Genomic DNA, 144179 nt, shown 5'->3' with positions numbered 1-144179 from the left:
ATAACGGAGTAAACGGACAGCAGCAGCGGACCGAGCACACAGCCCTGGAGTGCCCTGGTGTGAAGATGTCTTACCAGTCATGAAGTCCAGAATTCAGTTATACTGGCTGTTTAGGCCAAGGGCCCACAGTTCCCGATTAGCATCTGGGGTGTCAGCATTCTTGCGTCAAGAAGTGTTAAGGGTGTAGAGATGGCCGTCAAGATTGCAGTTCCCACAGATCTGTTTGTGGGGCAGGCACACCAATGCAAGTCCTCTTCTTTCGGCTGGTCACCACAGCAGATCATCTTCTTCCATGTCCTCTGTATCTTGTTCCGTTACACCAATCACCTGCATGTCCTCTCTCACCACAACCATAAACCTTCGCTTAGGTCTCCTCTTCCCTGGCAGCTCTATCCTTAGCACCCTTCTCCCAATATAGCCCTCATCTCTCACCTGCACATGTCCAAACACCAGTGCAATCTCACCTCTCTGACCCTCTAATGTCCTCATTTCTAATCCTGTCCATCTTCATCACACCCAATGTAAATCTTAGCATCTTTAACTCTGCTACAACCAATGTGTCTAATTAGCCAGACTTGACACGTCCCGGGAGGACATTTGGCTGGACTGTACATTTTGGAGTACAAGACCAGCACACTCCAACTAGCACCATATACCTAATACATAAAGCAAAAGTTTAGGCCTAAAACGTATTATAGAATATGTATGGAGACAATGAGACCAACAGTCAAATCAGAGAAAAGACCCCAAAGAGTCAGGATTCCATTGTCTCAGCTGCCAGAAGTTGGACAGACAGGCAGACAGACTGCAATGCAGTGACACAAATTATTGACAAGGCGCCATTTCACTTCTTTACATATGCGGTTTTTATGTGCCGAGCACTTACTTAGGATCTTTGACCAACAACCTGCGGATGAAGTCTTTGGCCAGCTCACTCGTGTTGCTGAAGTACTCTTCGTCAAAATCATAGTTCACACCCGAGATGTTCGTCAGAGTCTCCTGCTTGGTCTCACCAAGGAAGGGTGAAGCACCACTGAGGCTAAAAAAGAAAAAAACTTCATTAATTTATATCCACCAGCCAAGCAGGCGAAATTCTTTACATCCATAAATCTCTTGTTCTGAATAGGACCCCTTCATGCCAAAAAACAGATTGCTTTGTGAACAGCTGGGAAAATGTTTTCTAATTTACATCACAACCACAATTCATCTTGTGCGTTTTTGGGGATGACATGAATTGTTTGATTAAATGGCTTCAAAAACTGAAAACACCACATATAAGCAAAAGTCCAGAAAATAAATGACAATTAAAAAAAACAAAAACACCCTGCCTCTCGATAAAGGCTCACACAACCCAGCCTTGAGGATAAATGAAGAGACTAGGCTGTACTCACAATAGCGGCATTAAAGAAGAAAGCAGCACTCGCCTCAGGTAGGAGCGAGCAGACCCACTACAGCCAGGTTAGGGTTAGCTTCACCATTATGTACACCTGCCTTAACCTCGTTCTTTTTAAAAGATATGCAAATAATAACAGCAAGTTCAAGGCAACTGCTGCTGTTTGTTCACTGCTTCACATGTCTTTTTTTTTTTTTTTTTTAAACATATCTTTAATCATTGGTTTGTAACAAACTAAAAGAAAATATGCACTTTATCTCCCTCGACAGACTGGCATCCTAAGGGATCGAGTTATACATTACTAGCCATCCCCGGAGGTTCCGCCCGCATAAGTATGAAACAGGACAAAGATTAAAAAGTAATAAATAAAAATGTATCACTAGCTAAGCAAAGGCAAGGTACACTCCAAGACATGGCCAGAGGAAGACGATTCGAAAGGAGGCTGGTGCGTGACTGAGGAGGGCCCTTCTGACGTCACGCATCCCCTACCCCTCGGCCTGTAGGCTCCGTCTCAGATTAGCGTGAATAAATTGCTCCTGCAAGTGAATTATGATACTTGGCGCAATGAGTGAAGTCGCAAAATCAACTGGAATGTTCAAGCAAATTATGGGGGATCGGGGAACCTGATCTAAATCTGTGAAGTTGTTCTCTTGAGAATAGCAGACAGACAGAGATTATAAACTGCTAAAAAAAAAAAAAAAAAATGAAAGGCACACTTTGAAAACCCATCATATCTCAATAGGAAAAAAAAATCCTTCTGGCTCTCTCTACTGCTATGGACTGATATGATGATATGTGAGGAATGAAAGGATGGAAATGAAAATGATCAACAGACAGAGGGACACCCCGAAAATCAAAGGGAGCAAAATGATGGGGCAGGCAGGCGAGTCCATTTGGCTGAAATCTCATTGCAGCAACTCCAAATCATACTCCGTAGTTTCTATGGCAAATGCCAGTTGAGCTCCACGGTGCCCACTAGAGGACTTCAAGCCCTCAGGCCACCCTCATGAAGTCGGTTTCTGATTGTTTGGTCAGAGGCATTCACACAAGTGGCCTACCTGCTGGGGGTCATTTTGTAGGCTCTGCCAGTGCTGATCCTGCTCCTCCTTACCCAAAGGAGCAGATACCAGTAGGTCCTGCTGATGGGCTAAGGACCTTCTATGAGGGGCCTTGTCCACCTCTCCTAGATTAACAACCGGTCTGCCTCCTGGAATCTCCTCCATGCCATTAAGACTATGCTGGGAGACACAACAAACCTTCTAGCAATGCCACGTATTGATGTGCCGGCTATCCAGGAGAAGTTGGACTACCTGTGCCACCTCTGTAGGGTCCAGGTATGGCCTCATGCTACCTGTAGTGACACGGACCGTAGCCAAATGCAAAACAAGTGGCAAAACAGAGGAGGAGGGAAAAATGTCAGTGGCCTCCCTCCACCTGTTAAACCATTCACTCCTGTTTTGGGAGTCGTCTCACTGTTCTTTTAAATTAAAAGCTCAGCTACGCTACTCCCAACTTAACAGGGTACACAGAGCAAACATCTCACACAGAAACGTACAAAGTACTTACAGAATATAAGTAATGACGCCAATGCTCCTGGAAAAAAGAAAAAGAACACAAAGTAAGGAATTTACAGCCAGACTTCTTCCACTGGCTCTTGTTTAAAGCATCAAAGCCTGAGATCCGCTTAACAAGAGCACAAACTAAAATAAAAATATTCATGCACAGCACTTTGTTTTTTGTCATTTTATAAAAAGCTATTATGATGCAGTGCTGGACTTTCCTCCACTTGTAAATCTTATTGACATGCAATGCTTTGTTACTTGCCACTCCACTTAACTATCTCTGTAATATATTCGATTATCCTCACATATTTTCTATTTGCAGGTCACTTTGGTACTAGGGTGTTGTACAATGTTTGCCATTATGAATGTAGTGAGGCATTAAGCAAAATGACCCCTTTTATTGGCTAACTAGAAAGATTACAATATTCACGATTTCAAAGCAACTTCGGCCCCTTCTTACATCTTACAAATCTGCCTGAAGAAGGGGCCCGAGTTGCTTGCCAATTGTAGTCTTTCTAGTTAGCCAATGGAAGGTGTCATTTTGCTTAACTTCTCACTACAAGTCACTTTGGTTAAAAGAATGCTGTATTTTGTTGTGTGACAGATAACAATGAGGCAAGTCAAGTAAACCTACAAAGCAAATGTTTGTGTATGACCTGCCATTCGCCTGTGGAACCTTCCGGCCCTCTGATCTGAAGTGGTGCTCATAGCAGACAACAAACGACTGAAAGAGGAGAGAATGAAGAAAGCAGAGCCAAAGGAACAAAGGCTGCAATCTGTGAACTTCTATATGGTGTAAGGTGCAGGTGGAATCCTCTTTGTGAGGAATTAAGCAGAGCAAGTGCACCATTGTACCTAGGACTGGACTCGATGACACTCACTGCCATGAAGGGTACAGGAACAAATCTGTAACGGTCAACAGTGTGCACATGCCACCAGTCGGTTTGGTTACCTGAACTTAACAAAGAACACAGGGCAGCCAGCAAGAGCCATTTGTGAAGCTGCCCTGCTTACTAAAAATAGTGTGAAAGCCTGAATCTTATTAAATCTGCCTTGTGTGCCCAAAGCTTTACTGCACTGGAAAACAAACAGCAGCTTATAACATATTTATGATATCAGCTTCATCTCTTACCACATGTCTGCCTCCAAGCCCAGAGGCTCATAATTCACAATTTCAGGAGCTGTAATACAAATGGAAACACTTCGATTAGAGCAGAAATCCTGCTAATATACAACAGTAACAGACCTAAATCAGTCGTAAGATGCCCTGGTTAAAGACAGTTCAGATTTTCCCTGTACAACGTGCAGCTCAGTACTTTTAGAACAAATTCTATTTGGCATTCTCAACACAAACTTGTTGGCTTCTTCATCAATCTGCCAGCAATTGGCTTTAAAATTATTCAGTGAAAAGTCACTAGAAACAGAATTTCCAAATATTTTGAGTCGTGGGGGCAGTGGGGATTACCTTATTGATTTGTTTTATAAATTACCTGCCGTAACTCAATGCACATTTTAAACGTTCGCCCTCAGAGGGATGGGGGCAGCTGTCAAGGGACTATTTAAACACAATGGAGGCCGAACACATCTGCCAGATCAACACGTCTGATTCAAATACATTTGATAACAAGATGAATCTTTAAAAAAAAATAAATATTCCAATATTGCTAACCAACAAACTCTGGAGTTCCAAAAATGTTCTTGAATTCATTGTTATCCAGGATCTGATGAGCAATTCCAAAGTCAATCAGCTTGATTCTAGGATTGGGAACGTTTTTATCCAGTAACATGATGTTTTCAGGCTGGAGTGAAATATGGAGAAATGAGTCAGTGTGATGAATAAAATCGTACCAATAATATGCATTTCAAAGTTCTACTCAACCCTGCATTATTACAATAAATTTTGAACTCAGAACCTTAGATCAAGTCTTATTTCATTAAGCGGATGCTCCAAAACTGTGGTGTCCAACTCCGATCCTGGAGGGCCACAGTGGCTGCTGGTTTTCTTTCCTACCACTTTCTTCATCAGGGACCAATTTCTGCTGTTAACTGAATTATAGTCCCTTTATTTTAAATTACCATGTTTTTAGCACTAGAATTACCAAAGCCTACGAAAAAACCCGTAAATCCGTCCCACCTTAAATCCCTTTGCACCTTTCTGTCAGCGTCTTTTGTCTTGTAAATGTGTCAATAAGCAGCAAGCAGCCTACTACCACAACCCCCCACTGCTGCACAGTTCTCAGCTCAAGTCAGTTGCTTAGAGTTGTACAGAGTGAATACTAGATCTTTATTTGGAAAGCATGCACTTCATGTGTGTTCCGTGTCTACAACAATCCATGTAAACACATCTTTAAAACAAATGTTTTTCATGTTTTAGTAATAATTGACAAAACGTAGACATGAAGTGTATAATGTGTGAAGCCTGAAGTCCAAATATCAAAGAAACACTTTCACAAAAGGTACAAATATAAAACAAGTGCACTTTTATTCAAGAATATAACTGCAGAAAAAGAACCCGCGTTAGGGAAAAATTTTTGTTTTAACAATGTGTTTACATCGACTGTTGTAGACACAAAACACACATGAAATGCATGTGTTCCAAATAACGATACTGTATTCACTCTCTACAATCTAAGCAACTGACACGCAGGTAAACAGACTTGAGCTGAGAAAACTGTGCGGCGGTGGGAGGATGGGATAGCAGGCTGCCTGTGCTGATCAACACATTTACAAGACAAAAGACACTGGCGGAGAGGTGCAAAGGGATTTAAGGGCCCACAAGTTTTTTTGTAGGCTTTGGTAATTCTAGTGTTAAAGAATATGACCCGACCACTGAATTGATTTTTTTCCTTAAATAGCGAGTCAATTACAAGAAGTTAATTAGCAGCAGAAACTGGTCACTAATTAAGAAAATGGCTACAATGAAAGCCCCCAGCCAGAGTGGCCCTCCAAGATCAGACTAACCTATTACCCCTACGCTAAGAAATGCTGAAAGGCTGATAAGTACACCAAATGTGGGAATGGAAGCTTCTGGCTTTCTTGCATCAGCATTTCTCACACTCCTGTCTTTCTAGGCACTCTCTTAGGAGACACCCTGCCCACTGTGCCAACAACTCACCTTGAGATCAAAGTGAGCAATCTTTTTAGAATGCAGATAGTGGACACCATCGAGGATCTGTTTGAGGAACTGCGTGGCCTCCTCCTCTGTGAGGGACTCCTTTTCAGCCAGGAAGTCAAACAGCTCTCCGCCGGACACCAGCTCCAGTATGAGGATGACATCAGTCTTGTTCTCAAAGATGTCATGCAGAGTGATGATGTTGGGGTGCTGAATCTCACGCAAGATGTTCACCTCCCGCTCGATTTCTTCCCGGCTCACACCCCGCCGGCTTGAAGAGAGGCGCCTCTTTTTGATAAACTTTGCCGCATATTCAATCCCAGTGCTTTTCTCCCGACACTTCCGCACAATGGCAAACTGGCCGCTGTAAACATGATTGAAAAATAAAGAAAATTGGGGTTATTCGTGCAAAGTTTTACTCATCAGGCAAAAAACATAGCGTACATAAGGGGCTTCCAGTAAAACAACAACTGCTGTTATGACTCGGGCACCAAAGATGGCTTCTCATTATTAGCTCTCTTCCCCAGGTCAGGAAGATTTCTGCGACTCTGTAATTGAGATACAAACCAATACAAAAAGTTTTGCACTAAACTGCCACCATGATGCCGAACATGTATGTAAAATCCACTATGCATTCCCACTCGCTTTGATTTAAGCTGTTGTCATATTACACGACTTCAGGTAGGAGGAGATGTCAAACTTGATGACGGCAGTTACTGATCTTGTCATCTGAGGATGTCGAAATACATGAGTAGGAATCACACAGGATGACCCCAAGTCCAGTTTCACAGTATTGCCAATGTTTCTGACAACCAATGACATGCTGCCTACTGGTGCTCTATGAAGAGATGCTGGGTATACTGGGAGTACGATGCTAGGGAACGAGCTGCCAGGCAAGAAGAAAAGAGGAAGGCCTAAGAGGAGGTTTATGGATGTGGTGGAGTGACAGAGAAAGACGCAGAGGACAGGAAGATATGGAGACAGATTACCACTGTGGTGACCAAAAAGCAGCCAAAAGACCAAGAAGATGAATTAGAATAAATCAATCATAAAGCCTTATTCTGATCTACTATAAAATGTTACTGTAAGTCTGTGCAACACTTCAAACTTGTTAAATTCAACATAAACATACCCAAAAGTTGCAGCTTTACAGGACAGTCTATAGAGATTAGCAAAAATAGACCACATTACAGTCAGCGAGACTTTGGAGCACACAAACCCAAAGCCCATCCGAGAAATAAATTACAGTCCGATGGCTGCGTCACAAAGCTGGCCGCCAGGCTGTGCCACTAAGGGGTACAAATGGCAGCTGTGAATCCATCAACCCGTGTTCGATGCCCGCTGCTAGGGCTCAGAGAGAGGGGCATCACCCTGAGGAAGTTCCTCACTGTTGACAAAGAACAACAACTTCTGTGTCGTGTGCTGCATTTCTGCGACCAAGTTGTACAAGAAAACCTGTTTAGAACACTTAGCCTATGAAGCTTTTCCATTACGTTGCCTTTTGTTTAACTGCTCGAAGTAGGAGGAGATCACACTGGAATGCAGACCCCCCAAGGTAGCCCCTGACCTTGAAGGTAAAGCATCATGCATCTCTTCATGTAATCTAAGACAGGATGATAAAATGGTCCATATATGGGACATTACATTTAAGATTAACAAGTCATCACCTAGGTGCTAAAGATGCTTTTGTATATTTATAGCCATAAGGACCACCTGAACAAAGAATTGTTAGCACAACTACAATTACAATGCAGGAGTAACTTCTTGTCTGCCCCTTTTATCACTTTGTTGATTGGGTGGGTCTCTCTTAAAGTGATGTTATCAGCCCAGCACACCACACTGGCCATCACAGAGTTGTAGAAGACATAAGGGAGGTCACTACACTCCTTACCAGAACCCAATCTCCCAACATAAAACAGACTGCTCTGCGCTTTCTCCTCTAGTTCCTGTGTGTTCCAAGACCAGTCCGGCCTGTCACCGATGTGGACCCCCAAGCACTTGTAGCAGTGCACCACCTCTACAATCCACTCCTTGAATTGTGACCGGGCGTTGAGGCTCTTAGGTGCGGCAAACATCAAGCAGCAGTTTTTTTGGTTTTTGCTGGTGTCACGTTGAAGACAATTCTCTACGTTCTCCCCCTCCTCGTCAATGCACCCCAATAAGTGCAGAATCACCCGAAAATTTCTGCAAGTCACCTGACCTGCTGTTCTATTTCTAGCCGGAGGTGAACAGTGTGAATGACGAGTAAAGCAGACGGGCCTGATCCTTGTGGTGCTCCAGTGTTGCTCACACCATCAGACGGTGGTCTGTCTGACTGACTGACTGAGTCCATCATGAGGACACCACAGGCTCAGACACCTTCCTAGTCCTGGGTTTACCGCTTAACAGGGATGGCTGAATGGCACTGAAGAAATCATACAAGAGAATCCTAACAGAGCAGCCAGCTTTGTCCAGATGAGAATAATGGTTTCTATTCTCAAGACTCAAATGCGGCACATCGACCCCCATTACAAGCGGGAAGAGAAGAAGAAGAAGAGCAGCAGAACCAGGATATCACATTGGTCTGAAAATGCTGTGCTGTACATAAAAAGCACTTTGCGAGATGCATGTGATGATATACAAGACAAAAAAAAAACAATTTTGTTCATTTTAATTTTAGGCAGTGCTGGAAAAATGTGATTAGTGCATAAAAGCGAGGCCACTTATTACAAAAGTAATACTAAAATCCCCAGAGGCCTGAAGACAGAAAAAAAAAAAATGTCAAGCATTTGCAATTTGCTCACCGACAGTACCTCCAGATGGTCCACAAGAAGCCAATTTAAAAAAAGAATGGCATCTGGAAAGAACATAACGATGCTTTAAACAAAGTTCAAGCAAAAGGCAACAGGTTTGTATAAAAACATTAAAAACTGGTCTGTTCGAGTGCTCTCCGACAGGCGAGTCAAAAGCAGAGTCTACAGCCATGTGCGATGAAGTTCTTTGGAGGCAGGGAAGAACTTGTGCTGTTAAAATATCCGTTTTGGATGGAGTATCCCTTTACACATACTAGCCATCCCCTGCGGCTTCGCCCGCGTATTAGTGAAACAGGACAGCGAGGAGGGCCCTGCCCGACTCCCCACTGCGGGCATCACTCTGCCCCCTCCCCTTTGCCCACAGCCTCTGCCTCGGATTAGCACAAATATCACTCCTGCAAGCGAACTATGAGAGAAGTCGCAAAATCAACTGGAATTCTAGGAAAAAACCTGATTTGAATCCGTGAAGTAGTTCTCTTGTGAAAAGCGGACAGACATACAAACGGGTCTAAAAAAAAAAACTAAGAAATTTTGTATTTGGACCACAATTTTTCAAACGGTTTCTGAGTGAGCACCTATGGGCCAAGGGTAACCGACATTCCAAATTTCAAGTCCCAAGTCCTTATGGTTTGGGAGATTTCATAATGAGCGAGTCAATGGGATTTGGCTTTTATATATATGTTACCGGCAATGTATGAAATGCCAAAAATTGGATGTCAAAGTATGAAACAACGTGTCACGCATTTCCTAGGCATTCTATGCAATACCAAAAGACAATACTTTGCCTAAATAGCATCTGTTATTCTATTTAATGCCTAGGTATTACATACAACGCCTAGAGAAATTGCCTAAACACACTGGGCTTTCTATACAATGCCTGCATTTCATACATTGCCAGTAACATCTATATATATAATTCACTAAGGCAAGACAACCATGGAAAGCACGCCGGAAGGGGCGTGGATTCACTAAGCCGCCGACAAGTGAGACACCTATGGCGCACGCAGGAAGGAGCCACGCCCACTAACTCCAAGACCATTGGATACGACGACAACGCGCAGGGCCACCCCCACCAACTCGGACGCGACGACATAGAAAAAAATGGCATCATTTATATTCGTCTGTCGTAGACGCCACATGCAGTGCAGGTCAGGTTAATGTCATGTGCATGTCGTGCACCTCCGAGCTACGTCGACTGTTCCTAGAGGCATGTTTCTCATGGAGGTGAATCGCCATATGCAGCATGTGAAACGGTTTGCGAGGGGTATCCCATGGGGTCCTTAAAACAATCCTTTACAACTGAGGATGAAGCACAATGAAGTAAGCAGTCTTCAAAAACTTTTAGACTTAAAGACTTTTCGGTTACGACGCACGACCACGTGCACCATAGCAAACTGTTTTACACGCTACATACAGCTATTCGCATCCGCGACAAACATGCGTCTTCTTAGATGCTCCTGCAGGAACACGTTTTCCTGCCCACCAACACTCCTTTTTCACCGGCTGTCGTCTACCCTCGCTCTCTAGGCATTCACACTGCCTGCCCATTTGCCCGGACGCAAAAACTCACCGACCACCCAGTTAGTCCCTTTTATCTGTGGTAAGAGTCCACATGCACGTCTGAGTGTTTGTTATGCCGTGGGTTCACTATTGTGTTGTATTTTGCTCTCTCCAGAGTTCCATCTTTTCATTCACTTACTGATCCGTGTTTTTCCAGAAGTGTTTAGCATTCAATAAATAATTATGCATGACATTGAGCGTGTGTCTACCCGGCGCAGAGAGGCGTGGGTAAGCCGTTGAACCCCATTCGGGCTGCAAGCCGTTCAATTCCCACTAAGTGTGACTCATACGCTCCCACTCATTACGTCCCTACACTTTGTGCACACCCCCCTCCTACCGTGGTCGGGTATCTTGGTGGATTATATATAGAAAAGCAGCCAAAACCGAGGGGTATCCCATGGGTTCCTTAAAACATTCCTTTACAACTGAGGTTAAAACACAATGAAGTAAGCAGTCTTTAAAAACCGAGTTTTGGTTACGACCTTGCGACGCGTGCACCATAGCAAACTGTTTTACACGCTACATACAGCAATCCACATCCGCGACAAACATGCGTCTTCTTAGATGCTCCTGCACTTTGTTCACACCGCTCTCCCACCTCGCTACTACTGTGGTCGGGTGTCTTGGTGGATTATATATAGAAGAGCAGCCAAAGCCGCACAGAGCAATGAAAAGTCTAGAGTTCCATCTTTTCATTCACTTTCTGTTGTATCCTCAAACCCTCCCCTTTTTACACAACTGTGTCTTTTCAGAAGTGTTCAACCATCAATACATAATTATGCATGACATTGAGCGTGTGTCTACCCGGCGTGGGTAAGCCGTTGAACCCAATTCGGGCTGCAAACCGTGGAATTCCCACTAAGTGCGACTCATACGCTCCCACTGGTTGCGTCCCAACCCTTTGTTCACACCCCCCTCCCACCTTGCTAATACCGTGGTCGGGTGTCTTGGTGGATTATATATAGAAAAGCAGCCAAAACCGCACAGAGCAATGAAAAGTCTACGTCAGTCACAGGTACATCTGGACTGTTTAAAGACGATGACTCAAGTGACGAGTTGGAGGTGGGCACATGAGTGGGCAGTGCATACTGAACAAGAAATCAGCAGACTAGCATGACGGACGGAGCCGAATGGACGTCCTCCTCTTCTCCTCCCATTCCAGACTCCGCGCCGTGCACCCCCCAATCCCTCCGTCTGGCAGGACTTCCAAGGCACGAGGACGGTCCGCCAGTTTTCAGTCATGGACGATTGTGTGTTGGTGCGTTCCGTGCATTGTTACAATGTTGCTTTTCCTTGCTGATTTATTACATTAGATTTTTCAAATGTTACATTTTCTCCCTGTGCTTAAAAATCATTAAAAAACCGTCCTGATTATGCGGTGTATGGTACGCCGCGGGTGGGCTAGTACTGAATATTCTTCTTCACATTTGTTATGTTGCAGATTTGTGATAATTTCATTTGAATGAAAAGGTTTCCCTTATCTAACACTCAATACCCCAGAATGACTACTGATTGTTGGACTCGGCTGGAAGTGCACTACTTGATTTGCATTTAATGACCAACATGAACATTTGCGGTATTGGCTTTCATCAGTGTAAAGATTTAATGCTGGTGGAGATGCCATTCACTTACGTTTTATATTGAGGTACATTCTCTCTATACTGTACTGGGTATCAAAAACGGTAATGAATTTCAATTCTGTTCTTGGCATTTTATTAAAATTTAATAGGTTGGTATCGTGAAAACCCAATGTGTTTAGTTCCAAATTAAACAGGACTGAAGAGGCACCTTTGGTTCATTTTATGCTACATTTGTGCACATACTAAATATTAAACAAGTTAAGGTGATCATTTTTATATTACAGTGCACTACCAGTTGCTTGTATTGTAAAATCTTTCATTGTAGTGGCGCTACTGGGGAGTGAAAACTTCAACTCCGTGCAGTGGCACTGATTATTCGTCCACTGAGGGTGCAGGGGCTGCTGGGTACAAGGAGATTTAAAAAGGAGGCCAGTTACAAAGAGGGTTTTTTTTGTTGTTTCACGTCTGGAGTGACTTGTGTGTCTGCTTTTCCGTTCAATGCCTGTGGATTCTTGTTTAGTCCTGGATTGTCTCCTGTTTTGGTGTATGGACTGTCTGATGCCTTCTTGCTGCGCGAGGACTGGATTAGGATTTGTAGTCGCCCTGAGAAGAGAAGAAGGAGCGCTCCTGATCCCATCATACATCCGGTAGGACTGTTCTTTACATTGACATACAGCGAGCTGATCTCTGGACTGTCTACCTCCACCATTTCATTACATCAGTTGCCCTTTTTTATGGACTTGCCTTGTGTGGTTTTTGTTAGTTGTTGGTTACTGTTGAATTTGTGTTTATTGTATAAATTGCCGTAAAGGGAACTGGGGTGGGATCGTCAGTTTGTGTAGTTATATCCATCCATCCATCCTCTTCCGCTTATCCAAGGTCGGGTTGCGGGGGCAGCAGCTTGAGCAGAGATGCCCAGACTTCCCTCTCCCCGGCCACAACTTCTAGCTCTTCCGGGGGAATCCCAAGGCGTTCCCAGGCCAGCCGGGAGACAGTCCCTCCAGCGTGTCCTGGGTCTTCCCCCGGTTGGACGTGCCCGGAACACCTCACCAGGGAGATGCCCGAGCCACCTCATCTCGATGTGGAGGAGCAGCGACTCTACTCCGAGCTTCTCACCTTCTCTTTAAGGGAAAGCCCAGACACCCTGCAGAGGAAACTCATTTCAGCCGCTTGTATTCGCGATCTTGTTCTTTCGGTCACTACCCATAGCTCATGACCATAGGTGAGGGTAGGAACGGAGATCGACTGGGTAAACTGAGAGCTTTGCTTTACGGCTCAGCTCCTTTTTCACCACGTCAGACCGATGCAGAGCCCGCATCGCCACACCAATCTGCCTGTCTATCTCCCGCTCCGTTCTTCCCTCACTCGTGAACGAGACCGTGAGATACTTAAACTCCTCCATTTGGGGCAGGATCTCACTCCCAACCCTGAGGAGGGCACACTCTACTTTTCCGGCTGAGGAAAAGTATCAGTTATAGTTCATTTATTATTAGTGTTTAATACATTCTTCAGTTTCTGTTTTATTGCCATTTACTTTTTATCTCCTTGTGAGGGTGTGCACAGGAGTCAGACCAAGGCTGGGTGTGTTTCTGGGATCCACAAAGAAAAAATAAATTAATAAAAACATCGTTATCAGGCGGTGTGAATCTTAGCTGGGTTTTAAACCGCTACAGAGCGATTTCCTGCAGTGTCACTAAAGTGACATTGGCACAGATGTATCAGAAGGGCCATGCCACCCCATTGTCTTGTTCATTTTGAATATTTACAGTCCATTCCTACATGTTTGCTAAGAACTAAACTCTTACCCCTGCTGGTCTGCACATCGTGGCTTCTCTGCGGAGCCTCTGACACCATAAAGCAGTGCCCTTTGCAGTCCAATCCTCCTTTTGTTTCACTGTAAATGTTCAAATTCTTTAAGACACTCCTTTAGCCTAACTGCCTCCATTTCTGATCTCTCTCATTGACCGCTCTAACCCAGCATCCCTTGCTCAGCTTTAGATAAATGTCTCCTTTGCGGTTTGGCTCTGCAGTTTAATTCTGCTCTGTGATCTATGAAAGCAGCTGACGGATGCCTTGAGAGACTGTGGCGTTAAGCCTCCCCTCACTGTGTGTGCCCGGGACTTCTCTGACCACCAAAGGGCTTACAGAGATATGCTAATCACAGCCAAGGGCAGAGTAACTGAGAGGCCATGATAGATTTTTCCGCCCCCCTCTGCGTTTTCTGAGTTATTTCAGTTTGCATGCTGCTCAATTAAATTCTTTAACGTTTAAACAAAAATGTCACAAATGCGAGTTGTCCGCCCTGCTGCTTTATTTCCCCTCACTCATCTTCCCTGTCCGTCAGGTTCTTTTACCAGACTTGGCTTAATTTCATCATCGGCCATCCAAGTCCTGTTCTGTCAATTGTATAGCAGATCCCGTCCCCAGCACACTCATCAAATCCCACCTTCATCTAATGGTCCCAGTTGTCACACACATTGATAAGGTTAGGGTTAGGGTCTGTGACAGCTGATTTGAAAGTGGCTTCTGCATCCCTAAACTTAAGAGTCCATTCTAGTTTGACTGCTCCCTCCGTTCTCTCTTCAGTCCAGTGACTTCTGACACTCAAGAACTTTAATGACTTGACTAATAACCCGACCACATGAAGCCATTTCAGCCCGTCTTTGGGGTGCACAACAGCTGAGCAACTGACCTTCTCAGAGGCGCCAACGATTTACTTAGGCCAGCAGACTATTAATGTCGACATACTTTAGGGCAGCACCACACTGTTCTACTGTGCAGAATGGACGGCACTGCGGATATCTCAGACACGGCTCTGTCTAACGTTTCTGTCAGTCATTGTGACAGCAGGTCCACCCTAAGGAGGAGATCCTGGGGGTCCGAGGCTCAGTCCTCTGCTTGTCTGTATCCACCTGCTCTCACTTGTCCATAATGCTAGCAGCTTTGGGTTGGGTTAGAATTTCTACACAGGTGACAGAATCACTGCAGTCTCAAAAAATGGATGTTAACGGATCTTGCCTGGAAGAAATTAAAAGATGAGTTGTGCACAACTCTTTAAAATTAAACAGCAAAACAGAATTCTTTCTAGTTGCTACTAAAGCTCAACGTAAGGAAATAAACTCCATTTCACTTCTTGTAGGTGATGACGCCTGACAAACTTCCACCTTGTGCAAGGAATGGTATAGAGAAGGGGTTCCCAAATTCAGCCTGGGGACCCCCTGTGGCTGTGGGTTTTTGTTCCAACCACCTTCTGTTTTTAATTGGACTCCTATGCATAGACAGACAGACAGACAGCGTAGTTGGCAGGATCAGACAGACAGACAGGAAAGGCACATATATGAAAGGAGATAGATAATTAATCCCCAAGGGGAAATTCCCATACTCCAGGAGCAGCATACTGATAAACAATATTAAATTAAAGAGGAACAACAATGCAGGTATAAGAAACAATAACTTTGTATAATGTTAACGTTTACCCCCCTGAGTCGCAGTGTGGGGTCTCCTCAGTCTGTCAGTGGCGCAGGATGGTGACAGCAGTCTGTCTCTGAAGTTGCTCCTCTGTCTGGAGATGATCCTGTTCAGTTGATTCTCCATGATTGACAGGAGTCTGCTCAGCGCCCGTCGCTCTGCCACGGATGTCAGACTGTCCAGCTCCGTGCCCACAATAGAGCCTGCCTTCCTCACCAGTTTGTCCCTCTTCTTTATGCTGCCTCCCCAGCACACCACAGCATAGAAGAGGACGCTCGCCACAACCGTCTGATTGAACATCTGCAGCATCTTATTGCAGACGTTGAAGGACGCCAGTCTTCTAATGAAGTTTAGTCGGCTCTGTCCTCTCTTGCACAGATCATCAGTATTGGCAGTCCAGTCCAGGTTATCATCCAGCTGCACTCCCAGGTATTTATAGGTCTGTACCCTCTGCACAGTCACCTCTGATGATAATGGCGTCCATGAGGGGCCTGGTCCTCCTATAATCCACCACCAGCTCCTTGGTTTTGCTGGTGTTCAGTTGTAGGTGGTTTGAGTCGCCCCATTTAACAAAGTCCTTGATTAGGTTCCTGTACTCCTCCTCCTGCCCACTCCTGTTGCAGCCCACAATTGCAGTGTCATCAGCGAATGTTGCATTGGAAGTCTGACATATGTTGGCTGAACAAGACCGGAGAAAGTCCAGTCCCCTACGGCGCTCCTGTGCTGCCGACCACAATTGTTATTTCATCTTATAAATAAATGTTGCTGTTGCTGCTGGATTAAGTCTGGCATTTCCTATTCTGTGCTGATCTGGAGTGCCTTATAAAGAGCCACATTGCGAATGGTGACATATATAAAGTAGGACTGCCTGACACCAGCTGCCTGCTCATTTCAGCCAATTAACAGCAAAATGCTTCACATTAAAACTACTGGAACACAAAATGGCACAACTGTCATTGACCCTACTAACCAAAAAAAAAAAAAAAAAGCCTCCCAGTTTGACGCTTCAAGAGGGGCCCAGCGAATCAACAAGCTGATTAAGGCAGCAGGCCTGGTTATGGAGCAGACCTCTGGACCGGCGGAATGTGGTGGAGAAGAAGAAGGAGAGAAGACAGACAAAAAGTGAATGCCATTATGAACGATGCTGAGCGTACTCACGGTGACACATGAGGAAGAAGTGAAAATCTCGTCGTTACATGACAGGAACCAGGCAGGAGGAAACTGTTTGTGCGTTTTTATTATCTCTTCTTGAAGAGCGGGCACTCATCACAGCAGCCGGGGGGGTCCAAGACACAAGGGCGGAGGTCTATTTTATAAACAACTGAATTTCCATAGCAGTGCTGATTAACGCTCACTTTCACTTGGACCTGCTGGTAGCTTGGGGTGGAAATAGAAAGTCTTTTCTGTCAACTCCCATTCCCCTTTGATATCTCCGAGTATGTGACAACTGTCCACATTTACTGCCCATCATCTCTTAGTACATTCTGTGTAGGACTTTATTCTAGTACATTCTTGTCTTTACTTCCTTAACCCTAATCCATGAATGAGGGGTTCTCCAAGACCCCCAGTCGCAGATTTTCAAATTCTTTCCCTTTCAAGCTAATACGACGGCCATGAAAATTTTCTGACTTTTCATTTTGTGTTGTCTTGAAAAATGTGCCGAAATCCGCTTCTCAATAGCTTAGTGCAAATAAGAGCTACAGTAGCACAAAGTAGTTGGGGGTCTCCGAGAACCTCCTCATTCATGGAAATGTTACCATTTTTGTATGAGAGTTTTATATTTTATATCTGAATTTTCTATTTAAATTTGTATTTTCTTTGGATTTGATTTTTAGTCCTGCCTGAGACATTGCTGGTGTGTAGTTTGTGGAGGAGCAAGTCCAGTTGATGTGCTGAAATAATGAAGGCACATATATGTCAGATTTCGATACATCAGACAACTCAAATGAAGTGGACGTGACGCTGTGTCAAGTGATGATCATCGTGACAGTGACTCAGAGGACGATAACATATCAACAAGCGATGAGGAATCTGCTGAAATGATGTCACGTGACGGCAGAAATAAATGGTCAAAGAAACCTTGCAACAGAAGAACGGCAAGTCGAAATATTGTCCGTGACGACCGAATGGGAATGCCAGCTTCCGGAGTCAATCCAGCAGATGGAAAAGAACGCTTTGATCTCTTCCTTACACAGAGGATGAAAGACACTGTTATCTGGATATTCGAATGAAAAGAGAAGAGAAAACACAACAAGCACTACGACACAGTGTCAGACGTTCCATTGAGAGCACTGGAGTCGCCGTTCCGCTGAAACGGCCCCGTGGAGATGCAGCAAATGTAGAAGGAGAGAAAGATAAAGGCCGCTGGCTCCCAGTGCAAACTTCTGGTTTGCCAACAACATTCAGGGCGTTCCCTCGAGTGTCTGGCCTGCAAACAAGTTGAAGTTGAGGCAGATTCTGAGTGACTCTTCAGTATGCGAATCAGACGTGTCACTGACGTAGGACTGTATTTGATAGATTTGGTGAACACTAAACACGCATTACTATTACAAAGGTAACATGTAAACCACATCATATTTACTTCATTTCAGAGGTGAGAATTCCTGAAGTTATTGTATTGCTTTTTAGGCAGATTTGACCAGTTTAAAGTGGTCTGCAAGACCCCGCATTCACGGAAACGTTATAAAAATGGCATTCATGGATAAGGGTTACCCATTTGAGTAGTTCTCTTCATGGCAGTTCCAAAAAGAAATGCTTACATATTTCATTGTGCTCTGCAAACCAATACTTGTTAACTCTGAATTATCGTCTCACACACACACACACACACAGAGCAGCGTTGAGGTCTTTTATCCAACAAATCATCAGAATGCCAACCACCACCACAGGGGCTCCTTTACACCTGCCATAATATGCCTGACTAGAACATCTCCTGATCTTTCTATCTTTAGACAAGTCAGACATTTTCTTCCTTTTAAGTAATTCTATTGTGTATTTATTATTTATTGATTTCTGGAGCTTCTGTAAAAGCTTCTGTCTGTCTAGTTGCCCTCATATTTCATACTACTTGTCATCCCAAGTCCAGCGTGCATTCAGGTCAGCTCGGCTTTAGATGGTCCCGAGTTAATGTTTTATCACGCGTCACACTCTGCCTGCATTTTAATTTCTGGTAATTTAGATTTCTTAATCCTTCATGGAAAGAACAAGCACAAAATAGAAAGCAACCTTTAACAACAACAATGGATACTATGTGGTACTGGAGTTAAAAATTTAAATTCCAATTCTTTAAAAATGTTTTGACAAAAGCTTGACCATCTTTTAAAATCCCAGACGCTAAGGCGACAACGGTCTTCTTTCTGCAGGCCTCAGGAAGGCTCTTTCATTTGAGACACCAACAGCAAAGAGCCAACTAAATATCTGAGACCACGACAGACGTTCAAACGCTAAATTTGTGCCCGATTAGTGACAAACGTGAATGTCGGCTTACTTGTTCCACATGTGACACTTGCATTTACGTTTATTTAAATTCTACAACAGACAAAATATAAATGTCACATGATGCTTTTAACATTTTTAACTATACAGTGGAACCTCGGGTCACGAACGTCTCTGAACACATACAAATTGGGTTTCGACCAAAAAGTTTGCCAAACAAGCCAGTTTTCCTTCTGGTTCATATGCGCCGATGATTTCTGCACGTGTTCAGTTATCTCCGTGTGCACACACACACACACAGACACAGAGAGAGGCCAGAGTTAAAGGCGGCACCAGGCTTGTTTTTAAAGAGACTGCAATGTTAGTTTTCTCAGAGTTATTCAATGTTTTTACATTTAGTTTACTATTACACTGCATTCTATCGTATAATTAACTATTTTTCTGCTTAAAAATCTTTAAAAATATATATATTTACATACAGCTTGTACGATCCGGAACGGATTAATTGTACTTACATGCAATCCTATGGGGGAAATTACTTCAGTTCGCGACCAAATCAGGTTGCGACCAGAGATTTGGAACGAATTAGTCGTGACCCAAGGTTCCACTGCACTGTATATGCTGTTTTAGTGGGGTGTACAGACTTTTTCACATGATTATATAAACATTACTTTAACATGTTTATATATTACAAAAGTTGAACAGAACAAACACCACATACATCTTCTAAACAACTACACATGGCAGTGTGTGTCTGTCTGGCCCAGAAGAGAGAGGCGGAGTCGGGGTGAGGGCTCCGCCTCCGAGGAATCAGAAAACCCGCTTAGCCGCTAATAACACAAGCAGGGCCAGCACATCAGCAAAATGAAACCCCCGAAGACAAAGTGTTGCTGCTGTATTGTACATTTATGACAAACTACACCCAATGACCGTTCTCCTTCACTGTCAACAATTCAGTTCAGGCTTGAAAGAAGCAGAAGTGAAGTGAAGTGAACAAGAATCACACAGCAGACTGGTGGTGCCTTAAATAACTATCTGAAAAACGAAGAGACGGCAAAGACCTCATCTCACGCACATGCCGCAGAGATCATCCATTTGTATGACTCACTACAGACAGATGTACAGATGTTCAAAAATGGTCAATTTCCCATCGCTATTCGTGAAGACTGAGGCCCACTAAAATGGCAAAACCTCAAAGGATTCAATCAAACCTGAACATGCAGTGAATGTGAAAACTGCACACAGAATGTAAAGACACGCCTGTCACACAACAGAAAGGAGTTCCAAAAGATGCACGTTAGTACAGCCACTTGGTTTGGTACTCATGAATTACCAGCTGTGTTCATTTGTAAGATGATGATGGATGATGATGGTCCCCCTTCCCCAACCAACAGTAAAGTCCTCCGGAGTCTCTTTCCATTGAACCCACTGTCACTCAAAAGGCAACAGATGGTGTACTCAGACCCCAATGGACTTTGAACCTCAGAGTTCAGCTTGTCTCTCTCTTTGGAAGTTGCCCTTGGCTTTTTGTCTGCCATTCTAGCTACCCTTCTGCCCATTCTGGGGTCACGTCCAGGGAGGTTGCCTACAGTCCCAGGACCTTCAACTTCTTCATGATATTTGCAGCTGTCGTCACAGGAACATCAAGCTTCTCTAGCCTTTGCCTTTCACATGCTCGTTTCTTCATTTTCTTTCTGATCTCCTCAGACAACTCTGCTTTGCTTTCTTTGGTCCATGTTCAGTGTGGGACACACGAGGACATTACACACCAGAGTGACGACTTTTATTCCATTTGAATTGGCCAAATGACTGAATGCACGATTGGAGACATGTGCGATACAAATTAAAGCAAATAGTTGGGGGGTATTATATAAATATAATGATTTAGGGTCTGTTCAAGGGGTCCCAACATTTGTGTCCAGGGGCCTCATGCATAACACTGTGCGTTGAGTTCACACGAAAACATGGCGAATGGACAAAAGTGGAAATGTATGTACGCACAAAAAAATCCAGAGGCGTAAATCTGTGTGTACACCAACTTCCACGTTCTTCCGCTACATAAATCCCGGTCAGCGTGAAATGTAATGCTCATGCACGCGCCTGTCACCCCTCGCAGAATTACTCCTCTTTGAATATGCAAATCAATATAAATAGCCCCCTTATGTTTTGCGTTCTGTGAAAAGGCAATGGCAAAAGCAAAGGGGAAAAAGAAGAATTTCAGCGAATACCAAGTAGAGGCAAAGAAAAACATACTATTTGTTGGTTTACTCAGTGATATAAACAAAAGGAAGCTGATCGAGTGACAGAGTAGCAGAGAAACTCAAAAGCTCAAGTTCAGAAAGTCGCAAAGTGCCAAAATAAATAAATAAGAAATGGTCAGATATCAAAGTCACCGTGAAAAGGCTGAGTGCCATATAGAAGCGTCTTAGGTTACAGAGAAAAGAAAAACAAAATACAGACACAGCTGAGAAAAAAATGTCCAAATGTCAACTTTAATCTCGAAATTTCTGCTTTAACCACGTAGTTTATTTTGTCAAAGTAGAACGTCATAAACTTCATCTTAAAATCGTTCAGTTTCTCAGATTCCATCGTAGCTAAAGTAGCACGTTAAATGCTTCTTTCTGCGAGTTCTTCTATGTGCTCTGTGTGTGTGAATCACTACGTGCTCTTAAATGGGCTCTCTCTTCCTTCGACAGGACACAGAACACATGACATTCACAATATTACAGCTCTCTGAACAATTTAATTATTAAGATGGATACTTGACATCGTTTTCATGATAAGAATTAAAGCACGTATTAAACATTGGAACACGGTGGGGCAGTGACAAACTGGTGTCCTGTCCAGAGATTGTTCCTGCCTCCCACAAGATGTTTGCTGCGCCATGTGCGGCCTTCAATGAAATAATTTATTGTAGCAGTACTGTCTCTCTCAAAACGTAATAACCTCCAATTCCTGTCCACGTAACCAACTGCCACACAATCGGCTCTGTAATAGATGCCAAGCCATTTGTAAGTTTAGGACGCCGATTCTTCAAAACTTTTAAGGAACATTGAAATATCTTCGTAGTATATGTTTAATTAACTATTCTATCCATCTCTCCATCCAGGGTCGCGCCAATCCCAGCAAGCATACAGCACGAGGCAGGAACAATACCTGAACGGAGCACCAGCTCCTCACTGTCCATTGTGTCCTCACATATTTAATTATTAACCATATACATTATCTTAATGAAGTTTAAAATGTATCTGTATATGTAATAAACATGCTTTACTGCATTTCATCTTAAAAATGAGATCAAGAACTCCAAGAAGATGGCGCTTGGAAATCTAAATCGACTTATGTAGCCAGTCGTCTTCATATATAAATACGTGCTTTATAAAGCGACTCCGGTTGTGTAATACAACTGTAGTGCAAGTTTACAGTGAGGTGATTATACTTAAGTGCAACTAGTTCTACCAGAAACAATTGGACTGACTGAGTGTGTTTAGAGCTCTCGGGATGAAACTCTTTCTGAATGGCAAGGTCCCTACAGGAAAGGCTCTGAAGCATTAGCCATACTGTATTGGTAAAGTTCAAATAGACTGTGTGCATGGCTGAGACAGCGTGTGCTAGAAGCTGTACCCCAATAATCTGATCAGCTTCTGTACAGCTGTGATTGCACACTAAGATACAGTGGGTTGAATACAGTAATCCCTCGCTACTTCACGGTTTTTAAATATAGTAGTAGTATTTCCTAATCTAAGAACAACAAAACAAGTTTGGTGACTAAGTGTGTTGTAACACGGGCCGTGATTGGTACATGGGAGGGAGACGACAAATCACAGCTTCCTGCTTTCTAATCGGGCCCGTGATTGGTGCTTTGACTGATGACAAGATCCCACAGCACCTCCCCTTGTCTCTCTGTCGCGGCCATTTCGCTTCAAGCTTTCTCGCCGAGCGGTTTACTTTACACTGTACTGTGTGTGATTTTTTTGTGCTTTCTTCATCGTCATATATAGGTATGTGTACTTCGCTATACAGTAACTGTAAACTTATCTACCGATTTCATATTGCTTAACAGTTGTCCCTGTTATTAATAGAGTAAAGGGTGGGTTGTAAACAGTATAGGGAGGGTTTAAAAACATCCAAATACACGTTAAATAAATAAATATGGTGTCCCTACTTTGTGGAAATTCAGTTATTGCAGCCGGCCTTGGAACCACAATAAACGAGGGATTACTGTACTCCGAGTGAGAACACTAAAGCAGCTATAGTATTTGGAATAGTTTGGCCATTCTGTGCACCACTATATGGTTACGGGTCGATTACAATCAGATGCCTTAAACTAATAAACGATATGCGGTTCATTTCAGTGCATTTGAGAAGGCCGCGTCAGGGATGTGGATCTAAAAAAATTAAGGGACACCACACAGGAACAGCAGCACTGCTTTGAGGCCAAGTGCCGCCCGTTTGCAAAACCGAGTGGAGAACTTGCGTATGCCAGGAATTGAGCTGGCATGAAAATGTGTGCGGCTTTACGCCAAGTTTAGTTTTTACACATCGCAATGCGAGCGTGGAAACAGGCGTACGCACCGTTTAGTCATGAGGCCCCTGGTCATTTTAGACCAGATTTGTATTTTCAGATGGGCTTAAAGTGTCAAACTGTAATGCATTTACTTTACTATTAGCACGCAGACTTTTCTTTCTCAACTGGAAGAATCCTAACTCACCTTTTTTTAAGTCAGTGGGTTACTGATGTTATATATTACTTGAAATTGGGAAAAAAAAAATCTAATTCTCACTTCGAGGATTTGTACAACACTTTTTCAAAACCTGGCAGGATCTGATCAATAACATCTTAGAATAAGTATTTAAAATTGCGATCTCATGGGTGGAGGCTGATTTGTTTCAAACCTAGTTTTGTAAAATTTGACTTGCGTCTATGGAATGTTATTGGATTTTAATAAATTCCATAAAATGTTTAAACAAAAAAAAAAAGTGTAGAATACGCAAAACGTGTTCTCTTTCAATGACATACTAAAGGTATGCAAGGGCAGAGGGGACAAGTGCTTTTCATGAGGCTTGTGGCACTTTTTCCAATAATCTGCAAGGGGACTAACAAATTTATCTACATCTGGATAGACAGCTTATACAGTATCTCACAAAGGGAAGCACACCTCAATGTCCCCCACCTCCCTCAGGACGTGGTCAAGTTCTGCTGGAGGTGGGAGTTGAAGTTACTTCTGACAGGGGACTCTGCCAGACGTTCCCAGCAGACCCTCACAATACGTTTGGGCCTACCAGGCCTGACCGGCATCCTCCCCCACCATTGACGTCTACACACCACCAGGTGGTGATCAAAAGAATAAAGTTGGCATGGTGACTTTATTCTCGACATTTCCACTTTAATCTTGACGCTTATGTCGAGATTAAAGTCAACATTTCCACTTTATTCTCATAGTTTGTCATTAAAGTAGAATGTTGTAAACTAAACTCCACCCTAGAATCAATGTTTCATTTACTAGACTTTCTCAAACCCCGTCATAAGTTAATGCAGCACATTCAATGCTTTGTGTTGTGTTCCCTGACGCACTTCTTAAACTTGATTTCCTCTGCGATCGCCGCACAGAATCCGTTCACTTCATGATATTCCTTCTCTCTGAACATGTAGAATGCTAACATAAGTACAGTACTTGATATCATTTTCATGATGAAATGCATTAAAGCAGGTATTAAACATGCACACTAGTGAGGCGGTAGTGCTGCTCCATCGCAGTAAGGGGTCCCCAGGTCTACGTTCAGTGTAGAGAACTTTATTGGCAGGTGTGACGAGGCTCCAAAAAACTGGATGTATGAATGGGTATCGCTCAGGTTTATCTTAAATATTGTGTAAATGTTGGGTTTGTGATCTGGTGGTCGGAGACACAAACAAACACAGAATTCAATGGATGTTCTTCGGAGCGGACTTTCTTTATTGCATGTGTGCCGTCTGTCTGACGTACCAAACCCTCAGTTCCTATCCTTCCTGTTTCTTTCTCCACATAACCAATCACCATATGATAAACGTCTTTGTGAAATTAAAACTAGTTATAAACTTGAGTGTTTAGAACTTAAAAAAAATCTTCATTTTACATGTCTAATTATGCCATCCATTCAGGATGGCAGCCATCCCAGCAAGCATTGTGTGCGAGGCAGGAGTAAATCCTGAATGAGGCGCCAGCACATCGCAGGGTGAATACGAGCAACACACACACTAGCAGGGTCAATATAGCAGAACAAAACCCGACATCCTACATGACTTTGAAAAGAAACCGAAGCACGTCGAGTAAACCCACCAGAAAAACATGCAAATTCAAGGCTGGAAATGCCCGAGACCCCCTTACTGCGAGGCAGCAGTGCAACCTCCACACCACGGTGCCCCCACATGATTAAAACATGCCCTTAATGCATTTCATCATGAAAATGATATCAAGAACTTATCTTCGCACTCTAAATGTTCAGGGCACAGGAATATCATGAAGTGAATGGATTCTGTGCGCTGCCTGCGCCTCCTCTTCGTGTAGAGGAAGTCAGTTTAAGAAGCGCGTAGCGATGAACAACTGGGCTCATGGGACACTTGACACAAAGCATTTAATGTGCTACATAACTTACAACGGGGGTTTGAGAAAATCTAGGAAATTAAATATTCATTTTAAGACCAAGTTTACTTTAATGATAAATTATGAGAATAAAGTCAACATGTCGTCACACTATTACACAGTACCCAGGTACATTACGCTGTATTAAAAACCAATTAAACCGGTACAACTTGGCTTGCAGTATTATCCAGTAGTATAGAAACAGTAGTCACACATTTGAACATAAAGGTTCACATCCGACATTTTAAATCCAAAGTATTTCCAGGCAACTGACGTGACTCCTTTAACCAGCAAACGTTCTTCTGTATCATCATGTTCAACTTTATCGTCTGCTACAGCTTCAGTTCCGGAATGTTCTGTCCATTTTCACCACGCAATACCTCCACTACCGCCTGTACTCTGTTGTGTGTGTTTAGCGGTGTAGCAGTGAAAAAGGTCCCCCTTAAATAGTTTCCCGCTGCGGCACGTTCTGAACGTTGTTTAGGTAATTTAAACCGGTGTTGCGGTATAAGAAATCCATAAAAAAAGGTTTTCAGTAAAAACCGGTATACCGCCCAGCACTAGTTTGAAAACACAATGGGAGGTCTGAAAATCGAGAGTCCACCTTATGAGAAGGATTGAAGAGTCATAGTGGACTCTAAGCTATCAACTTCCAGACAGTGTGCAGAAGCCATTAAGAAGGCTAACAGACTGTCAGGTTATATAGCGCCTTGACGTGTGCAGTTCAAGTCACAGGAGATTCTGCTCAATCTTTATAACTCACTGGTGAGGCCTCATATGGAGTCCTGGGTGCAGTTTGGGTCTCCATAAAGACACAGCAACACAAGAGAAGGTCCAGAGTGGAGTGACGAGGTTGATTCAGGGCTACAGGGGATGAGTTAGGAGGAAAAATTAAAAAGAGCTGAGCCTTTACAGGTGATGAGGAGGAGACCTGAGTGACGGATTAAAATGATGAAGGGCATTAGTGCAGTGGATCAAGATGGTGACTTTAAAAACATCAAGAACACGGGGACACAGTTGGAAACTCGTGAAGGGGAAATTTCGCACAAACATCAGGACGTTTTTCTTTACACAAAGAACGATAGACACTTGGAATAAGCGACCAAGTAGTGTGGTGGCCAGGAGGACTTCAGGGACTTTCACAACTCAGAAATCAGTGGACAGGACTGGCGAGCTTTGATGGGATGAATGGCCTGTTCTTGCCCAAAGTGTTCTCATGTACGGGGTGTGCAGTCTGCAAAGCCAACTATAAGACCCTTAAAGCTTCCGGTGATTCTGGGCGCCTTCTCGATCGTCAGTGCTACAACACGCCATATCAGCAGGGTTTTTGCTGGTCATCTGATTTTTATAAAGTTTCAATAAATGTTAAGGTTGACAACTTTTGAAGGGATCCTTTTTACAAACTACTTCAAAAAGTAAAATATCGAACTGTACAAACCTTGTAAGCTGTTGAGTCCTAAAGGGCTTAAAGTAAATAATTCTTTAGAGGGTGGCGGGTGGGGGGGCTCCTGTAGAACGAGCCAGAATGCAGTTATTGTGCAGCCTGATCCTTTCGAAATCATTTCTTGTGATTTGATGCCAAGTGCATTCCATGGAGGCAGACGAAACACATAGTCAAAGAATGAGGTCACCCTTTGCAAGCAGCTGGCCGCCAGGATGGTTTTCCATATAAAGGTACTAATCTGGCCTTTTGTTTGCAAAGGCTGTGACTCAACTTACAGAAACAAACTTCAGTCATCACTGGAGTGAAGTAATTCAACCCGTCTCTCCGAATGAGATTTTTAGATTTACAGCCTTTGACAAAACCTGCAATTTACACCTGGACATTTGCTGGCGACTACGCATTTAATTGCCCAAAGACGACAGCTCAGTTGGGAATCATTAGCAGAACAGATGCTTATGGGTAAAAGAAAGACGTCATGGAAACTGCTCCGGGCATTTAACTAAAGCAATCTCGGTGCAAGCTTTTAATATGTGAAACCCGATATGGCGTGTAATGCTCTGAAAACCATTAGTGCACTACGGTCATTCCTGAGCCCTCTTCAGTCCTTCCAGATCTGAACATGCAGAGCTTCATTAGTTCTGCTCTTTCAAAAGACGTGACAAGTTCTTAAAGTCTTAAAGGAATGGAAATGGGACGACGCATTATCAGATTTTACCAGCCGGGGTTCCACCTCATGCTGCCAGGCAAGAGGAACAGAGGAAGGCCTAAGAGAAGGTTTATGGATGTGGTGAGAGGAGACATGAAGGTGATGGGTGTGACAGAGAAAGATGACGAGGACAGGACAACAGGGAAGAAGATGATCCGCTGTAGTGACCTCTAACGGGAGCAGCTGAAAGAAGAAGACGACGACAGCTACCATATACACTCGCATTTAAGTCCTCCCGCAGAGAAGTCTGGGATTAATTGATCTTACCGTATAAATTTCAGGTATTTTATAATAACATTTACAACAAACATTTATTTCTATAGCACATTTTCATACAAAAATTAGCTCAAAGTGCTTTACATAATGAAGAACAGAAAAATAAAAGACACCGTAAGAAAATAAAATATGTCAACATTAATTAACATAGAATAAGAGTAAAGTCCAATGGCCAGGGAGGACAGAAAAAAAAAAAACAATCCAGACGGCTGGAGAAAAAAAAAAAATCTGCAGGGGTTCAGAGGTCATGAGACCATCCAGTCCCCTCTGGGCATTCTACCTTACATAAATCAAACAGTCCTCTTTGGATTTAGGGTTCTCACGGAAGGACTTGATGATGGTCATATAGACTTCTGGCTTTTAATCCTTCCATCATTGTTGGAGCCTCATAATGTCGGTCATACAAGTCAAACACAGAAAACTCCCACTATTGGCCCAACAAGTTACGATATGCTAACACCCAAAGAGAGAGTCACCACGGAGCACACGCCCGTTATCTTCCTATGTATTGTGCCTACATGACCACACGGTGATATCCAAACTTTTCCGAAGCAACATTTGCACTGTTTTGTGTTTTTTTTTTTTATCTCTCACACACCTTTATCGTAAGAGCATCAATTATCTACGATGGATCGTTCGATCAGAAGAAAATACGAAGCTGGTTTTAAATTAAAAGTCGTTGAAGTAGTGAAAGAACTGCCACAAAATTCAATGTGTCTGAGAAACTGATGAGAGAATGGAGGAGGCAAGAAGATGTATTAAGAAAAACGCACAAGACAAAAAAAGTGTGCTCTGCGAACTGGCATTGCCAAATCACATCACCAAACCTACACAGTGGAACCTCGGGTCACGACCGGAATTCATTCCAAAACTCTGCTCGCAACCCAAAGTAATTTCCCCCATAGGATTGTATGTAAATATAATTAATCTGTTCAGGATCGTATGAGCTGCATATATATATATATATATATATATATACATACATACACACACACACACACACACATACATATAGATATATACACACTTTTTTTTTTTTTTAAGATTTTTAAGCATAAAAATATTTCATTATATCATAGAATGCACAGTGTAATAGTAAACTAAATGTAAAAACATTGAGCACCGCCTTGAACAGAGAAAACTAACATTGCAGGAGTTGATGCTACAGCCTTACGAAACGCTCGCTGTAAACACTTTTTTTTAATGAATTTTAAGCACAGGGAAAAAAATGAACATTTGACAAATCCGTAATTTATACAAAAACTAACCATAAACAACCAAGAAAACTAACCTTGCATGAGTCGAGTTCTGGAAGCTGCGTGGAGAGAAGATTACAGTTTTGAGGTAAAGTCCCTCTGCGCGATGCACGTCTGACCGAGAACAACGTACTGCACAGGGAGAGACTGAACACGTGCGGAAATCACCGGCGCGTACGAACCGGAAGGGAAACTGGCTTGTTCGTCACCCGAGTGTGCGGTCGTGAACAGATGCAAAAGTTTGGAAAACGTTTTGGTCGTAACCCGATCTGTACGTGTTCAGAGACGTTCGTGACCCGAGGTTCCACTGTATCTACAACCATTCCAAAAACTTAAGTGTCGTATTTTTCAACGGGCATATAAATCAGGGTCTGATTTTATGATTGATTTTTATACGCGAGTATATACGGTACTTCTAAACTGTCAGCCTGCCTCTCCCAAAAGGCACACGAGTCACCAGTGACAATGTGGCCAATCACGACTTCCTCGGAATTGAGCAGTTGTTTCAAACACTTGATTTCTATTTTCATGCAGATTACAATCCAACAGTTACTACTAAGCATCTGCTGTAGTTTTTTTTTCTTTTGTTCTTCCCGCCATCTCTGTGACTGTAACCGAGTGTCAGTGGATCGACTTCCTTGTGTGACGTGAAACGGTCGAATCGCAAGGACGTGAAAACGTTTTGACTTGAATGAAATTTCTCGTTACTCCAGTATGGGACGCAACTGGCAAAAGTAACAACATTGACTGGCCTGCCGTCTGCAATCCGATGTTACGTACAACTTACTGCCCCGAGCACACCTGCCATGTGTGATTTAGATATGCAAAAAAAATACAAAAAAGTCAGAAACGCAAACTCTGATTAGGAGAATCTGTGCATGGCAGGCCCAGCCACTGTTTTAAGGGGGAAGCTTCACACCAAACAGATTTTAGCTTCAACCAATGAGCACTCCAAGGTGCTGCTAAGTGGGCCCACCCGGGCGGTGGCTGCATTGTGTAAACCGTACACGGCTTGCCTTGTGAACCCTATTCATGGACATTTTGCTAAACCACACCAAAGACGGCCAAAATGAAGACAACACATGTGAGAAACATTGAAGAAGAAACACGGGGGTTATGAAACAAAGCCTCCCCACCGTCGGCGTGCCACACAGTCGGATGTAAAAGGCAATGAGCTTGCAGTTGGCATCCATTACAAGTGTACATCACCCAATCACAGCGACAAAAGGCTCATTTTAGTAAATTCACAAACCACACTGGTGTGAGGTAGAAGTGTGTTTAACCCTTGGTGGTGGGTCTTGCTTCAAGACATCCCATAAGCAGCAAGAGCGCTGCTTTTAACCACCATGTAAAACAATCAGATTCTCCTTAACCGCACATCAGATGCTCAAGAGGATGCTATAAAAAGTTCAGGCATCAGCCTGCGTTGGAAAGGGGAAGCGGCGGAGGCGAAGTGACTTGCTGAATGTCGGCCTTGAAGGAGGAAGGAAAGCAAATGACACGAGGAACAAAGAAATCTACCAGCCCCTGCGTTCAAAGTCTCAATGTGATATTTCAAATCCTCATAAGGAAAGAGCAAAATGAAAATCAAAAAAAAAGGACTCTGGCACTTTTATGAATGTCACAGCCAGAAATAACATTTAAATAACCGCCCAGAAACTGCATACCAATTAATAAAATAAAAAAAGGTCAAAGCGAATTTTGTCATCTCAACCAGTATACAGATAAGACGAAATTACGAAGCTCAGGATCCACAGTGTAACAACATGAAGTGCAAATAATATTAGAATTAAAACACAAACAAGACAAACAACAGAACATACAGGACTTAATCCAGGTCAGGGCTTGGAAGGCCGGAGCCTACCCTGGCAGCACTGCGGTATTAGGACCCAGGTAGCCATATGACACGGCTGTCTTTTTGACCCTATTTATTAAGAGTTCAAACTTTTCTACATCTGCGGTGGGCTGGCACCCTGCCCAGGGTTCGTTTCCTGCCTTGGCTGGGATTGGCTCCAGCAGACCCCCCGTGGCCCTGTAGTTAGGATATGGCGTGTTAGATAATGGATGGGGGCAGCACGGCGGCACGGTGGGAAGTGTGTGTGTGTGTCCTGTGGTTGGATGGCGCCCTGCCCGAGGTTTGTTTCCTGCCTTGCGCCCTGTGTTAGCTGGGATTGGCTCTGGCAGACCCCCGTGACCCTGTAGTTCGCATATAGCAGGTTGGACAATGCATGGATGGATGGAACTTTTCTACATAGTCGCCTTTCGTTTGCGATGCAATTTTCCCAGTGACATGACACTCTCAGACACGGCCAACTACTCCTCCTCCTCCTCCTCATCTTCACCATCTCCAATGAAAACAGGAGTGTGGAAACTTTTTGAACGTCCCTTGTGCATCAAACACACACCCAGACAAAAACAGTGAAGTCAAATATGAGGAACTGTGACCCATTACAAATTAAAGAAACAAAATGTGTCTCACCTTCCAAGCTCTTCTCCCATCTCATAGACATCTTCAACATTTTCTTGTCTGAATCCTGCCATCGTTCAGCTCAGTCCACAGACCACGACTGCGAGCCTCACTCCACACTCGCTGCTCGCTCTCCCGGCTCTGTAAGAAATGATGCAACAGGCGTCACACGCTATACTTAGCCTCTGATAGCCCGGCTCGAGGAGACGGAGCTTCTTCCAATCCTGGATCACTTCCCGGCAGAAACAAGGAATGCAATTAAAATGAGGGGCTGGCGTGCCAAGAAAACAAAGCCGAGGCTCTAGGAAAAAAAAAAAAAATCCCACCCCGTGTGCTGTGCACACGCCTTGTTTACGTCAGAGGACAGACAGGTGACAAGTTTACACACCACAGCATTCTGCTAAATCAAAGGTGACGGGCACAGGAGACGACTCAACCCTCATATCCACCATCGGCAAACTGCTCACTAGCGGCCATCATCGATTTTGAAATTCAATAAGCTCCTCTTTGGTTGAATACGTTTAAAAGTGGAGTATTAGGGTTAATCTGTTCATTTAGCTGTTGCCGTTACTTAACACGGTGCAAGCATCAAAAGCAACGGAGAACAAGAGAAAAATCACGAGTGCTCTCCCCTTGACTTTCTCGTATACTCAGAGAGGGGATGGATATTTGAGGAGAAAACCGCAAGGATTAGATTTTTATATTATGAACATTAAAGAACCAACGACAAGTCAAAAATATTTCAAGTAATTATTATAAAAGTAAAGTTGAATAGATCAGACTCTGCAGCTGCCTGAATAAAAGGTAAGCAGAAACGGCCCAAAAACGGATAGAAATCTACAACACGCGCCCAATACAATACAATTTATTTTTGTACTGCTCCACTCCCAGCCTTGTATCCTTTAGTTGCCTCCTCATAGAATGCCAGCCTGGTGCCCTGCCTGGGGTTTGTTTCCTGCCTTGCGCCCTGTGTTGGCTGGGATTGGCTCCAGCAGACTCCTGTGACCCTGTAGTTAGGATATAGCGGGTTGGATAACGGATAGACGGACGGCCAAACATGACCTCCGTCTTCTGACCGTCCGGTTAAACTTGTGACCTTGCCATGTGTTGCTCAATCTTCTGCTTATTAATTCCTTCCATTTATTTTCCCGAGATGTTTCATGTTAAGCTTACTGGCCTGTCGTTGCTTGGATCTGCCCGGTCACCCTTTTTATATGATGGGATGATATTTGCCATTTTCCATTCCTTCAGAATCTCTCCAGTGCGCAGTGACAAGAAGGTGGGCATCAAACTAAAAGAAGTGGGAGTTCAGGGTGTGCCATGTCGATGGGTGAAGAATTGGCTCAAACACAAGAAGCTGAGGGCGATGGTGCGAGAAACCTCATCAGAACTGGCCGATGGCAAGAGTGGTGACCAACAGGGGCAGTGCGTGAGCCGCTGCCGTTTTAATAAATAGAAATGACGAGCTCCGCCCACGTAGCAGTGAAACAGGACAGACAAACAGGTATTCGCTAGCTAGGCAGAGGCTACGTGCACTCCAACACGTGGCGACATGTAAAGCAACTCGAACAGAGGCTGGTGAGTGAGGACCAGCCTGCCCGGCTCCCACTCCTGACGTCACGCTTCCACCTCCCCTTTGGCCTGCAGCCTCTCCCGCAGATTTGCACAAATAAATCGCTCCTGCAACCAAACGATGATAAAAAACGGGAATGTTCAAGCAAATTCTAGAAAGAAAAAAAAAAAACCCCCGTTCTAAATCTGTGAAGTAATAAAAAGCCGACAGACTTTGGATTTTCTATAGAAAGAGATTTGCATAGGAATACTAGCAAGATACCTGCGCTTCGCAGCGGAGAAGGAGTGTGTTAAAGAAGGTATGAAAAAGAAAACCTTGGATGCGAGGAATAAATCGAGTCTCCCCTGAGCGAGTGCCAGTGAAGACAGTCGCCTCGATGAGGCTCTGTGCGGAGATCTCACGTTATAAAGTTTGGGTGCTTGTAAGTTTCGTAGTGTAGCAGTGCTACTATTAGTTAAAACTGCGTCTCCCAGCAGTCCCTGCAGGGGCTGTTGGGGTCAAAGATGGTCAGAGGAGTTTAAAAGGAGGGCAGGTGTCCAAAATGAAGGGGGGTGTTATTGGTTGTTGTATTTTGTGTGCGTTTACCTGTCGGACTGCCTTCTGTTAATTAAGCCTATTTAGTCGCGGTGTCCTGGATTGTACAGGTGCCGGTCATAAAACTAGAATATCAGGACATATAAAGTTGATTTATTTCAGTAATTCCATTCAAAAAGTGAAACTTGCACATTAGATTCATTCATTACACACAGACCGATGGATTTCAAATGTTTATTTCTTTTAATTTTGATGATTAGATCTGACAACTAATGAAAGTCCCAAATTCAGGATCTCGGAGAATTAGAATATCAATGAAGAGCAATGCAAAACAAGGATTTTTAGAAATGCTGGCCAACTGAAAGGTATGAACATGAAAAGTCTGAGCGGGTACGGCACTCAGTATTTAGTTGGCCAGGATTACTGCAGCAATGCGGCGTGGCATGGAGTCCATCAGTCGGTGGCACTGCTCAGGTGTTATGAGCACCCGCCCATGTTGCTCCGATAGTGGCCTTCAGCTCTTCTGAATTGTTGGCTCTGGCGTATTGCATCTTCCCCTTCACAATAGAGTTATGGGGTTAAGGTTAGGCAAGTTTGCTGGCCAATCAAGAACAGAGATACCATGGTCCTAAAACCAGGTACTGGTAGCTTTGGCACTGTGTGCAGGTCCTGTTGGAAAATGAAATCTCCATCTCCATAAAGTTCGTCAGCAGCAGGAAGCATGAAGTGCTCTAAAACTTCCTGGTAGACGACTGCGTTGGACCTCAGAAAACACAATGGACCAACACCAGCAGATGACATGGCACCCCAAACCATCACGGACTGTGGAAACTTTACACTGGACCTCAAGCGACGTGGATTCTGTGCCTCTCCTCTCTTCCTCCAGACTCTGGGACCTTGATATCCAAAGGAAATGCAAAATTGACTTTCATCAGAGAACATAACTTTGGAGCACTCAGCAGCAGTCCAGGTGAGACGCTTCTGACGCCGTCTCTTGTTCAAGAGTGGCTTGACACAAAGACTGTGACAGCTGAAGCCCATGTCTTGCATACGTCTGTGTGTGGTGGTTCTTGAAGCTCTGACTCCAGCTGCAGGCCACTCTTTATGAATCTCCCCCACAGTTTTGTTTCACAATCCTCTCCAGGGTACAAGCGGTTATCCCTATTGCTTGTCCACTTTTTTCTACCACATCTTGTCCTTCCCTTCGCCTCTCTGTTAATGTGCTTGGACACAGAGCTCTGTGAACAGCCAGCCTCTTTAGCGAGGACCTCTCCTTGTGCCAGGTGTCAATGGTCGTCTTCTGGACAACCATCAGGTCAGCAGTCTTCTCCATGATTGTGTAGCCTACAGAACTCGACTGAGAGACCATTGAAAGGCTTTGGAGTTAATGAGCTGATTAGAGTGAGTGTGGCACCAGGGGTCTTCAATATTGAACCTTCTCACAATATTTGAATTTTACGAGATACTGAATTTGGGACTTTCATTAGTTGTCAGTTCTAATCATCATTTGAAATCCATCAGTCTGTGTGGAATGAATGAATTAATGAATGAATCTAATGTGCAAGTTTGACTTTTTGAATGGAATTACTGAAATAAATCAACTTTATATGTCATGATATTCTAATTTTATGACCAGCACCTGCACATCTATATATCTATCTATATATCTATCTATATATATCTATATTATATATATATTATATATATACATATATATACTAGCAGAATACCAGCAGATGAGAAGTAGTGTTAAAGAAGTTATGAAAAGAAAAGCAAACATTTTAAAAATAACGTAAGATGATTGTTAATGTAATTGTTTTGTCATTGATATGAGTGTTGCTGGCATATATATATATATATATATATATATATATATATATATATATATATATATATATATATATATATATATATATACACACACACACATATATAAACACATATATAAACATTATATATATATATATACACACATACATTATATATACATACACACATACATACACACACACACACACACACACATATATATATACACACATACATATATACATATACATATATACACATACTGTATATATACACACATATATATACATACTGTATATACAACATATACATATCTACATATATATATCTACATATATATATATATTAGGTGGGACTCGATTAAAAAATTAATCCAATTAATTAGAGGCTGTGTAAGAATTAATCTTGATTAATCGTATGTAATCGCACACGTAAATTTGCCCCAAATCGCAAATGTTTTTTTTTTTTTTAATTTAAAACGGTTTTAGTGGGCGACAGAATCAAATAATAGACATGGACATGAATATTGTAAACTGAAGCTGTTTTAATTTCTGAAAAAAAAAAAGCCTTTAAACTGCATTTGAATTCAAAACAGAAACAAAAATATCATCCCTGGTTAAAATTGGGCAGACTTAAAAATAAAGTGGTAGTTTAAGTACTTTAAGTACATTTTCAGAATAGTATTGTCTTTAAATAATAATAACCAAAATTTCAACATAAAGTGCAGTTTTCTTCTTAAAAAATAAGTCAGAAACATAAAAGGTAATTTGACCAGCTTACTCTTTAAACTCTGAGTAACATTAGCCAAAATTATTTTGTACATTAGGCTAAAACAGTGTGATCATTGAACATTTTGTAATTAGATGTATTTAGAATTACTAACGGTCACGGAAGTCCAATGATCCCCAGTAAGAGCCACAAAGTCCGCTTTCTGTAATGCATCTAATTTTGCTTGCTTTTCAGTGTGCACAAAACCATGCTTTTATCAAGGCTTCGCTCGGTAGTCGAAATGATCAGTCGTAGGAGCGCTTTATTCCGACTCTAACATTTTTGTAGCTGTGATGTGTGCATCAGTGTAATGGATGTACCAGGAAATCATGCATTGACAAAAGTTCCCGTTTGCTTGGAATTGAAAGTGTGATTAAATGCGTTATTTTTTAACGCGTTATGGAGTACATGCATCGAAGCTTCTCAGCTGTGCTTGTGCTAAGAAAGGGAAAATTTTAAAAATAACGTAACATGATTCTGCGTTAACCTAATATTTTTTCATACGTCCCAAACCAAGGAGATGCAAAGGTAAAATGAATCGGTAGCTGCGTACATAGTCAGTACACCCCTCTCGGGAATCGAACCTCGAATGTCGGCGTTAGAGGCTTAAGACTCTACAATTAGCCACAGCGTGTGGCTTGTCTATGCTAAAGTATGTATTGTAGATCGGGTATATATATACCCGTATACCGCAGTGGAGAAGTAGAAGTTATGAAAAGTAAAAGGGAACATTTTAAAAATAACGTAACATGATTGTCAATATACAGTAATTGTTTTGTGAGTGTTATTGAATGTTGCTGTCATCAAGGATTTGATTATCATTATTTCTTTCAATCAGGCTCGTATTTGTAGGATGTGTTCAAGTTACATTCCGTGTTTGTCAATCGTTGTAAAGATAAGAGGTTTCATTCATCGATTAGTTCCTTACTGCATCAATAAACAGCTCGTCTTCCTTTTATCTGTGATGTGACAAACTGCATGCACGGGTTTTTTTACACTGTCTTCCTTTAGCAGGACATTGACTTTTTCCACCGTGTGCTTTGTTTCCGCAGTAGCTGCACTTATGAATATGATTCTATGTATAAGGCGCTTCATATTTTTTGCTGCCTTCTCAATTGTGTAATTCGGTTTTTGTTCAGCACTCTTTGGAACTGTTGCTTTTGTCTGTGCACTGCGTCAGTTCACGTGAGCCGCTTGGTGTTCTTGCATCGAAGGTTCCCAGCTGTACTGGTGCCATCTCGTGTAATGTCAGCTAAGACCCGGCACTTAAAACTTTCTCTCGCAGTTTCAATGAGTTTGTGCCAAACACCACCCTGACCATCTCATCTTCCTCTGCATAAGCACAGTCCTTCACCCGTGAATATTTACCGGCAGTGTTTGTATTGGATTGCCGCTGATGGACGGCCTTATATGGGCAGGCACTAAATTACAAACGCTAGTGGCAGCCTGTCTATGAACTTAATTTAATATAAACTTACGGTTCACGCCGTGCTTTGTTTCGCAGTAGCTGTACTTATGAATATGCTTGTATGCATCATTTGCTTCATAATGTTTCTCCAAGAGCACCTGGCTGCAGCCACTGTGGAGCTCCACAGTAAGCGGAAACACGTGACCTCCACAGTCGGAGCGGAAACACGTGACCTCCACAGTCGGCGGAGACCGCCTTCAAGCATTCACGCATCGTTAAACAGATTGGGCTGCACCGTAAAGTGTGTGATGGCGTAGCCTTTCAATACGCCGCCGCACGCAGATGGGGCAGGCAACGAGAGGGGTCTGGCTGCGGCCACTGTGGAGTATGGAGGAATATTTCGGACAAAATGAAATAAATAAATAAATGCGTAAATAAATAAAAGTACTGTGAAATGTGAGCATAAATAAATAAATGTATCATGAAATGATAGCATAAATAAATAAATGTGTCACGAAATATGTTTTTAGTTGCTTATTTATTTATTTCATTTTATCCGTAACATTCCTGCAAACCGTCATGAAATACGGCGAAATAAAACTGTCACTTTCACTCGTCAAAGTTGAGAGGATGGGCTCTAACACGCCCTCTAGTTACTGATTGGTGAATCGATAGCACAAGAATGAATTAGAAAAATGCTTACTACTGCGATGAAATGGATTCTGCGAAGATATTACGTATTTCAGAGAGAATTGAAGATTTATCGGAAGAAATTACAATGTTGGCGGCCCTTTTAGACTCCGATATGGATGAAACTATTTTTGAAATTATCAAAGAACAGGTGGAACGGACTCGACTACACTCCAGTTCAGGTGGCGCAGTTCCCTGCTCTGGGCGTCCATCCTTTGACATTCCAGCTGAGTCAATTGAACACCTTCTGTTATGCGGTTTAAAGTCGACAGATTGCAGATCTATATGGTGTATCGGAGAGGCGATCACAAAGGCGAATGAGCCAGTTTGATATCTGATGGCTACTGCGGCTGTATTAGTTTAGGTACTTTGACATGGAATGCCCAAAGCGGCGTCAACTAATATTTTGAACTGAGTATTTGACCCTTGTTTTACTGTATAAAGTCAGGTGCATATTAGCGCTACTTTTTCAAACAACTGTACAGCTCTGATCAGTGGTAAAGTTGTTCAGTTCAAAATATTAGTTGACGCTGCTTTGGGCATTCCATGTCAAAGTACCTAAACTAATACAACCCGCTACAGCATCGATTATATCAAACTGGCTCATTAGCCTTGTGATGGTCTTCTCCTATACACCATATAGATCTGCCAGAGCAGGAACTGGCCACCTGAACTGGAGTGTAGTCGTCTGTTCCACCTGTTCTTTGATAATTTCAAAATAGTTTAATCTAAATCGGAGTCTAAAAGGGCCGTCAACATTGTAATTTCTTCCGATAAATCTTCAATCTCTCTGAAATACGTAATATCTTCGGCAGAATCCATTTCATCGGCAGTAGTAAGCATTTTTCTAATTCATTCTTGTGCTATCGATTCACCAATCAGTAACTAGAGGGCGTGTTAGAGCCCATCCTCTCAACTTTGACGAAAAGACAGTTTTATTTCGTCAGATTTCATGACGGTTTGCAGGAATGTTACGGATAAATGAAATAAATAAATAAGCAACGTAAAACATATTTCGTGACACATTTATTTATTTATGCTATCATTTCATGATACATTTATTTATTTATGCCTACATTTCACAGTACTTTTATTTATTCACGATTTATTTATTTATTTAATTGTCCAAATATTCCTCCATATCTCAGGGTGTTTTACAAAGACGCCTTGAAATAACATTAAAAACATCACTACGAACAAATGTATTATAAATATGAACTATAGCAGCAAGCAACTTACTGTAAAAAAAAATTGATCAAATAGATTGGTTTAAGTGATAATAGCACATTTCCTTAATTTAAGTCTGTGGATATAAGTTAAACTTATTTGTAAGATTAATAGCCATTGGAATAAATGAGTATTTGAACCAGTGGCTTTATGCTCTTTCATTTCTTGACATCTGACCTGATTGCACAACTCAGAACGAATTAAAGAATTTTAACAAGTGGACAGTAACAGCACTAAGGACAGGGACAGTCAGCGACACAGTGTTCTTTTCTTTTTTTGAAAAAGGATCATACATTTCTTTAAAAACTGGTTGGATACGTTAGGTTTTATAAACCTGATGCCTTAAGACAAATGGCAGTTTTATTAATAATAACTGATGTCTAAAGATATCTTTAAACAAACACAATTTCCTCATAAGAGGGAAGTTGCAACAATAGATCAAAACGGAAAGGAAACTTTATATGATTTACATGAGTGGGAAAATAAAAACACTACATACTTTATATAATATATATATAGTACAGTACCTGCCAAATAATACAAAGAGTACACACATGTGTTTAAGCCCTAATTGGGGCTTATCAGGTGTGTGCACACCTAAGCTTCCTCTTACGGCGTTGAACATTGGACATCAACGTTCCGCCACAAAGGCTGCTTCGTTTATTTTCCACGATTAATATTTTCATTTTGGTCAACTAATGTTGAACTAAAATGAATAATATACTGTAATGTCAAATTGTACATCATGCACAGTTCCGATTGGGCGTGAAGCGAATATTTTTGTTTTAATATTTTTCATTAAGCGATGCGCGATGTGTGTCACTCACGGATTCCGTTGCCGCCCGACTCTGCGGTGCGTCGTATTGAAAGGCTCGTCATCACAATACTTAACGGTGCGGCCCAATCTGTTTAACGCATGCGTTGAATGCTTGAAGGCGGTTTCCGCCCGACTGTGGAGAATCACGTGTTTCCGCACACTGTGGAGCTCCACAGTGGCTGCAGCCAGACCCTCTCTGTTTTCTGCCTTCTCAATTGTGAAATGGCGTTTTGTGCTGATCGCTGTTTGGGAGTTCTTCCTTGTGCTCTCGTACATTTACTTACGTAGGGCGTGATGATGTCACCGCGAAACTCCGCCCCCACGGCCATCTCCAACTCAAGACTCCATTACATTATATGGGGAAAAATGGCTTCAGTTATGACCCATATGCTTAGAATTTGAAATGAAACCTGCCCAACTTTTGTAAGTAAGCTGTATGGAATAAGCCTTGCAAATTTCAGCCTTCTACCTACGGGAAGTTGGAGAATTAGTGATGAGTGAGTGAGTGCTTTGACTTTTATTAGTATAGATATATATCTATATCTATCTCTATATATATATAGAAGATCTCTCTCTCTCTCTCTCTCTCTCTCTCTCTCTCTCTCTCTCTCTCTCTCTCTCTCTCTCTCTCTCTCTCTCTCTCTCTCTCTCTCTCTCTCTCTCTCTCTCTCTCTCTCTCTCTCTCTCTCTCTCTCTCTCTCTATATATATATATATATATATACACTTCGCTCGCCAACCCCTGTGTTTGGTTAATCGGATATACAATTTTAGTTTTTTTTTTTTCTTTGGAATTGTTTCAATTCCATTATTTGCACTTTTACTTTAAAGCTTCATTAAAAATATTTTTTGGAGACACATTGTGACAACGTAACGTATAACCGCCCGTGAGTGAATGTTGTTTCGGTTTCTCTAATAAATAATCCGCCTTTTTCTAATGGTTTGTCCCTGCGATTTATTGATCGTCATACCAAAAGCTATTCTCACTCACTGTAAACATTTTAATATGAATGGCGCGTCACGATCTCCTTTGCTGTCTAACGTTATTCACAGAATACACACATTACCTTTCTTTTTGCCTGTTAAAATTTGCATCGCTTCTCCGTGATCATCCATATACACCGGACTGAACTGTGTATTCTTTGAAATTCAACTTGTCGTTGCTTTAACTGTTACAGGACCACAGATTCTCATAGCGTGTGCTCCATTATTGTGTAAATCCACGTTTTGCGCAGAAGTACGATGCGAATGTGAAAAGACTTTGTTGTCTGCTCTTTGCCTTTTATTTCTGTCCTGCTCCGTTTTTTCCATCACACCTCGTCCTGACGATTCATTTCCTTTTGCGGTCATGTGATCTTTTCTTTGATACTGTAGTGACTGACGTAATAAAGTGTCACAAAAGTTTTACTTGAACAATCGCTGACTTTGTAACCCCAAACACAACCTTCTAGCACCCTCGCCAACCCCTCATCCCCCCCTCGCCAACCCCCGCATCAATCAATACCCCGCTATCAGTCTTCCGTGCTGTACTCGGCCCTCCATCAAATCGGACCGATCAGTCAATTAAAACCAAAAAGGCCGCAGCCTGGCTGGGACGCTGCACTACTTTTCAATTTGACCGTTTTCATAATCTCTTCTCTGCCTTTGGGTGTCTATTCTCCATACTGTCCCGATACGCTTTGTGTGTGTTGAGAGCACAGGATGTGCGTGTGCACTACGTGCTTTTACACGACTGACTGTTTTTTGATGGATGTGCTCTTATAGGATATCTGTTGTAAGTAGAGCGTGTCTTGCAAGAATCTCATGTCCCATGTTTGGCACAGTCCCCACGTCTCATGTTCAGGCGCCGTGGCAAGTCTCGTGGGTCTTTTAAATGTCTTTCAAGAACTTCCGAGAAGATGACGTATCGTCACCTTGATTTTGCATTCCAGGATTACTTTTTATGATTGATAGACAGACAGACAGACAACAGCTGCCCCAAGTGTTGGAGTTCAATCACCTCAGGGGTCTTGCTCACAAGTAGGGCTCCAGGATTAGTCAGAATAGTAGATTTTATTTATGTAGCGCCTTTCCCATGCTCAATCACTTACAGAATATAAGAAAGAACGGCAGGGTATACAGTAGATAGCTTTGTACAAACCAAATAAATAAAGAAGATTACGACAGTGAACCCAGAGAAAGAAAAAACGCCTAACAGACAACATAACTGATGGTCCAGCGCAAACACACACACACACAGGTGACATGAGCATCTTGACATGGAGGCAAACCGAGAGAAGGATAATAAAGTCAAGCAGAGCTAAAAGCCTTCCTGGACAGATGAGTTTTAAAAGAATTCATGGAGTCCGCTGACCGGATTCATTTCAGGAGGTCATTCTCGCTGTACAGCTGAAGGCCCTGCTGTCACCCACGGAGTGGAGATTAGTGGCGGGCACAACAAGATGGCCAGAAACAGAGGACCTTAGTGGGCGGGTGGGCACACAGTTATGATGAAGAAGGTCACTGATGTAGTTTGGCGTGATGTTATTTAAGGCTTTGTAGGTTATTAGTAGGATTTGATATTCGATTCTGTAAGACACAGGGAGCCAGTGAAGACGGAGCAGGATGGCTGTGAAGTGCCCGGTGCTGCTGCAGGTTCAAGTTAAGGACTCTTACAGCCGAGTTTTGAATAAGCTGGAGCTGTGATATAAGATTAGAAGGGACACCTGCCAGCAGCGAGTTACAATAATCGATGCTGGATGTGATAAAAGCAGGGATGAGTTTCTCAGCATTAGAAAGAGAGAGGAAGGAGCGAACACGGGATACATGACGGAGGCGAAAGTAAGAAAGTTTCTTAATGTGCTTTAGGTGGCGGAATAAGAAAGGGAGGAATCACAGATGACCCCAAGATGGTTAGCAGTAGAGGCAGGTCTGATGAGATCACCGCCAAGATGGACTCATTTTATTAACTTGCATTTTAGTCCCAATTTGCAGGAGTTCAGTTTTGTTGCAGTTTAATTTTAGAGTTCTGCTCCATCCAGGTTTTAATTTCACTGAGGCAGGTTGTGAGCTGAGAGAGCTCTGATGAAGTTGCACTTAACATAAAAATTGTCAATAATCACCCTCGATATTATAAATGTGATTATTAATTTACAACAAATGACTGTATATACCGTATCCTGCATAGATAAAGTATATTCAGCAGAGAAACACAAATATTTAATTTGAAACGATCACCGACTGGATGAGTTTACAACTGAACACATCACAACAGCATAACCACCGTGGCACACGCAGGGTATACTTTTAGCCTAAACACCGCAGGTCACTCGCCAGTCGTTAAGTGTACCCCCTGGTCAAAGCACTGGAGTCTTCTTCAGTCGTGGATGGTGAGGACATTCCCACTTTCGCCCTGTTATCTGTAATCACACACACACACACACTTTCTGCTTCTCCTGCGACCAGTAAGATTCCCAAGTCTTGAGGAAGAGTGTGCCGCTTGCAAGCATCTACTTTTCGGCCTCAAATCCTCCCCTATAATCGTGAGCCGTCACACTCGGCCAGGATCCCGTAGTCCTAGAAGTCAGAGGTGGTCCCATAAAGTGCCACTTATTTCAGATGCACTTCAATTTCTGGCCGACATCTGGGATAAAGGAAAGGCAACACGGTGGGGACGCCGTACCTCGTACCCTGGGTGTTAGAGGGGTATTCCTAAAACCTTCAGTGCTCACCGTTTTAAGAGTATGCTAGTTAGTCAGTCAGACAGTCATTTTCTAACCTGCTTAGCGCCACGGGGGTCTGCAGGTGCCAATCCCACCTAGTGTAGGGGCGCGAGGCAGGAACAAACCCTGGACAGGATGCCAGTCCATCGCAGGCCCAACACACCTAACCTACATGTCTCTGGACCAGGGGTCGCCAAGTCCAGTCCTGGAAGACCACCGTGGCTGCAGGTTTTCATTCTGACCCCTTTTTTTTTTTTTTTTTTAAAAAAAAGGATGCCCGGTTTATGCTAATTAAACTTCTTATAAATTCATTTTAATCGATTTGCTTTTTAAAGATTTGTTCCCCTGAATTTCTTCATTTCTTTCCTTAAAATGGCACCCAAACTGAAATGAAATGTGAAGTGAGGGAGCCAACAGAAGACCACCGAAGTCCGGGCCTCAAACTCCAACCAGCTGCTTAACGAGGCGCCAAGTCTTGCTGTTAATTAAACTCCTTCGTTAATTCTGTGGCGTGTTGCTTTAGCAGACTTTAATGAAATTATTGATTTTTTTCTTTTCTAAGAGCAGCTCTGTTCAAATGTTTAGGGGACCCGAGCAGACCAACATTCGTGAGACTTTCATCTTTCTTTCTTTTCAGATTTTGTATGATGGACACCAGTTGTTTTGGCTCATTTTGTATCTCGTTATTGTTTGGCTGCTAAATAAGGAAAAGAAACAATGAAGGGGTCCGAGTCTTCAGGAACAAGTCAATTATTATGAATTCACAAGAAGTTCATTAGCAGCAAAAACAGGACACTCATTAAGGAAAGGGTTAGAATGAAAACCTGCAGCCACGGTGGTCCTCCAGGACCCCTGCTCTGGACTGCAGGAGGAAACTGTGACGATGTGGGTTCTGGCTCCACGCTCCCATGGCTGTTTGGGAACCCTTGAACCCAACACCGTCGATAATGTTACCGAGTGAGCTAGTCAATGGAGGCAAATTACTGAGCAAGGGGAAGCTAGAAAGTGCAAAAGTGCTTTTATTAAAAACCAACAAAACAAGTGTTCCAATAAATAGTGCAGATCTTCAAAATTCATTAAATAAATAATCCATAAAAAGAACGTGGGAGTAAAACCAATAAATAGAAAAAAACAATCCTTAAAACCAGAGGTTAAAATCTTCTCTTGGAAGCAGTCTTAAAACAACAAACAAATCCGGTGCATCGTTTATTAGCGTTTGTTAGCATCTCACCTGCTTATCCCGTTTGGGCCAAGCAGCAGGCAAGACGCTCTCTGCAGCTGCCCTCCTGAAACACACGCATGAGACTGGAGACCTCCCGATCCCTGGCTCCGGTATGGCACTCATCCCAGTCCCGGAGAACTTGGTTTCCAACCAACGGCCAGGTCGCCCACGTTGGGGATTCCAGCACCAAGTCTCCCGACTTCCGCTGCCTTTCAATGGCCTCTCTGCGGCCAGTCGCCTTCCCTGGTCACTCCCGCTACCTGATCGCTCAGCGGGAGCGACATCAACACAAACGCCTGGGTGTCGGCCTAACACCCAGCTTCCACGCAGCTGTCCACGAGCGCTCGATCGCGCGCTCACCACACTCACGCACCGCCTGCTTCCTCTCCTGCTCCCGGTAACCTCCATCCTCTCCTTTCCTTTTTTCTCTCTCCATTTTTTTTCCTCCGATCGTTTTACCTCCCTTTAAAACCGACTCGCGCTTCTTTTTAAAATGACGAGGGCCACAGCAGCTGCAGCATTAGCTGCGGGACAATCATGAATGTGGGCAGTTCCTCACCTGTGCACTAGGTGAGAAACGCCCACACCCTACGGATCGTCCCGCGGCCCACTAAGGCCCAACGTCCCCTCACTACGCCGCGAGCACATCAATTACTTATTTAAAAATGGCCTTTACTCAACGAGCTGTGGACTCATAACACCATAGAAACCCACACAGGCACAGGGAGAACATGGAAACTCCACAGGGGATGCCAGTCTTTTGATAAACAAAACGCAGCGACTATCGCAATTGGATTTTGACAGCCTGCTTCATGCAGACACGTTAAAGAGTAACGGGTAATGCTTATCTGTGTGGCACACCATAGGGCTACTGGGACTTGTCGAGCTTTCATTCACATTACCGGACTATGCGGTTGAATTATAGACGGATGTATAAATGATTGTGTGCAGCGCAGCGACAGTTGGCACTGTAAGCATTTCTGAGCATCATCACTGCAGATAACAAAATGTCAAACTACGGACGAGTGATTTCATTTTGGTACTAAATTAGTTCAGCCCTTAATGACCTGGCTATGTTTAGAACGATCACACTCTTCAATAAACCTGCAATCTTCATTTTTTTTTTTTTTATTTTCTGGTTCCAATGTGGTGACTTTCTGCGCCACCTGCTCAAAGTCCCGTGCAGCCCCCCGGGATATCGGAATGTAAGCAGACACCCCAACGTGCCACAAGACAAAGCCTAAAAACAGAGAATGACTAAAGACCACTTACGTTAGGTAGAAGGCCCTGTTGAGGTCGGGTGGTCTGTTGGCCTGAAACCCCTCAGCTTCACTGCAGTGCCTTTTCTTTGTTTTCTGTCCTCACTGGCCAACTGACCTCATCATCGCACCGTCACTTAAAGATTTAAAAACCCAATTCTGTATTTCAGGATTCTATTTCTCTTCATTGCATCTCTGACTTTTGTGAAGTGTGCATTATTTATTTTTGTATACCACTTATGAATTATTACTCTCATCTAATTTTAATTTGCTTTTCTTTCCATGTTACTACTTTGACACGTTAAGGCATTTTGAGCTTCATCGTTTGTATGAAAAAGTGTTAATGAAATAAAAGCTTTTGCAAAAATGTTTAACGTGTGCACCACTTGTTGGAAGAGTACAGGGCACAAGTCCAGGGCACAATAAGAGGGCTTATACAGGGTGGCCCTTGGAGAGAAGAAAAAAAAAAGAAGTGTACATGAAGATGCTGAAACGGGCACAGAGATGAATGGAGAGGACGTTCAGCATCTTCTGTAAATGCGAGTCCCAAATTTGATCATTTTCTTTTTCTCTTCGCCATGTAATGCAGTCGTCTCTGTGGAGGTGGGCCACCCTGTGCCCCTCCGCTAGCCCGGGAGTGTTTGGGTATTCCACAATGACGACTGGAGGAAGTCACTGTTTTGTGGGTGGGGTTGGTCTGGCGAGACCCGCGTGGCATTTGAGAACTCTTCACAATGTCAAGCAGTGACTTAAGGCCGTGCCAGCCATGTTACACGATTAGCCCAGAGATTCTTTTTTGTTGTGGACTACATTTACATCACTTTATTGAATAAGAGACACTCGTTGCACACTCCTATGGCCTTCGCTCATTTTGAGTCTTTGGTTCAGACTGTGTTTGCGTGCGAGGGAAGGCAACCAATGGACACCCACCTGAGTAACCATTAAGCAAATAAGCACCTGCTCTGGGGGCGGCACTACAGAAATTTCCTTTACCAGACTTACCATTGAAAACTCCAAAGGGTAAAAATAAAGTATACAAAAATAAATGTTGCTTTCAATCTTACTGTAAGTTGTTTCCTTTCAAAAAATGTGTATTTTACAATGTGTTACTGTTTGTATTTTGAATTAGACAGATATAGGGGGGCAACAATACCTTTTAAATGCTTTGGCCTCTAAAGGTCTTAACCTGGCCCAGCCTGAGCGGTAACAACGCACACACGTATAGATGCCATACTGGGCTCCAATGGGCACGGAGATGCCACTGTGGCGTGCGCCCTACGCCAAATACGACCGGGATAAGCTCCGGCCCTCCATGACCCTTAATTAAATTAGGTGGATTGACAATGTTACCTTTTCACGTCTTCACTTTTTTTAAATTGCTACTTGCATTTCACTTAAAATTGCTGCGCGTCTGCAAATAGGAAGTCAACACGTAAACCGGGAAGACATTCCTATTGTTTTAAGGTTAAATGGTAGCAGCGATGCCGGACTAAATCCTCGACTTCGGCTCCTGTCAAAGGCAAACGCCGGCAGACTCGTAACCGAACTTCCACCTCGAACGGACCGAAGTCTGAATGTCCTCCCATCAAATAACAACCAGGATTTTTTTTAAGGAGACCGAGCTGTCTGCAAAAGCACCGCGTCACCATTCTGGGAACCCAAAGTTCCTAAACACAAGCCAGACGTCTCTCGACACTTAAAAAAGCCACGTCACGCGTTATAAATATTATTTTCTAGACAAACTTACTAAAGAAAACAAAATAAACGGAGACGCCTACTCATAAAGATCCTTACCGACACGCAGAGCCGCTCCTCGGTGACGTTCCTCTCTAAACCCAAACTCTCAATACCGCCGGCCGGGCTACTTTGTGGATCAACGTCACTTCCTCTCATTGCACCGCAAGCTCCCACCCCGGAAGTGATGTCACCGTTTTTCTACTTTTTCATTTGCTTTGGCGGACTCTTGAACGTCGGCTAGTCATTCTCCTGTCAGATGTGCAAATTACATCAATTAAGGAGAAAGCAAAGGCGTTAATTAAAGAGCCGTCTATGGACTTTGGCAGACGCAGTGAGATACACGAATAAAGGGAAGACATTTACATGGGATCTAGAAAATCGTTAAAGCACTTTGGATGGGAGACGAGGCAGAAGTTGACTGCTTTTTCTTCAGCCACTGCCTGGGGTTTAAAAGCTGCCTTATTGTGAGGATTTAGAGGGCGAGGCCATAGGGCCGTCTTCCCAGCATCATAGCCCCCCGGGCAAAGTAGTACGCTGGGGTCCCAGTTCTGATAGCAAAACAGAAAGATGCATTGGCATCAGAAACATCATGAGCTCCTACACTCCTGAGTCCCCCAGCCAGTGCCCATATATTAAGATATATTAAACTAGCCAACCCGTGGCGTAACATACGCCTCATAATTGTTTATTGATGGGTGAACACTTCCTGAAAGACACAGTTGTCCAAATGGGGAGGGTTTGAGGATACGACTGACAGTGACTGAAAACTGGTTTTAGCAGATACAGGCATATCATTTTGAAAGTTTGTTCCTGTGCCTTATTAATTGTCATCGCAAAGGCCAATCTAACAGGAAATTGTCTGCGTGTAAAAGTAAAAGGCACATTTGAATCTGATGGGGTCAGGGAAATCTGGGGAATAAGGACAGTTTGTGAGGTCTTACACTCCAGTACATTGCAGTGAATGCTGGTAATAGAAAGTCTAGTGCCATCACAGAGACGGATCTCCTCAACCCTGTGCAAATGCATTCAACACAAACATTTGTCTGCAGCCACGCTGATGTGACGTCACCTTCCCACTATCCTCTTACTGAAAAACATTTACAAACGCATTTCACACCGGAATTTCAATACAACATTTGTTCAAAAACCTTCACGCTCCAGAAATATCTCAAAGCACATTTAAACACACACTCCACTGAACAAACACATTCCACACAGGACTTTCAATGCACTATTTGTTCAAAAACGTTCTGACTGCAGATATATCTCAACGCACATTTAACATCACACTCCATCCATCCATCCATCCTCTTCCGCTTATCCGAGGTCGGGTCGCGGGGCAGCAGCTTGAGCAGAGAGGCCCAGACTTCCCTCTCCCCGGCCACTTCTTCCAGCTCTTCCGGGAGAATCCCAAGGCGTTCCCAGGCCAGCCAGGAGACATAGTCCCTCCAGCGTGTCCTGAGTCTTCCCCGGGGCCACCTCCCGGTTGGACGTGCCCGGAACACCTCACCAGGGAGGTGTCTAGGAGGCATCCTGATCAGATGCCCGAGCCACCTCATCTGACTCGTCTCGATGCGGAGGAGCAGCGGCTCTACTCTGAGCTTCTCACCCCATCTTTAAGGGAAAGCCCAGACACTCTGCGGAGGAAACTAATTTCAGCCGCTTGTATTCGCGATCTTGTTCTTTCGGTCACTACCCATAGCTCATGACCATAGGTGAGGGTAGGAGCGTAGATTGACTGGTAAATTGAGAGCTTTGCCTTACGGCTCAGCTCTTTTTTCACCACGACAGACCGATGCAGAGCCCACATCACTGCTGACGCCTCACCGATCCGCCTGTCGATCTCACGCTCCATTCTTCCCTCACTCATGAACAAGACCCCGAGATACTTGAACTCCTCCACTTGGGGCAGGATCTCGCCCCCAACCCTGAGAGGGCACTCCACCCTTTTCCGGCTGAGGACCATGGTCTTGGATTTGGAGGTGCTGATTCTCATCCAAGCCACTTCACACTCAGCTGCGAACCGATCCAGAGAGAGCTGAAGATCACGGCCTGATGAAGCAAACAGGACAACATCATCTGCAAAAAGTAGTGACCCAATCCTGAGTCCACCAAACCGGACCCCTTTAACACCCTGGCTGCGCCTAGAAATTCTGTCCATAAAAGTTATGAACAGAATCGGTGACAAAGGGCAGCCCTGGCGGAGTCCAACTCTCACTGGAAACGGGCTCGACTTACTGCCGGCACTCCACTGAACGGATTATGCAATGTGAACATTGCCAGTGTAGCAAAGTGTAAAATGTTATCTGTAATTGTATTTATTTATTTTTTGTTATGAACTTCCCCAAAATTGTTGATCCCTGTAACTAGTTGATAGTACAGTATACCAACAATATAATCTGTTGTAGCACCAGCGTTAATTAGCGTCACACCTCACAGCCTGCATGCACCACGTTTTTGGCTCTAACGCCAGAAGCGTGGTGGACGCTGTAGGTTTCAGTTTCTTTCCCGATATTTTTTTTTTTTTCATTTACTTTGTGTTAATAATTTATAATCGATTTAATTTATTATTTAATAGGCAGAGGGAAGAAGACGTGTATGTGATGCTCTGTCTATTTCTTTCCTTTTGTTTTGCAAAGGTATGCTCTCTCTCTTTCTATATATATATATATATTATATATATTTTTTTTCTTTTCATTTGTTAAGAACATATAATTATAAAATTAGGATTTTTTTTTTGTATAAAGCTATGTGTATTGTAAATAGTTTTCTTTGGAAAACTAGAGTCATTATTTTTTTGTAAATAGTTTTATATGTAATGTGTTTGTAAAAATAATAACACGAGAAGCGCGGTGGATGCTGTAGGGGCAGAGGGAAGAAGACGTGTATGTGATGCTCTGTCTATTTCTTTCCTTTTGTTTTGCAAAGATTTACTGGAAGAGGAAAATAAAAGCTCGTGTTTAAACCCAACGTGCTTACGTGACAATCATTTACACAACGCAGGGGACAGCAGATGCCAGTCGCTTACACCAGCAATGCTTCAAAACAGCTCGTGCTCTCAAGAAGCACTTACAAACTCATTCCAGTTCCTTGCAGTGTCAACTCACAAACCCCATGTACAGTCATTGCATTCAGTTTTACGCTGCTTTTCAAGAAGATACCGCCATTCCCGTCCAAGAACATAACATTGGCCTACCTACCGCAGTGTGTGCTTCTTGCAATGCTCTTCATTGGCCATCAGAGGAGTTGGAGGGCCTGGCCCTGTCGTGCGTATCCCATAGTATCCCATGGTCTTACAGTTGGCAGCGGGGCTCTCTGTCTTGCGCGCCCTTAGTGAATTATATATAAAGATATTAGGGTATTAGGGAAATGCAGATATCCAGAGACAGTATTGACATGGATTATTGGAATGTAATTCTTAGGAAAAGGAGAGAAAGCAGACTATGAGCAATAAACAGGCAACAATGGATACTTTGGTAGGATATGGTCAAGGATCCCATAAAGATATTGAAGATCTTGACGCTTATTTGGCTATTTAACACTTGTGAAGGATGGCTGGCCATTTATCAATACCCCCAAGCCGCCAGGTGGAGCCCTCCTTGCAGCATGGAGGTCCCCAGAAGACCAGCAGGGCATCATGGACAATGGAGTTTTTATGCAAAGCCCTGCTGGATGCCATGGGGGCCACAGGAGGGAGCTGCAGGGAGGACCGAGGGCTTCTTCATGCCCTGTGACCCGGAGGTTCGTCACAGGAAGAGCGACGGACTTCCGGGTTGAAAAAAGGACTATTTACCCTGACCCGGAAGGAATAAGGACTTGTGGACTGTTGGGCAGAAACACCTCTGGGTCAGGGAGTATAAAAGGACTATGGGAACTCCCAGACAATGAGCTGAGCTGGGTGGAAGGGTGGCAACGCATCTGGGAGCTGGAGGATTGGTTATTTATTATTATTGTGATTTATATGAGTATTGTGGTGGAGAGTGTGCTTTGTGCACTGTGGAAGAAAAATAAAGTCAACATTTGGTGTCTGGAGTCGTGGACAGGGGGTCAAGGGAGCGAGAGCGCCCCCTATCGTTCACACACTACAGTATTTCATTTAGAACAGTTGGGTGGTAATTGTGTAGGATGTGCATGGTCAGTATTGGGTTCATCTCCTGACTGCTCTTCACACTCCAGTTCACTAGGTGGCAGTGTAGCCATTAAAAAAAAAATAAAGAACAAGAAGAGCCCCCGTGTCACTCACCCCACCTATGCACAGCAGAAAATAAACCAACTGAAAAGCTTTACTGAAGCTTCATGTAAAGAAATAATTGAACTTAATACCAGGTAAGAATGATGACATGAGCAACAAAGGTCACTTGTGTTATTTTTTTACCCCTAGCTGGCCCTGCTGTGGCTACAATGCCATTTCCATGTGTTTGCTCGACTCACAAAAGACGTCGGCATGACTGAGTAATCATCAGTCTGGGGGACTGCTTGGGAACAAGTGTTACAGTACAAGGTGTCACACATGTCCATCAGAGGATCTCCTTCCGGACTCTTCTAAGGTTGGCAATACACCGCCAGGGCAAGAGGGGGCATCGTCACTAATGGGATCGTCTCTTCTGTTCGTCCCCAGCAGTGAGAACATGCCCATTGAGGTTAACTGACTCCGCCCCTTCTGGTCAGACACCAATAAGAACCCGATGTCTCCAAATGGTGGCGTTTCAGTTGGACTTGGACTTAAAGAGAATGGAGCTCCGTGTTCCAGACTGTGAGGGACACCCAGGATTATCACCAGGCTGGGATGCATCTTTAATGGAAGGACAGGGGGAGATGGCTTTGTGAAGCTGCTATTTGGCAAACAGTGCCTTTGTATTTTGTCGGCTCAGCCCTGTTGGGTTCTGGTGGTGCCAGCAGGAGGTGGTGCAGGTGCCACAGAGCTGTATTTTGTCAGGCTACTGCCACACCTGGGAGGATGACCAAATCTCACCAATGAGCCACCTGGACTGCTTCCAGCTGCAGCATAAAAGGAGCCACTGGCCTTCATTCTAAGGCCAGAGTCAGGAGGAAGAGGGATGAAGCTTGCCAGTGGAGGATTGAAAGTGGAAGGACAAGAGAGAAGAACAGAAAAGGCGTTGTGTGATAATATATTGTACTTCTTGTACTGTGCTATAGTGGGTACGAGGGGTAAGTGCGCCCCCCGTGTAAATAAACCGTGCGTGTGGCTGCACTGGAGACTTGTGTTTGGGGAGGTGGGAGCCCCCTGGTGGTCACAAGACTCAACAATAGCTCTTGAAGCAGAGGAGGTTAGCATTCTGTTAATTCATTACTTGTAATTTGTGCCCCCGGGCGTTTGTTTTCTTTGATGTGCCAAAAGGATTAAAAGGGGCGACCTGGTTGGCACCCCAGCACTTCTATAGACTCACTCTGCAATTCCTCTACCCGTCCACAAAGGGTTCAAAATTCCCCACCACACAAACTCAGAACAAAATGCCAGCGACTTCCACTTCTTTAGTCACAAGAACCTAAATGAGCCCTCATCAATTAGACAGAAATTCAACAAACAACACAGAGACTGCAAAGACTTTAAGCACATTAAGGAGGTCAAAGTTTTCAGCGGAGGTGGGCAGCTTATTCCACCAGCCAGGATCTCTAATAATAATAATAATCATTGTTTTACATTTATATGGCGCTTTACATAAGGAGGGTGGAGCCACTTCAAGCACCTCCAATGTGGATGATGTGATGGCAGCCATTTTGCGCAGGTATGCTCACCGCACATTAGCTATTGGGTGGTGAGAGAGATAGCGAGTCAGGGACAGGGGATGATTAGGGGGCCAGAATGACTAGACCACAGGGGGCAGTTTAGCCCGGATTCCGACTGCCTTTCTAAAGACTCGTTTTTTCTGGAGATTTCTCCACAACAAATTTACTGAAAGTCAACATTTATTCAAATTCATTTAAGTATTTCTTTATTGTGTCACCGGCCCCTGTTTTCTATTATTATTATTTTTTATTATTATTGTAATGGCACTGACTGGTTGCACCAGCCAGGGAAGACTCACCCATAGAATGAGCTGGCATTCCACCATCACTAGTGGCAGGGGCACCTGTAAAAGTGGCAAGCCTGCAGCATCGCAAACAGAATTCTGTCTCGTGCAGCAACGGCGATCAGCCCTTTTAAAGATAGTGAGCCACCTGAAAGAGCAAAGAGAATCCACTCTGGCACTTGGTGCCAATGCTGCATTGGTGTCAGAAGTGGGATGAAGATAAGACCTGCTCACTGATTCATTAAGTGCCAAGGAGACTGCAAAGGACCTGTCTGGCTCTTCTGAGAAGTGGCTGAGATTGGGTATCTGGGGTGCCGTTTGCAGCATCAGTGCCGGGATGAAGACAGCTTGGAGACTGCTGCCTCTGCAGTGACAAACAGCCGCTTCTTCATCTGGTCTGAGTGCATGGATGCCGGTGGAGCTTCTAACACATGAAGCTGGGATAAGTGTGAGAAGGCGAGGTGTCACTGTCCCTAGACAAGCTGTGTGAAGACGAGGCCGATTGCAGAGGCGCTACAGAGCTGCAATGGAGGGAGAGTCTCAAAGCCGGGATCCTGGACCTGGAATGGTGTCTGCAGTGTCAACTCGGTGAAGGAAAACAGTCAAGAGACCGGATCATCTGCAGCTCCACACAAGGAGGGTCACCTGCACGCTTGTAATCAAGAACCATGCTGTGCCACCTAATAGTGAAGCGGTCAAGACCCCTGCTGATGTGCTTTTGTCACCAAAATGAAGGTCACTCCACCATTTCAAAAAGGTGGGAATGGTCACCAGAGTCAGCAACTTCAAAGGGCTGTAACACAGTGGAAGGGCCACCTATAAAAAATGAAAACAGACAGAATTCTATCTGTGTGGCAATGGCCAGTCCTTCTGGGATCAGTGAGCCACCTGGGAGTCCCATGTCAAGAGCAAAAGGATCCATGTAAATCAGTCTATGTGATATAGCGCCTTTCTCCTCTGTTGTCAACTGCCCAAAGCTCAGCACTTAATTAATGGACAGAGTGTACCAAATACCAAAAAAAAAATGTTGCTGGTTTCCCTTCTGTCATTCAGCACAACCACGCAGGGCCGTCTCAACAGCATTATAGGCACCGGGCAAAAAAGTGCTACACACCCACTCAGCAAGTCACAACATACTCAGATTAGCACGGGGCCTCTATGCTCGTGGGTCACCCGGGCAACTGCCCAGCATGCCCATGGGTGGTCTCATGGTCTAGAATCCCTACAGATTTTATTTTTTCTCCAGCCGTCTGGAGTTTTTGTTTTTTCTGTCCCCCCTGGCCATTGAACCTTACTCTTATTCGATGTTAATGTTGATTTATTTTGTTTTATAATTGTGTCTTTCATTTTTCTATTCTTTATTATGTAAAGCACTTTGAGCTACTGTTTGTATGAAAATGTGCTATATAAATAAATGTTGTTGTTGTTGTTGTTGTTAAGATGGCCCTGCGACCACAACAAAAGTTATACATGTAAATTATAAGATTGGCACTAGATATGCTGACATGTCTATTGGTTACAACAAAGCAAATGCTATGAAAATCGATTGAGAAGTAACATCGTTACAACGTTTTAACATACGAGTTCAGCAGCCAGGTCTCTATACGTGCCTGGGAGTTTACAAGTGAATTTGGACCTCTCCAATATGGCGGCCGCGTAGACGTATCGCGGTCAATTCGGCTTCCGAGTATAGAAGTTAATGGTGCGCGCCTATTTAGACCTGCAGCTGCGCAGACGCTCAGCCCGCCCTCCCGCCTGCCTTCGAGTCTTCTTCGCTCGCCCCTAGTGGCGCCACGCGATTTCGGCGGCGGATTCAACAAACATGTCAGCGCCCATGGAGGTGGTCGTGTGCACGGATTCGGCCAGCCAGCAGTTGAATTGCGCCGTGTACGACCTGCACTCGGGGAACAACTTGCTGTCCTACCGCGGGGGCAGCACGTCGGCCCACTGCCTGGCCATCCTCAACGGGGAGTACCTGCTGGGAGCCCAGCTGGGCAAGAACTTCATCAACGTGTGGGAGATTCAGAGGAAGGTAAGGGCGAAAGAGCAGCCGCCAACGAGCACAAAGGGACCCCCAGCCGGCCGGCCGCGCACGTGAAACACCGGTGGAGAAAGCAGGCTGAAGAGGGGGGTGCGGCCGGGGAGCGTGCGGAACGAGAAGGTAAAATAAAATGTAAAAGCCGAGGCTTCTTAGAGTAAACGGAGCTGACAGGCGTGCGCCGAGGGGCTGGCATCCCGGGGGACGCGGTGGTCTTCACCAAGGCTTTAATGAATATAGCGCTTTACACGTTGTGCTCGTGTTAAAAAAATAGAAACAGTGAGCTTCCGGGGACCTGAGAAGGGTTTCACAATCCCTGTGTGATATAGCGCCTTTCAAAGCGAGCACCTTCTGTGCGGCGTGTCTCTCTGTGCATCAGTCTGGGTGATATGGCGAACTGGCTCAAGGTAATCAATGGGCAGCTGTTGATGGCTTCCGTTTATTTTAAATGCGCTTCTACTTGGTGTCCTGTGTTTTGTTCTTTAATAACAAATCTGTGTCTTTGTGTACGAATTGACTTTGACAGTGAGCACCTGAGGTCCAGTAAATCAGTCTGTGGGATATAGCGCCTTTCACAGAGAGGAGTAGCCACATATGCTACTGTATGGAAGACAGTTGGTGATATAGCGTCTTTCACAGTTAGCACCTGAGGTCTAGCGTGTTATTGTGTAAATCAGTCTGCGTGATATAGCGCCTTTCACCTCGAGCCTGTAAGCCCAGTGTGTGTCTTTGTGTAAATTGGTCCATGTGATGTAGTGATTTGCACAGAAGGGCAGCCACAGATGCTACCGTGTGTAAAACGGTTGGTCATATAGTGCCTTTAACAGGGAGCCCCCAGAGATGTGTGGCTTTCGGATTGTAATCTGGTCAGTCACTTTGTGATATAGTGCCTTTCACAGTGAGGATGTGATTTGGCTCCTTGTTCACAGACGTGTGCCTGGCTGTAATTTTGCCATATTGCACCTTACGCAGGGTCCTCTGACGTCCAGTTGATGTCAAATGGTGTCCAATGTAGCATCTTCTCTTTCATGGTGAGCACCTGAGGTGCAGGTCTACATCCACACACGGAAGCTGGATCGAGCAGTGAATCCACTTGACTTGAGCATTCCTAGTCTTCCTCCTCTTTCTCTGTACGTTTATCATTCGTTTGCTCAGAGGTTGATGCGCTTGCTGCTTCCTGAGCAGCTCTTCATTTCTCCACCCTAGCGACGCGCTTCTTCTCTTCTTTCGTCTGCATCTTTTCACGTTAAAACTGATTAAGTTAGTTTTTGTGTTGCAATTACTTAAGTGAAAAATTAAAGAAAACATACTAAGTGCCACAATGTGCCTCAAGAATGATTAGCGAAGGTGGTAGGGAATGAGAACGGCGCCCATACGCATGCGCCGCACGGCCGCCCTGCTGCGCGCTGCTGAGAGTTGATTCTACAATAAAATAAAATAAAAATCAGCACCCCGAAAGCGGATAGTAGAAGTTGCGTAGTATACGTGTACCAAATTTTAAGTCAATAGGTGAAACGGTTTGCGAGCTACAGGTGATTTAAAATCCTGGACAGACAAACAGCCAGCCACGGTAGTGTATTATAGAAGAAGATAATAAATTACAAACCTGAACATAAAATATTAAAACAAGATAACAAGAACTTTAACACAGAAAAATAACCAAAAATACTTAAAACGTAAAGAATGAAATTCACCAAAAGGAACTGGATAGTAGGGATGGAGTGGAGCCACGCCGAACCGTAACGGGGTCTGCCGAGCTGCGGCCACCTCCCTGAAATGTCAACAGTTGATAGAACTCAAATATCGTTAAATGTGAAGTCCATTCAGATATCCCTCGATGAAGGGCCCACATACCAATACACAAACCCCACGTAGACGCACCACGGTGAGAATGTACTCTCGCGCCGCTGCCACCACTTCATGACATTCGAATATCAGAAATGTTTTTTGCTTGCCAGTCCTCTCTGCTTAATCCTTCTGAAATAACAACGTCACGTTGAGTTTTGAGGGTCCCTAAAGTCCTCCTGGTCACTTACTCCATGTGAAGAAAACTTCCAAGTGTTTGTGTGAAATTGTCCCTCTACAAGTTTCCAGCCGTGTCCCAGCATTCTTATTGCAGAATTTATTTTGAAGTAACCGCTGGGATCCGCTGCACTGTCTGCCTTCAGAATTGCAAACCCTTCAGCCGTGTTGGCTTGAACTGAGGTGGTTCGACTCCTTCGGTGTTTCCCCTCCGCACTCGAACCTCTCAGTCCAGCCTTTCTGCATGTCGTCCACCACGTTTTCGTTTATAAATCCCGGATGTTTGTGGGTGTGCAAAATTCAAGGCCCTTTTTGTGCGTACGCAAGCTTTATAAACGAGGGTCCCGGGTGAGGACTTGCCGGTATGCTACGTCACATCAGGCCATAAGCTAACATCCCACTAGCCTTGTTGATGGCTGCTGTCCTCTGTCTTGGTGTCGTTGGTCACCAGTCCACTCCGACTCCCTGCCAAGGCTACTTTTACGTGTTGGACCTCCTGCTGTGTGATTCTTTATATCCCACCTCGGTCTCTCCAAGTGCCAGACATGATGCAGATGCTGGTGGTCTTGGTTTCCCACCTGCCTCATTGCCACTCCTGTTGTCTCTGAAGCACCGCCCAGCATTTCCACTGATGGTGCTTTCCTGTCGTCCTCTTGCTCTCCTTCCATTGAATTTTACCCAGCAGTCCTCGGGGATTAATAAAGGACATCAAAATCAAATAAAAAAAAAAAAAATCAGGATGACCCTTTCAGTGCCTTCAGCTCGGGTGACGTCTCGCTCCCTAATTGTCTTCTCACTTTGTGTCTTCCCTGCAGTGCTCCTCCATGTGTTGCTTCATCTGTTTGCCTTTTCCTCACATCCCGTCCACCGTCCATTTCTCTGCTCCCAGCCCACGTTTCACAGCGGACGTCCAGGCGGACCAAGCGGAACCCCCCTGAATGGTCGACTCTGGTTTTATTGTGATGTGTCGTTTCAAATGTTTGAGTTTTAACTTCATAAAAGTCGTTTTTTGGCATCGCGTACCCTTCTGTTGACTCCCCGGTCACTTCTGCGTGACACCTAAAGTGACCCACTTGCGTTGCACTTTCAGAGTTTACTGTTGGAACAATCTGGACGAGAACAGGCCATTCAGCCCAACAAAGCTCGCCAGTCCTGTCCACTTGTTTCCTCCAAGAAAACAACAAGTCGAGTGTTGAAAGTCCCTAACGTCTTACTGTCTACCACACTACTTGGTCGCTTATTCCAAGTGTCTATCGTTCTTTGTGTAAAGAAAAACTTCCTAATGTTTGTGCGAAAATTACCCTTAACAAGTTTCCAGCTGTATCCCCGTGTTCTTGATGAACTCATTTTAAAATAGTCTCGATCCACTGGACTAATTCCCTTCATAATTTTAAACACTTCAATCATGTCACCTCTTAATCTTCTTTTGCTTAAACTGTAAAGGCTCAGCTCTTTTAATCTTTCCTCATAATTCAACCCCTGTAGACCTGGAATCAGCCTAGTCGCTCTTCTCTGGACCTTTTCTAGTGCTGTTATGTCCTTTTTGTAGCCTGGAGACCAAAACTGCACACAGGACTCAAGATGAGGCCTCACCAGTGCATTATAAAGATTGAGCAGAACCTCCTGTGACTTGTAACACCCGAGCAAGTTCACCTGAGGTAAAGCCGGACGCTGACCAGTAAAAATAACCGTCAGTGAGAAATTAAAGTCGATCGCTCAGCAGGTGGTGGAAACTTAAAGCGACGGTGATTCAGCTGAACACGGAAAGCGCCGAAGCACCTATAAAAACGGCAAAGATGACTTCAACACTTAATGTAAGTTCTATCTGCTCTCTGCCCATCGAGGGCACGTTTATATGTTGTGTGTCCTGCAGTATGTACAGCTCAGGTTTTCCGGCCGACAGTGCAGATAGCTTCACCTGCCAAAAATGTTTAGTTAATTTAGAGTTGGTCGGGAAAATACGCGAATTGGAGGACCGCGTTAGGAATCTGATAGCGATTAGGCAAACCGAAAATTGGATCGACTCGGTTTGTTTAGACAATTCGGCTACTTCTGATTCGCTTCAGTCTCTCCAAGTCCCACTGTAGTCAGTGCAGGCGAAATCAGCAGCACCAATTCAGCCACAGGGCGAGTGGGTAACAGTAAGACGGGGTCTAAGAATCCAAAATTTAGTCCCCAGCACCCAGGTCACCAATTCGGACCCAGAACAGGTTCTCAGCTCTCCAGGCCTGTGGAAACTGAGAATAATAAAGTGCTCATAATTGGCGATTCCATAGTGCGGAATGTTAGAATTCCAAACTATGTTAAACCAGCAGTTAATGTTAAGTGCCTCGCAGGGGCCAAGATTTCTGGCATAAAGGCCGCATTGGACCGTGTTGCCGATGATGAAGTATCTACCTTATTGCTGCATGTCGGCACTAATGATATTTATTTACAGCAATCTGAGGTATTAAAGCGGAACTTCATCTCTCTATGCACCAAAGCTAAAACAAAATGTCGGAATTTAATTGTATCTGGTCCCTTACCAAGATTGTATAGAGGGGATGTGATTTATAGCAGATTGCATTCCTTTCACTGCTGGCTAGAAACCTGGTGTGCAAATAAAAGCATAGCATTTGTGAACAATTGGGATGATTTTTGGGAAAGGCCTGGATTTTTCAGAAGAGATGGTCTTCATCCTAACTGGAGTGGATCTTATGTATTATCCCAAAATATGGCAGCAAAACTGCCTGGTTGACTGATTAGAGCACCATCCAGGCCGCAGTCATGTGATCTTAAATCACAGGCTGTTGTTTATCCCACCTGTTATTTTCCTGAAGCTGTTACCCATAATCCCTGTTGTGGGGCATCCAGTAAATTTAGTCTTGATACAAACCATAAATTAATTGATAACCAAAAATAAGGTGTATAATTAGACCAAGGGATAAAACCAGACACTCCACCAGGGGCATCTGTAATAGAAATTTAATTCAAATTAAAACAAAAATATATCAGCAGTTCAGAAAGAACCATGCAGTTTTAAATGCTGTTTATTGAATATTCGCTCTCTTGCACTAAAGCTGTTTTGGTAAATGATATATATTAAGTACAAAATCTGATCTGTGTCTTCTTACTGAAACCTGGCTTAGTAAATGTGACACTGTTCCCTAGCTGAGGCGTCACCAGATGGATACTCGTTCCTTCATAAGTCTAGAGATTCTGGTCGAGGAGGAGGCCTTGGAATAATTCATTGTAACAAAATGCAAATCACTCCTAAAAATTTAGGCAACTTTACATCCTTTGAGGCATTCATTTTAAATATTAAAACAGATTCCAACACAATTATAGTGCTAGTCTACAGACCACCAGGGCCATATTCATTGTTCATGACTGAATTTAGCAACCTTCTGTCTGATTTGGCTATAAATTATGATCACGTAGTTCTGATGGGGATTTTAATGTACACATTGATGTGGAAACTGACACTTTTAGCAAATGTTTTACTTATTTGTTAAATTCAGTAGGATTTTGTCAGATTGTCAAAGGTCCAACTCATAATCATAACCATACATTAGATTTAATTATAACTTACAAAGTTGAAATTCAAAATTTAAATATTACTCCATTAAATGTAGTTATTTCCGATCACTTCTTAATTACGTTTGATTTAGTTCTGCCCATGCCAGCACTCGCAGATTAAAACAAAGACAGTGCGACATCTAGATTGTAATTCTGCTTCAAAATTTATAGATACCTTGAGTAAGTCGAGTGTAATTGTGGAAAACCATTTAGATCAGTTAACATCAAATGTAAACGTGGAAAACAATTTAGATCAGCTAATATCACATTATAATGTGACCTTGAGAGATGCTCTGGACACAGTGGCTCCCCTAAAACAAAAGTGATCAAAGCACATAGAAACTCTCCCTGGTTTAATGAAAATACTCGAGCTCTTAAATTAGAGTGTCGAAAACTGGAGCAGATGGAGAACAACAAAGCTACATGTCTTTCAAATTGCATGGACAGAGAGTGTAAATAAATATAAAAAAGCCCTCTTTAAAGCTCGCTCAGAATACTATTCTACATTAATAGATAGCAATAATAAAAATCCTAGGGTACTTTTAGAGCAGTGGCTAAATTAACAAATGGGAATTCAGATCAACAGTGCAAAATACCAACAGATATTAGCAGTACAGACTTTATGAACTTCTTCAATGAGAAAATTAAAAATATAAGATCCCAGATCTCAGCATCACAGTACAAACCAAATACTAGCTTAGCAGACCCTGCACATTGCATTCAGCACTTTAATAATTTTAATCCTGTAACTCAGGAAGTCTTAACTTTAATTACTAAAATGAAGCCCACTACTTGTTCCCTAGATCCAGTGCCAACAAAACTAGTAAAAGTGCAATGGATGTTCTTGCAGCCTATTCTAACCGTTATCAATAGTTCATTACTGCATGGCACGTACCTGATGCACTAAAAGTGTCAGTCATTAAACCTTTACTTAAAAAGTCAGACCTAGACCCACACATACTAAATAACTATAGGCCTATTTCAAATTTACCGTTTCTCTCTAAAATACTAGAAAAGTAGTCGCCAGTCAGCTTCAGTCACACCTTACGCATTACAATTTATTTGAGAAATTCCAGTCTGGCTTTCGCACTGGTCATAGTACAGAAACGGCACTAACACGGGTTGTAAATGACATTCTGATATCCTCTGATGAAGGAAATTCCACTGTAATTATGTTGTTGGACTTAAGTGCAGCATTTGACACCATTGACCATTCTATTTTACTGCACAGGCTAGAAAGCGATGTTGGGCTTACAGGCCCTGCTCGCTTGGTTCAGTTCTTATTTATCAAATCGATTCCAGTATGTACAGAAATGTGCAGACAGTACTCCATCATTATACACAGAAGTTCAATATGGTGTCCGCAGGGCTCAGTACTGGGACCTTTACTGTTTTCACTTTACATGCTTCCACTGGGATCTCTCATTAGGAAACATAATGTTAATTTTCACTGTATGCAGATGACACCCAGTTATACCTTTCATTTAAATCAAATGAAGTTTCTCCGATGTTGTCTTTAATTAGTTGTGTTAGTGAATTAAAGGAATGGATGAATGAGAACTACTTGTCTTTAAATACAGATAAAACAGAGATGTTAATTGTTGGAGGGAATGACGCTGATCACAGCAATATTTTGTTGTCATTTAACTCAGTTGGAATCCCAATTAATTTTACTGAATCAGCCCGCAATCTAGGAGTTATCTTTGACTCTAGCATGTCATTTAAAGCACATATTACAAAGTCGTCCAAAACATGTTTCTTCCATCTTAAAAATGTTAGGAAATTTAAGACGCTTTCTAAATAAACAGGATTCAGAGAAATTAATTCATGCATTTATCTCTAGTAGGATTGACTACTGCAATGCGGTGTTCACTGGCTGTTCAAACTGTTCTCTATACAGCCTCCAGTTAATCCAAAATGTGGCTGCAAGAATTATTACAAGAACAAGAAATTATGAACACATAACCCCAGTTCTTAAATCTTTACACTGGCTCCCAGTTAAGTTTAGGGCAGATGGATGAGGTCTCCAGGACTCTAAAAATATCCAAACCTAATTATGTCATATCATCTACTGTTAAACCGTACTTCTAAAATTTTTATTATTATGCTGTCTTAAGGAATTGTTCTGTTCTGTATATTTATTGTATTGACCTCCTACTTTTGACACCCACTGCACGCCCAACCTACCTGGAAAGGGGTCTCTCTTTGAACTGCCTTTCCCGAGGTTTCTTCCATTTTTCGCTACAAGGTTTTTATTGGGAGTTTTTCCTTGTCTTCTCAGAGAGTCAAGGCTGGGGGGCTGTCAAGAGGCAGGTCCTGTTAATGCCAATTGCGGCACTTCCTGTGTGATTTTGGGCTATACAAAAATGAACTGTATTGTATTGTATTTCAAAATCCTCCTTTTAACATATAAAGCATTAAATGGCCGAGGTCCGGCTTACTTGTCTGAACTTATCATGACTTACAAACCTGAGCGCACATTAAGATCTCAAGATGCCGGTCTGCTTAGGATTCCAAGGATTAATAAAATAACAGTGGGAGGTCGAGCTTTTAGTTACAGGACCCCTAAACTATGGACTGGTCTGCCTGCTACTTTAAGAGATGCCCCTTCAGTCTCAGCCTTTAAATCCCGGCTGAAGACTCACTACTTGAGTTTAGCATATCCTGACTAGAGCTGCTGATTTACTGTGCAGACTGCATCTCTGTTGTTAGTCATTAGCACTATAACATAAGTAACATGATAATTATATTTGAATACTAACCCTCACCTATTCTGTTTCTTTTCTCGGTACCCAAATGTGGCAATTGGTGCCACGCCCACCTGCCAAGTTGTTTGCCTGCCTATGGTAAAGTCATCCCTGATGGAGGATCACAGGAATCATGGGAAAGAGGGGTCCTTTCATCGGAGCAACGTTTCAGCCGTGGCATGGCCAAATGGGGAGGCAGCTAGATGGATGAGGTCTCCAGGACTCTAAAAATATCCAAACCTAATTATGTCATATCATCTACTGTTAAACCTGCTCACTTCTAAAATTTTTATTATTATGCTGTCTTAAGGAATTGTTCTGTTGTGTATATTGTATTGTATTGACCCCCTACTTTTGACACCCACTGCACGCCCAACCTACCTGGAAAGGGGTCTCTCTTTGAACTGCCTTTCCCCAGGTTTCTTCCATTTTTCCCTACAAGGTTTTTATTGGGAGTTTTTCCTTGTCTTCTCAGAGAGTCAAGGCTGGGGGGCTGTCAAAAGGCAGGGTCTGTTAAAGCCCATTGCGGCACTTCCTGTGTGATTTTGGGCTACACAAAAATAAACTGTATTGTATTGTACTCCACACATCAAGGCACTATATAACCTGACACTCTGTTAGCCTTCTTAATGGCTTCTGAACACTGTTGGGAAGTCGATAGCTTAGAGTCCACTACAACTCCTAAATCCTTCTCATAAGGTGGACTCTCGATTTTCAGACCCCCATTGTGTATTCACACCTCACATTTTTACTTCCTATGTGTAATTCTTTACATTTACTGACATTAAATTTCATCTGCCACAAATCTGCCCAAGCCTGTCTGCTGTCCAAGTCCTTCTGTGATGATATAACAGATTCCAAATGATCTGCTAATCCACCTATCTTGGTATCATCTGCAAACTTAACCAGCTTGTTACTTATATTCCTATCTAAATCATTTATAAATATTAAAAGTAGCAGCGGCCCCAGCACTGCCCCCTGCTGGTCACCACTCTTAACATCGGCCAGTTCTGATGAGGTTCCTCGCACCATCACCCTCTGCTTCCTGTGTCTGAGCCAATTCTGCACCCATCTAAAAACATCACCCTGAATTCCCACTTCTTTTAACTTGATGCCCAACCTCTCATGTGGCACCTTATCAAATGCTTTCTGAAAGTCCAGATAAATAATATCATAAGCTCCACTTTGATCGTATGCTTTTGTTGCCTCCTCATAGAATTCCAACATGTTAGTAAAACACGACCTCCCTCTTCTGAACCCATGCTGACTGTTCCTAATAACTCCTGTCCTTGTCATGTGTTGCTCAATCTTATCCTTAATAATTCCTTCCATTAATTTTCCTGTGATGCTTGTTAAGCTTACTGGCCTGTAGTTGCTTGGATCTGCCCTGTCACCCTTTTTATATAATGGGATGATATTTGATATTTTCCAGTCCTTTGGAATCTCTCCAGTGCACAGTGACTTCCTAAAAATGTGTGTCAAGGGTTTATATCTGTACTCACTAGCCTCCTTAAGAACACGAGGATAAATATTATCTGGGCCTGGTGATTTGATCTGTTAACTGGCATACTTTGTCTTTTGCTTTCAATTCAGTGTTAGTCGAGTCCAGTTTCTCCTGTTCATCCTCGACTCCCCCGTTTAACATTTCCCTGAAGAAGTTCTTCACTTTCCACAGTAAACATGGCGTCCTCTCGTTAGTAACGCTGACACTTCGCTCATTGCTTTCATTTCTTCAGTGACTCTTTGAATCATTTTGCTACCGAAGGATGAGGGATTCATGGATGCTTTGTCGAAAGTCGTTCACTTAAACATGCGCCCTGGCTGGGGTTCAAATTCCTCTTTTGATTCTTTATGTCAATTGTGTGCATCGTTCTTTGTTTTTGATTTTGGTTTTAAGTATGTGAGGTGCCTGTGTTATCTTCCATGTGTTTTGTGGGTGGTCCTCCCACCAGCCAATCACTACCAGGAACTACATCCCCCCCTCCCCAAATCTGGAGGGTCCCTCACATTCCCCAGTGGTTCATTGTGAATGTGCTTCAGACTGTTCTTGTGTTTATTGTGAATATGCGGACATTTTGATTTCCTGTTTGGTTTTTGCCCTCTCTTTTGGAGTCTGTACAGTACTGGGACTTGTTTGATTGTACCACCTTCACGTTTCAGGAAATTCCATTTTGCCTTTGTGCTCCAAGGGGCTTCATAGTTAATAAAACACTTTGTGTGAAGAATAAATCTTTTATAAGCTATTGTTACCAGCCGGGGTTTGAGGGTGATATCCCCCTCTAGTGGGCATTTCTGGAAGTGCTTGGGACTCTTAATTCAACACACGCATCAAGTCCCCCAGGGGTGTGTTTTTTATCTCCATTACAACATCATTTATTTCTGTTGCATGTTTTCATACAAATGCTGGAGCTCAGAGTGCTTTACAAGATGAAGAATGAAAAAAATAAAAATTAGGTAATACTAAGTAACAAAGAATAAAGTAAAGCCTGATGGCCAGGAGGACAGAAAAAACAATCAATAAAAAACCAAAAAACAAAAAAACATCTGCAGGGGTTCCAAGGCCACAAGACCACAATACAATACAATTTCTTTTTCTATAGCCCAAAATCGCACAAGCAGTGCTGCAATTGGCTTTAACAGGCCCTACCTGTTGACAGTCCCCCCCGCCTTGACTCTCTAAGAAGACAAGGAACAACTCCCAAAAAAACCCTTGAAGGGAATACAATGGAAGCAAACTTGGGAAAAGCAGTTCAAAGAGAGACCCCTGTCCAAGTAGGTTGGGCGTGCAGTGGGTGTCACAAAGAAGGAAGTCAATACACCACAATACAATACACAGAACAGAACAAATCCTCAATACGGTATACAAACAAAAATTTTACAAGTACAGAGCAGAATTTAACAGTAGATGATATCCCATAATATGATTTGGATTTGTTCACAGTCCTGGAGACCTCAACCATCAAGCTGCCTCCCCCATTTGGCCATTCCACAGCTGAAACAGCCAATCTGATGAAAGGACCCTTCTACCCCACGATTCCTGCAATCCTCCATCAGGGATGACTTTACCTTGGGCAGGCAGAACAACTTGGCAGGTGGGCAGCCGCCCTAACATCAATGATCTCAATCAGTCCTCATGATTTTCAGGCTTCACGTAGGAGAATTAGATGATGATGATGGTCATGTGGGCCTCTGGCCTTCAGTCCATCAATGTAAAGACAGCATGGCACCCTGATCAGGTGGTGGGGGTGCAGATCGGCACCACGGGAAAACCAGAAAAGGAACAGCAGAGAAATTACTGTAGGTAGGGCTGAGTACAGAGTGTGGAGATATGATAAAAATGATAAATAAATGCAATGCATTACAGTTTACTGTGCAGACAAGTGACCTGAAACAGAACGGTGACTACTGCTCCGCTATCAAGTATGCTGGGCTCACGGAGGACGATTTAATGAAATAGTGGATTTGTTTTGGTTTTTATTGTTGGATAACTCCTTGAATTTGAATTTTGCAGAAGGGCACCTGTTTTGGTGAATTATTTATCGTGAAGAGCCCTGCACTGTTTTGCACTTTGGTTGTTTTGAATTAAAGCACAAAGCCGCTGGTACCACCTCTTGCTGGCTCTGTGTGTGTGCGCGTTATCAACAGTTCCCGGGTTTAACCTGCCCACATCTGTGGAGTCAACGTGGACCATCATGCTGGTGCAATAAGAAACGTTTTACTGTGAATGTCAGGAAAAAAAAAGACCAATAAGTGAAATTTGATGTCAAGTCCGTGTGCGTCGGAGGGCCGCAGTGAAGAAACTGGAAATCGTCAAATCTGAGCCTTGACGGAATGCTGTCCTTAAGCTCTGCAGACAGTTCTGTCGTCCTCGTGGCTCGGCCATTGTCACCTGGTGGTCCTTCTATAGGAGGGTGGGTGCTTTTCACTCATCAGTCCAATCCATTGAATTGACCACCGGTGGACTCCAAACGTCTCCATGACGATCAATAGATTGGGAGTCAAAGTTAAAGCTCGGGACGCTGGCATTCATTTCAGTTTTATTTTTACTAAAAATGGGAACAAAAATCCTAATATCCTCTTTTTACTTTGCCATTTTCAGGTTTTGAATGTTGCCTGATGTGGGAGTAAATAAAAAAGAATTGAAATTATTTTAGAATGAGGCTGCAAGTTAGAAAAATGTGAAAAGTGAGAGGTGCCTGAAGGCCCCGTGGAGTCCTAAAGTTTGAGCGCAGTGCGAGTGTCTGGAGCTCAGGCTGTACGTCATCCATCCTGCATGATTTGTCCGTCTTCTGTTCCAAACTGCAACTTCTTGGCACCTCCAGATCACAAGTCTATGATGAAAAGATGCCAGTTGTTCTAAAAGGACCCCCACTCCGTGGCACACTGGGGGCTCTGTAAATATTCCCCCAAGTCACTCGGCTTGATTATCAGTCTTTCAATTTAACATCCATCTACATTTGTCTCTCATGATATTCTCTTGATGGCCTCAACATTCTCCTTTTTTTTTTTAATTTTTTATTTAACCGAACATCTTGATGGTCTCCATGATACTCGTATGTTGGCCGCTGGCGCTCCTCCTCCTGGCCGTTCTCGTCACACCAGGGTTTAAATCTTTCCAGATATTGCTCCAAATTATGAGGTGTCCTCCATTAAGAGAATGCATAGTATTGAACAAATGACAACGCGGATAATAAAACAGGAATTCTATAACGGAAGTACTAGTAGGGATATCCCGTCTCTCTTCCTTGTTACTCACCTCTCTGCTTTCTCTTTGTAGGATCAGCTGCAGCAGAAGATCATCTGCCCCGGAGTGGTCACCTGCTTGACTGCGTCCCCCAATGGCTTGTATCTGCTGGCCGGCATCGTGGAGAGCATCTACGTGTGGGAGGTGAGGCCAGCAGCTTGTTTCGATAATGAGGGGGTCTTACACTGCCTTGATCAGGTTTCTCAACCACTGGCTCGTGACCCACTTTTGGTAGCCCCCCACCACCATTCTGCTGATTGTTCTCGCTTCACTGCCAACCCTCCTGGCTCTGACACGCGGGGGGTGGGATTCCTTGGTGGGTTGAGAAGGAACATACAAGGGGAAACAGTGGGTCACAACACCAAAAACGGCCAAGAAACTCGAACATAAATGATTGTCACAAGCAGGGATTTTGATCCATTTGACTGTAAAGTTTTTTATTTGTAAATCAAACCTTTTTCAAATGATTACCCTCCCGCAATCCAAGAGTTATCTCAGGTGTTTCATCCTGCCGTGGTGGAATGAGATTTGGCCTGGCCTTCAGCTGGGCCAGCTTAGGTGAGGAGTGGCAGTGGACAGAAAGTTTGAGAACTGGCCAGAGATTTTTGGTGGGTTTACCGGACCCCAAGTCTGATGCCCAGAGTCCAGTGATATTGTCACCTTGTGTGTGCTAATTGACAACCGACATGGTGCTGCCGATGGCATCTCTGACTGCTTTGCCCTCTGGTGTCTAAACTCTATAACCGATGACACACTCGGTCAGCGGCCACACCGCCCCCTAGTCACTGAGAGCTGTTATATGGTTTATAAAGGCCTGATTTGTGTTGAAATTCTCACTTGCAAGTGCCAATCAACATGGAGCACATCCCCACTCACGGCACCATCATTAGTGAGTAGAACTACCTGACCTTAAAATGTCGGCTTTCCTTACCTGAAAACTCTCAGAGCGGCTTTTATCATTAGGAGCCGTACTGCGAAGTCAAATGTAATGGACGTCAGAATTTGAATGGTCAAAATAAAGAAAACAAAATCACCTAAAGCACATGACCAAAAGCTTGTGGACAACCTGACCATCACACCTTTATGATCTTGTTGGACAAACCCAAAGTGGGCATTAATATGGAGTCACCCTCTTTACCCACCCTTTGGAAAATCAAGTGCTGACGGTGGCCAAGAGGCCCTGGATCCCAGTCGGCGTTCCAGAGCATTCTGTGGTAGAAATCAACATCTTCATTAAAGAAAGAAACGTATCGTCTAACAGGGCAAGTGTGGTGAAACTTCTTGAGTCAGGCAGGAGGAGAGCTTGTCCATCTGCCTCATTTATTGTCATGCAGGCCCACGGTGAAGAGGGAGCGTCCGTCACAGCAGTCTGCTACAGAATGATCTGAGAATAAAAGCAGAAGCTCCTGCGTACTGATAACGGAGTTTACATACCAGTGCTGATTAATGCCCATGTGGCATGCTCTGATTGGTTAAAAGACATGAGGTGTTTAGCATGGAGCACAGCCTGCCTAAACAAAACTCCTTCTCCGTGATGTCCTCGTTCTCCTGTATCTCTGTTTAGACATTAGCCTTGAAATCTCCATGTAGCTGACAACGGTGTGGTTTTCAAAGACTGTCGCTCAGGAGTTTAGGGCTTTTCCTTGACCAGAGTGAGGATTATTCTGTCCTTCCTTAGCCTGCCAGCCCCTTTGTGATTACTGAGCCTGCCAGTGTGTTCTTTCTTCTTCATGATATTCCAGACAGTTGATTTTAGGTCCTCCTAAGGTTTCACTGACATCTCCAGTGGTTCAATTCTTGTGTTTCAGCCTCATGATGGCTTCTTTGACTTTCATTGGTACAGCTCTTGTCCTCATGTTGAACAATTGCAGCTACAGACTCCAAAGGGTAGATGCCAGCTGAAGCGTCTTATGAGGAATCAAACACATGTTCTGTCAGTTGTCCTCCTGAAATGGAGGGCCACGTAGAAAAAGTGTTGTGTGACCCAAATGAATGCAAATCTCCTCAAATGAAAGCCTGAAATGTGCACTTTATGCGTGACGTCTGAAGTGTTTGATTTGTCATTTTAAACTGTGGTACAGAGGGGGACGTCAAGGACAAATAAGTCTTTGTCCCCAGTATTACAGGAGCCAGTGTATATTGTTGTGGAGAAATCTTCAGAAAAAACGAGCAGAGTCTTCAGAAAGGCAGTCAGAATTTTAGACTTTATTGCACAGCATAGGAAACGATTGCAGAGCACAGGAAGCCTGTCTCAGTTCATGAAGTGAGCCTGGTGGGTTGGGTGCGGTTCATTTTTATTTCAGTTCTAATCACAAAATATCCCCATTTCGTACGTGTTATCTTCACAATAGTGACCTCGTTCTGTACCTGTTTTTAGAATTAGAATTAGAATTAGAACAATCTAGACGAGAACAGGCCATTCAGCCCAACAAAGCTCGCCAGTCCTATCCACTTGCTTCCTCCAAGAAAACATCAAGTCGAGTTTTGAAAGTCCCTAACGTCTTACTGTCTACCACACTACTTGGTAACTTATTCCAAGTGTCTATCGTTCTTTGTGTAAAGAAAAACTTCCTAATGTTTGTGCGAAATTTACCCTTAACAAGTTTCCAACTGTGTCCCCGTGTTCTTGATGAGCTCATTTTAAAATACAAGTCTCGATCCACTGTACTATTTCCCTTCATAATTTTAAACACTTCAATCATGTCACCTCTTAATCTTCTTTTGCTTAAACTGTAAAGGCCCAGCTCTTTTAATCTTTCCTCATAATTCAACCCCTGTAGACCTGGAATCAGCCTAGTCGCTCTTCTCTGGACCTTTTCTAGTGCTGCTATGTCCTTTTTGTAGCCTGGAGACCAAAACTGCACACAGTACTCAAGATGAGGCCTCACCAGTGCATTATAAAGGTTGAGCATAACCTCCTTGGACTTGTACTCCACAGATCGTGCTATATAACCTAACATTCTGTTAGCCTTCTTAATGGCTTCTGAACACTGTTTGGAAGTTGATAGCTTGGAGTCCACTATGACTCCTAAATCCTTCTCATAAGGTGTACTCTCGATTTTTCGACCGCCCATTGTGTATTCAAACCTAATATTTTTACTTCCTATGTGTAATACTTTACATTTACTGACATTAAATTTCATCTGCCACAAATCTGCCCAAGCCTGTATGCTATCCAAGTCCTTCTGTAATGATATAACGGATTCCAAATTATCTGCTAATCCACCTATCTTGGTATCATCTGCAAACTTAACCAGCTTGTTACTTATATTCCTATCTAAATCATTTATATATATTAAAAATAGCAGCGGCCCTAGCACTGACCCCTGTGGAACACCACTCTTAACATCGCCAGTTCTGATGAGGTTCCTCGCACCATCACCCTCTGCTTCCTGTGTCTGAGCCAATTCTGCACCCATCTAAAAACATCACCCTGAATTCCCACTTCTTTTAACTTGATGCCCAACCTCTCATGTGGCACCTTATCAAATGCTTTCTGAAAGTCCAGATAAATAATATCATAAGCTCCACTTTGATCGTATCCTTTTGTTGCCTCCTCATAGAATTCCAACATGTTAGTAAAACACGACCTCCCCCTTCTGAACCCATGCTGACTGTTCAGAATAACTCCTGTCCTTGTCATGTGTTGCTCAATCTTATCCTTAATAATTCCTTCCATTAATTTTCCTGTGATGCTTGTTAAGCTTACTGGCCTATAGTTGCTTGGATCTGCCCTGTCACCCTTTTTATATAATGGGATGATATTTGCCATTTTCCAGTCCTTTGGAATCTCTCCAGTGCACAGTGACTTCCTAAAAATATGTGTCAAGGGTTTATATATGTACTCACTAGCCTCCTTAAGAACACGAGGATAAATATTATCTGGGCCTGGTGATTTGTTTGATTTCATCTTATTTAATCTGAGCAGCACTTCTCCCTCTACAATTTCCAAATCCCTCAGTACCTCCTTAGTAGTTGTGTTTACCTCTGGCAGGTTATCCACTTGCTCACTTGTAAACACCTCAGAAAAATGTAAGTTTAGGGCATCTGCTATTTCATTGTCTGTATCTTTTAATTCCCTTTACTATTCCTGATGAACTTGACCTCCTCCTTAACTGTTCTTTTACTACTAAAATACTGAAAGAATCTCTTGGGGTCTTCTTTCGCCTTATCTGCTATATTCCTCTCCAACTGTCTTTTAGCCTCTCTGATATCCTTCTTAATGGTTGCCCTCATTTTCTCATACGCTACGGTTCTCTTTGCAGTCATTAGTCTTATATGCCTTATACAGCAGTTTTTCCTTTGCAACTTCTTTTTAAATCTTTATTAATCCATCGTGGAGATTTTTTAGTTTCCTATTACTTCCAAATTTAGGTATGTATCTGTCCTGCATTACATGTAAAACATTTTAAACCTGTTCCACTGCTCCTCGACTGTCTCCACATTTAAAAGCTTATCCCAGTCTATCCTACTTAGACTTTGTCGCATCTGCTCAAAATTAGCCCTACTAAAGTTCAACTTAACAATTTTAGTCTTTGCATCTGTACTCTTACAAAATACTGAGAATTGTATTACATTATGGTCACTTGACCCTAGTGGTTCAATCACCTCTACACCCTCAATTCTATCCTGATTATTACAGAATACTAAATCCAGATAGGCTTCACCCCTTGTTGGTGCTTTAACATGCTGTGTTAAAAACAGTCGCTGATTACTTCTAAAACTCCTGCTCTTGTGCTCCTCCATCTGTAAGGTTATCCCAGTTAATATTTGGATAATTAAAGTCCCCATGACTATAATATCCCCTGTAAACTTGCCTTTTGATATTACTAAAAGATGTGTGTTGAAATTACTGTCTGAATTGGGTGGTCTATAACACACTCCTAAAATGAGACCTTTTCCCTAATATTTTCCAGGCGAAGCCACATGTCCTCACTAAGATGGGGCTCATCATCCAACTGAAGATGACTTACATTTAATTCCTGTTTGGCATAAACAGCAACCCCACCTCCTTTTCTGTTCTGTCTATCCTTCCTAAAAATGTGTATCCCTCTATGTTACACTCATCCCCATCTTTGTTATTTAGCCAGGTTTCCGTTATTGCTATAATATCATAATTGTGCTCTGCTACATACAACTCCAACTCACTTACCTTATTTTTGATACTTCTAGCATTAAGGCAAGCTATTTTTAATGTGTTAATCCTTCTATCTTTACGTGTTTGCTTAAAATTTACATTACTATGCATTTTTATTTCTACACCATTGTTTGTTCTTCCATGTATAGATCTAAATCTGGCCTGTCCTAAACTCCCTGCCCCCATTCCCTAGTTTAAACAATCCTCGACTAGCCTACACATACGCCTCCCCAATACATTGGTGCCCCTCCGGTTCAGATGTAACCCGTCACGCGGAACAGGTCCCATCTGTTCCAAAAGGAGTCCCAATGCCCCATAAACCTATACCCTTCTACCCTGCACCAAGATTTGAGCCACGCGTTAAGCCTTCTAATCTCCTCAATCTTACCTGGACTGGCGTGGCACAGGCAGAACTTCGGAGAAGACTACCTTGTCAGTTCTGCTCCTCAGCTTGGTACCTAACTCTTTGAATTTGGATCGCAGAACTGACAGACTACCCTTATGTATGTCATTTGTTCCAACGTGGACAATGACAACTGGATCCACCCGCTCTGGCCAAGAGCCTATCCACCCTTCCAGGAGGTCTCCCACCTGTGCTCCCGGAAGGCAACACACCGTCGAGACTCTCTCTCTCTGGAGCACACCTGCGCTTCAATCCCCCTAATGATTGAGTCCCCAACTATCACTACCTCTCTCTTTTTGGGAACTGGTTTTGAGGTGGCCCGTTGGGGCTCCTCAACCCTGCCTACCACCTCAGAATTATCAGAGTCACCGTCCAGCTCCGCCAGGACATGATAACGGTTAGACACTTCTAATTCTGGGGTTGATGCCCCGACAGTGTGCACCCTTTACCTTACGCCTTGCGACCGTGACCCACCTATTCCTACCTGTCTGGTCTGGAATCTCCTCCCGCGCCACCTTAGGGGTGCACACTATCTCTAAAGGACACCTGGGCCAAGTCCGCCAATTCTCTATTACAACGCAGGTCAGCCAACTCCTCCTCCAGTTCAGCGACCCTGAGCTCGAGGTGCTGGATCAGCTGGCATCTCTTGCAGATGTAGCCCTCATAGACAACTGGCTCTTCCAAACCATCATCTAAAAGTCCAACATCCAACAGGACTTGCATTGCACTGGCCTCATTATTAAAATTTGATTTGGGATTACTAAGCTGCCTTAACTATATATTTTTTTTTTCTTTCTTAAAATTAAATTTCTTCTTAACTTAAATGGTAACACTAAGATCTGCTACAGATATTTTACACCTTTTCCCCTTAAGCTCCTGTACTGTTCTCCCTCTCAGCTGCCTGCTGTTTGCCTTTCTATGAGGTTAACTTTACTTTTCTCTGTCTCTTCTAGCTTTGCGCTCTTCTTACTTATAAGCTCTTCACTCGCACTGTTTGTATTCCCCCGTATTAATGAACCAATACGCTGTCGCCCACTTAACTGTTCTGCCTCTGGACGGCTAAGGACTGTTTAATCTAAAATAAACACATAAATAAAACTTTACTACCTTATTTGCTCCTTGTGCCTGACGGTGTCTTAACGCAGGCCGCTTACCTGCGCACTACTGAGTTTCCACCTTTTACTGCTTTGAAGTCAGCCGCGGCCTTTTTTTCTTTTCCTTTAAACTAAGAAATCGCTGTTACGACGACGCGGTTATTTATTTACAAATGCCGATATCAGTTACTGCTGCTTTCTACCCTGCCGCCTCGATGCTAATTCAAATACAGATAACAAGAAAAAGAACAAGTACAAATAACTTTTCCAAGCGCACTTCCAAACACCCAGCTACTTTTGCTCTTGTGCGGGCGAAAAAAAAGCAAAAAACCCTTCTAAAGGGAAAAAGCTTTAAAATTCCCACACGGTTCCTTAGAGGCAACCAAAACCCAAGTTTTTAAGAGCAAAATGTATTTTTTTAATGTAAATCTCACACCACAGAACAAACCAACACTCTCAACAGACTCTAGCGTTTGCAAAGCACACGTCAGCACAAAGCACACGTGACTCTCACGTGACTCTGTGTTTTCATAACAATTCCCTCGCCTTGTAAACGTCTTTCCCCTCATAGTAATCAATCTTTACGTAACAATCATTAGGACTCACAGGTCGCACTTGCTGCCTGGCCCGGAGATGACTATCATCTGATCCTGTTTTACGTTCCTCATGTTCCCAATCTTGAGCTAATAAAAATTGGAGGGCCTTTTAATTGATCGGCCCTCATCATTAAATTGGAGCCAGGATGACACACACATGGAAAGCTGAACTGTCCAATGAATACTTGCTTGTTGCACCAGCATCCAGTACGACTAAAATCGGAGGAAGCTGTGCTGGTAGGTGCAGCACGCAGCTTCACTGTTCAGAGCTAAGCTGCTGGAGCTGGAAGGAGGTAATCAACTCTTAAACTCCTGTATAGGTCTGTCTTGGCTAACACAATGCAGCTTGATTTTAACTTGATCATCTAGAATACCCATAAGCCTTAATAGATAAAATGAAACGCTAAAATGTTTTTATGTATAAAGCGTTTATGAGCTAGCATGCAAGTTTACTTAGTTTCCTTTTTAGATTTTGGTGAGCCAAAAGGCCCAGCAGAGTCGCCATGTCCCAAAATAAAAACTTGTTTCCTCAATTTCCCCAAAAACACCTCGTTCTTGGTCCTTAACCCTTAAACCGCCAGAACCGGCTATAGTTGGTTCTCAATGCAATTTGCCAGCACGCCGGAGCTGATCAGTCCATGCCGTACATTCACTGAGCAGGACCACTGGCGCCCCCTAGTGAAGCAGTGTCATTGTCCCTGGGATTAAGCCGCTGCACTAGACTGGCCTGCCAGCGTCAGCGTTGGCTTCTGTGTGCTCGTGTTCAGCCAGTTCAAGCGATGGCTCAGTGATTACTGAATTTCATCAATGGCGTCACTTGCACCTTGTACATATTGTTCCAGTAGTTTCTTTTATAGCTTTTACAGTTCACTAGCAGTGTGTAAAACGATCTGTGCTTCAGTAATTGTAATGCCCTTTGCATGGGAAAAAAAAAATGTGTTCCATTAACATTTCACTTTTTTTTGGTGAATTGTGACGTTTACTTAAATAGTGTAGCAAAAAAGTATTTGACGTCCAGGGATGCATTAACTCCCCAAGTATGTGGGAGTTTAAGGGTTAAAAAAACAAGGTAAGTGAAAAGCAAGCAGGCCACACTCAAAATAAAAGTAGCAGCATGAAAACTAATAGTGCCTGTCGAAGCAACTCCTTTAATAGTCAAGAGTTCTAAGACCAATAACAAGGCCTATTGATCCTGGATCTAAACCTCAACAGTATCACGGCCGGCCTCATCCTTCAGCTGTGAGAAAGAGAATGGCGTTTGAACCTTTGGCTCGAGGCAGTGCTTACGGGTACATCAAGTTGAAGTGAGTGCTATTTTCGAAACCCAAATAAATTAATTCAGTAAATGCACAACTGTCAGTGGGATTCAGTATGGCTGCACAAACAGCATGTCAAGTTGACTAAACGTCACTTGTTACCCGAGAACAGTAGTTAAAGCAGTTAATTGCACTTTTCTTAAGCATAAAATCACATTGTTGAAATTAGCAAGTAGGTGGCATCGCTAGTCCAAAACCACGAGATGCCACACATGTGAGTACAAACAAGCAGGCAAAAGACACTGCTGTGAAAAAGTATTTGCCCCCTTCATATTATCGTCTTAATCTCACACACTGCCAATGGGAAGTTGTCACATTTTCATGTTGTGTGACATTAAATCACCGCACATTTCATTTGACTTTTTTGACAGAGCACAGAAATAGACTCACTGATACTGAAGTAAAAACGGATCACTGCAAAGTGCCGTAAATTAATGACAAACATAAAACTGAACCCATAAATCTTCAGATCAGTATGTAGTAGATGGCAGCCATGTGTCTTGTGGACGAAATCTCAGACCCGACAGCAGGTGCGGTTATAAAGCAGCTTTATTTTCAGAGTCACGGTGAGAAGTCTGTATGCTCAGATCGCTGTCCAACAGTTCTGCCATTTCTCCCTCTTTGGCAAGTGCTGCCATGCATTTGTTCAATCTGGACAAGAACTGACCATTCAGCCGACACCCAAAGTTCACCAGTTCTATCCACTTAATTCTTCTAAAGTGCCATCAAAACAAGTCCCTAAAGTCCTCCTGTCCATCACACTGCTTGGTCACGTATTCCAAGTGTCTGTGATTCTCTGTGTAAAGAAAAACTTCCTAATGTTTGTGTGAAGTTTCCCCCTAATGAGTTTCCAGCTGTGTCCCAGTGTTCTTGATGGACTCATTTTGAAGTCACCTTCTCGATCCACTGGACTAATGCCCTTCATCATTGTAAACACTTCACTCAGGTCTCCTCTTCATCGCTGTAAAGGCTCAGCTCTTGTAATCTTTCCTCATCACTCATCCCCTGTAGCCCTGAATCAGCCGAGTTGCTCTTCTCTGGACCTTCTCTTGTGCTGTTTTGTCCTTTTTGTAGCCTGGAGATCCAAACTGCACGCAGGACTCCAGATGAGGCCTCACCAGTGTGTTATAAAGCTGAGCAGACCCTCCTGTGACTTGTACTGCACCCCTCAAGGCGCTATATAACCTGACACTCTTCTTCATGGCTTCTCAACACTGACTGTGTGGCAGTTGATAGTGTTGAGTCCACTGTGAGTCCTAAAACCTTTTGTGTATTCAAACATCACAGTTTTATTTCCTCCATGTGATATTTTACATTTCCTGACATTAAATGTTGTTGTCCTCAAATCTGCCCAGGCCTGTCTGCTGTCCGAGTCCCTCTGTGATGATTCAGCAGATTTGATCTGCCAGTCTTCCTTTCTCGATATCCTCTGCAGACTTCACCAGCGTGTTATTTATATTCCTATCCAAATCTCTCTATGTAGTAATCCAACGTCTGTCTGTCCGCTTTTCACGAGGGAACTACTTCATGGATTTAGATCAAGTTTTTCTTGTAGAATTTGCTTGAACATTCCGGTTGATTTTGCAACTTCTCTCATCGTGCTAAGTATCAGAGTTGACTTGCAGGAGCGATATATTCACGGTAATCTGTGGGCTGAGGGGAGGGGGATGCGTGATATCAGGAGTGGGGAGTCCCTCTGCCTGTCGCCACATGTTGGAGTGCGTTGCTAGCGATACCTGTTTGTTTATTGACGTGGTAATAGGCAACTTTTTTTTTTTTTTTTCTTGAGTAAAGCAAGTCGTGATTTCCCTTTCCATTCATTTGCTTTGCAGACACTTATATACATAGGGCGTCAACATAATCGAGTAACGTCAATCCAGGCACAGTTTTGAACAGGTGTAGCAGGACAAGGGGACAGGTGACAGATTTCAAAGCTGCACTGAGTGTCACCTCAGCTCCCCTTTCTCTGCTATTTCATGTTGTCTGACAGTCTGAGGCATTTAATGTAGAAAAGACCAGGAAGTCTGGCAGGGGCAGACACCCCCAAGGCCAGTGGGTAGCCTGGTGCAGAGCAGGTGGGTGTCACTGGTGCCACGTCCATTATGTTAATGGCTGCATGTGATGCCTCTGTTCGTTTATCAGGGCCGTGTATGGAGGAGCCATTAGCCAGAATTGCAGCTCCCCCCTGATTAGTCACATTGTCATCGGCCGGGAGTCCTGTGGTCTCATTTCTCATCACTTCTATAGTGGGATATAAATGGCAGTAATGAAAACCTTATTTGTCTTGGAAGACAGTTGGATTTTCCTGCTTTATTAAATTAAACTCTGCTGGATTTTTAAGTAATAGACGGGACCCCCAATCCAGAAGTAATTTATTTTACAACTCGCTGTAGATAGTTTGATACTTTAATAATCCCAAGGGGAAATTCACAAAGTCCAGCAGGAGCATACTGATAAAAAACAATATTAAAGAGTGATAACAATGGAGGTATAACAGACAGTAACTTTGTATAATGTTAACGTTTACCCCCCAGAGTCGCATAGTGTGGGGTCTCCTCGGTCAGTCTGTCAGTCTGTGGCTGAAGCTGCTCCTCTGTCTGGAGATGATCCTGTTGAGTGGATTCTCCATGATTGACGGGAGTCTGTCTGCTCAGCGCTAGGTATGGATATATCTATTATAATAAAAAGAATCTTTAACAGCCCGCAAGACAAAAGGACAGCAGCTGTACAGGCTCTTAAATGTTCGATGCACTGCGTGACTCGCAGATCACACGGCACGGCAGCAGCTGATTGAGCGTAGAGGAGGTTAAAAAACTGTTTCCCATCGCATCACTGTGTAAGAGGGGGTTTCAGAGGAGCAACAGCATCTCCTCCGCGCGCGTTCAGCCACCCTCTTCACAACGTGAGCGGAAGTGGCTGGCGCACAGTTTTGCCAGTAATGTCTCTTATTCTGCAGTCTGTTAATCAGGACCCTCCGAGGTCAGTAAAACGATTTCTTTAACTGGATTGAGCGTTTACACGGTGTTTTAGAAACGGGGTGCCTGTGAATAACCAGGTGAGTGAAAACCGGATTAAACGTTTAGATGGTGTGTCAGGTGTCTGTGAAGCGCATGCAGACGTGCTAGGCGGGCAGAGTGGCAAAGTGCTTACGGCTTTGGACTTCACGCCCTGCTACTGACACTGAGCGAGTCACTTCACCCGTCTGTGCTCCAGTTGTACCCGAGATGTGGCAAGTCGCCACGGTGTCCAACAAGGCTTCGTTGACGAGCGTTTCCAGTGTCAGGTCGGCCTCCTTTGAGGGCACAGTGTGGCCTGCCACCCGCTTAGCCTTGTTAAGCGTTTCTGTAGACATTGTGGGCGCACAAGGGGCTCATCCACGAAAATGAGGCCACAAGAGGGCAGGGCAGAGGAGCCATTAGGACAGTGAAGTCTGTCCCCCGTTGGCCAGCGCGGTCGTGTCGGCGTCTCGTTTGCCTTTCCTCGTCCTCGCGTTGTGATGCCACTCTTGTTTTTTTTCAGGTTTCAAGTGGTAACTTGTTGGCGCTGCTGAGCCGACATTATCAGGATGTCACCTGCATCCGCTTCACCGATGACAGCAGCCACTTCATCTCCGGAGGCAAAGACAACCTGGCGCTGGTGTGGAGCCTCAACAGGTATGGCATGGTGGCGAGGGGGCTGGTGGGCGGGCACTGCACATATTCACAGGGAGCTGCTTTTAGACCACCTTCCATTTCCTTATTTGGCTGACGCCTGGCGCCTTACGACATTTCAGATGCAGTTGCTTCCGTTTCTTCTGGGTTCCCCAGACAGGCGGGTGACGCGCCTCACTTGGGGTCTCACTAGCAGGATTTGAACCCTCAACCTCAGGAATTGAAGTCTGGAGCCTTGACCACTGCGCCACTCCGCCTCTATTCTTGACACTTTGGTTGGAGGCCGGTCTTCCCACAAGCTTGTGCAAGGCGCTATATAACGAAATTCTGAGGAATACGACGTAAGCGCGGGCCACTTGACTGCACCCCTCAGTGAAGAGGCTGCCCTGGCGGCGCTTTTATTGTGTCAGACCTCCGTGCCAAACTGTACGCTAAGCACATTTTGGGAGCCGAAGATTAATTTGCTGACATTTACAGCCGTGCAGAACAAATCCTGGCAGATTAAGGGATGTCTTCCGAGGACAGGTGGAGGCCGCCGAATATCGTGCCCGCTGGATTTATGTTTGCCGGGGCAGCGTTGCGTGAAATTTCATACAATGGCAAGCGTTCGTTGCTGACACGGGTACCGCTGAAGCAAAACAAAAAGAAGAACACTGGCGTTCCATCAAAGCTTATCGGGCCGCAGGCTGAATAAGATGGCAGCATACCAGCGAGGGGGAAGCTCCTTGTGAATTCGGAGTCCATTACTCAAGAGGGCGGTTGTGCTGCCATTACACCGATTAATTATCTGAAGGGCAAATTAGCCATTGACGGGAGCGTGACGGGCACCTCTTGACGGCCTGGCAATAGCTGTCGTCTGTTTTGCTGACCACGTGAGCAGGCCGCTCGCCTCAGTGCCCGCTGTCCGTTTGTATCTCATGTCCAACACGTCGAGATTTGATGAATCCCTGGGGGGTGCTGCCCTCATCGGCGGCAGTTGGCAGGCTGCTCCCGGTCTTTAACGTTTGTGCCCCCTTTAAGACAGGCTGGCATTTGGCTGACTTCCTCACCTCATCGGTGAAAATGTATCTGTCACGTCGGCCCTTAAGATGCCAGATGAGTTAGTGATGGCTTGGATTCTTTAAAGTACGAGATTAAGGACGCCCACCCGGACCAGGGGCTGGCAGCCTAAGGCGGAGAACGTCAGGCTGCCAGTCATAGATAAGCTGGCGGTTTGATGCCAAGTTTCACGTACGCGCGTCTGATCTCGTCTTCGGTTTTGTGTGTGAAGAGGGTTCAGTCTTGGTTTGACGTCCTTGTCTAATCCATCACATTCAGAAGGTAATCGGACCCCCTTCACTTTCTCCATCCGTTTGTGTCTTCAGCTGGGAAGCTGGAGCCGACCCCAGTAGGCATTAAGGGGAAGGCAGGAGCCACCACTGGACATGGTGTGGGGTGAACCCCCACGCAGACCTGTAGGACCACCTTGGCATTGTCGCAGTTCACTTTGTTGTAGACGTCATTTGAAGGGGCTGAGTGTGCCATTTGTAACCCATCAATCTACACTCGTTAACTCCAAGGTCTGCAAATTTAGTGAAAATCACCGACTGAGTGTTCAGCCCCTCTGCTCTGGTCCCCCACATTGTGCTTGTGCACCTCCTGGTGGCTTGAATTCTCCTAAAGCTGTTTCTAGAACTTGATTGGCACCCAACCTGGTCCTTGTTTAGAAGGCACCTGTATCCCTGTGTATAGAGGGTCCCACAATTCGCACTACATGGTAAACCATCAAGTCCAAGGGACCCTCAGTAGACCCCTGTGGAAGTCTAGGGCGCTGCAGCCACCCCACCACTTGCACAGCACAAACACGGCACCGAAGCGCAGCCCTTTTCACCTCCACTCCTCCTCACAGACTTCGTACTTCTCATACACTCTGGCCCCCTTTTATAGGACACCCAGAAGGGCTCCAGGTGCCCAAGTGCTGCCAAACAGGGCCCAGTAAAAGTCCAGGCTCCCCCTGGTGGTGGCCATGGGCCCAGCAGGCTTGAGCTCCAATGCTCCAAACCCGTAGCCCTGCTCCAAGCCAATGGCGCTTTTCCACTGCATAGTACGGCACAGCACGGTTCAGTACAGCTCACCTTGGTTCGGCTCAGTTTGCGTTTCGACTGCAGTTTATTACGCTTTAGAAAGGCGAGATTATTCCGTGTCGTTATAGTTGCGCCGCCTCTACTGCTCGCTCTTCATTTTTTTTTAACTTGTCCCTACACTGTTTGTAAGTCCGATGTTAGCCGTGTGCGCCCAAGAGCTTAGCGACCTCCTGAAAAACTTTTTCATTCCGCGTCGTCCCATCCAGCTCTCGCTGGATCTGCTCCTCAGCTACCAACGAGAGGAACGTCTGTACTTCCTCAATAGATCTCGAAACAGCCATTTTTGGTTAAAACAAAATGGTGCGTCCGAACCTTCGCTGGCTGTGCTAAAAATCTAAGCGGGTCTGTTGTGTCTCGTGTCGCAAGTTCAGTGGCGCGTAATGGCGATTTTCTCCGGCCAATCAGTGACCAGCAGAGTTTACCGTCACGTTTTGGTAGCGGTTCGGGGCGCTTGGAACCTCGGCTGAGGTGGTACTAAAAAAAGGACCAGGTACCAGGTACTGTTCCCAGTGGAAAACCCCCCAAAAGTGAGCTGAACTGAACCGTGTTGTGCCGTACTATGCAGTGGAAAAGCGCCTCAAGGGAGCTGCCCTCTGAGTGCCCAGAATGTGCCATAAGCGTCCCAGCTGGGTAAGGATCCTGGTGGTCCGCCACATCCTTCATGATAAAAGTACAGTGAGGCACAGACCTGCACAAGGGGATCAAAGCATTTGTAAAGCTTTCAGTGTTCCTACAGTCGGGGCACTGGGGTCTTGAGGATCGTGAAGTGGAAGAAGTTTGGAACCACCAGGACCCTTCATAGATTTGGCTGTCTGGCCAAACTGAGTAACTGGACAAGAAGGGGCTTGGACAGGGAGGTGACCACCGACCCAGTGGTCACTCTAAGTGAGCTTCAGAAGACCTCTGCTGAGGTGGGAGAAAATGTCAGAAGGAAGACCACCTCGGCCATCAGCCGGACGTTTATGGTGGTGCGGCCGGACGGCAGCCACACTTGAGTAAAAGGTGTTTAAAGGGCTCAGGGAAGATTCTGTGGTCTGACCCTTAAGGGTTTGCTTCCTGGGTTCCTCCTGTGTGGAGTTTGCATGTTCTCCCCGTGTCTGCGTGGGTTTCCTCCCACAGTCCAAAGGCATGCAGGTTAGGTGGATTGGCGATCCTAGATTGTCTCTAGTGTGTGCTTGGGGTGTGTGTGCCCTGCCCGGGGTTTGTTTCCTGCCTTGCACCCTCTGTTGGCTGGGATTGGCTCCAGCAGACCCCTGTGACCCTCTAGTTAGGATATAGCGGGTTGAATGATGGATGGATGGATGGATGTTTCATTACTTTCAGCTTTCACAACAGTGCCCTCTAGTGATCACAGTATATTGATGCTTGAGTGATAAAGGTGCATGATATCTTTACTTTCAGCCTTACCCCAAACAGCGCCCTCTAGTGACCATAATATATTAGCATGCTGTGTGATGAAGACGCACCTTTTTTTCAGGGTTGGGGTGAGGTCACAATAGCCATCACAACATAATGCCTTGAGTGACAAAGGCACACAAATGTGATACTTTTAGCCTTACCCCAAGTTTAGTTGGGTTTCACCATAGCGCCCTCTAGTGATCACAACATGTTAATGCCATGAGTTGTAAGGCACACAGATTCATTACTTTTGGCTTTCACAATGGTGCCCTCTAGAGATCGCAGCTTATGAATGTCCTGCATGATAGAAGTGCACCCTTTTATTATTTTCAGGTTTATCTCAGGTCACAATGTAACACCCTGAGTAATAGACAGATGCAGTTTCATTTCTTTCACATTTCACAACAGCGCCCTCTAGTGATCACAATATGTTAATGCCCTACGTGATAAAGGCACATCTTGTTGTTTTCATAATTTTTTAGCTTTATCTGAGGTTTGGAGAGCTGTCACAATAGCGCCCTCTAGTGATTACAACATATTAATGCCCCGAGTTGTAAGGCACTCAAATTCATTCCTTTCAAGTTTCACAACAGCGCCCTCTAGTGATGACAGTTTATTAATGCTCTGTGTGATAAGACACACCCTTTTATTCTTTTAAGTACACCTCAGGCTTTGTCACAACAGCGCCCTCTAGTAAATGGTAAATGGCCTGTATTTGATATAGCGCCTACTAGAGTTCAAAGATCCCCCCTAGGCGCTTCACAACACAACAGTCATGATCAGTTCATTAACATCAGACCCTTAGGCTGTGACCCTGACCAGCGAGATGTGGGTGTAATGCAGGTGTAAATGTCCGTGTTCTGCATGTATGTGTGACAGTTTTGACCCTGTGATCCTCTGAAGCTGGGTGTCATTGCAGTGACAAAGCCAAGCAGGTAATCGGTGACCTCTTAGTAGTGAAGGCTCTACTTCCTCCCTTCTTCTCATCCCTCACATTTTTACACCCTTTTGGGTGTTTTGACATTTTGGTGCGGGGGTCCCCATTCAGGCTGATTCCTGCCATGCCCCCCCTAGCATAGCTGGCATTGGCTGAAGCCCTGCTATAACCCTGAGTTGGATCAGACAGGTTTAAGGAGGTGCCATGGTGTCACTTGAGAGGAGCCGAGTCCTTTAAGACTGAAACGGACAAAATCGAATAGAGCAGCAAAAGCTGCTGTCTGGGCGATGAGCAGGTGTCTCGAGGGGGCACAATGCCACTCGTGAAGTCAGACATGAACACTTAGGGCGGCGCGACAGACCACATGAAACGGGCACACACAAGTGGCACATGGCTGACGTCGTCTAACTGGAGCCATCCTTGCACCAAGCGGTCGTGCCCTGTAGTTCATGGGTCATGATGTCTTTAACGGTGAACACCACCCCGAGGACCTTTGACGAAAGGAAATGGCAATAAGCAGACCAACGTTTGACCAGTAAAGAAGTATATAGCGCCTTTCTCATCAGACAGAAGGTATTTCACAAAAGAATATGGCAAGGAACGTACAATTGCTGCGGTGGGATGGTGCCCTGTCCGGGATTTGCTCCTGCCTTGCGCCCTGTGCTGGCTGCGATTGGCTCCAGTTAACCCCTGTGACCCTGTGCTAGGATATAGCGGGTTTGGACACTGACTGACTGACTGACTGACTGAGTGACGTACAGTTGGTTACAGTTTATATGTCACCTTTCACATTGAGTAGCTTTGGTAAACAATTTACAAAATAATATGACCAGCAGCGTACAGTTGGTTAATATTTGCTGTATATGGCAGCGGAGTGGTGGCTCTGAGTCTAAGGATCTGGGTTGGTATCCTGAAGGTGCCCGGTTCGAATCCCTGTCACTGCCAAAAGAGATCCATCTATCATATAGCGCCTTTCTCACATAACGCTGCCAAACGCGATGCACCTGATCAGTTAAGCTTTATGTTGCGTCCTTCTCATTGGACAGCAGCACAACGTCCACTGAAGCAGAGAGACGCACACGTGGCCCTCTCCTTACACAGCGGCTCGGTCACTTTGGTGACAGTGTGGCCCGCCCAGGGCGTCCTTTAACAAGTCCTGTAAACTGCGGGGCCCCACTAAGTGCTGATTCTCACGTCCATCTTCTTTGTCTTTCTTTCTCCTAAAGTGTTCTACAGACGGAGCCGACACGCAGCTCGGAGCCCCGACACGTCTGGACGCGCCACTCTCTGCCCGTCACGGACATCCACTGTGGCCTGATGGGTCCTCAGGCGCGTGTGGCCACGGCGTCCCTCGATCAGACGGTCAAGGTAAGGCCAATGGAGATATTCGATGTGACTTGGTGTGTAGATGGGGGCAGCTTGTGGGGCGTCCCAGAGTTCAGCCACTCCATGCGAGACCCCCTTCATGATCCAATTGCTCTCCCACAAACACTGGACCCTTCATCGTTCTCCTCCTCTTCCTCTCGTCATGACTCTGATACCCCAGCTGTAATGGGGTGACCTCTTTACAGTTGATAAGGGTAGGTGACCATTTTTAGGAGCTCCCTCTCAAGCTGAAACATTAGTGGAGGTTTATGGCCATCTAGTGCCCTGTGGGGGGACATATTGCCACAGCTAACAGGACTTCCACTGCCCCTCAATTATCCAGTGAAGGTGCCTCCAATGTCCCCATCCAGGTGGCCATGCCAGTTAGTCACATCCTTCCCTGTGGGCTTCCAGCAGTAACCTCTACCTGCCCACAATGCCGGGTCGGAAACCGGGAATACGCAGCTGTTAAGGACACGCAGAGTGCCTGAGGAGGACCAGGAGATGATCAACGTCGAAAAGGAATGTGGAGGGTCAAAATACCAGGTGACAAAATGAGAACCGGGAGTCGGGACAAGAGGACCAAACACACACACACACAGGGGCCGTCCTCCCGAGACAGAAATGGGTAACGGCCATCAAAGAGAAATTCCACAGAGTCGGAATTTAAACAAATGGGACATTTCTGGGAATTAATAACCAACAATAGACTCCCTGGTGGAATTAGCGGCCCACCTTCAGCCCTTCTGTGGAGACCCTCGGCCTTTAAAGAAACCCCTCTGGAGACTCCAGTGGCGGCCTATTCCCGATTTACTCATTCGCGCCGTTTTCATTGGCCGTTCTGTCGTGGAGTAAGACTTCGCCGTTGTATTGCAGTTCACTCGGCTGATGGTTTTTACGAGTGAAACCCAAATCTGCTTATCGTGTTCTGGGCACAGACATCCATTCTTAAAATATTATGAGGCGCCAAGCACAGAATCACAAACACTCCTGCCAAATATCTGAACTTACCATTCAAAGAGTGGACCCCGTTTCAGATTTGTACTACTTTTTGGACGGTGTGGGGGTCCGGTGCTCTACGTCGCTCACCGTAACTCTTCAAACACCTCCATGTGCGCTGAACTCTGAGTGCCGGGGGTCTTGTGCTTTTTTGCTATCATTAATATTGCAGTATCAGCATACAGTGCTTGTTTAAGGGCAGGTAGCGTTTCTAGTTGAGTTTTCTCATCGGGGGGCCCCCTTTTGGCAGCAGCTGAGCACACGACGTGTAGACGGATTTCAGCGAGTCCCTCTGCCACTGGTGCTCCTCCACACCTGCTGCCATTATTCTTCTCTTTTGGACGGTCGTTCCCTCTGTTTCTCGGACTTGTAGTCTGTGGTTGATCAGCTGCTCGGTGCTTGACTTGTGAGGGCTTGTACGCTTCGCTGTGATCGCACGGTAATCTGGATGGACGTCTCTGGGATTGTGTGAGCCCATTGAAGTCTGGCGCTCAGGATCGGACTAATCCGCTAGTGTGAAGTCTCGCTCTGTCAAGCCGCCATTCATTCTGAGCTCTGGGTTTATCTAATCTGCCTTTCTGGAGTAGACCCCTGGAGTGCTGTGTGCAGATTTGATCCTCCTTATTACACAAAAGGAAAAGTAGCAATGGAGAAAGTTAAGAGGAGGAGGGTGGTCTCAACTACGCGATTCACTAGTGAAGCTTCTGATGGACAGTTGTGGCCTCCATTTTACTAAAAAAAGACAAAGTGGCACTGGAGAAAGTCCATAGAAGAAGAACTGGGAGGAGGCCGTGAAGAGCACCATGGAGTGCAGGTGAGAAGGAAAGAGTGAAGGAGCCAACGCTTTACAGCAGGGGTGTCAACTCCAGTGCTGGGGGGCCACAGTGGCAGCAGGTTTTCATTCTAAACCATCTGTTTTTGCTGCTAATCAACTTCTTTTGCCTTCATTTTAATTAACTTGACGCAGGCCCCTTAGTTGTTTCTTTTTCCTTAATTTGCAGCCAAATAAAACAAGCTGTCATGTGATCAGCTCACCTGTTCCCATCACACAATATCTGAAAATAAAGAAAGGTGAAGGTCTCAGTAATGCTGATCTTTCGGGTCACCAAAGCATTTTGATGATGTTCTTAATCAACAGTTCTGGAAATGTCTGCTGTGGCAGAATGAGAGCAGCAACAAGCCGTGGAATTAAATAACGGGTTTAATTAACAGAAAGAATCCACTTCTCTCATTAAGAAACTGGTTGGAATGAAATTGGTTGGAGTTTGAAACCCCCAATGTAGCTGGTCATCTGTTGGCCCATTTCACGTCTCATTTCTGTCTGGCTGCCATTTAATGAAGAAAAAGAAAAAATCAGTTCAGAGGACTGATTCCTTAAAAGCAAGTCAATTAAAATGAAGGAAAAAGAAGTTAATTAGCAGTGAAAACCCGTCGCTGATTAGGAAAAGGGTTAGAATGAAAACCTGCAGCCACAAAGGCTTAGAGTTTGACACCCCTGCTTTACAGTTTGAGCCAATGGAGATTAAGAGGTGACAGGACTGAGGTGTTTTAATGACATGTGAGGGTTATATAGCGCCCTGATGTGTGGGGTACAAGTCGGGGGATGTTGTGTGTAACTCACTAGTGAAGCTCACTCTAGAGTAGTGTGTGTGTGTGTGTGTGTGAGGTTTTGGTGTCCATATTACAATGAAGGGTAAAGCAGCAGAAGAGAAAGTCCAAAGAAGAGCAACTGGGCTGATTCAGCACCATGGAGAGCGACAGAGTAGGAAAGACTGAAGGAGCCAATGGTTTACAGTTTAAGTCAATGGAGATTAAGAGGTGGCAAGATGGAGATGTGGGGGTAATATAGCGCCCTGATGTGTAGAGTACAAGTCAGGAGTTTATTGTAATATGGACACCAAAACCGCACACAAACAGTAAAGCAGCACGAGAGAAAGAGTCAGCACCATGGAGAGGAGCTGAGGACCAAAGGCTTTATGGTTTAAGTCAACAGAGAGGAGTAGGTGACACGACTAAAGTTATCTAGTTATTTTAAATTGGTGTCCATATTACGTAAAAGGCAAAGCGGCACACAGAAGAGCAGCAGCGTGGAGAGCAAGTGAGGAGGAGGAGGAACGATTGAAGGAGCCGAGCCTTTAAAATGAAAGCAAACGGAGATGAAGAGACGACGTGACTAAATATTTTAAGATGTTTTAAATCAAACTCCTCAGCAAGAACACAAGGGAGCGCCAGAGGGAAACTCGTCAAGCGTAGATTTTGTACAAACCTTAAAACATTTTTCTTCACACAGAGACACATGGAAGCGAGTGAGCAGGTAGCACAGAATTTATGGACCTTCAGAACTTGGATTATTTTGGAGCGATAAGGTGCAGGCGATTGGCGAGCTTTTAGGCCTGAATGGCGTTTTTCTAAATCGTCCTGATGAAACCTGACAGCAGCTCCGTGCCCCCCGCTGCACCTTCAGCCTACATAAAGCACACGACCCCGCGGTGGTCTCCTTTGTCGAGCAGCCATGTGAACACAGCATAACATTCCAACGATTAAAGTGACTGGCTTGAACCCGTGTCAGAGCAGCTTAGCCCAGCATAGCTGAGACGCCCGCAGCAGCCGGCAGGATGAACACAACGCCCTGGCGCTGAAGAGTGCTGCCGTTATTGGGTGGCGTCACGTGGAGCCCGAGGCACTGGTCACTTGGCCTCGTCCGCTTCTCCTTGGCTGCCCTCGCGCTGCCACGTAACTTGCATCTGACTTTCCTGATGTTTCATCTTTTCCTCCTCCTCGTTCCCTTGGGAGCCGCGGTTTGACAAACTGCATCAGGCGCTCGGGCCCAAGTGACTCCGCTCCCGAAAAGCTGTCTTTAATATTTAAAAGTACATCTGACCGTTTTTATCGAAATAAAAAATGTAGGAGCAGCCTGATAACTCGGAGAGGGCCGTTTCAGAGTCTGAGGTGTTAAGAGAGGCAGCCGTGAAGTCACCCGGTAAATCGGCTTTGTTACGGTTCAGCCGGGGTTCTGTGCTGGGGGTCTGCTGGCTTTGACTTTGCTCTTTTCTGTTTCCGTCATTTTTCTTTTCATGTGTTTTTTGGGTTTCTAATTGTTGTATTATTTGGTTGTGTGGCAGTTCTGAAAAGTGTGCCTTGTTTTGTTACAGTACTGTGAAAAAGTGTGTGCGCCCCTTCTGCTTTAGCATATTTGAGATAATGAGCCGTTTAGATGATGTGATATTAGAGAGGGAGCCTTTGGGGACACACTGCAGATTCTGACCACGTCAGCTTCGTGTTTATCCCCAGAAACACAAACCATAAAGTGTTGCATTTCTTTGCATCTGTTAACAGTAACGTGTGAAAACCAAAAACTGAATATAATGGCAGTGAGAGGCATGTCTAGTGTCCATCTGATGCAGAATTGTCATACGCGCTTCGTGAGACACGTTTTAAAGCTGTCACCAACACACGCAGGTGTGTTGTTAATGAAGTGCGGAAAACGACACTCGGTCATAACTTCGCTGAAAACGAGTGCCTGCCATGTAGGCTTTATGGACCAGACTGGACTGGATTACCCATCAGGCCTTGCAGTATCAGGAGCCAGAAAGAACCCCCGCATGTCATGTGCAGTGACAGGCTGCCAGTGACTGTGACAAGCAAATGGCTCATGGTGACATTCCTGTTACTCGTTTCAATGGTGAAATTCTGGAGGGCTGGAAAAATAGCAAATAGGATGCCATTATACAGAAGTGGTGAGCGGGCAAATCCAAGGAGCTACAGGCCAGGGAGTTTAACGTGTGTCACAGGGACATCGATGGAAGGAATCGTTAAGGACAAGACGGAGCAGCACACGGCAGGAAGAGGAGTCGGTAAAGCCACGCCGTGTCTGCTCCTGTCCTAAAAGCTTCAGCCAGCCCACCAAAAGTAACTTCAGCTGCTTCGGTTTGTGAGCAAAGCCCACTGGGGGGGCCTCATGTTGCCATCACGTGACCCTAGCGGTCCAATACCCCTGATCTGTCCTGATTATTACAAAATACCAAGTCCAGACGGACTCTCCCCCCTGTGTTGGTGGTCTCTGGTTACGTCCACAAACGTCTGCTTTTGTAAGGTTATCCCAGTTAGTATTTGAGTCGTTGAAGCCCCCCGTGACTACTTGCTTAATATCCCCCTCTCAGCTTGCCTGTTTGATATCCTTTAACGCGCTCTTATTATGAGACCCTCCTCTCTGACGCCGTTCAGTCCACACGTCCTGAGCTGAGGCTCACCTTCTGACTGATGAATCACATGCCATGCTAATGGCGATTTCCCCAGCATTTTGGTTTGGCCGTCTTTTCTAATGCGGCCCCCCGTGTCTGGTCTGCTCCTGCCCGTCTCTCTTATTCCTGTTATGTCGACGTTCTGCGAGGAGCTCCAACTCCTTTATTTATTCTTAACTCTTTGTGGGCTGAATATTTTTTTTTTCCAAAAATCATAGTTTCTGATAAGCAATAGTTTCACACAGAAATCAACATAAAATGTCTGTTGCTGCAGCTGCCAGTTTGCCAAGAATGTGTGGCAGGCTTGCTGCCAGGCTGTCTTTGCGTGGCTGGGTCACGGTCGCAGTGGCAGTCCTCCTGGCGAACATTGCCATTGGCGTGTTCAGCACCACGATTAGCTAGGGACCAGTCAGCTGAAGCCGGAACTTCACGTTTGTTTTCGAGTCCGGCGAGTCATAGTCCAGGTCAGAGATAACGGGCAAAGCTTCGTCCACAGAGTGTTTTGTTTTATGCATTTGCTTTGATCGCTCGCCATTCTGTCAGAGCCATTTTTTCTCTTGTTTGCGCCTTACTACTCACACGAGCCCAGGAACTCTCAGTTAAACCAATGAAGCTAACTTTCCTTCTAGCAACGAGAGTCCAACTAAAAGGTCCCGCTTGGTTTTGTCGCAGTTTACAGCTGATTAGCATCGTCGGCTCCTCCTTTTGACAGAAGAAAGAGTTAATAGTCCTGGCGTTGAGCAGCCACATGTCTATGAGTGTGTAGCACAGGCAGAACTTCAGAGAAGACCACCTCGCTCTTTACATTTGACTGGGGGGCTCTCTCTCTTCCTCACCCTCCCATCACTCGCTCACTTGTTCATTACATTTCTCTCTCTCTCCCTCACTCGCTCGCTCACTCTCCATTGTTCTCCTTCACTCTTTTTCTTTCTGTCTATTGTTTCCTCTCTCACTCTTTTTTGCTCTCTCTGTTTCTCAGTCTAACTCACTGTTGTTCACTCTCTCTCACTCTTGGTCCCACGTGCTCACTTTTGTTCTGTTTGGTTCTTTCATTTTCGTTCTGTCTCTCTTTCTCATTCCTCTCCCTTGTTCATTTTCATTCACTCTCTCTCTGTCTCTTTCTCTTGATCGTTTTCACACTCCCTCTCATTCTCTCATTTGCTTGCCCGCGCACTCTCCTTCACTCTCACTCTTTCTCTCTCCAGTCTAATTTCATTGCCTCTGCTAAGGACTTGTTGCCCCCGAGTTGATAGTTCACTGGTGACCACCATAATGTAACAAAGACTGAAGCCCAGCCATGCTGACCAGACCACCACACACTCATTCCTTTACCATTTGCTGGCTGCCTGTTTGTCACCAACTCTCCCGTTTGTCACCTCTACTTCGGGGGTCCCTAAGGACTTCATGAATGACAGCCTGAGCACCACACCACCCAGCAGGCCCCCCAGTGTTCTCCCAGGGGGAGGTGAGGGCCGATGTGTTCCCTTAAATGGTGCTGAGCTATTTAGCGCCTCCTGGTGGTGGGTGGAACTCCACCCAGAAGCACTGGAATGCTGAGGTGCCCATTGGGCATTGGCAATCTCTGCTGACGGCACAGCTGTCTCGGTTTTTCTGTAGACTGAGCACTTTCTAAAAGGCTCTTCATGCCCCTCCACGTGTGCTCCAGCCCCCTGTTCCTTGGTGGTCTTTGGCTCCCTCTGCCTCCACGCGCCATCACTGGTCGATGTGCCCCTCGTTTTCATTCTCTGCCTCTGCCGGCTCCTGTGGCCTGCCCGGTGAGTAACGAGACGTGAAGACGAGTCTCGGATGAGGAAGCTGGAGCGGGGCTACGGGGGACTGCAGGGTCAGCTGCTCAGACTCGTTTTTCAAGGAGGTGACAGCAGTGACAGCCTGACGCACGTATGCTCGGGATGAAGAAGAAAACGGATTGACTCCATTATTGTCCTGTGTCACTTTTGTCACCTGCCTCGCCTCTTGTCACATAACCACCGCTTACCTGACTGCCTCAGTACCTGTGCACTCTCTGACCCCCTGACCTGCCTTGTTCAGACCCCCAAGCCCTCCGTGTGCCCACTGTCCTCAGAGTCTTCCCCTTCTTGGGCTCATCCCATGTCACTTTTGTCACCCTCGCTTTGTCCAATCACATGACCTATGCCCCTTTTCCAATCTCTCCCCCCCTGCCCCACCACTATGGTGGTCTGCCACCAGCCCCCCAGCTCGTCCTTTAAAAGGACATTACAATTTCTCAAGCGTTGCGTTATTCCCATAAATCTCTCATCGCTTTAATGCGGAGTCCTGATAAATTCCATAAAATTGAGTCATAAAATCAATAACCTCTAAAAGGCTGTAAAACGCTTCCTGCCCACAGGTTTAAGGGGTGAGGGGGGTCTGGTAATTTGTCTGAGCCCCCCACCATCAAAGGACACTGGTGTGAGTGAAAGTTGTGACATAAAAGCAAATGACAATTCATCAGTTTTTCATTATTGTCCCCTCATTGTCTTTAATCATCCCTGGGTCCCCACCATGGAGTGGGCCGGGGGTCTCGTGCACAGTGAGATGTTCAGTCACCTCTAGGGGGGCATTTGGGGGAGACCAATAGGGCAGAGGCTGCGTGCCGTGCTGACGTGTGTTCAACTCCAGAAGTCGTGCAACGCAAAAACTCCCAGTATGGAGTCTATGAAAGACGCTATATAATGTGTGAGTACTGGCCGCTTTTGGGACCCTGTGTGTTGTAGGACCCCCATAGACACCTGGGAGACATGTGACACTTTTATTTATTGTTGGTTTGGCCCACGTGACTTTGTAGGTGGTCATCTTCGTGTACACTGGGAGGGGGTCCAGGCAGGGCGAGGCTTCTCGATTTGTCAGCTCTTTGCCCAGCAGTCAGTGACACCGTTAACCTGTGGATAGGTGGCTCCTGATCCTTGTCACCACATCTTACTTAATCTTCTTGTCCCCAGTACTGTCTCCTCTTCTCAGTGTGTCAGACTGTCGTAAGGGTGGGAGGGTCGGTCGGTCGGTCCTGATGTTATTTTCCTTGTTTCTTTATAAATTTTCTTATTATTGAATATTTACTACTGATGCTTTTCTTACCAAATTTCATTCAATATTCAATATTTGGTCCCCAAAGAATTAAAAATATTCCCTGTGTTTGATGTTTTTTCTGTAGTACCTCATGACACCCCCAGGTGGCAGCAGTAGACACCACAGTTAAGGCTGTAGGAGCGCAGAGCTGCTGCTGGTTGTGTGTTGGCCACTAGAGGGCCCTGTGACTGGAGTGGTCCCTGTGCCCAAGGCATCATATTAAGTAAAGTGTGATTGATTGATTGATTGATTGTACTCGGGAGGGGGGGCAGGTTTGAGATTGCCATGTTACATTAATGGAGCACACCACATGATTTAATAACATGACATCTGACAGATTGTTAAAACACACAATTCATTCGTCACGTTCTTATTCAGACTGTCACGGATTTTGTCCAAATCATCTCCTGTTGTCACAACTTCAGTTGCCTGTTAAACACGGGGGGCTGTCACTTTGACCGTACCTCTCCCGTTGTGACCCTGACCTGTCAGCCGTCCGTTATCCTGCACGAAGCCTCTGCCTCCCAAAGGCAGCACAGGGTACCACTTTACAGACCATGCGCTCTGGAGGGGTCTTCACCTCCTTCACACCACAGATAAACCCAAGTGAGCAAGCCGGGTAGACTAGTGGTGTGCAGGGCCGAGGAGGTGGCGTCTGCTGCTGTCCTGCCATGCATGTCCGATTTGGAGGAGGCTGAAGGCGGAGGACCCCATTGTGACTCGAGGGCAGCAGGTGCAGGAATTTGCTTCTTCTCAGATTTGCTGATTTTATTTCCTCAAAGTGGAGCTTGTCCACGTGTACCAGAACTGTAGGTGGGCACGACTCTTACTGGTGGTCTTCACCACTCTCCACTCTTGGCATTGCAGGAGAGTTCACTCCACAACAACAGGATGTCTTCAGTATAGTGCCTTTCTACAGCCATGAAGACACCTACTGGTGACTGAGAGGTACTGCACTTAACACGGACCTTGATGGTGTCCAAAACCTGCCTGATCCAATACAGGGTCCCGATGTTGGACGCTCAAGCCAAGTGACTTCATTGTCACACCATGCATTCAGTGGCACAAAATAACAGGACCACTGTGGTGTCACCGTTTACTTAAAGGCAGGACAAGTGCGAGACGAGTAATGAACTAAACTATACTCTGGATAGATAAATAACAGGCGAGGGAGGAGACGATTAGTAATTTGAAATAGACGTTAATAAAAAATTAATATTAATCAACAACAGGAGTGCAACAAATAGACTGCAGATAAATAAGCCACTAGGAGAAGATCGGAGTTGGGGGGCAGCACAGTTCAGCATCTGGACCACCAAGGAGTAGAAACTGCTGTAGAATATTCCAGAACTGGTATGGATGGTATGGTTCTAGAAGTGGGACAAAGAGAGCGTGAGTGGGGTGGTGGTGGTCCTCCAGAATGCTGCAGGCTTTGTGGATGCATCGCTTTATAAAGTTGTCTTTAATGGAGGGCCCAGTAGAATTGGGCGCTCCGAGACACTGCACTTCCCAAACCAGACGGTGATGTGGCCGGTCAGAGCGCTCTCGATGGGTGCCCCCTGTTGAATGTGTAGGAAGACCATGGAAGTGGAGATGCTGCTTGGCCTGGGTTGATAGGGGGGGTGGTGTGTTAATTCAGACAGGGTCTTCATTCAATCCTAAGTCAATCAATCTTCACATTATATAGCGCCTTTCACAACACAGTATGACAAGAAGACATTCCCAGCCACAGGGCCCTCTAGTGGCTGATGACACACAGCCGACAGTTGTGATTAAGTGTAGTGTCTACTGCTGCCACCTGATGGTTATCAACAGGAATTACAGTCAGACCATCACACTCGGTCCAGTGATAAAGCACACACTCCTTATGGGTGACACACACTGAGGGCGGGAGGCTCAACCCAAACAGCGAGTCCCAGGGATGAGAAGACCAAGGAGGAGAGCAGAGACCAGGATCACAGGGGTGATCAGTTAATTACCTGTTGGACTGCACTGCTAATGGTGTTTCAGCAGGTGTAGCCCATGCTCACTAGAGAGCTGCAACTCTCCAACAGGTGGAGCTGATGGTCAGTGGTTATTAGACAAGCTACTAGATTGCAGTGTACTGGTGTTTGGCTTTTGGACTGTAAGATGACTGGAGCTCTGACAGGTGGAGCCACAGCTCACTCATAATTTAATCAGCTAGTGGACAGTGAGACTGATACTTCTCCAACAGGTGGTGCTGACACTAATTGGTTATTCAACAGGCAATTGGAGTGCCAGATGATTGGCGCTCCAACAGGTGGAGCTGATGTGCACATGTTATTGGATTGAGCAGTGTCTAGTATATTTTTTGTCCCTTGTCCCCATGTAACCAGCTAGGTGCTATCATATGACAATGCCAATCTACAACACATCCTTGTATGTGCTGAGTTACCATGTCAAATAAACTTTGATTTCACGTACATTAAGCAGTCACCATTGTGGAATTTTGAGGACTTGGACTCCGTCTCACATGATTGTAGGATCTGTCAGTACAAATGGAGACCTGTGGCTTCTTCACTCCTCGACGTCTCCATGTTACGATTATATCTGTCGTTGGGGGGTAAGCAGACTGGCACACAGGAGTGACTTTGTGTATACCAAGACGTCCATTGGGGGATTCACCTGACATTCCTCTTACCCCATGTGGTCACAGTGGCCTTGTCCCGTGTGTCCCATTGCTGTGCTGTACGCGGATATCAGGTGCCCAGAATGAGCTCATAGTGTGGGGTGGGAAAAGGCGGGCAAAGTCCAGCTGGTCTCGTGTCCTGCTGGCAGTGAGTCACTTGTGATGGAGCAGGACACACTCACACTGCGGTGTCCAAAGTGGCCTCTGCAGTCCAGTGCTCTTGTGGGCTTCATTGCTTCTAACCTTGTCCTGTATGTTCTCTCTGCAGCTTTGGGAGATCTCCTCTGGCGAGCTGCTTCTCTCAGTCCTCTTTGACGTGGGCATCATGTCGGTGACCTCTGACCCCTGCGAGCATTACCTTTTCTGTGGTGGCAGCGATGGCAACATCTTCCAGGTGACACTGTGCAGTCAGGTATGTAATCGGGCTGGGGGTCAGCGGGCCGATAGCAGAAAGTCAGTGGTGCGTATCTGGTGAAGAGCAGAGGGATTGTGGGCAGGGAACTGGTGAGGTCCGTCACGGGTCGCTTTTAATGCTCCTCCAGAGAGAAAGCAACAGAAAAGTCTCATGACTGTCACACCTTTGAGGTGGCCAGTGTCACTTCATCAAGGACTCTTGCATGGTGGGGTGGCCTTAGTGTGAGGACTTTATGTTCTCAGGGGTTTGCTGTAGATTATTGGTTCTGTTGTCTCACTCATCTATCTATCTATCTATCTATCTATCTATCTATCTATCTATCTATCTATCTATCTATCTATCTATCTATCTATCTATCTATCTATCTATCTATCTAATATAGTGTCTTTCTTATAGGCCATATAGTGCCTTTTCTATATATTTTCATGTATAAACTCAGCTCTAGAGTCGTGGCGTGTGGACTGAATGCACAGATGAGCGTCCTCTGGATTGTCAGTTTTGTGTCTCACTCTTTCTGGCCTGTAGGGGTCTCTCTAGAGTATGTGAGGACATCTGAACAGTGAAGGAGTAGCAAAATGACTTCAAAATGTAAGCCTCTGTGCCAATCAAGTGCCCCACGTCACCTGTCTGCCAGCAGCTCCTACCCACCCGCTCTTCCTCTCAAATGCACACCAGCAGCCTCTCTTTTTAACCCTTTCTTCTTGCTGTATGTTTGTTTATATAGTGCCTTTCCTGCGTAGTTGTGTGTCTAAGCTAAATATCTCTTTTCATATTCGTCTGTCATATAGCGCCTTTCACTTGTACTGTTACATTGCTGAAACTTTTTCGGTAGAGCTGTGCCGCTCCGGTGCCTTTTGATCTCACGGGTGTTCTTCTCGATGTTTTCAGTTTTTTTTTTTTGTGTACTTTATCGCACCTCTCCATTGATCAGCCACATATGTTGTAACTCTGGACTGGCAGCTCATCGTTCATTTTATGCAGAATTGCGCCATATCTTTATATCCCTAACAGAGGGTGTAGATGTATACGAATGCTCCATTGCTTACAGGAATATAATTGGACAGTTACGCCGTCAATCTGAATTTTATAGTGCCTTTCACAACTTGTGGATTCAAAGAAAAGTGACCTGTAGTTGAGTGACGTACATTAATCTGAATGTCAGGCACAGTTGATTGATGAATCAGCAGGGTCCTCATTGGTTTGCCGAGTACAACAGCAGAACCCAAGATTGATGAGCAGCTTGGCGTCAGGCTTGATTTGACAGTTACACTCCATGTGGCTGCTGACCACTGAGCTGTAGGGCTTTGCGACATGGAGCAGAAGATTGATGTGAGAAAAGCTAAAGTGTCCGACAGGTTTATAGGGATTAATTCGTGACCGCTTGGACTTTACACCCATTTGAGGGAAGAGAAGAAAATCTAAGAGAAATTGATAAGGGCGAGTCAGTGGCGGACCAGTGCAGTCGATAGGATCTTAGATTACCTGTAACTGGTGGAGGACTGATGTGGAATTTGTCATGCAAAGAAGTCAGAAACCTGCTGAAAAGGGGCTGCAGGCCAGGATCTTCATCGGCCCACCCACAAGCCTGCCAGTTCCCCAACTGCTACCCACAGGCTTCAACCTGGACAAGACTGAAATGGAGGACTGGCTTGGATGTGTCCTGGGTGGGTCTAGTGATACGGGGGACTGAGCTGAGGTTGCACGTATCCAGTAGGGGATTGATGTGTAACATGTGGGGGGTGTCTAGTGTGGTTATATCTAACCAATGAGAGGCTGATGTGGACCATGTATTAGGGTGGTCTGGTGTAGTCTGCAAGACCTGAGATTGTGTTTAATCAGTGGAGGACTCGTGGACACTGTCTTTGGTTGTTCTGGTGAGGACCTGGAGAGGACTGGCGTAGTTGTCAGGATCTGAGATTGCTTGTAATCAGTGGAACACTGAAGTGAACTGTTTGTTAGGAAGAACTGGCATAGTTGGCAGGACCCGAGATGGTGAGTAACCAGTGAAGAACTGATGGGTCAGAGGGACAGACTAGTGTAGTCGGCAGGATCTGAGATTGTGAAGGACTGATGTGGATTGTGTGCTTGGATGGACCGACCTAGTTGCCAGAATCAATGATGGTGTGTAGTCCGTCGAGGACTCCGGTGACCACTGACTTGGGTGGATCTGGTGATAGGGGAGGACTAGTGTAGTCCGCAGGATCTGGGATTGTGTGCAACCAGTGCAGGACTGATGTGGACTGTGTTTCTGGGAAGACTGGTATATTGTGTTTGCCAGGATCTGAGATGGTGTGTGTGTGTAATCAGTCAAGGATTAATGGTGGAAACTGTCTTGGGTGAGTCTGGTAGTAAAGGAGGACTGGTGTAGTCGGCAGGATCTGAGATTGCCTGTAACCAGTGGAATAGTAATGTGGATCATATGTTGGGGAGGACTAGCAAAGTGGACAGGACCCGAGATTGCATGCAATTAGTGCAGAACTGATGTAGACCAGACCATGTATTGGGGTGGTCTGGCGTAGTTAGCAGGATCTGACAGTCTGTAACCAGTGGAACACTAAAGTGAACTGTTTGTTGCCGAGAACTGGCGTAGTTGGCAGGACCTGAGATGGTGAGTAACCAGTGAAGGACTGATGGGTCAGAGGGACAGACTAGTGTAGTCGGCAGGATCTGAGATTGTGAAGGACTGATGTGGATTGTGTGCTGGGAAGGACCGACCTAGTTGCCAGAATCTGAGATGGTGTGTAGTCCGTCGAGGACTCCTGTGACCACTGACTTGGTGATGGGGAGGACTGGAGTAGTCGGCAGGATCTGAGATTGTCTGTAACTAGTGGAACACTAAAGTGAGCTGTTTGTTGTGGAGAACTGGTATAGTTGGTAGGACCTGAGATGGTGAGTAACCAGTGCAGGACTGACATGGACACTGTGTTGGCTGGGATTTGTGACTGGGTAGGACTGGTGTGGTCGGCAGGATGTAAGACAGAAGGTGGCCACCCAGGGAGGCGCTGGTGGCATCTGAACTCTCAACCTTGTGCTTTGCTGTCCATTGTCATGGTCACTTAGGGGACCACCCTGTTCATTTTTAGCCCTGAGCCATGGGATGCTGGCAGACCTCCAGTCAATGATTCCTTTAGGGGTGGCAGGTCTGCCCACCGTTGGTGCTAAGGGAGTCGTCAGACCTTTCAAGCAGTCTGAGAACTTCCTTCAGAACTTCACTGCAAGTTTGAAAATATTTTTAGATGCCTCAGTGTGACCGACTTAAGTACGTTATGCTAATTCACCACGGAGCATCAAAGAAGCGAGCATGTCTGCTGGGTAATGAACGGCGTGTAAAACGGCGGATGAGATCATTTCATAAAGGCAGCCTAAGAAGAGCGGCGTGCCTGAAATAAATCGGGAAACTGGGGAAAAAAAACAAAAAAAACAAACGGAAGTGGAGCGCCTTTGGTCGCCGCCTCATGTGAATCTTAGCCCCGCAGGCACCGGCACAGAGCAAAATAAATAAGTCAGTACGTTCGGCAGCGCGCCGCAGTGACTCATCCACTGAAATCGCTTTACAAATTGGTCACGGCATCCAAATGACACACACGCAATGGGCTTTGGGCTCCCTGTGGATTTCACCGACAGCCGCCCTCTCAGGGGGTCACCCAGGCTTTGAAGGCGAGTGGCGACACAATGGGTGGACCAGCTGTGCCTCTTTGTCTGAGGGGGTCCGCCGGATCGGTTCTGCAGGCGGCAGGCTGCGCCTATTGCTTGTGTGCCATTTGACAGCCCGTCGCTGGCGTGTGGTTTTTGTGTCGGCCGTGCCCACGTGTTGTCCGTCTGCATGCCTCTGCGCTCTTCTCGTTTAAATACCTCCTTGACTAAATGCAAAGGCCTTGCAACTCGCATGTTGACAAAAGAAGCCATCTTCACAGGGACAAAGACCTGCAGGCTGGTGACATTTTGGGGTGAGCGCATATCCACAGCAATCATCTCCTCCCCTGCAGCCCCCAGTGGCCAGCCTCCATTTTAGAAGGTTAATGATGAGGCTTCTTATTGGTTGGCAACATGTCAAATGAAAGTGAGCCCACGCCACTTGTCTTGGTCATTGTGCCACACCCCAGTTTTGAGTTTTTGGTGCCCCTTTGAGGTTATCAAGAAAATCCTGCCTGCACTGGCAGTGCCCGCCTGCTTACAGATAAAGAAATGAGGACAAGTGTAATGTGTAAGGAGCAGGCTGCCGATGGCCAGTTCTGGAAGACCAGCGTCATGTGCGTTCTGTTCATACCACTGGCACGGTGCCCGCTTGTCCATAGCTATTTCACAAAGCGCAAGGCATTTTTGGATTTGTGAGGGGCCGCTGAGCTCCTGTGGTTAGTGCCGGCCATTACGATCCTCTTTACTGATTTGATTCTTTTGAAGCCATTAGTTTGATTCATGTGATTCACCGGTAGTGCCCAGGGCCGCGGTCACCAGAGGATCTCTCAGGGAGCTCTTCGGAGGGATTACAGAGTAACTTGGCTGCCATAGCGAATGGTTAGTCATACGTTACACATACGGGCGAGCGGGTGGTTTAGATGGCCGTTTATAAAGAAATGAGGGGCTGAGAATCGAGTGGATGAGAATCAGGAAGTCAACTTGCTGTTGGGTAAAGGACTGGAACTGAGCTCAGTGGGCAAGGGCATCGTGCAGCCCGTCGGTGGGGTGGGATCTGCTTTGAGAGCCACGTGATTGAGGTGTGTGACGAAGATCAGTTGAGCAGGACAAGTGGGCTGAGGTGAGCGGTGAGGCGCGGCTGGAAATTTCAATAAAAAAAAAAAAAAAAACTCATTTTAAATGGCGCAGGACGAGCACTGGGGGAGAACATCAGAACTGCAGTCGCTCGGCGCAACAAAAAACAAAAACGCCTCGGTGTGATTAGACCTACACGGGGGGCCTGTCCAAATGCCCCCCCACTAATTATATTGGATGTGATTGGAACTTCACGGGGGTCCGTCCAAATGCCCCCCCCAATAATTATATTGGATGTGATTAGAACTTCATGGGGGTCCGTCCAAATGCCCCCCCACTAATTACATTGGATGTGACTCGAAATTCATGGGGGTCCATCCAAATGCGACCCAGAGTACATTGGATGCAATTGGGAATTCTTGGGGGACTCCCAATCCCTCAGTGCTGCGACCCAAACAGGATTTTGTGATGGGGGAGGTGGTGCGTAGTTTTTTGTTGCGATCAGGAGGCTCATCAGGGATGTTGGAGTAAAATGAGGGGTTTTGGAGTACATCTGTTATTTGCTTTGGAACAGTTTTGGTTCAGAGGTCTGAAAGCTGGCATCAACACTGAAGTCACCGTTGTCATACCAGTCCAGCACTAGTTGGGAGGCGTGTCCTTGTGAAATGCGTTTTGAGAATGAAGTTAATGAGACTCGTGTTCCGAAGTGATGATTCAATTTGTAATTCACTTAACTGAGAATCGTGCAACTTGTTTGTGCGAAACGACTTGACTTGAAAATTCAGCTAAATGAGAATTGTGAGACTCGTTCTTGGGTAATGACGCAGTTCAGGGAGTCACGAGGCGGTTTGTTTGTAATGATTTCCTTTAAGCTCCAGTGAGTCGAGGCTCAAGGGAATTCAGTCTGAGAGCCAAATGAAGGAGAATCGCGCAAGTCGTTTGGTTCAGACTTTCGAGAATCATGAAACCCGCTCGTAGTTAATAATTCAATTAAGAATCAACTGGACGAGAATCCCGCAGCTTGTTCTCTGTTAACAAGTCGCATTGAGCGGACGAGGAGGAAGATGGTGAACAATCGTGCAACTTGTGAGCGGGTGGAGATTCCGTCTGAGCATCACGTGAACGAGTATTGTGCTGTTCACACACAGCTAGTGATTCGGTTCGAGGATCACACGCCTCGGTTGCTGTTAACGATTCAATTCAGACTTAAGAGAGAATCAGTGAACGGGAAGATCATCCAACTCATTCTTGGGTAATGAGTCAGTTTGAGAATCAGGTGAATGGAAATTCACGAGTAAAGATCCAGTTCAAATTTGAAGGAATCCATAAATGAGGAAGTCATCTGACTCATTCCTGGCTAAGAACCAAAAGTGGGAATCGTGAGGCTTGTCCTCCGGTGAAGATTCTGTTTGGGAACCAACTGAACGAGTACTTGTGTGTTCGGCTCGGTTCAGACTCGTAAGAATCCCTGAACAAGTTGCATGTCTGCCTTGTTTTACGGATTCTTACAAGTTTGAGATTTGTGTCACTGGTTCATATCAAGGGTCCAGTGAATGAAAGATGTGTTTGCGATGAATAATTTGGTGCAAACCTGTAAGAATCTGTGAACGCGAAAGTTGTGTGACTCATTCTTGGGTAATGACGCGACTCAAGAACCAAGGGAATGAACACCAGACAGCTTTATCTTTGGTAACCGTTCAGTTGAGAAGAATCAAGTGAGTGAGAATATGATGACGTTCATCCACCAGCAATGATTTGGTTTAAACTTGTGAGAACCGGTGAATGACGGAGTGACGCCACTTGTTAGCAGGCCACGTTTGAGAATGACGGGAATGGCAATTCCGTGAGTAATGATTCAGTTCAGACTTGAAGGAATTCGTAAATGAGAAAGTCATCTGACTCGTTCCTGGCTAATGATTCGGTCCAGAAACCAGAAATGGGAATCGTGAGACACATTTCCAAGTGAACGAGAAACGATTCAGTTCAAACTCGTAAGACTCCCCGAGCTGTCGTGTTTACGGATTCTGACGAGTTTGAGAATTGCGTTACGTGAATGAGAGCGGCGTGACTCGCTTGCTGGTAACGATTTGGCTCAGACTCACAAGATTCCAGGAACGAGTGGATCACACGACCTGTCAGCAGCAGGTAAAGGTTCAGGTGACTGAGAATCGTGTCAAACGAGGAATTTGTCAGACTCCTCCTTGGGTAATGATTCGGTTTGAGATGCAAGTGAATGAGGTCCGTGGGACTTGTTTGTGAGGAATCATTTGTGAAACAATCGATATTCTTCATTTTAAGAAGCAAGTGTGAGAGAACCGTGCGGCCTTTTTGTTTTTTCTTTGGTAACGGCCCAGTTTGAGGATCAAGTGAATGAGACCGATGCCATTTGTCCCCATGTAATAATTTGGTTTAAACTTGTAGGAACCGGTCAGTGACAGAGTAACGCCACTTGTTAGCAAGTGACGTTTGAGAATGAAGGGGACGGCAATTGTGTGGCTTGTTTGTGTGAAACGATTCAGTTCAGACTTGAAGGAATCCTTAAACGAGAAAGTCATCCGACTCGTTCCTAGCTAACGATTCAGTCCTGGAACCAGAAATGGGGATCGTGAGGCTTATTGTCTGGTGATGATTCAGTTTGAGGACCAAGTGAACGAGAAACTGCGCTATTTGTTCACGAGTTACAATTCAGTCCACACTCGGAAGAATCCATGAACTGTCTTGTGTACAAGTTTGAGAGTTGTGTTAAGTGCTCCCAGACGACAATTCCGTTCAAGAAAGAAGTGAATGAGAACTGTGTGACTCGCTTGCTGGTTCAAGAATCCAAAGAGAGGACAATCTCTAATGGTGCCTCATTTAGTGATTCAGTTCATGCTTGTAAGGAGCAGTGAACAAGAAAACGGTCCAACTCATTCTCAGGTCATGATTCGTGTCAAGAACCCAGCGAAGGAGACTTGTGTGGCTCCAGTTTAGTTTAGTGGTTCAGTTTGAGATTCAGGTCAACGAGAATTGACCATTTGGTTTAAAGTGGTGAGAATCCGAGTGCCCTATCCTCGGGTAATGAAGACCAAGTGAGTGGGTGTTGTGTGTCTTGTTCTCGGGTAATGATTCAGTTTCCAACAATCGGTGAACGGCATCTGCCAGGTGTAGTCGGCGAGCTTTTAAAAACAAGTCGCATGAACAGTGTGAATCTGAACGTCACGAGGGATTGTTAGAAATGAAAGTCATATTTTTTGATGAGGTTCACTTTTACACGATTTGTAGTTTAATGTACACAAAGGGACCTAAAATGGACTCCTCCTTGCTGTTGTCTTTCTATCCAGGAGCCTTCCCAGAGTGAGCTGTGCTAAAGTCCAGTTCCTGTAATCCGTTTTAATGTAAACCTGCCGAGAGTCTCCTGAGGTTCATGAAACAGGCTGGCGATATTTGCACGGCAAAATGAAAAACGCAGCCGACGTGGCACCCTAATGGTAGAGTTGTAATCAGCTGAGTGGATTTTTCCCTGCAAATCGATTTCTCAGATTCACTGAAAAGGGGTGTTCAGAAAGACTGAGTCACACCTAACGATGCCAAGGTAGTGCAGAAGGTAAATCAGATGCCAGCAAAATGCCAAGGGCCTGAGGAGCAGCTAAGGTGTTAGTAGAGCTTGTGACACACCGGGCCCGTCACGCTGCTAAAGTACAAACACTTCACTTGTGGGCAAATCACCCCACCAAAAATCAACATTACAACATAAAGAGGGTCTTAAAAGGAAAAAAAAAATTAATAAAAGGGTCTTAATTTAGAGCTAACGATGCCAAGTAGCCATCAGTGTTACTGCAATGACATTAACTTACCTGCAGGGTGCACTACAGAGGCATCGAGGGCTGTTCACTAGGTGGGGCACCAGTGCCAACCAATAGGGGGAGCCTGTCCTCCTAAAGCTGGGGGCTCCCAGAATACATGTGAGAGAAAAGTCACAAGGTGGCGCACCAGTGTAGGTCATTGAGAATGGGGGAGCAAGTCAGCCCCTCCGAACTGGGGGTACTTGTGAGAAGAGAGGTGGGAAAGCCAATGAGGCCATTCAGCATGTGCAGTGTGGCGCTGAGGTAAAGGAGACCATAAACTTCACGAGTGTCATGGCTTAATTTATGGAAGCAATTATTATGGAAAAGATGGAGCATCACATGTCAAGAAAAGATGAATAGTCGGCATGGGCTCAGAAGGACAAGTCGTGTGACACAAATACACTGGAATTGTACAACAAAAGCATGAAGAGGATGAGTGAGGTGCAGGTGATAGGATTCACCTGCAGTTCGACAAAGCCTTGGATTAGAGTGGCTGGTGATCAAATGAAAAAAGTGGGCACTGAGGGTGCTGGGTGTAGGTGAGGGCAACATTGGCATAAATTACTGGGAACAAAGAGTTATGGGGAGCAACCATTTCAGAATTAGGCGATTTTAACAGTGGTGTCCAGTAGGGGCAGTGCTGAGCTGCTGCTTATTGTAATGTGCAAAAACAATCTGACAAAAATATAAAAAACGAAATAGGCCAGTAAAGTGGGGGGAGTGGCAGAAAATTGGTGTAATCATCAATGAAGGACCAGGGCAACATACAGGCGCGGGAAGACCCATGGAATAAGAGATTTAGTGCCGGTAAATGTAAAGAGTTACATGTAGGAAATAGAAATGTCAGATTTGATTACACAAGGGGGGCATCTGAAACTTGAAAGTAGCCCTTAAGAGATGGACCTGGGAGTCACAGTGGGCTCATCACTGTCTACATCCAGACAGAGTGTTTGTTAGCTTCTAAAGTGTCCACCATGTGTGGAGTTCAAGTCAGAGGAGTTTCACCTTAAGCTGTGCTTCACTAGAGAGGACTCGCCTGGAGGGCTCTGTGTAGGTTTGGTCTCCATATTAGAAAAAGTCAAAGAAAGAAAGAAAGAGGAGAGCAACCAGGCAGATTCAGCACCACGGACAGCAACTGAGAGGGGAAAGACCGAAGGAGCGGAGCCTTTGAGAGGGACACAAAGAATTAGGATGGTGGACCAAGCCATAATGGAGTTTATGCTTCAGTTGTATAACACGAGTGGTGTCTCACCTGGAATGCTGTGCAGAAGTTTGGTTTCCATATTCCAAAAAAATTATAACATAGCACTAGAGAAAGTCCAAGAGGAGAGCAGCCATGCTGAATTCAGGACCATGGAGAGTGACTGAGAACAGCAGCTTTGGGGTTTCAGCAAATGGCCATCAAGATGTGACCACATCTAGACCTTGTACAGAAATTAAGGAAGTTAGGTTATATAGCGCCTTTGATGTGTAGAGCACAAGTCAAGTGAAGTTGTACATAACCAATAGAACACACTTGTGGGACCTCCTCTGTAGTGCTGGGTGTGGGTTTGGTCTCCATATTACAAAAAAGAGAAAGCATCATTGGAGAAAGTCCAGAGGAGATCAACCAGGCTGATTCAGCATCATGGGAGGTGACGGAGGAGGAAGAGCTGAAGAGGTGAAATAAAATGGAAATTAAACGAGGTGACAGGACTAGAGGGAAGGCATTGAAAAGGCAGGTAGTGTAGTGTCCTGATGTGTGGAATACAAGTCAGGAGAGGTTAAACATAAGCTACGCAACATACTAGTGAGGCCTCACCTGCAGTACTGTGTGTCATTCTGTTCTCCACATTACAAAAGAAATCCACAACAGCACAGGAGAAAGTCCAAGAGGAGGGCAGCCAGGCTGAGTCAGGACCATGGAGAGCAACTGAGTGCGAAAGGCTACAGAAGATGAACTTGTAAAGTTTGAAGACACTGAGATTAAAATGTGAGCACACCAGGGTAATGTACAGAATTGATTAAATGGGATGTTAGGTTATATAGCGCCCTGATGTCTGGAGCACAAGTCAAGGGAGGTAATGCTCAAACTTTATAACAATAGGGTGGACTCGCATGGAGTTTTGTGTTTTGAGCTCCATATATTAAAAAAACAACAACAAAAAAAAAAACCACAGCAGCACAAGAGAAAGTCCAAGAGGAGAGCAGCCTCGCTGATTCAGGACCATGGAGAGTCTGAGCGACTGAGAAAAACAGCTTTGGGGTTTCAGCAAATGCCCATTAAAATGTGACCACATCCAGACCTTGTACTGAAATAAGAGGCCAATAAGATGTTAGGTTATATAGCGCCTTTGATGTGTAGAGTACAAGTCAAGGAAAGTTGTGTTTTGAGTTCCATGTAAAAAAAATGAATAAAAAATAAAGAGACAGTGGCACAAAAGAAAGTCCAAAGCAGAGCAGCCAGCTGAGGACCAAAGAGTCCTCCATGGATTCAGGACCATGGAGAGCAAGTGAGGAAGAAGCTGATCCGTTTTAGTAAATAGATGGAGATTCACAGAGGACATGACCAAAGTGTTTAAAATTACTAAAGGAGTTGCAATGGATGACCTCGACTGATGTAATGCAAGCTGTAATGCAGTTTATCCTCCATCTATAGGACACTAATGGAGTCTCGTTTAGAGTGCTGTGTACAGTTTTGGTCTCCATATCACACAAAAGACCACTCTGCACTGGAGACCATGCAGAAAAAAGAGCAATCAGGCTGAGTCAGCACCATGGAGAGCGTCTGAGGAGGACTGACCGAAGAAGATGAACCGTTAGAGTTTAACCAAATGGAGATGATGTGACCATATTCAGGCTGTGATTAAATAGGCCAGTAGGATTTTAGGGTTATATAGCGCCTTGATGTGTGGATTAGCAGGCGAGGGAGGTTATGCTTAGCTTTATGATGGTAGTGTGCTGTGTTTTGATCTCCATATTGTAAAAAAAGAAGACACAGCAGCACAAAAGAGAGCCTAGAGAAGAGCAGCCAGCTGAGGTCCATAGAGGAGCGAGTGAGGAGCAAAGGCTAAAGAAGCTGAACAGGAGATGAACTGGTGATGTGACTGAAGTGTTTGAAACTGTGAAGGGCGATTGTCCGGGTGATCCCAGCTCTTACTTTAAAATCAGTTCTTCACTCAAGGAACCACAAATGTATGGAATAAGTGACCATGTAGTGTGGTGGATAGTAGGACATCAGGGATCTTCAGAACTCCTCTTAATGTTATTTTGAAGAATGTCAGTGGAGAGGACTGGTGGGCTTGTTGTGTTGAATGGTCTGCCCTTCCTTCAGTTGGTCTAATGTTCTAAAATGAGTTAAGCTGTCATCCTTGCCCACCACAGCACAATGGCCTGTTCCATGAGGCAGCCCTCCCAAACCCACTTGTAGTTTTGGAAGGAGTGACAGGAAATGAAAAGCCATCAGCGCTTTAATTGTCCCCCAAGGTGGATGCAGCCCAGCAAGTCTTATGGAGTCAATTGGTCCTTCTGAAGCTGGGGTGCCCACAGAGAAGAGTGGCAGGAAAGCCAGTGAAGCCATTGAACCTCAAATCAGTAAAGGGGGCGACGGCCCCAAAGGGTGAACCTGTTCCTGAAGATGGCGTTACTTCTGAAATGAGCAGGAGGTAAACTGATAAGGCTGATAAGGCTGTCCACAAGGTGGCACACCAGAGCAAGTCAGAGGGGTTGGAAGTGTGAAGGAAGGTAACACGTGGCACAGGGAGACTCCAGCCCTTCAGTTATTAGCCATCAGCAAGGTGGCATACCAGTGTAAGTCAATGGGACTGAAAGTGCTAATGGGGTGAATGAGCAGGCCCTCTGGAACTGGGCGCACACAAATGGCAGAAGGTCCCATGTGTCCGTTATCTGTCTACAAGGTGGTATGAAAGTGTAAGGGCCAAAAATGTGTGGCATAGGAATAAACTCACCCTTCTGAGGAAGGGGTGCCTCTGCAGTGAGGGGCACAAGTGCTACTGAATACCATTGGCTGCCCACAGTCATTGGGCATGGAGTAGTAAAGGTAGTCAAATTGTCTGAGGCTACAAGCGGATATGCCAGCTAGAGTGATGGTGACGCTTTGAGGCCGGTCCGGCAGCCTGTTGTGTCCTTGTCATTGTCCTAATCAGGGAAGGACCTTGATTGAGCGTCTAATTGTTTGTGTGTCTGAGGTGGAGAAGGTGAAAAGCTGCAGGGCACATTTGTAGGTCAGGGTGGATGTGTGGTTTGATGCCACAAGACATAATGAGGTGGGCAGGAGTGTCAGTGGAACAGCAGAAAGTGAAAAACATGAAGGAAAAGCCAAGGAGACCACCAGACATCAAGGAGCTGCTGGCATGGATAATGTGAGCGCCCAGCCATGTGCCATGCGAGGGGAGTAACGCTTCAGGGTTATGGTGGCATCCTGCAAGACCTACTGGGCTGATGGGCATATGGGAGAGGAGTGCACGATGGAGTTGCAGACTCGAGCTGTGAGCTGTCCACGGTTCTGATTTCTAAAAGAGCCTTTTAGGTGGTTGACGGGCAAAGTGCGAGTGCCAGCTGTGGAGTCGTGTGGTGTGTGGGCACTCAGCATGGCAAGATGAGAGCAAGCAAGTGGCCTTGAAAAAGACTGGTGAGGAGAAAGGGGCCAAGGGTGCTGTGATAAGGGCTGAGTGTGGTGAAGGGGGCAGTGGGGCACAGGGCAAGGGTTTATCGTCTCGCCCTCCTTGCCCTGTAGATTCTGGCGCCCGCTTTACCTTTCACACCCGCCTGCTGCTTTATTGAATGTACGCATGCGCAGGGACATGGAGGTCAAATCTCAAATGGGTGAAAAAGGGGAGACTGTGGGGTGGGTAAATGGCCAATGTTACTTAGGTAGGCACGTCGGTGTGCAAGGCGCTATATGATAGGTGGATGTAAAAGATAAATATGAAATATAAATAGAGAAATGTGAGTTAGAGAGCAGCAACACAGAACAAAATGATAGAAAAAAACACCTGGTGCCAAAATGATGCCAGAACTATGGACCCAGTGCCAGTGTGTCTAATATAGCTGACCAGGATGAAAGTGGGCACAATGGGGTGAATCTTTATACAATTTGATGGCAAAAGTCTGGCCACACAAAAAAGGCACCATACAGTAAGCAGGAAGGTAAATGTGAAAGGCGCTATATAATTCTGATGTCTTAGATATGAAAGGAGACAGCAAAAGATGGAAAGTAAAACGGTACAAAATAATAAAAGTAAGCGTCGGACCCCTCAGTATAATAACATTAAGTACACAATGAAATATTAAATATCGTCCCTGTGCCAGTCGGCCTGTTTTTTAATCTGCCAAGGTGAAAGCAGGCACAGTGGGAGAGTCTTTATACAGTATGGCCACATATGAAAGGCACTATACAACAGATATAACTTTAAAAGGTTCTGTACAAAGTCATTCTCAGGCGTGTCTGAAAGGCACTATATAATAGACAGCTAGCCGCAGCATAGAAAATAAGACGAGTGTCAGATAGTCAGTCAGTGTGATAATACAATGAAACCTGTGCCAATGTGAAAGTGGGCACAGTGAGACAAGACTTTATACGTACGGTCTGCATACACATGAAAGATGAGCACTTAGAGATGCATGTCAAAGGCGCTATATAACACAGTGATAGATAGCAAAGGCGCTATATGATCAAAACATAGCAAGCCGCAACATTGACAATGAATGACAGTAAAAAGTACAAAGCGTACGTGAGCCCAAAGTGAAGATGATGATAATGATGAGATCTTGCTGTTGTACCGGTGTTTCTATTTTAACTGGCCAGAGTGAAAGTGGGCACAATGAGGCAAAGCTTTGTACAGTCTGGCAGTAGACTGACCATATATGAAAGGTGCAGTGTTATAGAAAGATCAATGTGACATGTGCTGATTACTGAGGCAGGTAGAGAGGAAAGGCGCTATATAATACTGAGGCAGTTGTTAAAGGCACTATATTGGAGATAAACAGTTGGCAGCAACAAAGAATGTGAGCCACAGTGCAAAACATTAAAAAGCAACTGGTTAAATTGGTGCCAGACCACCCCACATAAGTAATATTAAATATTCTCCCTGTGCCAGAGCATCTATGGGCATGGTGGCACAATGCTTTATGCAGTCTGATGGTGATAGGCATGCCATTCATCCAAGTGGGTACTGAGATGGCCCAGCGTGTGCCCCCACATGGCCAGAGTTCATTTGGGTGTCCCTCTTCATTTCGTTACGCCACTGCCAGCCACCCTTATATTCCTGAGCTGTGCCAGCGGTTGGTGCAGAGTTAATAAAGAATTACCGATGACCACCAGAGACTCTGAGCAATGTGGCGTGAAGCTGCAGTTGCTGATCCGTTTGCTGGGCGCGCGGGCACTCGGCCGGTAATCAGCTAATGAGCGCCTGTTTGCTCATTAATTCCCGTGACGTGTGCTTGGTAAAGGGCAGCCTGAGTTGGGTTTCGTTTCAGCGAAGGCGCCCTGCTAATGAGTCCTTGCCACTCGAGATGATGTCCGCCGGGTTGCTGCTCGCTGCCTTTGCCTGTTACAGGAGGGGCTCATTTGCCTGAGTGCATCTCTGCTTTCGCATGCTTTTTGGGAAACAGATGGCGGGTTCAGCCCAGACCCCTGAAACCCCCCGCCCTCTCTGTCCCCCTCGTGCCCCACCAGTGTCAGCTCTGTAATAAATGAGCCTGAGGAATCTTCAAAGCCGGACTCGGAAGTCTCAGGACTCCCGTGTTTGATGCCAGCTCTGTGGGTTCAGATAAGTTCTTAGCAGCACATCCCGGCTTTGATGAGATCCAAAGACTAACTCCAAGTACGCTGAGCGCTCCGTCCAGGGAATCGTTTTCTGCGGCCCACCGCTCCGCACGTCATGCTTGGATTGGGAGAAAAGAGAATCGGCTTTAAAAATGCAGAGCACGGCGAGAATGAAAGCAAAGTCGACGCCTCACGGGTGGCTGCTCGGCTCCTGCCATGTTGGGTTGGCTTGGCAGTAGGCGTCCTTATATGGCGTCTTTCATTCCATGTGCCACCACTTTATAAAGAGGAATCCAAAGCAAAACACCAAGGTGGCCCACCTGCCTTTCACCCCTTGGCACCTTATAAACAAGTCTTTGTATATAGCGCCTTTCATTGAGACCCCCATTCTCAGGATGGCTACAGTCAGTCTTTTTATAAGCAGCTGTTCTCAGGAAGCCCCTTCTTACTGAACTCCATTCATTAGGTGCTTACAAAGAGGGCTTGTGTATATAGCGCCTTGCACTGTGAATAGCATCCTCAAGTTTTTCTACAGTCAGCCCTTTTATATAGCGCCTTGCATCATGAACTCATTCTCCAGGGTGGTTGTGTGCATAGCCCGCCTTGTTTGGTGAGCATAGCCTTTCTATAAAGTGCCTTCTAACGGCTCAGTCCATGTTTGTGTATAGCGCCTTGCACTTTGAACTCCAGTCTCCTGCAGGCAGAAATAAACAACATTTATTTCTGTTGCACATTTTCATACAAATAATGCCACTCAAAGTGCTTTACATGATGAAGAAAGAGTGCCCACGTTGTCTTAGAGTGCCTCTTAGTGCCCACGTTGTCTTAGAGTGCCTCTTAGTGCCTTAAATCACATCCTTTGTGTCCCCCTTTTCATTTCCAGGGCATCCAAAGAGACGAGACGTTCCAGGCCGACAGGGAAGGAAATCAGGTGTTCAAGGGTCACAGGTGGGTCCGCGTTGGATGGGCTCACGTCTAGGGGTGGTCGGGAGCATCCTGTGGTCTTGCTCATCCTATGTTGTCACTTTGGCAGGAACCTGGTGACGTGTCTTTCTGTGTCCATGGATGGGACGTTGCTGCTGTCGGGGTCCCACGATGAAACGGTGAACCTCTGGGACATCCAGAGCAAGCAGTGCCTGCAGACCATGAACCACAAAGGTAAGAGTGCCCGGTGGGCTACAGAATGGGCCCTCCAGGCCTCTAGGGGGCATGTGTGTGCCTGTTGTGCTCCAGCTGTGTGCTCTGTACTTGTGAGGAGCAGAGAAGCAGATTTGTGGGCACAGCTGCCATCATTTGTAACTGATTCGCTGGTTTCTGCTGTCCTGATGCCCAGTCTGCCATGCTGCCCATCAGCTCCTACTGTAAACAACTTTAGATGGTCATAGGCAGTCAGGCTGATCCCTTACTGGTGGGGTGTGGAACTTGCACCTGTGGTGGGGGTCCCCACCTTTGACTCCTTGTGTGACCCTGACCTGCCAGTCTGGAGATATTAAGCAGCTGGCCTTGGCATGGCATGCACTGAGGATTGGTGCTCTAAAAGATGGTACAAGAATCTGCCCGCTTCCTTCTGACTTGCGTTTGAAGTGTCTTGTGAATTAACATCCGGGGTGTCACAGCCTTGTGGTGGTGCTGACTGGTAAGGCGCTATATACAAATCAAGGGTATGAACAGCAAAAGGATAAAAACAGTAAATACGACTCTGAAACAAGACAAAGATTGGGGACACCAAAGTGACCCCGTTTAATGTCCAGGAAAAGGGGAGGAAAAACTGGCAAAAAAAGGAACCTCGTGAAATCTGGCAGCTCGTTGGCAGGTGTCTGTCTGTCTGCCTGTCTGTCTGTCACGAGCTCCAGGTCACCGCCGAGCACTTCCTCTCCGCTCGGGTGGCTTTTATGGTGGCTGCACAGTGTCACCACCTTTATATAATACTATATATTTCACAGTTTTGTGTTTCTGTCATTGAGGCTCTTTTTGTATTTACTGCCCCCACATTCCCCTTCATGTGTTTTTCTTCATTCTCCTGATTTTTGCGGCCATTGGCCCCCCTTCTTCGCCGCCTTGCCTCGTCTTTGCTCTTCTTCTGTCCTTTTTCTGACCGTTAGCAGTCGATGGTCATGGTGGTCTCCTTTCTGCGTTTATTGCTTGTGTTTCTTTTCTAGCGTCTTATTTTTTTGGAATTTGGTTTATGGGACAAGTTGTCATTTTGTGTCATTTTGTCACTAGCAACCCCTCCGCCGGCCACTTCCCCTGTCTGGAGGTGGCACAGTGTGATGTTGAATAACAAAGCAACAAGATGGGAGCCCACCAGTGCAAGAGAGCAGAGATGTGGGGGGTCAGCACAGGACAACGAGGGGCCCAATACCGCAGAGATGTGAAAGGCGCTGTATAACACAGCAATAACGTGAAAGGCACTATATAGCAGGGTTTCTAAGCCATATTTGGGTTGTGGGGGGCCGCCGGTGGGCTGTGAGTCACTATTGTTTATAGTGGTAGCGGCGATCATCAATATAGAAATCATCCAAAATGGTTCTAATCACAAGCCTCTGTGTTTCCTTCTAAAGCACCCTGGTGGTCCACTCCTGGCCAAGTGCAGTCGTCCCTCAAAGCCACCTCGTGTTCCCACCACCATCCCAATGCCCACTTAGAGCGTTTGGTCACTCCTACTCCCTGCTTGTCCCTCTCTGCCCACTTTCACGACTGCTCACCTGCACACTATGTCACCAGCCCGCCTACCATCCTTCCTCTTCATCTTTCCTGAACTCCATGTCTTTGCTTGTCCCAGTCTCTTCCTTATCTCTCATCCTCGGGCTCCTTTTATGCTGTAGTGGGCACAGGTGCCCAGTTATTCCAGTGTGCTAATAATGAAATCGGCTGAACTGCACGAGAGGAGCACACTGATTTTACTAAAAATCTGTGCACTGCAGCAGACCCCTAACTGGCATCACCACCCCATCATTTTCAGGTTGGTTGCCATTTTCAAGGGAAAGGATACCATAAACCCCTGGCTAGGGAGATCAATCTAGCAATCTAAGTTTATAAATGAAGACTTTATATTCAATCAAAAAAAAGGCAAAAAGAAATGACTAAAAAAGCAAACCACACCAAACAAGTCCAACTCCACATTTCAGAAATCATAAAACAAACAAACAAACAAACAAAGTAATAAATGCAGAAGAAGAAAAGCAAAACTCACAAATGGGCCAATCTACCCTTGAGTGTCAATAAACCCTTGAAGGATGTCAGCTGCAGTATATAAAGACTGTGGGCGGTCCTTCAGCAGTGACATCATGGTGCCCCACCCCTTTAGGGCTCCACCCACAAAATGCAAGGAGGGCACTCAGAGTGAGACGCAAAGTCTATAAATTAAACCCACCTCAAGTAAAAGTAGAAGCAACGTCCTTCAGAGGGCACAAGGGTGGGAAAGGTCAGGTGGTCGCAGTTCCAAGCCTGTCATTCACACATCCCTAAGGTCAGATGTGGTCGTCACGTCAGAACAAGCAAGGAGAGGGTCATCCTGGTTAAATTCATTGTGCCATGAGAATAAGTGTGTGATATGGAAAGCCACCAGATGCCAGGACTTGGTCCAAGAATGCAGGGACAGCGGTTGGCAGGCCTGGCTGTTTCCAGAGAATTCCCAGCTTAAGCCACACAGAATTTGCTTATGGCCGTGGGATCCTCAGGAAAGTAGAGGAAAATGGGGCTGAGTGAGGCAGCAGAGGAGCTGAAGGTCAGGAATTGATGGGCACTGATTTGACCACTGCTGCCAACCCACCAACAGGAGGGGGTTACAGTTGGGGGTCAAAACATCTGAGGAATGTTGGGCACCATCCGATGACATCCTACCCAAAAGCCACAGTCACCCAAAGGGTGACCCAAAGAGGACCAGGCATCCTGTGAGGTATGTTAGAAACAACATGTAAATAAAGTGACATAAAAACAACACAAATACCAAATCAACGTAAGCCACGGCCGAGCAATAAAAACGGGCGATGGGATTAGCAGGATGCCCGTCTTGTGAGTATTGGGGGTTTGTTATGTAGGTGCAGCCCCCCCGCCTGCATGGTGGGACATGAGATACTGCAGCAGATTCAGGACACTGTAGGCTCCGCTCCTGGTACTCAGTTTGACTCCACTTTGTTTCGGCGCATGTTCACACTCGTGTGTGTGTGTGTGTGTGTGTGTGTGTGTGTGTGTGTGATTCTGAATTGTAATTACCTGTGAACAGAGCCTGCGCTTGACAGAAGTTAACTGAACTGAAAGCTTAGCAGAGCTGTGGATTCAGGGGACATAAATAGGAAAAACAAATGTCACCTGCACTGGGGGGATTAAGGAGAATGTGTGGAACGGAAAACCCACCAAGGCTCTGCCTGGATGTGCGAGGCTCATCAAGGAATCCCTTCCTCTGTTGGTGGCTTCCCATTCCTCTCTACGCCAACATCTGCGGCAGTGAGTGGACTCTTATCCCCCCATCTCCTCCTCCTCCTCTTCTCCCCCCCACCCCCAATGTCTTTTTAGCATTCCTTACAAAAGCACCTTGACATGGGGAGGGTGGGCTGCGTCGCTGTTAATGTAAGAACAGCATCACATGCATTATGGATGAGATGCGAAGAGGATGAGAGGAATGGGAGAGTGAAGAAAATGAGAGCTGAATCTCGAGGAGAGAAGCGGAGAAGACACGAGTGCACTGTGAAGCCCGGACACAAGCCCGTCGTGTTGTCCACTTTGACCTGCCCGGGAGGCTTGGTCTTTTTCATTGTCTGACTGCTTTTCTTCGTGACTCTGTTAGGACAAAGGTGACGAAGACAGGCCATTCAGCCCAACAAGCTCGCCAAACCTGTTGACCTCAATTCTCCACAGTGATGTTGAGTGTGATGAGAAGGTCGCTAAATTCCTACTCTCATTTCTACGTATGCTTGGGCACCCAGGAAAGGATCTCACTGATGGCAGAGTGGCACAGTGGGTAAAGCATTGGGCTGTATTACCCGACCATGCTGATTCAGCCTATGAGCCCCAAAGATAAAATTGCATTTAAATGAATGAACTGCACTTGTAAAGCACACCTGATGATGTGCACTATAGAAAGGTGCTATATAAAGTAAAAGTTGATTGATCTGTGGCCCAGAACCTTCCTCCACTTGCACCTTGGTTTATTGGAGAAGGTCAATGGGCCTAAGCTTAGTATGAAGCCTTAGGGGTAATTGACCTGTACGCCACACGTGATGGGTGCTATATAACTTCACACACCCCCTTAGAAACACTTCCATCACATCTTCTTTCAGTCTCGGTTTGCTTGTGAAGCCTATGCCCCATCTGTCATTCCTCTGTGCTTGTCCTCCATTGTCTTGAGTTTTTACACTTGCTGTCCATGGTGCTGAATCTGTCTAGTTACTCTTCCCTAGACTCTCCTAAGGCCTCACTATTGTATTATAAAGCTTATTCATAACCTCCATTGATTTGTATGCCAGATGTGATGGGCGCTATATAACCCCACACCCCCTTAAATACAATTCAAATACTTCCATCACATCTTCTCTCAGTCTGTGTTTGCTTATGAAGCCTATGCCCCATCTGTCATTCCTCTTTGCTTGTCCTCCATTGTTCCGAGTCTTTACACTTGCTGTCCATGGTGCTGAATCTGTCTAGTTGCTATTCCCTGGACTCTCTTATAAGGCCTCACTATTGTGTTATAACGTTTATTCATAACCTCCATTGACTTGTCCTTCACACTCCAGGCGCTATATAATCTCTCATCTTCTTATCCTTCTTAATGGCTTCTGCCCTCTTAAATCCTGTCAACCCCTTAATCTCCATTTGCTTTAACTTTAAATGTTCAGATCCTTCATTCATTCCTCCTCAGTTGCTCTCCATGGTGCTGAATCAGCTGGGCTCCTCTTCTCTTCACCTTCACTGGTGGCGTTTTGTCTTTTTTGTGATGTGAAGACCAAATGGTTGACAGATCTGCACGTGAGGCCTCACTAGTAAGGTTGATAGTTTAAAGATAATCTCCATTGACAAGTGCTATGGACGTCTGTGGCAGTAGATAACCTAACATCACATTAAAGCACTTCCAGTTGAAGTTGCATGGTTTCCAGAAAAGTGCAAATTTTAAAACAGTACCAGTAATTATGGATTTTGGGTACTGGAAGTAAACGTTGGCTTTTCTGTCAATCATCCGACCCTCCTCACCTGCTATTGAAGTTGTGTAAAATGTTCATTTCATAGTCTTAACAAAACGAAAGTATGAGCTTCATGACAATCGGAAATTCGGGGGTGGTGTTGTCAACATCACCCATATTTGGGACTTTGTGGCTTTAAGAGGAAAACGGTGCACTGAAGCATTGTGATGCATCAGGGAGGCTGCAGTAAGGTGGGCAGTCATAAAGTTTTCCATGATTTACTTAAGAATTGTTTTGGTACCAGTACTGAGGTCCAAAGCGACTTACCTCACATCTTCCCTTAACCTCTGTTTGTTTGAACTATAAACCGTCGGCTCCTTCATTCGTTCCTCCTTGGTTGCCCTCTGTGGTCCCCGAGTCATTGCAGTTTCTCTCCATGGTGCTGAATCAGTCTTCTCGCTAACCTTTGAACCATCTCTAGTGCTGTGTTTTTTTTATATATATATATATTGAGAGCCAAACTGCACCCCACACTCCAGGTGAGTCCTCACTAGTGTGTATCTTGGCTTATGTGTAATCTCCATTGACTTGTACTCCACACATCATGGGCACAATATATTCTCACATCTTATTAGCATTGTAAATGGCTTCCATTCCCTTCAGTCCTTCACCTCTTACTCTCCAGTTGCTTTAAAATGAATGGTTCAGCTTTTTCAGTCCTTCCTCCCCATCTGCTCTCCATGGTCCTGAATCAGCCTGGCTGCTCAGCTGTGTTTGTTCTCCAGTGCTGATTTGTCTTTTTTGTAATATGGAGACCTGAACTGCACACAATAAGGTTTACACCCCTATGACTTGTAGTCTACACATCAGGGCGCTATATAACCTCACATCTTCTTTGCCGCCTTAATGGAGTCAGCGCATTGTCTTTTGATGTAGATAGTGACCAGTCCTTCTCCTGAGGTGTCCTATCACGTGTCAGATCTCCCAGTGTGTATTTAAACCTATCATGTTACTTTCTCCGTGTAATTCTCTCCAGTCACTCACATGGAGTTTCTTCTGCTGCTAATCTGCTTAATCCTGTATGCTGTCCAGCTAAACAGATTCTGGAAGATCTGCTTGTCTGCTTGGGTTGGTGTCCTCCTCAGACTTGGCCAGCTAGTTCTTTCTGTTCTTGTCAGGTGGTTTATGTTTGTTAAAGAGAGCAGCGGCCACAGCACTGACCCCTGCTAACAATCACTGTTAACATCTCCTAATTCTCATCAGGGTCCTCTCCCCATAACCTAATTTTGTACCCACCTACACACTGCCCCCAGTAGTTTAATCACCAATCCCTCTTATTAAACACTTTCTGAAAATCGAGATCAATAATCTCATCTGCACCCCTTGGATCACCCGATTTTGTTGCTTTCTCTTAGGATATTAGTGACCCGTGACCTCCTTGTCTTGTCTGATGCCAGGCTGACGGCTCCCTAACTCTCCACTTCTGGACGTATGCTGCCCAGTATTTTCCTTAATAATCCCTTCCATCATTTTCACCATTATGTTACACTCCCAACCTGTGGCCCTTTTGGTAGAGCGGATTTGCTGAAAGTCCTAATCTGAAGAGTCGCCGGCTGCTTTGTAGGAGGTGAGGCTTTGCCAGGGCATCTCGCCAGGCCGGGGTCTCCTTGTAAATGACCCCCAGCTGGACCGTATTTAATCTCATTGCTCCGTATTGATTAGCTTCATAAATGCTGTGAGCGACTGTTTCCTGACCTGAATTCTGGAGCCAATCAAAGAGCGAATTCGTAATCCAGAAGTCGATGAGCGGCTGGGGCCCAATCAGCCCATTGGCGGAGTGACGTGGCGGAATGTGCTAGAGCAGGTGGCGCTCACTGCCACAGACGTGTGAGTAGGTGGCTGTGGCTGGTGAGGACGTGACTGCGCTGCTCTTCTTTGCTTGATTGGGGGCCGAGGGGTCTCCTGGAAGGAAGTGGTGACTTGCTTTTGGGTGAGGGTGCCCTGTGGTGGACTGGCAACCTGGCCGGGTCTGCTTCATCTGTTTATGTGAATCAAAGCGGTGTGCGGCTGTTCTGACTGCTGTTCTTTCTGTAATTTTGTTTTAGACCTACAGATCTTTCAGATGTGCTTAATGAGTCAAATGTTCAGAATATATTTTATTAAAACTGAAACTATTTATGGTTTTATTTTGAAACTGCCACAAAGCCAATGTAGGAGTTGGCATTTTGCAGTGGCCGTTGCTAGGATGCAGTGCATCACAAACATTTGTAGTAATGAAGCACATTGCATTTTTCATTCCAACAGGTGGCACATTGAAAACATTAACACTGCTTTTATGATTCCACACCAAATGGCCTAGAACATTAGAGACATATGCATTGCATTTGTAATTCCAACAGAGGGTGCATCAAAACATTTGTAGTAATGCATTACTACAAATAAGTGTCTGTGTGTCTATCTGGTTGCTATGTCTGTCATTCCAACAGATGGCGCGTCACAAACATTAACCCTGAAGGATGCAGTGTCTGGTTGCTATGAGTCTCCACACTGTTTTTAGACAGCATTATGTGCGGCACGTTGTCCGAAGTTACGGATCCCTTCTGATAGTTTTGTGTGAGTTTTTGAGATCTGATTTCTGGCTTTCACCCAAGGCTGCTGTTTTGCTGCTTCACCTTGTGGTGGTACAAGAGTCCGTGTCGCTGGCCTCCCGTCTCAAGTGGACATCCATGCTGGAGGTCATCTCTGGAAGACAGCAGTGTGCCTCCATGTGGCTAACTGTAGGAGTCCATTAAGTCCGGCAGTGGGACTGTAGTGTGGACAGACCTTGAGAATGAATGAGTGAGGCGCATTAAGAGTGTACTTGGTGAGCAGGACACACGCCCGGCGACTTTAGTAGCATCAGCTGGTAAGCCGTGAACATGTGGCGGCTCCTCAGCTCATCAATAAATCAGTTTGAATGAAACAGCTTTGAAGCATGCGTTTACCTCTTGTGACCTGTGGGGGCACTCTAGATGTGACCTCAGTCCCAAAATGACAGCTCAGACCCTCGCTGGGCCTCCCCAAACACAGTTCTGGTCCCTGTCTGTCCATGGGGTGGACTGGGCCACTTTTCCCACTAACCTCTTGGTCCTTTCTGCCTTCCCCTCTCCTAGTCGTGTAGCTGAGGTTCTTGTCTCAATTGTTCTAATATTCTAATTAACACATTTTCACGAATCCACAACAAATGGCATATAACCGAGACCTATGCATTGCATTTGTCATTCCAACAGATGGTGTATCAAAACATTTGTAGTAATGCATTACTACAAATAAGTGTCTGTTTGTCTATCCGGTTGCTATGTCTGTCATTGCAACAGATGGCGCGTCACAAACATTAACCCTGCTTTTATGAATCCCATACCAAATGGCATGTACTAGAGGCTCATGCAGTGCATGGCGCTACAAACATTAATGTATAGCTAGTGAATGTTTTAAATGAAATGCGTTCTTTCTGCTGTTACTGGGTAAGGTCAACTGTACTTGTGTGATGGTGTGGCCCCCTAGTGGCGAAGAGGTGGAACGACAAGGTTCCAGCGCCAGGTTGCAACTCCAACAACCATCCTTGGTGTAAGTGGCGCTGCCTGCCAGGACTTCACCTTGCAGCTGTAAAGTCGGCCGAGTTGGTGTTCATCGTGGAAAGGCGCTAAATGCGATTGAGTGCTGAAAGGCGGACGGCCATCGCTGAGCCACGTCGGCACTTCTGTGCAAGTCGATCCTGCAGCCCTCGGGCCCCCTTTTAGTGTCTGCCTCTGCCGCTCTCCTGCTCCCGTCTTATCTTCCTCCCTAGAAACATGAAGTTAACAGCCCGCTCACGGTGGGTGACACGTCTTTTGCCAGCCCTTCAAGTTTGATTTATTTCCTTGCCACGGTTATCTCTCCGCGACCAAGCAGCAAATGTAAGACCCCATCCATCAGATGTCAGCGTTTCCATTCGCGTGGCTGCCCGCTCTGAGTGGGGTGGACAGAGATGGTCCCGTCGATTGCGAGGGCTTGCTAGAAAAGTGCCATCCCTGGCATCTGTGATGCCAGTCATGGGCATCAGTCAGTGAAGTGCACTCAGCTCTTCGCAATGCTGCCAACTTGAAACTAGGAGGCCTTGTGCCCCATATAGTGCCTTTCTTGGGTCATGCTGGAGCAGCACACGGAGTAAAGTGGCTGCCGGGCCCTTGGTGAGCGTCCTCTGCGGCTGCTTCTGTGATGTGCCACCAGAGGTCTGCTTGTCTGTTTCAGGGACACGATGGACAGTCGAAGTGAGAGCTTTGGGTGACATCTGGCAGCCGACATGTTAGGTGCTAGTGCAGTACCAATGGGGGGCCAGCAGGTGGCAGTGCCGAGGCATGCCGTTCAGGAATTGGAATTGCACCCAGCTGACTTGGCATCCGCTGATGTCCAAAAAATTCCATGTGGCAAATCCACCATCTGGGTTCCCATAAAAGACGTCCTATTTGTGTGTGTTAAGCGGGGTCAGCTGCCTGTCATTTCTGTTTTATTTGTTTGTGTGCTGCCCGCTCTGAGCAGGGCAGACAGAGATGTTCCTGGGGGTCTCGGGTGTCGCTCATCGGCTCATCCGTTCGGCTCTTGGGTGTTCTGCTGAGTTGATAAGTAGGATGCTGTGTGTCTCTGTGGACAGTAGGGGGCGCACAACAGACACCAAGCCCACGCCCAGCACAAAACACACGTTTATTAAGTGGGAAACTTTTCCTCCCCTCGTCTCCCACCACTCCAGCAGAGTCCCAACGAGCACCAAATACACCAGTCTCAGTTGTCTGTCTGTCTGTCTCTTGTCCACCTCCACTCCTCCTTCCACAAGTCATGTCCTCCACCTCTCAGCTGGCTCTCTGAATACAGTGAGGCAGGCCCAGGTGTCCCATCTACCTGAACACTCAGTCCTCAGGACTCCAATTAGTCCATTTTTGGGGTCAACGGTGACCACAGACATGTGACCCTCAATCGAAAGTGGAGGGGGGTCATCCTCAGAGTTCTTTTTTGAGACCCTTCTCTGTAAACCCTAGAGATGGTTGTGTGTGAAAATCCCAGTAGATCAACAGTTGCCCACCTGGCACCACCTTCAAAGTCACTTCAGTCCCCTTTCCTCCCCATTCTGATGTTTGGTTTGAACTTCAGCAGGTGGTCTTGACGACGTCTACAAGCCGAAGAGCATTGAGTGGCTGCCGTGTGATTGGCTGATCCAGAGATTTGCGTTAACATGCAGTTGAGCAGGTGTACCTAATAAAGGGGCCAGTGAGTGTAGGACACTGAGAGCCAGCAGGTGGCAGTGTTGAGGAGGTGGGCTTTCAGGAATTGAATTGGGACCGACTGGGCACTGCAGTTTATGAGTTTCTCTTTAGACAATCAGCGTTGGGAATCTCATAAAAGATGTCCAGTTTGGGTTTTGGAGGGTCAGCACATTCTTCTTTAGTCGGATGTCAGTGCCCGCCAGTCGTGTGGCTACCCACCCATGGTGACCTTACTCAGCAGCTGCATCTGTGATGTGAATCAGGAGCTCAAGCCGTCTGAGAATGGACAGCCGAGCCAAGAGCCTCCAGTCAAGAGGTCAGAGTTCAGATCTGCCAGTGCAGCACCACCGAGTCCCAGCAGGTGGCAGTGCTGAGGCGCAGAACATTCTAGAATTGCACTTTAAAGGGTGAAGGTCACACAAACGTAAAAGTTGGCGTTACGCAGGGTCCGCTCTCCACTCGTTCCTCTTTAATCAGAGGTCAGCATGTCTGTTCGTGTGGCCATCTGCTCTGAGCTGAGTGGTCCGAGACGGACTTTTAGAAATGTGCTGTCACAGCTGTCGGGGATCCCAACCACCGGTGTCTTCTGAGCACATGCAGAGGTGAACCCCACTGGATTCTCAGGAATTCTGCTAGTTTGGAAGTTGAGCAGCTTCCAATTGATATGGTGCATAATTAGTGCATATAGCGCCTTTCACAGCCAGTGCTCTAGCAGAACACTTGAGGGCGCAACACAATGCAATGGCTGCCTTCCTGTGCTGAGCTCACTCTGCAGCTGATCTCGTGATGTGCGTCATGCGCTCAGGCCGGCTGAGAACTCGATGGGCAGCCAGCAGGTCAGGTGCCAGTGTGGTACCACTGGGAGCCAGCAGGTGGCAGTGCTGAGTGCGATGGGCCCCTCAGGAGTTGAGTTGGGCACTGGAAATGTTAAAAATCCACCTATCAAAGATGGGGGCCGCCACTGCGCACCTGTCGGTTTAATTAGCAGCGCCATGTCCGTGTTTTATTTTTTGTCGCTCGTTCTGCATTTTGATTTCCCAGGGAACATCTGCTGTTTGAAGATGTAATGGCGAGTTGATGCAGTAAAACGCCTGAGATGTGCGAATACGAGAACGTGACTGTGGAGTGTTACCTGAGGTTTTCACGGCTGGAAGTGAATTAGCCGGCTTGTTTCTTTGTCACCGTCACGTTTACCTTTGTGTTGTCGTCTCGTGACTGATTTGATTTAAGCAGATTTTCTGCTTTCAGCTCAGGAAAGGCGCTATATAAATAACACTTTTTTGTTACTGCTGTAAGGTTTGTTTACCATTTATTCTGTCTCAGGTGGGTGGGGCCTCAGGAGGTGGGGCCACTCTGACATCACTGTTACAGGCTCCTCCCTCTGCCTTTATACCAAGGTGGGACGGGCAGAGAGACGGACCCTGCAGTGGTTCATTGAGAAGTGATTTAAGATTGGCTCACATTGGATTGCCTTTTAGGGAGACCCCCATTGCCCTTTTTGTGCCCCCTTTCTTTGCTTTTCGGTTTTTGTTCACAAATACCCAATTTGTAAAGTTTACCCTTCCATTTATTGACTTAGCAGGGCTTCCTTATCCAGAGTGACTTAGAAATGAAGGTCAACATAATGAAGTGAACATCAGTCTGGGGGACAGTGTGGGGACACATATAACAGGACAAGGTGACAAAACCACCAGTGAAGAGTTTCAAACAAAATGGCAGCGATTTACAAGTCCTGATTATAGAAACCCAGCAGCGTCAGTTAGACAGAAGTTCATCAAATCAGAGGGTCTTCAAGTGGCTCTTCAACACCTCGACAGAGTCGGAATCCTGAATGGAGGTGGGCAGCCCGTTCAACACATAAGATTTGATAGCACTGGAGGTGGCATCAGTGGGTGGCATTAATCAGTGGGTGGCGTGCTGACCCGCTGACTACGCATCGTAATGTGAGTGCCGCTCCATGGATCCAATGCGCTCTCCCTCCCGATCCCCCATCCTTATATGCCAGAGTTTTAGGGGTCTTCTCTACCTTACTTAACTTTTTAAAGCCCCTTTCCCCTTTTGGGTCTGAGCAGGCCGAAGCTCACAGGATGTAGTTGGGGACAGGCCACCAAGGGTTGAGGATTCAGGTGCAGTTGCAAGACAAAGAAAGTGGACCCTTTGGGAATTCCCTGAATTTTCAAGGCTGTATCTCTGCAGCCCGCAGCCATCACTCCGGAGCTCCAAGTAGGTGGAGGTGAATCCGTGCAGGAATGCCAATGCGTCGGGGTCACCACACACATCACGGGCAGCAGATGCCATCAGACTCTGTCTTCCTCGGGATGCAGCAGCTGCTAGTGGGCACAAAGAGTGGATGGCACACTCATGGCATTGGAATCAACCCACTTGACTCTCTTTAAAACATTCAAAGCTATTATTATATGGCGCCTTTCTGTGTGTGGAGGTCTTCAGCCTCTCCCTTCCTTGCCTCACTTCCTGAGCATCAGCTGACCTGAACGGAATGATGAGCTGGACCAATGCCAACGATGCCCTCAGGATCTGCAGTGCCCTGGCACCAACCCGGCATCGGGAGAGAGAGAGAGCGAGTGCTCATCTCCACACAGTGCCAGCCCAAGCAGCCTCAGGATTAATAGGGCTTCCCAACAGCAGTACTCTGCAGTGGATACTGGGGGGTCCTGGCACACCACCACGCGGCCACTTCATGTGAGGTGTCAGAAAGATCATGAAAGACGCTATATGACACTCGTGAAAGTGTTTGTAAGATTAACAGATGATGAAAGGCGCTATATAGCAGTGGTACAAGACCTTGTAACGCTAACAGATTAGTCGGTAATAATAAGGCACTATATAATAGGTGTGAAATGTGTTAGAAAACTCCTAGAAATTAGGAAAGGCGCTATATACATAAACTTGGTAGATGATGAAAGGCGCTATAAAATAGCTATGAAAAGATTCCTTTAAATTAGCAATGGTGCTAAATAGTAGTTGGGCATCAGGCTAACAGTAGACATCAGTGCTGTGCTGCAGAATAGCTGGGAACATCGATAAAGATGAACAAATAGTGGGTGAAAGGCGCTATATAGTCACGCAAGGTCCTACAACCTTACAAGGTACATAAATTAAGGAGCTATGTGACAGTCATTAAAGGTTAGCAGACGACAGGTAATGGAAGGCGCTATATAATAGTTGCATAAGATCTTGTAAAGTTCACAGGTTGTTAGGTAGTGAAAGGCACTATATGGAGGCTGTTTAAGGTCTTACAAAGCTAACAGATAGGTTAAGGAGCTGTATAATAATTGTGGGTGATGCTATCTGCTTGGCACAGGACAGGTAATGAGGGGCACCATATGGTGGTTGCGTAAGCTCTTATACGGTTGACAGATGTGTAATGAAGGGAGCTATATAATGGTCACACAAGGTCTTCTAAGGTTTAAAGACAGGTAGATAATGAAAGGCCCCATGCCATCAGTCCACGTGCTGGTGCTCATGTGGCATCGGTTTCAGTGCAGTGATGCCATAGCTGTCAAGCGCCTTGCAGTGTCTTTATTTAGTTGCACTACACCTTTAAGGCAGCCAGCAGGTGGCGACGTCTCCTGTGAATTTCCCAGTTGTAACTTGAGTTTGCTCAAACAGAGCAGCCAGTGTCAGTTGCTATAATGCTTGGCGCTCAATCCCGCCGGCCTGCTGCCCTTTTGGCCCATGTGGGACAGGCTGGCACCGCCATTGGGTACAACAGCTTTCAGTGCGGCTTGCCCGTTCTACACATTGACGTGCCCCTGGTCCCTCGGCTGAGACTTGGAGATCTTCGTCATTCCTCCCTGCGCTAATCGCCGTGCCCACTCACTTATGGAAATCGATCGCCGCTTTGCTGTCCAGAGAACATCCGCCTGACTGTCAAATTACACTAATGGCTGCCGCCGCTGTTGAGAAGCCCCATAAATCCTGAAGCTGTTTGGGCTGGCACGGTGTGGAGATGAGCACTCGCTCTCTCCCTTGATGCCGGGTCAGTGCCAGGGCACTGCAGATACAGAGGTATAGTTGGCATCTGTCCAGCCCATCATTCCAAACGAGTTCAGTCCGGGTCAGCTGATGCTCAGGAAGTGAGGCGAGGAAGGGAGTGGCTGAAGTCCTCCACACCCGGAAAGGCGCTATATAAAATAATAGCTTTGAATGTTTTAAAGAGAGTAGAAGGTGTTGATTACAATGCCATGAGTGCGCCATCAACTCTTATCGTGCCCATCAGCAGATGCTGCATCCCGCGGAAGACAGAGACTGGTGGCATTTGCTGCCCGTAGTGTGCGTGGTGATCCTGATACTTGGGCATGGACAGCGGATACTCATGAACTCTGAACAGCGCCACGTATAGCGTCTGCCCAGCAGTGGGATCTACGACTCGTGAGTGAGACACACTAAGAGGGCATACTGATGCCATTTGACCAGTGTGTGCCAACATGCCAGTGTGAGGAGGGCACCATAAATGTTAAAAAATGAAACAGAAGGAAACGAGAGGGGCTGTCAATGCTGCCCACTCATCTCAATGAACGCCAGCCTCCCTTTGACGTTCTCACCACGAGGCAGCATGATGGCTTCACCTTAGTGGATGTTGATGGCTAGGCAAAGACCACAAGTGCAGGCTACAGGGGGGCACTGAAGGGCACAGAAAAGTGCCATCTGACAGGCATGAGACATGTCATCAAATGCTTAACTGTTTTTGAGGGGTGAGCAGAGGTGGGGGTCTGAGAACAGTGCTGTATCATCCCTGGCACTGGGGTGGGGGTACACTGTGCTAAGAAATACACCCAGCAGTGTGGTCAGCCAGCATACGAAGTCCCTGATGCCTACTCTTAGTGTTCTGTGCCCATGGTCATTGGGCATGATGTGTCCCAATGCCTCCTGGTTGTCAGCAGACATGGTGGTCCTGATGCCCACTCTTAGTGTTTTGTGCCAATGGCCAGTGGGCATGGTGGGTCCTGATGGCCCTTGGTGGTCAGCGGGCATGATGAGTCCCAATGCCCATTATTGGTTGTCTGTGCCTATAGCTGGTGGGTCCCAATGCCCACTCTTGATGGTCTGTGCATATGGTCAGCTAATTGTCACTTTTGGTGTTTTCTGGCCATGGTCAGTGGGCATGATATGCCCCAATGCATCTTGGTGGTCTACAGACATGGTGTGTCTCTTAGTGTTCTGTGCCCATTGCCCCTGGGCATGGTGGGTCCCAATCCCCATTCTTGATGGTCTGTGCCCATGGTCAGTGGGGGTGATGGGCCTTGATGCCTCTTGGTGGTCAGTGGGCATGATGGGTCCTGATGCCCACTCTTGGTGTTCTGTGCCCAACTTGTCATGCACACGACTTGTCGGCCACTCATTTCAGATGGCTGCTGGACCTTTTGCTCTCTTGTCAGTTGGAGCCTTTGTGATGTCATCACTGGAGGTGGGGCCTGTTGCATGGCCTGATGGGTAATTCCTCCAGAGTTTGAATTTTCTTTTCCATCTTCTGCTGCTTGCCAGTGCTGGGAGTAGACGGCCATTCGGCTAGCTGTCCAGATTCAGTTGCCACCATTTTGCGTTAAGTGACCCCCAGTGACCTTTTAGGTTGGCCCCTCGTAATGAACGCCCAGGGCAGTTTTGCTTCATTTGTTAGCTCTTCACACACAACTTTGAGTGCTGGTCATTATGGCAGTGGGTCAAGGCAGGGGCATCGGGGTAGCACTACCTGTTTGTATTGGGTGGCCTGGCAGGGACAAGAAGTGCAGGCAACAGGGGGCGCTAGTGGACACAGAAAAGTTTAGTCATTCTAGAAAGTATGGAACAGTACCACTAGGGGGCAGTCAAACGCTGGTGTCCAGTTGTTGGGGGTCTGACATCTGTATGTGTGTTGTACTGTCCGGCCACAGGGGGGCGCACACTCTGGGGAGACACCAAGACCACACGGCCAGAGGGTACAGTTCAGGCCATCCTCTCAGGTTTGGGGTCCTCCTTGGTGACCGAGGGGCAAGTCCTGGGTATCTGGCCACGTTGTCGTGAGTCTGCGGGTGATGGCACCAGTCACACCTGATAATTTTCTCACTTGGCATGATGTATCTGTGTGACTTTTTCCAGCCTTCATATGCTTGATGTTCTGATTTTCTTATGAAGGTATTGATTTTTGGGGTGGGGGGCATGCTGGGTGGGCTTGTCACACAGTGGTGGCTTCATGAAGACAGAAAGGTCACCTGCAGGATGATGGGTTAAAAGTAAAGCCCAGTATGTGTGCCATGCACACACATGAGCGCCAATATAGCGCCTTTCACAACAAGGAACTCCTCTTTATTAGTCCTTGTCTGGGGGTGGAGCCCATGATGTCTGCTACACTTAATGTTTTATACGAAATTGATCAGCCTTTAGCGTTTATAAAGTGGGCGTGTCACTGTGCATCTGTCAGCCTGTTATTCTATATAGCGCCTTTCATCTGTGATGTTGGTCGGTGGTCTGATGGTCTCTTCCCCGACTTGTTTCTCACAGGCCCAGTCACCAACGCCTTCATCATGCCCGCCCCGGCCAACATGTTCTATCCGGACAGCCGGCCCAGCATCAGTCTGCCAGTCTTTTCTCGTCACCTGAATCCCTCGGACCCCGGAGAAGGCGGCTTAGCGGAGGGGGTGAACCTGCGGCTGGGCCTGAACACACAGGTGAGGAGAAGGGGTGTTAGGGGTGCAATGGGGCCGAAGGGCCAGCGCACCGCTGCTGGCAGCTTTTATGTTTTTGTTTTGTCAATGTCACTTCTGTTGACTGTCTAGAGGGGGCGCCACCAAGGTGACTTGAACCCAGGGCACGAAGTCATTGTGCTGTCACTGTGCATCAAGGTGTACGCCCGCTCCGTGTACCCTTTTACTGCCTTTTTATCTTTTGGATCGGGGGCACCAAAGTAGCACAGTGGGCATCGCTGCTGCCTCACACCATTTGAACCCTGCTTCAGTTCTTGGCTGGGGAATTTTCAGCAAAGTTGTCCTGCTGTTTCATGATGGGTGGAGTGTGCCCTCCCTACTAAGCTGGCTCTGTCTCTGTGCCCCTTCTTTCTTGCTGGTGCCAACTCCCTTCAGCTGACCAGGTGAACGTGGGTGGTGATGTGCAGTGGTGAGCAGCGCCCCCCAGAGCCCACTCGTCTGCACAACCCCATTGAGACAAAGTATGGGCAGTATTGACATCCTAAACCCTGTAAGTCACCCAGGTGGTCCTGGAGGTCTTGCCTCCCAGTCCTTGCCTTCTGAAATAGTGCGCCATCTTTCTGGAAGTCATCTGTCAGGGTATATGCCTGGTCAGCAGCTCTGCCAGTCACCCACTATGTAGAGTTCATTTGTGCCCACCAGCAGTGTGGCCAGCAGGTATGGCAGCTCCCTGTGCCCACTCTTGTGGTCATGGTGGGTCCCGATGCTCACTCTTGGTGTTCTGTGCCAGTGGGCATTGGGCATGATGGTTTCCTGATGCCCACTGTTGTCAAGCGCTGATATCAGACAACCAAAGGGTCACTAAACTGCTGGGCCTTCTGTTTGTTTTGTGAGTTGGGGCCACTGTGACGTCATCACTGAAGGCGGGGCCTGTTGCACTGTCTGATGGGTAATTTTCCTTTCCATCTTCTCCTGCTGGCCAGTGCTAGGAGCCAATGGCCATTTGACCTGCCGTCCAGGTTTGGTGGTCACCATTGACCCTTAACTGACTCCTGGTGACCCTTTGCAGACCCTGACAGCAATGTGGGTGGGCTGAAGTGTGTGTGGGGGTCTTAATGCAGATCGGCGCTGATCCCGCTGCGCGTGCTGTGAATTCCTATGTTGATTGATTTATTTCCTAATTTTTCTTCCCAGGAGTTGGATGTGTCCTGCCGGCTGATCTTCATTAATCTTCCTTACCTGCCTTGTCATCCTCGTGCTTTTCTGCTTTTTAAGTTTTGCCCTCGTCCTTGAACCGCGTGCTGCCATCTGTGTGTGGTATGAGCTGCTGTATATAGCACCCGCTGACCACCATCTCGACTTTGATTTGCAGGGCGTGGAGGACTCGTATCTGGACAAGGCTGAGGAGCTGCTCACCCTGATGAGTGCGGCCACCGACAAGGTACGCCATCCCTGCTGTCACAGTGCCAGGGCAATGCCAGCCCTTGTTAGGGACGCTTGATCGGCACCTACCATTTCAGGTCGCATGACTATTTCCATGTCAGTAATGGCCACTTGTTTCATATAGCGCAGCACCCGTGCATGGGCTGCTGTTGAAAGGACATGGTGCAAGTGGTGGGAGCAGCAGGACGCGGTCAGCAACATCTGAGATGGACAGAGGAGCTCTGGGTCGAGTGAGCCCACCGAAAAACAAAATAGCAGAGATGGAAAAGGCACTTTATGAAGAGAAAACAGTGAAGGGGGCTGACAAAGGGAGGTGGAGCCAAAAGATAGGAGGGGCCTTCAGAAAGGCGCTATATAATGGAGATAGACAGGAAGAGCCACAGGTGAAAGGTGCTCATAACAAGAGTATCGTAGGTGGGCTTGAGTGGTCACTTGGGCGAGGGGTCAGAAAGGCGTTATATAAGAGAGGGTGATATAATTCACTATAGGTAAAGTCATAAGATGAGAGGGAGGACAAATGAGGGGATGCCACAGACAGCTTTGAAAGGAGAGAGGGGGCAGCTCTGCAAGGCACTATATTAAAGGGGGGGCAATTGTCTGGGTGTGTGTCAGGAATGCTGAAGGACATGGAGGAACCAAAGAAATGGCCAGCTATGACTTGGTGGTCAGTTGGTATGTGGAGGCTGGCATCGAGGGTGAGGGGTTAGCTGGCGACGTGTTAATATGGTCTGCAGGGAGATTTGAGAGGTGAAAGGCGCTATAATGGAGGTGTGTTTGGTAGGAAGGTTAAGATGCAAAAATGAAGAGTTGGGAAAGAGCAAACTTGGAGAAAAAAAGTCGAGAGCTGATGGGGGGCTTGAGTGTCGGTGCACTGGAGTGCCAAGGCGGTGGGTAGGAGAGACAGTTTACAGCATAAGGCTGAGGATGGCATCTCCTGAGGTGAGACATGAAAAAAACAAGCGGTAGGAAAGGCACTATATAAGAGAGATGGGTGGGAAGAGCAAAAGATGACATTAAGGAAGGAGAGGGAACAGTGACAGGGTACAAATGAGAAATGATGTGATGAGTGTCTGCTGCTCCTCTTCCTCCTTGGCCGGGTGTCACTGCCAACCTGAACTTGACGGGCGGTCCTGGGTTCAAAGCTCCTTCTAGACTGAATGGAAAGCGGTAACGAGGAATTGACTTTTTCACACAGGGCTTCTGCATGTTGGCTTGCTTTATTGTTGAGTGAAGTGCATCTTCATCCTCCTCTTCATCGTCATCATTATTTTTTAATATAGGGCCATTATGTCACCTGCACACAGTACAGAGAAGGTCTGATTTGCTGGTGCTAATGAACAGTGTTAGTGAGCAGAGATGTGAAAGGCACTATATAAAAGGTGAATATATAGATAGACATGAAAGGCACTATATAACAGATCGCTCACTAAAGCATTTTAAATGGTAGGGAGATCAGTGGGGTCGACTGGGTTCTGCGTCATTCTGGGCAACAAACGAATCTGAGGATGTGAAGAGAATGCAATGATTGTTAGCGACCTAAAATGACACAGCTGAAGGAGGGTGCACTTACTTTTTCACACCACTGTCGATACTAAGTGAGGCGATGGGTGGCTCAGGTGACACTTGTCTCTCGTGTCCTCTGCAGAACGTCTTTGGTGCCGGCGAGCACACCAGGGTGCGGGTGGCCGAGCTGGAAGATGAGGTGAGGACGCTGAAGAAGGTCAACAAGGAGCTCTATGAGTTTGCTGCTCAGATCCTCACCAAGCCCAACTAGCAACATTGGAATCCAGGAGGAGGAGGAAGAGGATGAGGATGGGTGGATGTGATTGGGGGTGGGTTAGGTTGATGGCTAGTCAAGGAGAAGTAGAGGGGGTTGAGGGCTGTTCTGTTCACACGGTGGGGGTCCTGGGATTCTGCACTTTGCTGTTTGTGTCTTTTGTACAATAAAGTGTTCCACGTAAATCGCGTCCTCCCTCCTCTGTCCTGCTTCAGCCTCAGAGCTGAACTACAAGCCCACCGTGTGCTCCTTCATCCTCTCCTCCAAGGTCTCTGACTGGGCTGATGGTGAGAACTTGTGTGTGCTTCATTGTGATGTTGGGGTTGGGGGCTCAGCTTAGTGTGTACCACCGGCCAGGAATCACTCGCTCACATCGGGGCATTTAAGACGTTCACAGTCCATTCGCTCCCCACGCTGGCCAGTCCTATTGAGGTACTTGGTCCAAAATAACGTGGAGTTAAGTTTGGCGGGTCCTTCAAGTCCTGCAGTCCTCCTCACTACTTGGTCTTCTATTCCATGTGTCTGTGGAGCTTTGTGTCCAGAACGTCTTTCTAAAATCCCTCAGAGGTTAGCTGGTAGCAAATCTGTGTTCTTGTTAGTGAGCGTGTTTTAAGGTAACAGTGGGGGTCCACTTCACTAAGCCCCTTACAGCTTTTTAACACGTCCGTCAAGTCGTCTCCTCAGCCGCTCCTCTGGATCTTCTCCAGTGTTGCTGTAACTCAGCACTCCGCTCCAGGTGAGGCCTCACGTGTGTGTGTGTGAGACCTCCGTTGACTGGCGCTATATAACCGAACACCATCGTCTGTCCTCTTCAGTCATGTCACCGCCTCGTCTGCAGTCTCCTTAAACCTGCAGCTCCTTCAGTTCTCCAGCTCTGTTTCTCTCCATGGTGCTGAATCAGTGCGGCTGCTGTCCCTGGTCCTGAATCGGCCTAGTTGGGCCTCTCTGGACTTTCTCTAGCGCCGCTTGGTCTGCTTTCATAATATGGAGACCCGAACTGAACACACAACTCCAGGTGAGGCCTCACTAGTGGGTTACAGTGCACAAGCGGTCCTCCATTGACTTGTACTCCACACATCAAGGCGCTATATACAGTGCTCTACAGCCCCTTCACATTTTGTGATGTTGCACCCTTCTTCTAAAATCAATTCAACACTCGCCACCCCAGAATGACCAAGCGAGAACAGGAGTTTGGCGATTTTTGGTAATTTATTAAATATAAAACAACCTGAAATGTCCCCCGACACGACTCTTCACAGCCTTTCCTCAGTACTGAGTTGAAGTCCCTTTGGCAGCCATTCCAGCTTGGAGTCCTCCTGGTTTGACATGACAAGCTCCACCCACCTGGAGCTGGGGATTTCCTGCCGTCGTTCTCTGCAGATCCTCTCCAGCTCAGTCCGGTGTGGATGAAGACCTCCAGTAGGCGGCCATTGTCGGGGCTCTCCAGGGATGCTCGATTGGGTTCAACCCCCTGCTCTAGCTGGGCCACTCGAGGACATTCCCAGAGTTGTCCCTAAAGCCAGTCTTGTGTTTTCTTTGTTTTGTCCTGCTGGAAGATGAACATCAGGCCAGTCGGAGGTCCAGAGCACTCTGAGCAGGTCTCCATTAAGGAAGTCTCAGTACTTTGCCCCATTCAGCTTTCACTGATCCCTGCCTGGTCTTCCAGTCCTGATGCCACCACCACCATACCTCACCGTTGTGATGGCACTGCCCAGGTGACGAGTGGTTTCCTCCAGACATGATGCTACTCTTGGTTTTATCAGATCAGAGAGCCTTGTTCATCACAGTCTTGGAGTCCTTTGGGGGCATTTTTACAAACTCCAAGCGGGCTTTTTTGTGTCTACTCCTGAGGACCACCTCCAGACAGCCACTCATCATAAACTCCAGATCTGTTGGTGAGTAACATCACAAAGCTAAGAGGTCTATGAGATAAGAAGATCCAGAGAGGTCACAACATAGATATGATCTTGGGATTCAATAAAAAGAGTAAGGCCCTGCAAATGGCCTGGTGGTCTCCTGGAGAACGAGAGGCCAACTGGGGGAATTGCTTTCTGGTGTCATAGAAGAAGTGAGAGATGAGGTGACACCTTGTAGGGCTTCCTGCATGTGAAAATGTCACTGGCGCCTGTACATAGGACAAGGAGGACCATGGAAACCGATAAGTGAAAAGCTGGGCCCCCCACACAATCCTTCCCTTCACTCAGAGCCATCGTAATGGCCGTGCTGTCACAGTCACTTCATACTGAGCTGCTGGAAAATCCAAGTGACAACAACAAAGCAGAAAAATTGCAAGAAAAGATCATCCACAGAGATAAGGGACGGAGACGGAAACGCAGCCAAAGATCCAATAAAAGCAAACGTGAACTGAATGGCCATGAGAAACGAACGAGAGAAGAGAAAGCAAAACGCAAAGTGATTGGAATCATCGGGGGACTCGGAGCCCCTCAGTGAGATAAGCAGCGGAAGAAGTAAGAGAGGGGATGGAGTGGGCGACCAGAGCAGGGTCAGCTACGAGTCGGCAGGCGTTCATCATCTGCTGGCCTCCATCGTGTCCTTCGGCGAGTCCGTTATGCCTTTCGTGGTGCTTTGGAGTCTCTGGTTGTTGATCTCTGGGTCTGTGTTCTTCTCGGTGGGCTTTCTGTTTTGCAGCAACGTGTCCCTCTTAGTGTTGTGTGTCAGTCAGGGTGGGTGGGGCCAACCTGACATCACTGCTGCTGGCTCCTCCCAGATGGTGAGGCCCGCCGGTGGACTGTTGAGTTGGTGGAGGGCTGAGCGCTCACTTCACCAGCTTCTTCATCTTCTCATTTTTTAGTTTGATTTTATTTTGCGTCTGTCTTTGGATTGTGGCCTGGAATGACGTCACCTTGGATTGTGTTTTTAAGGAGAACCCTTTTGCTTTTTTTTTAATTGATTCCAATGAATGCCTTCATTTATAAAGATTCTTGGGGAGACTTGCCTCCACCGGCCAGAGGTTTAAGATTTCCCACTCCTGTGTGAGAGGAGGAGGTTGAAAGAAGGCGCTGATAGCCTCCACACGATGAGCCCCCCTGGATTGGGACCCGAGTGAAATGGGGGACACACTGGAACAGTGGGAGGTTTTTACAGTGGCTGGAGTGCCACCAACGCCGAGTGTGCCCTGCACGTTGGAGGACCTGCCCGCAGGGCTGGATGCACATTAACGTCAGGAAGGAGCAATTGTAGGTTAAGGGTCTGCCTTGCTCAGGGGTCCGACGGAGTGGAGTCACTTCTGACGTTTACAGGATTCAAACAGGCAACCTTCCGATTACCGGTGCAGGTCCCAGTCCTCAGAGCCACCACTTTGCCAAAGACTATCAAAATGTGAGACATTTTGGGGCGACAGTGGACCGCCTACACTTTCTGAATGCCCTTTTAATTGTAGATTTATATTTGAAATGGACACATTTGTCACTTTTGGGTTGATAGCCCAAACTCCTCCAGAGGAGCTTCTGAACTCACTGGGGCTCACCTTCCATATCATCACGCAGATCTCTGAGGAGATGACGGCCCACCAGCTCATTGCCAGATTATACTTCTAGGAGGCCACTCCACTCCCTCCACCCAGACAGCTTATGGACCCCCAGTCACCTGAGCCCACCGGCCCTGAGCTGTGGGCCGTGCCCCCCTATCTATTAATTATATAGTGCCTTTCACATCTATCTATCTATTGTTTAAATATCATCATGATGGTGGCACGTGAATTCCATGGAGCTCTCACAGTGTATGTGATTGTAAAGATCTCAAATCTCAGTAGCCCATCATGACAAAGTGAAGACAGAAAGGTTTGCAAATTTACTAAAAATGAGAAACTGAAATAGCTCGGGGCACAAAAAGATTCACAATGGAGTTGCCTAAAACATCCTGCCTCAGAATCCATTAAGCAGAGCAGAAAACAAAACAAAACCAAGAAAACCGAAAACTTCAACACAAGAACCACGAGACGCATAGAAACTCCAAAGCATGAATGACTCCCGACTCCCGAGCCTTCTCAGCCAGTTTAAAGAGCCAGAGGGTGGGCTCAGGGATTGTGATGTCAGAGTGGCTCCGCCTACTAAGCACAAGGAAGAAAACTTCATTTAAAGACCCCGTTATAAAATTACGGGTGAATGATAACGACTTCAGATTAACAAGAGCAACAATAAACATAAAACACACAAAACTTCAAACTGACGCCTTCCTGCTGTGCTGACTTCGTGTTCAGTCTGCTCCAGTTAAACCCCCAGTCACACCAGTCACTTTTATTTTGCAGTGAATCTCTTTGCCAAGTCAATGACCCGACTTTTCGGACCACGAGCCGCCGTCCCCCCAGGGTGCCCCGACTGCCGGCTTTTCCGTTTCTAGGAGCACTGAGTAGAAACAAGCTGAAGGTCCATGGAGGAGGAGCTGCTGAGGAGCAGAGCCGAGTCGCCGTCTGTGGGGGGTGTCGGAGGGTCCGCTCAGATGGGATTGAGTGCTCAGCCCTACAGAGAGAGCATCAAGAGATAAGCAGTGGATGGCGTGAGAGAGAATTGGGGGGATTGTGGAATTCAAAATCCAGTCTGGGGGTCTTCCACTCGATCCTCTTCTTTACTCAGAGCTCTTGTTGATGAGTTCGCCGATACGCCGTCAGAATTTTGAATACATTGGCGCCTGTCAGTGACGTGTGAGACGTGAGTGGACGTCACACTGAACACACAGAGGTGGGATTGACATCACGAAGGGTAAATAAGAGGTGATCGGACCACCACAGAGCCAAGTCCACGTCAGGTCGGTGAGGACAGGCGCGGCTCTCAGATGATCTACGTGATCTGCGGTGTCAGGGTGAGATTGAGCCCCCCTTGATGGCGTGGGGGGGGGTCTGTTGATTGTACGCAGCCCATGGTGAAGTCATGGAATGGAGAACTGGGGGGCCTTCCACACAAACCCCTCCTTGACTGAGAACAGAGCACATTTAGTGGGAAGTGTGGTGGGGGATCGGGGGGCCGTGGGGGGTTGATGTTTATTATCTAATCGTCTCATCAGGAAGGTGAAGCTGCGTCTCGGTTCCATTTCTTTTTTATTTGAAACGTTTAAAGGATGGCAGATGAGAGCTCGCGGTCAGAACGGCTTTTCTTTTAGTTTCTCTTTTTCGTTGAACTTTTTGGTTTCTGTGCTGAAATCGCCCAAAGCGTTAAGTGGTCCTGCAGGTGGGCTTTACTTTTTGCAGCTTAACGAAGACTACATTTTAAGAAGGGTCCAGTTCTGAACACGGTGAAGGAGGCCATTTCTGGACTTTCTGCCTCTGTGGCTCCACCCACAACGTAAACATAAACTAATAAGCAAACAGAACATAAAGATAAACGTTCAAGAACCACAGAGAGCACCAATGAAAGAATGGAACACAACACGGAAACTTTCAGGTGCATGCTGGGAGTTGTCAGACGCGTTTCCTCTTAAGAAGGTTCAGCCTGCGGTGAGGGAATCGCAGATCAGAGTGGCACCCCTATGGTCCCAGGTGTTTGGTGTCTTCTTCCCAGTCAGGTGAGTAGAAACAGAAAAGGACAAGGACAACAGTGTGGGGGGGTAATTCGGGGGGGGCGTAAGAGGGAGGTCACCGGTTCTGGGTGTCTAGGGGTCTGCATAACCCCCAAAACTGTAAGGGGGGGGGCTGAGAGTGACACTTTAGATGATGTTCTGCTGTTAGAGATGCCATCTCAGTTCTGACTGTGCTGGAGTCTTCTAGTTCACTTTTAGATCACTTTGTGTCATTTTTGGAGTTTTTATACATTATTTCATTTATTTTCATTATTCTGCCCATGTCCTTGTGACTCTTATTGTCACTTCACTGACCTCCATTTAATGCTCTGGTATTTATTCCCATTGCCAGCCACATGACATGGATGTCATTTGACATATTAGGTCATCCTGTTTCACCTATTAAAGATGGTGGCACCTGTGTGTCCCATGTCATTGTCTTCCTATTGTTTCATGTGGTCTTGAGAGTCTTTACATTTGTTTATTTTATTGTTCTGTGGGTCGTCTGTTCTGATTTATGTTTCTGTATTCTTTAATTGTATATTTCCATAGTTCTTTGTATGCTTTATCAGGTTCATTCACTATTTTGGGTTATTATTTTATGTTAATTGCAGCTCTATGACATTAATCTCCTCTTTTTGTGCCTAATGGGGTGTGCCCCCTAATGCTGCAGCTGAGGGACCACCCTTGGCCTTAACGATGGGCTGATGAGATTCGGTGCTTTCTGACACGTTTGCTTTGCCAGTTTCATCGATGAGCCCTGCTGTTTGGATTTTCTGTAAGTTCTCTTATGTTTGATGTTTTAGATTATTTGGCTGCCATTTCTGGGTTTTGTTACCCAGACTGTGGACTGGTTAGCCCCTCAAACACCCACCTCTGCCTCAAACACTTGGCCCCACCCTGAAATCCAGTCCTGTTTATAAATTCACATTTAGCCACGCCCCTTAAAATATTAAGCACCACCTTAAATATCCAGCCCCACCCCAAACATCCAGCTGAGCCCCGTATCTGAATATCTAGCTCCTCCTTAAATATTCACCCTCACCTTAAACATCAAGTTCCACCTTAAATATTCAGCCCTAAAGGTTGAGCCCCACCCCATTCTACAGGCTGTGACTGTGAAGATGGCCGGGTGTTTGTCCCTGCTGTCCCAGACTCGGTCATTGTCACTGTAGACGTGTTGAGTTCCACAGCAGACATGAAGGTGTGAAGCCAATTTCTTGCCAAGCTGCGGTTTGTAATTTGGTGGAATCCTGGATTCATTCTTTGGAAAGCCAGACTTTAGGCTGGAAGGTTTGAGTGCCCTGAGCTCGTGTCACACAGGAGGGCAGCTCTTGATGTTTCACTCTAAAGGCTCCTCGATTTCTCAAACAACTTCAATATCATTAAACTCCATCTGCTGAAGTGTGAAAGGCGCTATATGGAGCCATCAGTTCCTAAACACAGTACATGGTGACTATGCTTCTGTCAATGCCACACATGCTTTGGTGCGTTTCGTTGAAGTGAAAATCCATACCACCCTCTGCAACCCCCAGACCCCCATTGCAGTGGTGTGTCTCTAGTGGGTCAGGACCCCTGGAGAAGATGTCAGCTGACCCCTATTATTAATTCCCTGCTCACTGATTACTACTCAGCACATCCATCACCTGGTGTGCCCACCAGCTCACGTGTCACAGCAGCCGGCCTCGATGTGCCCCGAACTCTGGGGCTTCTGGTGGTTAAGTAATTGAGGCTCTCCTTAGATTGGATGAGGGTGGGGTGGGGGGGTCTGTCTGACCTCTAATGGTCACTAAACTGCAGACCTCAAATCAATAAGCCGTCCTGGAGATGAAGAAACAATTGAGAAATCAAAAACCTCCAGTGGTGCCCTGAGGAAGGTCGGCCTTTGTTTCCTCCAATTAATTTCACATTGCAGGCGTCTCGGCCTTTGCTCCGTGTCTGCTCGTCATTCCTCATCTGAGGGTCCGATGAAACACACGGGCTGCCCCCCCCATCCATCATCACTCAGGTGGCTGAACTTTCAGGCTGAGCTTTTGTGGCTCAAATTCAAGCAGGGGACGTTGAGATGCAGGCTGGCAGGTTCTGGGCGCCCAACTCCTGTTAAAAGAGAGGAGCATTTATGGCCGGGGACACACAGGGACACGCAGAGACACACAGAGACACACACCTAAAGTGGAATCACTGTGCCCATACAGAATCAACAAGGTGGGCTACATACTGTGTGAGTGAAGAGGGTACAAACACACTTCCCTAATCATAGTCCATATAGTGCCTTTCATGAGAGCTAACACCCCACTAAGTGCCTCACACTCGGGGTCACCTCAGAGCCCAGCTGCTCGGACACATCCCTTTTGTGAGGTCACTGGCTTTTCTGTCCTTTTGTATCAGTCCTGCATGCCAGGTGGGTGCCAGGCTGGGTAGTTGAGTCTTTGTCACCATAACGTACTGTTGAGGCAGTAGACGTGGGTGTCAGGTCAGCCCCTTGTGATTGTTGTCCTCATACACTGAAGGTCCCTAACTTTTTTTTTTATATAGTGCCTTTCATTGCATACGTGACCAGGAATTAGAGGTACAAGACATAAAGAGCCACATCTGCCCATGCCAGGGGTCCATTGGCGTTGTCTCCCTCTGAGTTGTTTGTCAGTATCCCCTCCTGTCCGTCTCAGACTCATTGAGCTGCTTATTTAATATAGCTCCTTACATGGCAGCCAAGGCAACAGCATTTCAAGGGGCAGAGTGCCAAGCCTGCGTCAGTTGGCCTTCTCGAGATGAGGTGATGTGCTCAGTTTCTCAATCAGACACTTCACGGCCCATATAGCGCCTTTCACTTTACAGAGGAGTTTTAAAGCAGATGACATACAAACTCCCCTAGTGCCACCATTAGCTGCGGTCTCTCAGTGATGGACTGGCATCCCATTTGGGGTTGGCTCTGGCCTCACGCCCGATGATGGAGGGAAGTGTGATGACCCCCTTTTAATTTAATACGTTCTGTTGAATTATATAGTGCCTTTCACAGGACAGGATGGTGTATACAATAAAAATGAAACTAGAGGAGACCATCTTGTCCATGCAGGTCATATGGGTCACTTGCCCTGTCCCACCAGCTGTCATCCCACCACCCTTGGCATCACAGTGTCCATCATAAAGATGT

The 144179-nt window shown here is 45.8% G+C and overlaps 2 protein-coding genes across 3 annotated transcripts in view; one reads left to right on the top strand and one right to left on the bottom strand.

The window, feature by feature from the left end:
• dapk3 (death-associated protein kinase 3) overlaps positions 1–48580 on the bottom strand; it is a 58602-nt gene extending 10022 nt beyond the window's left edge. The window contains exons 1-7 of one of the 2 annotated variants that reach the window (XM_039767161.1): positions 48473–48580; positions 31684–31812; positions 6071–6431; positions 4625–4754; positions 4088–4136; positions 2960–2986; positions 887–1039 (exon numbers count right to left, since the gene is read on the bottom strand). In XM_039767161.1, the coding sequence (XP_039623095.1) occupies positions 887–1039; positions 2960–2986; positions 4088–4136; positions 4625–4754; positions 6071–6431; positions 31684–31745 (782 nt within the window). In that variant the 5' untranslated portion in view covers positions 31746–31812; positions 48473–48580. Of the gene's footprint in view, positions 1–886; positions 1040–2959; positions 2987–4087; positions 4137–4624; positions 4755–6070; positions 6432–31683; positions 31813–37833; positions 37880–48472 lie in introns of those variants that run through there. The other variant, XM_039767162.1, reaches the window with a different exon arrangement.
• Positions 48581–56202: 7622 nt separating this feature from the next.
• wdr18 (WD repeat domain 18) lies at positions 56203–135702 on the top strand. The gene is made up of 10 exons (XM_039767159.1): positions 56203–56479; positions 69590–69700; positions 81622–81755; positions 87437–87578; positions 98818–98961; positions 115148–115212; positions 115298–115422; positions 132155–132321; positions 133670–133738; positions 135386–135702. The coding sequence occupies exons 1-10, from the start codon at positions 56270–56272 to the stop codon at positions 135512–135514; spliced, it is 1296 nt and encodes a 431-aa protein (XP_039623093.1). The 5' UTR covers positions 56203–56269; the 3' UTR covers positions 135515–135702.
• Positions 135703–144179: the final 8477 nt, after the last annotated feature.

Source organism: Polypterus senegalus, chromosome 10, assembly GCF_016835505.1.
Source record: "Polypterus senegalus isolate Bchr_013 chromosome 10, ASM1683550v1, whole genome shotgun sequence".
In the NCBI taxonomy this organism is placed as follows: Eukaryota; Metazoa; Chordata; class Cladistia; order Polypteriformes; family Polypteridae; genus Polypterus; species Polypterus senegalus.
This window is presented reverse-complemented; position numbering and strand designations above follow the sequence as displayed.

Coding starts and splice junctions, on each gene's coding strand:
- wdr18 (XM_039767159.1), top strand. CDS start 56,270: ATGTCAGCGCCCATGGAGGTGGTCGTGTGCACGGATTCGGCCAGCCAG. Junction 98,962..115,147: donor AGGTGACACTGTGCAGTCAG/GTATGTAATCGG, acceptor TTTCATTTCCAG/GGCATCCAAAGAGACGAGAC. Junction 115,423..132,154: donor GCAGACCATGAACCACAAAG/GTAAGAGTGCCC, acceptor TGTTTCTCACAG/GCCCAGTCACCAACGCCTTC.